Source organism: Rhinatrema bivittatum, chromosome 4 (genome assembly GCF_901001135.1).
Source record: "Rhinatrema bivittatum chromosome 4, aRhiBiv1.1, whole genome shotgun sequence".
Classification (NCBI taxonomy): Eukaryota; Metazoa; Chordata; class Amphibia; order Gymnophiona; family Rhinatrematidae; genus Rhinatrema; species Rhinatrema bivittatum.
The window spans coordinates 41,865,079-42,009,257 of NC_042618.1; the positions used below are offsets into that span (position 1 = coordinate 41,865,079).

General features: G+C 44.3%; 1 protein-coding gene across 6 annotated transcripts; it reads left to right on the top strand.

The window, feature by feature from the left end:
• Positions 1-16,192: 16,192 nt before the first annotated feature.
• Positions 16,193-59,269, top strand: TRMT61A (tRNA methyltransferase 61A). 6 transcript variants are annotated; one of them, XM_029598020.1, is made up of 5 exons: positions 16,193-16,340; positions 16,956-17,316; positions 36,391-36,477; positions 45,082-45,348; positions 58,341-59,269. In XM_029598020.1, the coding sequence occupies exons 2-5, from the start codon at positions 16,986-16,988 to the stop codon at positions 58,667-58,669; spliced, it is 1,014 nt and encodes a 337-aa protein (XP_029453880.1). In that variant the 5' UTR covers positions 16,193-16,340; positions 16,956-16,985; the 3' UTR covers positions 58,670-59,269. The 6 variants fall into 6 exon arrangements, with proteins under 6 accessions (XP_029453880.1, XP_029453879.1, XP_029453883.1 ...); XM_029598019.1 differs by lacking the exon at positions 16,193-16,340 and adding an exon at positions 16,353-16,475; XM_029598023.1 differs by lacking the exon at positions 16,193-16,340 and adding an exon at positions 16,353-16,475 and having other exon boundaries at positions 36,391-36,456.
• Positions 59,270-144,179: the final 84,910 nt, after the last annotated feature.

The following is a 144,179-nucleotide window of genomic DNA, read 5'->3' on the forward strand; positions in this document are numbered from 1 at the left end:
GATGAGACGAGATTCAAGGGTAATCCACGATGAGACGAAGACTTGTAAGGATGAGACGAGATTCAAGGTATCCAATGAAGGGACGAAGTCTTGTAGGCTAAAACGAGCCTTGGTATACGGAGGACTCAGACAGAGTCACAAGGTTTGAAGTATCCAGTGGAATACTGAAGTGGTATTACCACGTCACGCGCCCTACACTACCAAGCAAGGCAGGTGGCAGACCACGATCTGAGGTCTCCCAAGCCAGGTTGCTTGAAGATCAGGAGGAAGTCATGAAAACTCCAGTGAGGCCTGAACCGAGACGCACCCACCCAGCCAATCAAGGCAAAGCGGGCACGCCTGGATGGACAGGGAAAGAAGAGTTCATATCAAGAGGAGGCAGGTGCAAGAGGCTCCGAAGGTCCAGACGGATTCAGGATTGGGAAAAGACTTTAGGGTCCAGCAGCTCGGAGAAGCTCAATGAAGTCGGAAGATGACCTGAAGCTTAAAGAGAAAAACCGGGGTTCAGGCTAAGGAAGCCCTCAGGATCCAGGGGCTCGGAGTGCAGCTCGGCGCGGAACTCATGTGGCCTCAGAGTATGATGCTGATGCTGGGAAGAATAAAATTCTGGATCATCTGGAGTATTGTGCTGCCCAGACGAAGAGCATCTGAAGATCTGAAGAACGAAACATCAGCAGATCTGGGGAGAATGAAGACATCAGGACAACTGGAACTGGCGAGACGAAGACGCAGGGTCAGACAAGAGACCATTATGAAGATGAAGACGTAGACATGGAATTCCAATGAAGAACATGGAACAGAGTGCCAACGAGAAGCTGGATAGAAGAGAAGTCCAAAGGAGGACTGGCTCCGGACATCAGGAGTGGATCACGGACATCAGGACTGGATCACGGAGCATGATTCGGACATCATTGAAGACTCCTGGACTGGAATCTGAAACGAAGGATGCAGGAGCAGTCCAACCAAGGAACTGACACTGTGCGAAGGCAAGGGAGAAGTGAAGACAGGCCCATTTTATAGGGCTGAAGAGGAAACTCCCTTGATGATGTCAGAACAGCACCACTCCCTCACTGTACCTTTAAGAAGGGAGAGGAAGCGCGGCTTCGCCCCTTAAGAAGAAGGGGCAGGACCTTGGACAGCGGCCCTGCTGAGAGAAAGACTGCAGGAGCAGGAGCTAGGCCCAGATGCAGACCCCGAGGTGAGCGGTGGCGTCCAAGCCACTGAAGATGGAGCAAGGACAGCTCCGGGCACCAAGCAAGACCAGGGATGATGGCCCTCTCCCTCGGAGGTAGGTTCGGCAGCCTCCGGGCTGCATGGGCATGTTATAAGTTGCCACCTGGCCGCATGGAAATGCTGACAGCGGCTCCTGCCGCAGGGAAGGCCCTGGCGAGAGCGGCGTCCAGCCCATGAGGAGAGGCACCGCCGCGGCGGAGGTTCTCTGCCACGGGTCGCAGCGGCAATGACGGTTGGCGGCCTCTGGGACGTGAAGGAACGCTGTCGGACAGCTCTCTGCCGTGGCGTGGCAGCAGAAGTGTTGGCAGCCTCCGGGCTGCGGGGAGATCGTTGGCGGCTTCCTAGCCACATTGACTGCAGCAGCACGGCTCCAACTGCGCTGAAAGACGTCAGCGGTCTCCGAGCCGTGGGAAAACGGAACAGAGAAGGAAAAAGAGGGTGAGATACTGCCCAAAACGGGGCAGAATCGCAACAGGTACTTGCCAGGTACTGGTAAGCCTGGATTGGCCACTGTTGGAAACAGGATACTGGGCTTGATGGACCCTTGGTCTAACCCAGTATGGCAATTTCTTCTGTTCCTCTGGAAGGGTGGGGACAGGAAGGACCTCATATAGGAAAAAGGATGATAGGAGATGCTCAGAGGGCTGGGTAGTGGGTGGAGGAAGAAAAGTCCTGTAATGGTGTGTAGAGCAGGGGGAAGGACTGGAGATTTTGGAAGATGGAGAGGACTAGTGTTTAGTGTAAGAGAGAGAGAGAGAAGACCCTAGATTTGGGGGAAGAATCCAGGCAGATAATGGAAAAGGAGGGGGGATAAGGAATAGAGGAAAGAGCATTTGAGAAAGGGGAGAACAAATGGGGAAAGGAAAGCCTGAAAGAATAGGAAAAAGAGAAAAAATAGAGAAGTAGTAGAGAGTAGAAAGCAAGAAGAAAGAAACTATTAAAATATCCTTCTCTGATGGAAAGATACATACAAAGAAGGAATAGAGAGATGAAAAAGGCAAGGGGAGGACACCAGAAAGATTGAGGCAGCAGAGATTAAAGTAAGAGAAGAAGGGGAGAAGCAGAGACAGAGGAAAGAAATCAAACTAAAGGCATACAGGCTGGAAAATTGTTTATTTTAATTTTGGCTAGGATTTCCTGCCTTTTTTTCCTATCCTAGATAACTAATAGTCTAAGACAGTGGTTCCCAACCTTTGTTGTCATGGCACACCTGGCATTGTGCTCATTTCATCATGGCACACCAGCAACTTCCCTATCTCCCAGCCCCCTGGCATCATCATTCTCTTTTCTTCCTCCCCAAACCCCCCCCCCCCCCCCAATCCTGGCATCATCACCTTACCTTCACTCTCCCCCCATCTCCCACCCACTCAAATCACCAGCTTTTCCCCTATCTTCCCTCTCCCTTCTTTCCACTGCAATCTTCATTTTCTCTCCACAACCCTTGACAACATCACCTTCTCTTCCCATTCCTCTCTCTCCCCACCTTCCCTCTGGTATCATCACATTCTCCTCCATCCCTCACACCCTATCCCCCAGCATCACCAGTTTCTCTTCCCTGTCTACCCCATGGCATCAACATGTTCTCTTCCCATCTATCCCTGCATCAACACTTTTTCTTCCTTTTTCTCTTCCCTCTACCCCCTGCATCATCACCTTCTCTTTCTTTTTCTCTCCCCTCACCCCTTGGCATGATCACCTTCTCCCTTCTCTCTCCCTCCACCCTCCCCTTCCACCCCTCCCCTGATATAATCTCCATCAGCCTTTCTCCTATCCTCTCCTTTGCATCAGTACTTTCTCTTTCCTTCCCTCTCCCCCAACTTCCTAGCAGATTGGCTGCCCCTTCCAGCAGCACTTACCTGGTGATGCTTCTTTCCCCTCTGCCATGGGAACTACAAGGAGCCATCAGGACTTGTGAGGCCACAGGGCCCGGTGCAGTTTCAAAAGTGAAGGAGAGGCAGCAGAGAGGAAAGCAGAAGCAGCAGCAGATAAGCGCTGCTCTCGGACTCCCCCTGCTGGCGGGAGGATATCCTGCAGGCCAGTTCTTGTAGGGGAAAGAGAAACTGAAGACTGTCGGAACACACCAGAACGGGGAACTCTTGTCTAAGACAAGGGGCTCCCAGAGGCAGGGGAAATGACTATCCATCCTTCTCATTCACTCCTGGTGTCACCAATGTAAATAACTGATCATCTGTTGTACAGCACCTTGGGTCTTGATGGCAAGGTATTTGATAACATTAAAAAAAAAAAAATAAAGTAGATTTCTGGAAGGACTGGGGAGACGGCTTTGTGCTGCACACTGAAAAATCTTCCTCTTGGAAGCTCTGCCTTCCAGTTGGGGATGGGGTGGGGGGTAGCATCAGGAAGATAAGCCAGGCCCATATAAGGAGGAAAATAATGGAACAGAGCATACCAGGAATTGATGTGGGGAGAGCTTGCCAGGTATAATTGCAGGAAAGGAGCTTTATGAGGATCAAGGGGAGACCAAACTTAGGATAGGAGACACAGAGGGTGGGAAAGAGAGTCCAGGATGGCGGGAAGGAGGGAGAGGTTACATAAGAAATTAAGATATGCCATACTGGGTCAGACCAAAGGTCCATCAAGCCAAATATCCTGTTTCCAACAGTGTCCAATCCAGGTCACAAGTACCTGGTGTTGTGTTCCGCGGCCGTGGAAGGCCACGACCGCATCCCCCTACCTTGCCCACAACGGCGACCTGCCGCAGGAGCTCCGGGGGAAGTCCCTGATCCTGTGCCCGTCGCTCTGGCACGGGTCCCAGAGATGTTTGCCGGGTGAGGAGGCGTCCCTGCTCCTCTCTCGTGGCGTCCGGCAGCATTTCCTCCGTGGAGGAAATCCAAGATGGCCGCCGCCATCTTTAGGCACAAGGCCGCGCCTCCTCATCAGATTTAAAGGGACCTGATCCCTTTAACTACCCACAGCTGTTCCCTATGAGCCACAGCAGAGGAAGTATAAAAGGAGGCTTCCTCTGCTCATTTCTTGACTTGGCAACGTCCCACATAGTCAGGTCTGCTTGCTTTGGTGAGTTCTTGTACTTCGGATCTTTGTTCCTGTCTTGTCTTGGTGTTCGACTTCGGACTGGCAAGCGGTGATTCCTGGTGTGTGACTTCGGACTGGCAAGCGGCGATCCCTTGGTGTAAGACCTCGGACTGGTGAGCAACGACCCTCTGGCACTAACCTCGGACTTCTTCTGGACCATCGTCTCCAAGGGCCCACCTAAGTCACAGCGGCCTGGGTCCCTACAGGCTCCTCCCGGGGGGACCACGGGCTTCCAGGGGTGAAACTCCAGTTTAGGGATGTGAATCGTTTTAGGACGATTAAAATTATCGTCCGATAATTTTAATATCGTCTTAAACCGTTATGGAACACAATACAATACAGATTCTAACGATTTATCGTTATAAATCGTTAGAATCGTGAGCCGGCACACTAAAACCCCCTAAAACCCACCCCCGACCCTTTAAATTAAATCCCCCACCCTCCCGAACCCCCCCCAAATAACTTAAATAACCTGCGGGTCCAGCGGCGGTCCGGAACGGCAGCGGTCCGGAACGGGCTCCTGCTCCTGCATCTTGTCGTCTTCGGCCGGCGCCATTTTCCAAAATGGCGCCGAAAAATGGCGGCGGCCATAGACGAAAAAGATTGGACGGCAGGAGGTCCTTCCGGACCCCCGCTGGACTTTTGGCAAGTCTCGTGGGGGTCAGGAGGCCCCCCACAAGCTGGCCAAAAGTTCCTGGAGGTCCAGCGGGGGTCAGGGAGCGATTTCCCGCCACGAATCGTTTTCGTACGGAAAATGGCGCCGGCAGGAGATCGACTGCAGGAGGTCGTTCAGCGAGGGTTCCGGCGCCTCGCTGAACGACCTCCTGCAGTCGATCTCCTGCCGGCGCCATTTTCCGTACGGAAAATGGCGCCGGCCATACGCGTATGGCCGGCGCCATTTTCCGTACGAAAACGATTCGCGGCGGGAAATCGCTCCCTGACCCCCGCTGGACCTCCAGGAACTTTTGGCCAGCTTGTGGGGGGCCTCCTGACCCCCACGAGACTTGCCAAAAGTCCAGCGGGGGTCCGGAAGGACCTCCTGCCGTCCAATCTTTTTCGTCTATGGCCGCCGCCATTTTTCGGCGCCATTTTGGAAAATGGCGCCGGCCGAAGACGACAAGATGCAGGAGCAGGAGCCCGTTCCGGACCGCTGCCGTTCCGGACCGCCGCTGGACCCGCAGGTTATTTAAGTTATTTGGGGGGGGTTCGGGAGGGTGGGGGATTTAATTTAAAGGGTTGGGGGTGGGTTTTAGGGGGTTTTAATGTGCCGGTTTTTCGATTTTTCGATTTTTTAACGATTTTTCACGATTTTTCACGATATTTTACCCCCCCAAACGGCAACAATACGATTCCCTCCCCCTCCCAGCCGAAATCGATCGTTAAGACGATCGAGGACACGATTCACATCCCTACTCCAGTTAGCCCTTGTGCCGAACTCTCGACTCCTTGACCTCTCAAAGGGCCACCTAAGTCCCAGCGGTCCGGGTCCCTACGGGCTCCTCCTGGGGGGACCGCGGACTTCCAGTGGCGAAGACTCCATTCCTCTCCTTGACTTCACGACTCTTCGTCCACTTCCACAGTCGCCTCAGTCTCCAGTGCCGAGGGTCAGCTGGTCATATCTTCTGTTCTGCCTCGCCACTCGATGGGAGAACTACGGATCTTCCTCCTAAGGTATACCATCCTCCTGTCAGCCCAAGGGTTCACAAGCCTGAGCATAACAGATTGCCAAGTCCATGGACCCGGCGTATGTATCCGCCCACTAGGCCATTCCGGGAATGGCCCAGCGCCTGATGGATCAGCAAAAGACCCTGGATACCCTTGTCTCTGCAGTGGAGGGCCTGAACCAACGCATTGAAGCGTTAGGGCCCATGAACCCCACTCTGACGTCCCCGCCTGTGGCTCCGGGGGCCCGCTCTACTCCTCAGGGTCCCGTGCAGGCCACCGTGGGCGGTCTTGGACAAGCAGTTCCCACGCAACTCCCGGCGCCTTCTCGATACGCCGGAGACGCGAAGTTGTGTCGGGGATTCCTTAGCCAGTGCCAGGTCCGTTTTTCCTTGTTGCCTGCTCAATTTCCTAGTGACCTGGTCAAAACCAGTTACATTATGTCCCTGCTCGATGGGAAGCCTTTGATCTGGGCCTCTCACCTATGGGAGAGAAGAGACCCGCTGTCTGGAAACTTGAACCAGTTCCTGTCCGCTTTCCGACAGATTTTTGATGAGCCTGTATGCAAACCTACCACTGTCTCAGAACTACTCCGGTTGTGACAAGGTACTCGAACAGTGGCCAAATACGCATCAGAGTTCCGTACCCTGGCCACAGAGCTAAACTGGAGAGAGGACTGCCTCCATGGGATCTTCTTGGAGGGGCTATCCTCACGCCTTCAGAATGAACTAGCAGCAAAGGAACTCTCGGACGACCTCAATGGCATGATAGATTTGGCCAATCGAGTGGATCGTCGCATGCGGTTTCACCTTCCAGAAGTAAAGGCAACGAGGAGGCCCTCGCCTTCTTCCAAGAGCGCATCGGGAGCCCTTCGAACGTCCGCCGAGGAGCCCATGGAGTTGGGCCATGGGAGAGTTTCTCCACAGGAGCGCCGGCGGCGAATGAAGGAAGGACTTTGTTTTTACTGCGGTGCAGCGGGCCATCAATTAGCCACATGCCCGACGCGGTCGGGGAAACTTCCAGGCCTAGGACCTGAAGGAGGTCTCTTCCTGGGCCATACTTCACCTGCACCTCCACTAACACTACCAGTGGTGTTAACATCTGCTGACGGTGAGTTCCACACCTTAGTCCTGGTGGACTCCGGCGCGGGCGGCAATTTCATTATGAAGAGCCTAGTGGAACACTTAAAGATCCCACAAGTTCGTCTTCCAGCTCCTTTGGTCATCTCCTCGCTCCAAGGTAAACCTCTTCCGGAACGTGTGACACACACCACGGTTCCCGTCCAGTTGAGGGTTGGGATCCTTCATCGAGAGCAGATGCCATTCTATGTTTTGGAGTATTCCATACATCCGCTCATCCTGGGCCTTCCCTGGCTTCAGGAGCATGCTCCTCAGTTCAACTGGAAGACCTTGCAGCTATCTCGCTGGGGGCCGAATTGTCACGGCAATTGCCTCCAATCAGTGACTCCAGTTTTCTGTTCCATTGCCTCCACCAGTCTTCAGGGCCTGCCGGCCTCCTATGCCTCATACGCAGACATTTTCTCAAAGCAAAAGGCCGAGATACTTCCACCTCATCGATCGTTCGGTTGCGCCATCAACCTCCTCCCTGGCACTGAGCCTCCTCGGGGGCGCACCTATGCCCTCTCGCCTGCGGAGACGCAGGCCATGACGGAGTACATCAAAGAGAACCTGGAGAGAGGCTTCATTCGGAAGTCAACGTCCCCAGCAGGGGCCGGGTTCTTCTTCGTCGGAAAGAAGGACGGAAGCCTTCACCCTTGCATTGACTACCGGGGCCTGAGTGCTATAACGGTCAAGGATCGTTACCCCTTGCCCCTCATCTCCGAGCTCTTCGATCGGCTGCAAGGTGCGAGGATCTTCTCCAAGTTGGATCTCTGAGGGGCTTACAACCTGATCCGTAACAAGGAGGGTGATGATTGGAAGACGGCCATTATGAGTATTTAGTGATGCCGTTCGGGCTCTGTAATGCTCCAGCGGTGTTCCAGAACACCATGAACGAGATACTCCGTGACCTCTTGTATCAGTGCATGGTCGTGTACCTGGACGACATTTTGATATTCTCGGACTCTCTGGCAACTCACCGTCAGCACGTCGTCCAAGTATTGCAATGCCTCCGAGAACACAGACTATGCGAAACTTGAAAAGTGCCTTTTTGAGCAGGAGTCCCTTCCCTTCCTGGGGTACATAGTCTCCAGCGAGAGATTCCATATGGACCCCCAGAAGCTGAAGGCCATTCGGGAATGGCCACAGCCGTCCGGACTAAAGGCACTTCAACGGTTCCTGGGTTTCACTAATTATTACTGATCATTCATACCTCATTATGCGTCCATCGTTGCCCCGATGACAGCCCTGACCCGGAAAGGCGCAGATCCCAAGAACTGGCCTCCGGGAGCGGAGGCCGCCTTTCGTCACCTCAAGGAGGCGTTCCTGCAACAACCATGCCTTCGGCATCCGGATCTGCAGCGGCCGTTTGTCATCGAAGTGGACGCGTCCTCAGAAGGCGTAGGGGCCGTTCTGAGCCAGATTTCTGAAAGTCATAAGTTATGCCTGTGTGCCTTCCTCTCCCGCCAGTTCTCTCTGGCAGAGCGGAACTACGCCATAGGCGACAAGGAACTCTTAGCTATAAAGGTAGCCTTAAAAGAGTGGCGCCCTTGGCTAGAGGGGGCACAACACCAGTTTACTGTCTACACAGACCATAAAAACCTAGAGTACCTGCATCGGGCACAACGACTCAACCTGCGACAGGCACATTGGGCCTAATTCTTCACCCGATTCAATTTTATTCTTCGTTACAGGCCTGCCGGGAAGAATGTCAAGGCCGACGCCTTATCACGGGTATTCGAGTCCACAGACAATTCTGATGAACCACAGTTCATCATCGAGCCGTCACGCATTCTACTGTCCGCCACCATGACCATCCCTCCCTGGAAAACTCTGGTTCCGCTGCACTTGCGGAAACAAGTCCTGGCGTGGGCTCACGATTCCCGCTGCTCCGGTCATCCAGGACAATCCCGGACCTTACAGACCCTGCGCCGATACTACTGGTGGCCGAAGGTCAACAAAGATGTCCAGGCTTACGCAGAGTCCTGCCAGTCATGTGCTCGCCACAAGAGGATCCCCGGTTCAACCCCAGGCTTGCTTCAGCCTTTACCAGTGCCCTCGGAACCATGGACCCATTTGGCGACCGACTTCGTGGTCGATCTGCCATTATCCAGTGGCAACACGGTCATATGGGTGGTTGTCAACCAGTTTAGTAAAATGGCACACTTCGTGCCACTCCCAGGATTGCCATCTGCACCTCAGCTGGCCCAGCTGTTCGTCCAGCACATCTTCAGACTACACAGCCTACCTAGAAGTATTCTTTTGGATCGAAGGCCCCTCAATTTACTGCCAGGTTTTGAAGGGCCCTCTGCCAGAAGTTCGACGTTACCTTATACTATATGTCTGCTTACCACCCACAGACCAATGGTCTTGCAGAGAGAATGAACCAAACCTTAAAGCAGTTCCTCCATATTTACGTCAATGAGAAACAGGGTGACTGGGCTAGCCTGCTATCCTGGGCAGAATTTGCACTCAATTCTCATCTCTCCACGGCTACCGGATCCTCGCCATTTCAGATAGTGTATGGGAAGCAGCCATGCCCGCCGCTGCCAGTTCCTATTTCAGTTACATCCCCGGTAGCCCAATTCTCTGCAAACGAGTTACACCGCCTGTGGATCTCCACATGGCGCGCGCTGATCAAAGCCAGTCAGGCGGCAAAAAGGTATGCCGATCAGCAAAGAAGACCATATCCGCCCCTCAGGCCAGGCCAAAAGGTATGGCTGAGCACACAGTTCATCCGCCTGAAGCTGCCATCAGCACGAATGGCCCCACGATTTATTGGATCGTTTCCCATCATTCTACAGGTTGGTACCGTTTCGTATCAGCTTCGTCTTCCACCTTCCCTCAAGATACACAACACGTTCCATGTTTCCCTCTTGAAGCCTCTGGTGTTATCATGGCCTTCCAGCACGCCTCCGACTCCCCAACCTATTGCCTCTGAAGATGACCTCACCTATCAAGTCTGAGAGGTCTTGGACGTTAGAAAGCATAGGAAGAAATGGGAGTACCTGTTAGCGTGGGAGGGATTCGGCCCCGAAGAAAACACCTGGGAGCCGTTGGCCAACATCTTAGACCGGGGCTTGCTTAAGCAATTCCACAGAGACCATCTGTTTAAGCCCAGGCCTCCGGGGAGGTGTCCTAAAGAGGGGGGTACTGTTGTGTTCCGCGGCCATGGAAGGCCACGACCGCATCCCCCTACCTTGCCCGCGACAGCGACCCACCGCGGGAGCTCCGGGGGAAGTCCCTGATCCTGTGCCTGTCGCTCTGGCACGGGTCCCAGAGATGGTCGCCGGGTGAGGAGCCGTCCCTGCTCCTCCCTTGCGGCGTCCGGCAGCATTTCCTCTGCGGAGGAAATCCAAAATGGCCGCCAACATCTTTAGGCACGAGGCCATGCCTCCTCATCAGATTTAAAGGGACCTGATCCCTTTAACTACCCACAGCTGTTCCCTATGAGTCAGAGCAGAGGGAGTATAAAAGGAGGCTTCCTCTGCTCATTCCTTGACTTGGCAACGTCCCACGTAGTCAGGTCTGCTTGCTTCGGTGAGTTCTTGTACTTCGGATCTTTGTTCCTGTCTCGTCTTGGTGTTCCTGGTGTGTGGCTTCGGACTGGCAAGCGGCGATCCCTTAGTGTAAGACCTCGGACTGGTGAGCGACGATCCTCTGGCACTGACCTCGGACTTCTTCTGGACCATCGTCTCCAAGGGCCCACCTAAGTCCCAGCGGCCCGGGTCCCTGCGGGCTCCTCCCAGGGGGACCACGGGCTTCCAGGGGTGAAGCTCCAGTTAGCCCTTACTCCGAACTCGACTCCTTGACCTCTCAAAGGTCCACCTAAGTCCCAGTGGTCCAGGTCCCTACGGGCTCCTCCTGGGGGGACCGCGGACTTCCAGTGGCAAAGACTCCATTCCTCTCCTTGACGTCACAACTCTTCGTCCACTTCCACAGTCGCCTCAGTCTCCAGTGCCGAGGGTCAGCTGGTCGCATCTTCTGTTCTGCCTCGCCACCCGATGGGAGAACCTACGGATCTTCCTCCTAAGGTATACCATCCTCCCGTCGGCCCAAGGGTTCACAAGCCTGATCATAACACCTGGCAAGAACCCATACAAATAGATTCCATGCTACTAATGCCCACAAAAAGCAGTGGCTATTCCCTATTGATCAATAGCAGTTTATGAACTTCTTCTCCAGGAACTTATCCAAACCTTTTTTAAACTCAGCTACACTAGCTGCCTTAACCACATTCTCTAGCAATGAATTCCAGAGCTTAATTGTGTGTTGAATGAAAAAGAATTTTCTCTGATTTGTTTTAAATGTGCTACTTGCTAACTTTATGGAGTGCCCCCTAGTCCCTTTATTATCCGAAAGAATAAATAACTGATTCACATTTACCCATTCAAGTCCTTTCATGATTCTGTAGACATCTATCATATCTCCCCTCAGCCGTCTATTCTCCAAACTGAACAGCCCTAACCTCTTTAGCCTTTCCTCATAGGGGAGCTGTTCCATGCCTTTTATGAGGGAGAGGGAAGGAGAACCCAAGAGGGAGCAGGAGAAGAGTGGACGAGAGAGAAGAAGAGAACAAAGAACTGAGGAAGAGAAGACATGGGACAGAAGGAAAGAAAGGAAGAAGGGAGATAGGACCCTGAATAAGGGGCAGGATGATGGAGAAAGAAAGAGGACCTCAGATGAAGAGAGACAGAGCTGGGTATTGGGAAGAAGAAGATGAAAAAGGGAAGAGTGAGAGGGGATCAGGAATTGTGGGTGTGTGGGGGGAGGGAAGACTAAAAATAGAGGGGAAGAGATCTGGGCATGGAGGCAGGTAGAAGGAGATAAAGGGATAATTCTAAATTAAGAGAGGATGTAGGAGAAAGAGAGAAAACCAGGAAAGAGTGAAAGGCCTATATTGGGTGAATAGAGAGGGAGAAAGGGCCTGTGATGGCAGAGAGGAGGAGGTCTGGGAATGGGGGTTGAGAAAAAGAGAAGAAATCCTGGGAGATAATAAAGGAGAGAAAGTAGGGAGGAAGAGAAGACAAGGAAAAAAATCAAGGGAAGAGAGTAGAAAGATTGATGAAAGAAAGTATTATCCACGGAAGACAGCAAAACTAAAAAAGGAAGGACACCAGAGAATGAGAGCAAGAGAAAAAAACAAAACAAAACAGAGAGAAGACCAGAGAATGAGAAAAAAAGAGAGATGCTGAGTCAGAAAAGCAAATGAAAAACACCAAAGGTGAAACTTTTTTTGCCTAATAGAAAATATTAATAACTTAATTATCCTAGGACCCTGTTCAAAGTGTCTGACCTGAATATGGGTGGGCCCAAGCTCGCCCAGAGCCCACCAGTAACCAGGCACCGTGCGTCGCAATCTGATGTGGCCCGGAGTCCATGCTGCATTGGTGCCTTCCTTCCCTTGGCTGTGCTACCCAGGGTTCTTCTTGGCTGGGCGCATGCAATGACGGGGCGAGGGGGCGGGGGGACTAGCAGTGGATGTGGAGTGATGACATCAGAGCGCCATTTAAAAGGGATGAGCCAAAGACCAGCTGCCATTTTTCAATTGAGCCGATGCTTGCCAACCTCCCACCCCGGCAAGCATTTTACAAGATCTGGATGGCATCTCAGTTGGTTCTATGGGGCATTATGGGGTTTTTCGTTGTGTTAGATAGTCCAGATTGTCAGCTAGTTGTCACTGATATATATTATATATGTGATACTCACCTTGTTACATGCATATAGTGCAGACAGAAGCAAATGTTATGCAGGTAGTGAATATATATACATGTATGTATGGAATCTGTTGTCACAGTTTGGGGGACAGGCAGGTACCCAAACCGGTTTTGGGGGGTTTCAGACGTGGTGCAGGGGTGCATCACGGAAAGGACAGCACCAAGCTGGTGCCTTATGGCTAATGGCGAGGCATCGTACACTTCAGGAGTGTGTCCCCCTTGCTTGGGGCTAAGGCAGGGAGCCTGATTGCCACCTTGCTTGGTTCACGGCGGGCTGCAGCCAGGGGTAGCCCAGTTGGCTATTTGTGGCTTGGCTCGGGAACGGGTGTTTTAAAGCATATTTTCTGTTCAATAAAACTGCGGCCCTTTCACCCACCTAATGCTTATGTTTTAATTATGTGTTTTGCAGATGATTATGCCAGTTAATCTTTGTGCTACCTTAAATGTATTGGGGGGGGGGGGGGGGTGGAGTGCAATCAGGGGCGGGGGGGGCGACATTGTCACAGCTACTAGAGTTAGTGTCTCCCACATAGAATTTACATTGGGAATGGCTGTATTTTGTTGTTAATTTGACTTGTATACATGCAGAATTAATTATTTTGTATGCTGGGAATAACTACCAGCTCTGAGGTGTTTCTATTAGGCCCAAAAATATTTTGTAGTAACACAAATTTAAAAAATGTGCTTTTAGATATATTCTGAGAGTAGATTTCTCTAATATTTTATGGGGAAAGTCTATCAGATTGCTTCCCTCTCAGCAAAAGGAACTGCTCACGCACTTCTAGCATCACAGGGAACAAGTGGCTGAGATTCGCTCATCAGAAATCTGGTCACATCTTCTCTCCCTCCTTCCCACTGGCAAGAAGAGAGCAGCACTTCTTTCCTGTATGCTCTTCCTCTGCCAGTTTCAATCTGACTTCTAAAAGGGTGGGGGCCCTGTAATTTCACAGGACCTGCTGGTCCTGCATGTCAAAGATCAGATTAAAGCTAGAAGAATGGTAAAAAGTGCTTCTATTCTACTAGTGGCAGAGAGGGAAGGAGCCTGCCAAAATTTGGTTCAGTGTGCCATGAGGGCTGAGATACTTGAAAGTGTACCAAAATATAAATAAATATGAAAGTATGCTCCCATTAAGGTAACAACTGGTGAGTGCACACTATTGCAGCCAGAAGGCAGAAAAACCAAACTGAACAAAAGGGAAGAAAATAACATTTTCATCAAAGTTTTTAATCATAATATTCAAGTCTTCTAACTAGGCACAAGTACAGAAAACTGTAAAATATTAGCCCTTTCTGTTTGGCAGTAGGTCTCCTGATACTAGGTCACAGACAGACAGACAGACAAGATCTCTGCATCAGGCATTCTTGCTTTACGTATATCACACTTATGTTGAGACACACTTCTTTAGTATATTGGCTTCTTTCTATTCAACATCTACATTCCCCCTACCTGTGACATCATCCGGTCCATCAATATCTAATGCCACCTATATGTGGATGACATCCAACTCTACATCAAAGTGGGATCTGACCATACTTCCTCCATTACCAGTCTCAATAATTGTCTTACAGATGTAGCCCAATGGCTTAATAAACACAGACTAAGCCCATCTAACTCAAAACTCCTCTGGCTCAGCTGCCAAGGTCACCCCCTAAAATAGTTTCCCTCACTAGCAGGTATCGCCTTATATCCTAAGGAGTCAGTACAAAGCCTAGGGGTTCAACTGAACCAAAATCTCACAACTGAACCCCAAATTTCGAAAGTAGTAAGATCCTCCTTCATGTATCTGTGTCAGATCTGCCAACTATGTAATTTCCTTGATAAATGTAATCATGCTACTGTAATCCATGCATTAATCACCAGCCAAATCAATTACTACAATTCCTTATACAGCAGCATCTCTCAATACAGTTTGAAGCACCTCCAGATCCTGCAAAGTACTGCCATGAGAATTTTGGGTAGTGCAAAAGTCTATTCTCCATCATCTTCACTGGTTCCCAGTAGAAAGCAGGATAAAATTTAAAACTCTCTGCTTTTTCTACAAATGCTTGAATACACTGTCCCACAAATACCTCTCCCCTTACACGTCCTCAAAGGAACCCCAGTCTGCCAAAATGTCTCTTCTTTTCTCTCCTCCCTTGACTGTTGCCAAATTGTACTGTAGTAGCCTAGTGGCTACAGCAGTGGCTTATGAACCAAGGAAGCCAGAGTTCAAATTTCACTGCTGCTCCTTGGGTCCTTGGCTGAGTCACTTCACCCTCATTTGCTATAAAAACTATTTATACCACTGTAAGAAGGGAAACTAGGTTTTGGTGGTGGCCTAGGTTTTGGGGGACATTTTTACATGCACTGTCGGAGGTACGAACAGCACAGTAGACATCAGTGAAGATTTTATATGATTTGGAGTGATGAAAGATGAGATTTGTACATTGTACTCTTGTCCTAGCTTTATGTACTCTTTACCTAGCTGCTATCAAGTTAGGTTGAGAGTACATTGTACAAATCTCATCTTTGTGAACCTTTCATCACCCCAAATCACATAAAATCTTCACTGATGTCTACAGTGCTGTTCATACCTCTGATTGTGCATGTAAAACTGCCCCCCAAAACCTAGGCCACCAAAACCCCATCCCGAGTTCAGAATGGCCATGATAACACCATAACACAATCTGATGAATGACTATGTTAGATTTTGGGCCCTCTGGGCATAGGAAAATACCTACAGTACCTGAATGTAACTTGTTATGAAGCACTGAAAAGCAGACTATAAACTGAATAAAAAATAAACAAGATTCTATGCTTTCAGCTGTTATGCACCAAAAATTTGGAACAAAGTACAACTAATTTTATGCCTGGAGACATGCTACCTTAAGTTCTGGAAAAAAAAAAAAAAAGCTTAGGCTTGACTTTTCAGCCAGGCCTTCTCCTAAGATCCACTTCTTTGGCCTAACTCCCTGAATCCTCTACAAACTGTGTTATACAAAACTGGGTCTTGAAACTATTCACAAATAGAATTTCCAGTGCTTCATTAATTGCAAATTCTGATTTGACTGTAAAATGTTCTAATGCCTCTGTTCATTTAAATTTATTGCAATCCACCTTGAGACCAACTTTAGGGAAAGGCAGAAAATCAAATGTTCATTCATTCATTCATAAATAAATAAATAAATAAATAAATGTCAGGCTTGGCTCTAGGGGGTCAACCATGAGTCATAACAATTAATTAAAATAGGAAACGACAGCAGGCACTATTCACCAAAATCTAAATAAACTGTTTTCCAAACTCTTTGATTCTCTGGTTTGATCTAATCTATTTCTACTTGATCTGGTTTGATCTAATCTATTTCTACTTGATCCTTCTGCTATCTGTGCCTCACCAAGCCTCTCTCAAACTTTCCTCATCTCTCTGTCTTTCTCTAACTCCACCTTTTCGTCCATCTCCATGGGCCTGTCTGGCTCTACATCTTTCTCCCCAAACTCAATCTGACTCTCCAACTTCATCCCTTTCCGCCGCCAGCCTCGGGTTCCCTCCCGGCATTGCGCGCGCAGCCCCGCAGAGTAAGTTTGGGCCTCGCGGGCGACCGTTCTCGCGATAGTGAGGACGTTAAGCGGAAACGGCGGGTTGCCGGTCCCAAGAGGGAACGGAGAACTGAGTGAGGGGGGAAGGAGGCGAGGGTAACGGCGTAGCGTAAGGTAGGAAATCGACAGAAAAAAGAGCGTGGAGGAATCAGGGAGAGGGTACCGGTAGAGCTACGAGCAGGGGGGGAGGGGGATGAGTGCTTGGCAGAGCTGTGGTAAGGCAAAGGATGGGGGTTGGGGGAGAAGGGAAGGAAAAAGTACCGGGAGAGGAGAGCGAGACTGCAACGCTGCACAGCATGCTAGAGCGGTGGCATTGGAGGAGGGATGGGGAGAGGGCAACCCTTACCCGAACAATTGTCAGAAAGTAACACAGTCGCCCACTGGACCTATTAAAGAAAGAGAAAGCCTGGGTGTCTATTAACGCTATTTTTAGGTGATAAATCTGAACAAAGTACCTGAAGCTGTAAAACTTTGTACTTCCTTTTCTTAAATGGCCTTCATCAGCCTGCTTGATTTGTTTAGTTGCCTTTGAGTTAAATGCTTGTATCATCATCATCATGAAATCTGTGAAATGAATATTTACTTTTCTTTCAGATTACCATAATCTAAGAGAAACTTATCAGGATGAGTTTTGTGGAGTATGGGGAAATAATGAAAGAAGGGGACACCGCTATTGTCTTCTTGGGCCATGACTCCATGTTTCCAGTGAAAGTCCAACATGGTGCACAAACTCAGACAAAATATGGTGTTATCAGACATTCCACAGATCTGATTGGCAAACGGTATGGATCAAAGGTGACCTGTAGCAAAGGTGGTTGGGTATATATCCTCCACCCAAGTCCAGAATTGTGGACCCTGAATTTGCCTCACAGAACCCAAATCCTGTACTCTACTGACATTTCCTTAATCACTATGATGCTGGAACTGAAGCCAGGATCCATAGTCTGTGAATCAGGTAATATGTCAAAATTTTTATTTGTATTTATTTATTTGATTGAAGTACCTGAAAAGCAGAATATAAAGTAGATTAGATTTAGGTGCTGTAGATTTATTCCCAGAGGGATCGCAATCTAAAGGGCTGATGCAAAAAGCTGACTGTTAAAACTGTGTGCTGAAATTCCATGTACAGTTTCCTAACGCACAAACTAAATTTTTTAAAATTCTCAGTGCAGTAAACTAATGGTATGATTATGCATTTTTAAACTCTCGATGCATTAAAACTAGAAAATGTGCACACAGAAAAGGCTTAATGCATAGAAAAAAAAGTTTATGGACAGAAAAATTGGTTTATGTGTACAAATTGTTTTCCACGCATTAAATAAGATGTATGTGCACAGAAAATGCTTTCTGTGCATAAAGCGTTTTTCGTATTCCTAATTCATATTTTATGTGTGGAAAAATTCTTTTTTTTTTTTTTTTTGTGCACAATCAGGCAGATGCAATATTGGCTCACATGAAATGGGTGCTCATGATTGAGTGCCTGCTGTCCTAACACACGCCCAGCTACTTCTCCTGGGCATGTGATGCATTATTTAAATAAGGGATTGGGCTAAAAAGGACGTGCTAGGGGTAAATTGTGCGTCCCTAGCACATCCATGGCATCAGGCTCCCAGGAGAAGTGGCTGTGCACCAGTTAGCAAAACAGACGCTCAATTAATGGGCATCTGTTTTCCTAACCTGACTGCCTCAAGAATTTTTTTTTTCATGCTGCTTTGTGGTTCCTCCTCAGGACGATACTAAGTAGGAGGAACCACAGAAAAGCAGTATTTGGGGATTTTTTGTGGCGCTGTGTGTGTGGGGCTTTCTGATGGCTTGGAGTGCGTAAAGACTTAACGCCAGCCCTGGGGCTGGCATTGTTTTCCATGTTAAAATGTGTGTATCAGACACACGGTGATTTTTGCATCAGGGTAATAGCTAATAGTCTCATTTACATGGGATGCGCGCTATTAGCTAGGTGCTGGTTTGGTCACGCTAATCCCCTTATTGCATCTGAGTGTTAGGCTAGCGCATCCAAAATGTGTGTGTCCAAGAGCTCATTAGCCTGTGCACGAGGCTCAGCACACGATATAGCATCAGTCTGAATGTATGTTTTTGATGCATAAAATCCTAACTAGAAATCCCGGCATTGGAACTCCAGCTTCTGCCATAGACCAACATCAGCCCTGGAAACTTTGCTCTACTTTGAATAGGAATTAAGTTTCTAGGGCTAAGAAAACAGAAGCTAATCCAGCTCACCACTCTGTGTTGGGAAGTACTACCTAATGCCATCATTTGCATGGAATTTCCTTGCGAGGGTGCTAAATTTAAACTCTGTGTTGTGTGAACATTTTTGGTGCACAAAACTCCTTACTGCATTGGCAGTAGAATTTGCGCGTAAAAAAAATGTGTGCATAACTGAGGATTAAACTGTGCACTGTGCTGAGCACACCTTTTTGCATTGGCACCCAAGTATGTACCTGAGGTATTGGAGAGTGAAGTGACTGTCCCAAGGACCATTACTTATTTATTTATTTGGACCAACATAGCAGTTATCCAAAGTTGATTATGAACATTTGTTGCCTAGTTCACTTTGTTATCTGTTATTTGTACGGGCACTGCCCAATGGTTTTTTGTTCACTGTGAACCGATACGATGTGCGAACGGATATCGGTATAAAAGAATTGCTAAATAAATAAATAAAAAACATGAATTCTGGAGACAGCATAATTCTATTCTTTAAGCTTATATTGAAGAAGAGGCTTAAGTGATCTTGAAGACACCCAGCACTATTACTGAATAATTCTTTACACTGGTGTAACAAACACTATTGCTAGCTACAACACATATTTATTTAACTAACTTTGTGTTTGTTTTACAATGATAATGTAATATCTTTGCATTTGTTAATGGAGAGTACAACATATGGTGAATGCATACAGTCTGATTTGTCAAAGCTTTTTTTTTTTCTTTTTTTTTATAGTGGCATATTATGGAAGGAAACCTTTGATAAACAGGGCTCCTTGAGTAAAAGATGTTGTGCCAGTGGCACGGATTCCTTCTCTGGCAGTTGATGGTACTTTCAGCAGGAAGTGATTCATTCCCAGGCTAAGGTTTTCCTTTCCTGACTTGGACCATTTAGAAATGTTCCTCATATAAGGGGGGCCTTGGAAATGGGTTTACACTATAGTAGGAATAATGCTAATCATTGGGAGGGTTGCACTGTAGCTGTTGTTTAGATGATGAATTTTAATGATGCTTCCTTTTGTTGATTACCTCTGGTCATGTGGTCAATAACATTTCATGCAACCATTCAGAAGTCCTGCATGCCTTTCTCCAGTGAAGCCCCTTGTTTCCCAAGCAAGGTGCTATGTAATATAGCAAAACCAGCAGAATAAGCTGAGCGGTGACAGGAATATATATTGTGTTTCCCTGGTTGGCACTGCAGTCATAAGGTTGATTGGACAGGAAGTAGAGTGAATTTCAGGTACTTAAACAGAATCAAACTCATGACAATTCCTGTTTTAATCACCACAGCTACAGAGGAGAAGAAAAAGGAGTGGGCTAGGAAGGAAACAAGAACATAGAAGTGAAGATAAGGAGTTGCAGATTCCAAAAGAGATGTCAAGTTAACAGTTATACATTAGAGAGAGAAAAGTGAATTTTGTAGCAAAGGAAATTATCCACATGCACCACACTGGGCAGGGAGAAACAGGCTCTCTTCAACAACCTTGAGAATGGCTCTAGCGGGCCACTATCTCTTCTTTTCCTTTTCCCCCCTCTCCCCCCCCCCCCCCCCCCCCCCCTCACAGAGAAGTTTATTTTTTCTCATACTTATCTGTTTCTCTTAGCTCTTGGTTCTATTTCCCTTCCACCCCCACCTTTAATGTAGAGAGCAGTGATGGAGCTGCATCCAAGTGAAATATCTAGCTTGATTCGTTAGGGGTAGTAGCCGCCGCAATAAGCAAGCTACACCCATGCTTATTTGTTTTACCCAGACTATGTTATACAGCCCTTATTGGTTGTTTTTCTTCTCCCATGCTGTTGAAGCAGAGAGCCATGCTGGATGTGCATCGAAAGTGAAGTATCAGGCACATTTGGTTTGGGGTAGTAACCGCCGTAACAAGCCAGCTACTCCCCTCTTTGTGAGTGCAAATCCTTTTTTCCACATTTCCTCTTGTTGTTGAAGCTTAGAGCGATGTTGGAGTCACAGTAAGCATGTGTATGTTTATTTAATAAGGGTATTGACTCCAGGCAGTAGCCATCATTCTGGCGAGTCACCCACTCTTCATTGGCAGCATCTTGACTTTATGGATCCACAGTGTTTATCCCACGCCCCTTTGAAGTCCTTCACAGTTCTGGTCTTCACCACTTCCTCCGGAAGGGCATTCCAGGCATCCACCACCCTCTCCGTGAAGAAATACTTCCTGACATTGGTTCTGAATCTTCCTCCCTGGATTATTAGTGTGGTTTTGGGTGGATCCTTGGACACTGTGGCAGCTGACCACCCCACGGGGGGAAGTCCCGTGAGGGGCCACAGTCAGGCTCAGCTCTGGACACACAAACACAGATAGTTCTTTATTTAGACAATTTGAGAAACCACCAGAGGTGGCGGTAGTGAGTAGAAGATGTAGCCCACCTGGGCTAGTATTCCCCAGGGCGCTGGAACAGCGTTTTCTCCAGTAGCAGTGTTGTAGTGGAGAGAACTGAGAAAGTGAGTACAATAGAACATTCACAGAGTCCCAAGTATGGAGAAGCCCCGAGATAGGGAGAGCTGGCCCTCGAAGAGCGAGTACCAGATCCCTGGAGGTAGAGAGACTTGTTGGCAAAGTACTCACACAGCGGTTCCACGTAGGAGATGGCACTGGCACTGGAACGGGGGCAGGCCCTCGAGCGAGTACCTGGTTCCAGGGAAACAGCTCTAAGGAGTAGATGATAGTAGTACTCACTGATGGTGTCTAGCGAATTCCTCCAAGTAGAAAAGGATATAGATGCAGGCAGCAGGTCAGGGAACATGGGCCCTCGAGGAGCGAGTACCGGTTACCTGATAGCGACCTGAAAGAAGCAAAGAGGCCCCCGAGGAGCGGGTACCCCGTTAGAAAGAGTCCAATGGAAATTGGAAGGCAGAGTAGCTGCAATAAACAGTAGCTTATATATCCGGGCAGCATGATGTCATCACAGGGGGACGCCCCTGAGGAATGCGTCAACGAGGAAATAAGAATGAGGGCCATGTGGCGCGCGCGCCCTAAGGTACCTGGAGAGCATGGCGGGAGGCAGCGTCCAAGCCGGTTCGGGGACGCCGGAGAGGACGGCAGACGGACGCTGCGGCGGTGGTGCGCGAGGGAGGGAGGGACACACCCCCCCCCCCGGAGATCTTCCGTCTGCCGGTTGTGGATGAGCTGAGAGGGGGAGTGACTGAGGGGATGGAGGAGAGAGTGGGGGGAGACTAGAGGGGGGGAGGTGAGAGGGAGGAGGGGGGAGAGTGGGAAGGAGAATGAGTGGGAAGGAAATGGACCGAAATTTTTTTTTTAAATGTAGCCCATTGTTACGGGCTTAATGGCTAGTATATGTATAAACCCATGGTGCAGCCTCGTCTTGAGTACTGTACTAAGATTGAGTTAGGACAGCTGTCATAGTGGGTAATTTGATCATTAGGAAAGTAGATAGGTGGGTGGCTGGTGGGTATGAGGATCACTTGGTAACTTTCCTTCTTGGTATGAAGATGTATTTATTTATCGAGTTATCTTGAGTTCTGAGTTCAGTTGGTAGGGAGTTCCAGAGTTTTGGGCTACCTAGAGATATTGCTCTCTTTTGGTTTGAGGTGAGTTGATTGGAACACTTAGGTGGTGTTTTTAGAAGTCCCTTATTTGCTGATCTGAGGTTTCTGTTTGGGGTATGTAGTTTTATAGAGGAGCTCAGCCAGTTTTCTTGTAGGATGGATAGTACTTTGTTTTTCAATCCTGAATCTTATTGGTAGCCAGTATAGTGAAATAAGTGTTGGGGTGATGTGGTCATGCTTTTTAGATCCAGTGAAGATTCTTGCAGCTGCGTTCTGTAGGATCTGGAGTGGGCGAATAGTGTTTAGAGGTAAGTTGAAAAGGAGTGAGTTACAGTAATCTATGTTGGAGAAAATTAGTAATTGAAGGACTGATCTAAAGTCATTGTTGGAAAGAAAAGGTTTTAAATGACGGAGTGTAAGTAGTTTATGATACCCGTCTTTGATTTTTGTTGTGATATGGTTTTTGAAAGAAAGTTCCCTGTCAATTATTACTCTGAGGAAGCGAACATGATTGATTGGAGATATAACCGTATTTTGGTTCATTAGGTTGAGTGGTGGTATTTGAGGAGAGTTGTTCCTTCTGTCTAATAAGATCATTTCAGTCTTGTCAAAGTTGAGGATGAGTTTTAAGTTGGTTAGTATTTCCTTTATATTGTTTAGGTGAGTTGCTGTTAATTTGTATGTTTCTTCTAGTGATTTTTTTTATTGGGATTAATATTTGAATATCATCAGCATAGATGAAGTGGGTCAGATTGAGGTTTGATAGGAAGTGGCATAATGGAAGCAGATAGATGTTAAAGAGCGTTGCTGACAGAGTGGATCCTTGGGGAACTCCAGTGTTTGATTTTCTTTAAGAGGGAATCATTGAGTAGTACTTGGTAGGATCTTTGTGATAGGTAAGAGGAGAACCATTTTAGGGTTGTTTCTTTAGCTCCAATTTCGGATAGATGGTCAATCATGATGGAGTGGTTTACTGTATCAAAGGCTGCAGATAGGTCGAGTAGGATTAGAAGGTAGCTGTGGCCCTTTTCAAAACCTTTGAGTACGAAGTTGTTCATTGCTAGTAGTAGCATCTCAGTGTTCAGTTGTTTTCTGAATCCAAATTGAGCGGGTAGCAGGATGTTGTTTTCTTCTAGGTGGTCAGTGAGCCATGTGTGGACAACTTTCTCAATGATTTTGGCAATGAATGGGAGGTTTGATATGGGTCGGTAGTTCAATGGGTTTTCTGGATCAAGATTATTCTTTTTCAGAATGGGTTTGATGATTGCCGATTTTAGGCATTCTGGGTAGTTTCCTTCCGTGAGGGAGAGGTTTACGATTTCAGTTATCGTCTTAGTTATTGGTGGTTCGAGATTTTTTTATCATCGTAAGGGGTATGGCGTCAATAGGGTGTTTGGCTGGGTTCATTTTTTAATGATCATTTGGACTTCCAAAGAAGATGCCGTCTCAAAGTTGGGCCAGCTTTTTGTTTGAATGTTTGGTATTTTCTGGTCTTGTGAGGCATGTTTTAGGTTGTTTTTTTATGAGGATTTTGATTTTTTCATTAAAGAAGTCTACAAAGTCGTTACTAGTGATCTTTGGTGTTGATTGTGGCTGGTTATCGTAAGATGATTTGGTTAGGCTTTTTATTATGTTGAAGAGCATCTTAGGGTTTTGTTGGTATTTGTTTATTTTGTTAGTGTAGAAGTCTTTCTTTGTTTTATGGATGAGTTTTTTTTTATATTCTGCTAGTTGTGCTCTGTATACGTTTAGTAGTGTAGTTGTTTTGTTGTTTCTCTTTGATTTCTCTTTTTTTCTGAGTTTCCATTTGGCTGCTCTGATGTTTTTTCATTGTACCAAAGGTTCTGATTTTTTGTTTTTTATAGTTTTCTTTATCATGGGATTTATCTTATCTGCTACAGTTCTAGTTATGGTAATCCAGGATGATGTTGCATTTTCAGTGTTTGACAGGTCTATGTTTGTTAGTTCAGTTTGTAGATTTGCTTGAAGAGTTTCAATGCAAAAAGGTGGACGGTATGAGAAGGATTTAGTTGTGCTTTTTCTTGTTGTGAGTTTACAATTTGAATATAAGTTTGCGTGGATGATACAGTGGTGTGACCATGGTATTTTTGTTATCTTAGTTTGGTGGTTTGACCAAATGTTAGTGTTGATGAAGACTAGGTCTAGTGTGTGACCTGCTTTGTGCGTTGGGCCATTGATAATTTGATTGAGTCCCAGTGATGATAATGCGTCAATGATTGAGGTGCAAGCAGGAGAGTAGGGGGCAGTGTCTATGTGTAGGTTGAAGTCACCAAGAATAATTATGGGTTTGTTGATTGATATTTTGGTCAGGAAAAATTCAATAAGTGATGAGCAGTTTTGATCTAGAGTATTAGGGGGGCAGTATACCAGACAAATTTGTAGATGTGGAGAATTAAATAGTGTAATTTCCAGTGGAGAGCAATTGCTTGTTGGGATTAATTTCATCTGTAGGTTTTTTTTGATGATTAGCATAAGGCCTCAGTCTTTCTTTTTAGGTCTGGGTATTGAAAAAGTTTTGTAGGTAGAGTTATTGATTTGGTTAATTAATACTGTATCAGTGTTTTTTGCCCATGTTTCTGTGATGGCTATGAAATCTGGTTTTTCATCATGGAGAAGGTCGTTGACGATTGGTATTTTTTAAATTATAGATTGAGCATTAAAGAGTAGGAAAGAAAGTGTTAACTAGCTGCTGAGAGATTTGTTGTTGTGCGTAGTGGTTGAGTGTTGATATTTGAGTTTTATTTTTGTTTTCGTTCCTCTGTCTTTCCAATTGTTGTTGTAAGTGTTTGGGTCGTTTCTGTTGATCTTACAGTTTTTGGGGGTTGATGGTTTGCCATTCTTTATTCATTCAGGAGTTATCAAGAGATTGAGTACTGCTAGCACTGCAGTTTGCACGAAGGGGTGCACAAAGGGGAGTGCCCATCTGTCGCGCGTTTTGCGCTCCAGCGCTGGTGACGAGTGGGTGGGCAGGGCTCCCGCTCTCTCTGTGGTTTTTTTTTTAAAAGGCTCCTGCCTTTTTCTTTCTTTTTCCTTTTTCCCTTTCTTACCGGGGCTGCAGGCAGTTGATGGTGGGTGGGTTTCTTTTCTTTAATCGTCGCCTGGTGGTGTTGCTCGTTTTGCGCTCCAGCACTGGTGACGGGTGGGTGGGCAGGGCTCCCGATCACGGGCCTCCTGCTCTCTCTGTGTTGTTTTTTTAAAAGGCTCCTGCCTTTTTCTTTCTTTTTCCTTTTTCCCTTTCTTACCGGGGCTGCAGGCAGTTGATGGTGGGTGGGTTTCTTTTCTTTAATCGTCGCCTGGTGGTGTTGCTCGTTTTGCGCTCCGGCACTGGTGACGTTGGGTGGGTGGATAGTGGACCGCATGAGCCACCTAGATAAGATTTTAGAGAGTGCTGGTCAGAGCCAGCTGTCGTGGTACATCTGGGTACCAGTGACATAGGAAGGTACAGGAGGGAGGTTCTGGAAGATAAATTTAGGCTCTTAGGTAGGAACTGAAATTCAGAACCTTCAGAGTTGCCTTCTCAGAAATGCTTCTAGATCCATGCACAGAATCCCAGAGGTAGGCTGAGCTCTAGAGTTTCAATACGTGCATGAGACAGTGTTGTAAGGAAGAGGGTTTTAGGTTTGTTAAGAACTGGAAACATTCTGGGGATGGGCTTCACCTTAATAAGAGTTGAACCAGACTGCTTGCTTTAATTTTTAAAAAGTAGATATAGCAGCTTTTAAAATAGAACATAGGGAAAGCAGACAATCGCTCAGCAGTGCATGGTTCAGAGAGAGGTATCTTCAAAGAATACTGGTATACCAAGTAAGTTAGAATACCCCAAGAGAAGTGGTTATAAAAGCTGAAAAATCCATGATGTATTTAAATACAGAGTGTGTAGATAGTAATGACTCCAAACTGCCTGTATCATCTGATAATAAGCAGGTTGTGGGTACATGTAAAAATAGAAATACAAATAAACCTATTTTTAAATGTTTGTATGCAAATGCCAGAAGTCTGAAAAATAAGACTGGAGAGTTAGAATATATGGTGCTAAAGGAAGATATAGATAGATATAGGAGTCTAAGACCTGGTGGAAAGAATATAGCCAGTGGGACATTGTGATACCAGGATGGCATTGAGTCAAGTAGGATAAAAGTTTTTTGCAGGAAACAAACTGCACTCTGGAATCCTTATGGATAGAAATTCAAGGGGAAAAAGGAAGCGTAAAGTAGTGAAAGCATATTGCCATCTGCCTGGCCAGGATGAGTTAACAGACTGCAAAATGCAATGAAACTTACATTGGCTAGTAAAATGGGCAACACAATACTAATGGGAGACTTTGATTATCTGAGTATTGATTGGGTAAATGTTACATCAGGACATGCAAGGGAGGTAAAGTTCCTAGATGCCATCTATGAATGCTTCATGCAGCAGTTGTTCATGGAACTGATGAGATAGATGGAGAACTATATTAGATCTAGTTCTCTGTGGAATGCAGGCCCTGGTATAAGAGAGAAAAATGGTAGATTCACTTGGCAACAGTGATCATAACACAACAAAATATGATATAATCACTGGAAGGCAAATACCAAGGAAAACTACTGCAGTAGCATTTAACTATAAAAAGAGACACCTTGATAAAATGAGGAAATTTGTTAGAAAAAATTGAAAAGAGCAATCCACAAGGTTGAAAACATGCAGGAGGCCTAGACACTGTTCAAAATTACCATCCTTAAGATCCAGACAAACATCTTACCATCTTATCTATTCGATCATCATCCTATATCAGTTACATTAGACTTCCTTAGTGATAAGGGATCACAAAATAGATGGCGCCTCAATTTGCCCTTTTTGAAAATTAATGACTTTGATACTCTGGATAAAAAAAACTTTGAGACTTTCAGGCACATCATCCCGCAACAGACTATGCCCAAGATTATGCTGGGAGATGCTAAAGGTGGTTCTTAGAGAGAAAATAATTTTGTGTGCTAGTTTTAAGAAGAGATTGGTTTTATCAGCACAAAATGATCTAATTAGTAAGATAGGGAATTTAGAATTTCAGCATAAGAAAGATGGCTCAGTCTAAATTTATAAGGCATTACAGCTGGCAAGAGATGAATTGGCTGACACAAACACAAATTGAGAAAACTTTCTGATTTACATAACACAAATCTTATGAACAGGGGAATAAACATGGGACTGTAATGGCTCGTTTAATGTTAAAAATTCCACTGTCGTTAGTATCTGTAAAGATTCTATGGGTATATATTTGCATATTACAAGTCAAATAGTAAAGAAATGTCAATTATATTTTGACCATCTGTAAAAAGATCCCACTAAAGCCATGGAGGAGGACATAGAATGCTTCCTCCACTCTATTTGTCTTCCCAAACTTTCAGAAGAAGAAATGGATAAATTAATAGTGCCCTTTATGGAATTTGAAATCACCCAAGCTATTAAAGCATTGGCATTATAAAAAAAAAAAAAAAAGACCAGGGCCAGATGGGTTCCCTCTGGATTACTATTCCCATTTCAGAGATGATTTGGTTTCTATGTTGAAATAATTATTTAATTACATGGGCACCCTTGCTTTTCAATCCAGCAATCAGTTAAATGCCTTAATCACTTTAATTCCTAAGCCAGGAAAAGACCCACTAGACTGCAGCTCCTTCAGACCAATCTCCTTAATTAACCCTGGTATGAAGAGTTTTGCAAAAGTATTGCAGCTTCGGTTGGAACATTTAGTATCACAGTTGGTTGGTACAGATCAAACTTTGTTTGTGAAAGGAAGGAGCTCAGTTAACAATCCTAGGAGACTATTGAATATTGTTCATTTGGCAAACTGGAACAAGATACCTGGTGTTATAATGTCGCTAGACACAGACAAAGCATTCAATAGGATTTCATGGAGATATCTACTTCAGGTATTAAAGTATTTTGGACTATCTTACCAGTTCTTAAGATGGTGCAAGCGCTGTACAGTAACCCCCAAGCACAAATAGAGGTTAATGGAGCCATCTTATAAACCTGTTCAATATTAAGAGGTACAAGAAAAGTATATCCTTTATCCCTTATTTTATTTAATCTTGTCTTAGTACTTCTAGCCCAAATGATAAGAGAATTGCCTGAAATAGTGGGATTTAAAATTCACTGCATTGCTCATAAAGTATCGTTATATGCAGATGATATTTTGTTGTATCAAACTCAGGCAGAAACTTCCATTCCAGCTTTAACAACTCTCTTAAAATGATACTGTAGCAAGATACGAGATTAGTTATTCAAATTCTCTGTTACTTCCTATTGGATCTGTTAGACTCCTCTTAAAAGACCCCACAGCGGGAACCTGGCTACAGCACCCTCCAATAACATCAGCCCAATCGGGCTATTTAAACTTGCCTTCTGCTCTCAGATGGCACCTCAGCAATAGTTCTTTCTGCCATGCCTTTGCCTGCAGTACTTGTTACTTGCTCCTGATTTGCTTCGTTATCAGTTCCTGCCTGACTTGTTCTTCTCCTCCTCCTTGCTGTCATGGTTCAGCAGGCTAGAGTCCAGGATCACCCCCACAGAAGCAGCACAAGGTTGTAGGGCAGGATTGGAGCTGATCTTCTGCCCCCTCCCCCGCAGGTTGAACCCTTGGGTTTTGGGGGCCGGTAGGATTTGCCTTCTCGTGAACATCATAGTTATTGCTGCATACAGACAGAACTGGAGGCAAGGCTGGTACTAATGGCAGACAATTAGATAAAGGCAGGGCTGGATACTGGACTGGTACTGAGGGCAGACAGGAGCCGGGTATAGGCTGGGGGCCAGAACACGGTACAGGTTGGGTCCAGAGGGAATTGCAAGGCCTGGGAAAGCAAACAAAGGACTGGACTGGACAGGACCAGACAAGGACTGGATAATGACAGAACTAGACAAGGACAGAACAGGCAACAATAAACAGGAAAGCCCAACAAAGCACAAGGCTGGCTAGGTGAATCTAGAAGACCCGAAGGCCACTGGTTAGGACAGGAAAGTCCATGAGGGCACTGAGCAAAACAGGTAGGCCTGGAAGGCTGCAGAGTAAAACCAGAACGCTTGGAAGGGCACAGAGCAAGGCAGGTGGATCTGGAAAGTCACAGTGCAAGGCAGGAGGCCAAGATAGGCTGCAAGGCAGAAGGCCTGGGTAGGTCACAAGACAAGGATGGCCAGGTCAAGGAGCCAAGGTGATTCAATGAAGAGGCACAGAGGGAATGGACAGATTGGGTTAAGTAGGCCTGGAACTGAGGCATTGTGATCAGCGAAGTAGTAACTTACACAGCTAAGCAGGACTTGCTGTGGTCTTCTGGTGGAGTGGAGACTGTACAGCAGGAGGAACTGTAACACTTGCCTTCCTTCTCAGATTGCCTCTTGGATCTGACCTGCTCCAGGACTTTGCAGCATGTTCTCTTCCTGCCCTGGCCTCTTCCTGGATATCTGCTCTGACCTTGGCCGGGTTACTGACTCCGCCTATCCGTCCTCCTCGGAACGCTGGCCACAGAACCCAAGGGTTCAGCCTGCGGAGAGAAGAGGCTGGAATAGGTGAAGTCTAGCCTGTTGCGTCTGTCGGTCTCAGATGGCTTCGACCTTTGTGCCTCACCTTTTTCTCTGCTCTCCCCACTAGCCTTGGGAAGATGGCTACCGCCGCTTCTACTTGCTGATCTCTCCGGCGTCCCTGGAACAGCTATGGCAAAGCCTCACCACATGTTTCTCCTAAGGGCCTCCTAGGGTGCGCGCACGTGCGCCATCCACGTCATGGCGGGAACCTCGGGGGCATCCCCCTCGAGTGATGTCACGCCATCCAGGTATTTAGCCTGCCCTTGTTTGCTAGCTCATTGAGTTAGCAAGGACTGTGATACGGATCGTGAATGGATGGAAAGCTTCCGGTCTGAGCTACTCTGCCACTTCCTTGCTGCCGCTGGAAGCGCTCTCTGCCCTTCAGGGTATTTCACTAACCTTGGGTACCCGCTTCTCGGGGGCCCTTTACTCTCTTTCAGGTGCATATCTGGGATCAGGTACTCGCTCCTCGAGGGCCTGGTCTCCCTGGTACAGTGCCTGTATTCAACTACTTCTGCCTGCTGGAATCTTCACCCATACAGCAACCAATTTAGTGAGTAATCTAACTTCTCAGTCTATCTCATCTCAGCTCTGCTGCGCTGGGAACCTACACCTGGAAGTTCTATACCATCTCGGTGAGATGGGTTTTCTCTGCCAAGGGTCCCTGGACTGCTACCTCTGGATCACCTCACTACTGCCACATCTGGTGGTATACATCGACTGTATAATAAAGACAGAACTCTGTGTTTGTGCGTCTCGAGTATGACTAGTACTGTGGCTCCTCACGTGGCTCCTCCCCATGGGTGTGGTCATCCCCACAGTACCCAGAATCCACTCAAACACCTCAAAACCATAACATAGCCTCTGTTCCGGTTTGAGCGAGTCTGCCTACTGTTGGTGGGAGGACCAGCTGGTTCGCTAGCCAGGCAGCACCAATTCCACCATAGCTGAAGGGCTCACTTTCCATGACAGATTGCTGAGGCCATGAGCTCGGCGGACTCATCCCTAGCTCAGGCCGTTACTGGTCTGGCTCTCTGAGTGCAACAGCAAAATCAACTGGACCAAGTAATAGAGCTCCACCAAGTTCTGGCCATCCAGATGGAGGCCATTCAGGCCCATCTTCCTGGTGCAACAAATCTGCTGCCTGCTCCAGCACCTGTCAATGTTCCAGGACCTATCCCTCTCCTGGAAACACCTCCTGGGTTCAATGGAGATGCCAAGGCTTGTAGGAGATTTATTAACCATTGCCTTATGTACTTTGAGCTGCAAGCCACCAGTTTCCTAACCGACTGGACCAAGGTAACTTTCATTATGTCTCTTCTAGCCGGTCCAGCCCTCACCTGGGCGTGTCTATATGGGAATATAAGGAACCTCACATTGGGAACCTGGAGAAATTCCTGAAATAGTTTCACCTTGTTTTTGACGAGCCTGGACACTTCTCCTCTGCAACTTCAGAGTTGCTTCGCCTCAAGCAAGTTATCCAGATGATGAATACACCATTCATTTCTGAACCTTGTCCTCCAAGTTCAACTGGAACCAGCAGAGCTTCACTTCCATCTTCTGGCAAGGTCTGTCAGATTGTATTAAAGATGAGCTTGTGGAGCGAGAGGTATCAGCTGGCCTAGACAACCTTATCTCCCTTTGTATCAGAATTGATGTTTGATTCTACAAGTAAGCTAAGGAGAGAGACATCAATCGTCGCCGGTTGAGATTGGCTCCCAGGTTCTAGTGACCCCTGGTGGCTCCTGCAAAGAAATCTGCTGCACTTTTGATGCCTGAGGAACCCATGCAGTTTGGGAGATCCAGATTAACCCAGGAGGAAAAATTGAGATGCTGATGTCTCTATTGTGCTAGCCAGGGCCACTATGTTTCCTAGGGCCCCGAGAAGTAGGGGGAACTCCTGAGCCTAGGGCTGGTAAGAGAGGCCGCTGTAGGTCATAATCCTCCTCACAGTATTTACTTCCTATCCACCTTGTATCAGTTATGGCAGAGATCACCACAGAGGCTTTCCTTGATTCGTGAGCTGCAGGGAAATTTATTGACGAAGCTCTAGTCCAGCAGTATTATCTTCCTGCAGTACACATAGATCCCCCACCTTCAGAATTTCCTAGGTGTATGGATAGCCTCTCCCAGGCCAATTAACGACGACCATTCCTCTTACCCTGCAAGTAGGGATGTTGCATAAAGAGAAAATGTCTTTCTTTGTTATTCTCAGAATGGTGAATTCAGTCATTCTAGGCCTGTACTGGCTCATTAAACCCAACACTACCATTGATTGGCAGGCCCTTGAAATCTCTCATTGGAGATCCTGATGCCAGTAGGAGTGCCTTCTTCCCTTCTACTTGCCAGTGTCTGCTGCTCGAACAACTCTGCCAGCTGTTCCTGGGATTCCTCCACAGTACGCCGCCTTCTCAGATGTCTTCAGTAAGAAGAATACTGAGACTCTGCCACCTCACAGATCATATGATTATGCCATTAACCTACCAGGGAAAACTCCTCCCTGAAGGTGTATTTAGCTATTATCTATTCCGGAAACCCAGGCTGTGGCGACCTACATAATAGAAAACCTTGAGCGTGGCTTCATTCGGCCTTCATTCTCCACAACAGGAGCCAATTTCTTCTTTGTGGGAAAGAAGAATGGGTCACGTGTAAAAACCAGTAAAGCTTTTCTTTGACTATTTGCAGGTAGTCAAAAATGTTTTACCAAGCTGAACCTCCAGGGGGGCTAATAACCTCATCTATATCCAGGATGGAATGAGTGGAAGACTGCCTTTAACACATAGGGTAGCCATTACAAGTACTTAGTAATGCCATTTGGCTTGTGTAATGCTCCCATAGTTTTTCAGCACATGGTCAATGAGATTTTTAGAGACCTTCTCCAGTCCTGTTTGCTCTTCAACCTAGATAATATTCTTGTCTTTTCCCAGTCTCTTTCTCAACACCATGAACATGTAAAAATGGTACTTCAATGGCTTTGAGAAAACCATTTATATGCTAAACTTGAGAAGTATACTTTTGAGCAGCAGGAGCTACCCCTTTTGGACTATATTATTTCTCATCATAGTCTCCGCATGGATCCTGAGAAGTTGAAAGCCATACAAGCTTGGCCTCTGCCTGTGAGCCTCAAAGCGTTACAAAGATTCTTTGAATTCACAAACTATTACTGACAATTCATTTCTAGTTACTCCTTTCTGGCGGCATCCCTCACCTCTCTCACAAAGAAGGGTTCTGATAATAAGAACTGGCCAGAAGATGGCATTTCTTGAAGAATCATACTTGAAGCGCCCAGATCCTCAGAAATGCTTCACTGTAGAGGTGAATGTATCTGCTACTAGAGTTGGGGCTGTTCTCTTGCAGCAGAATGACAACGGCACACTCATTTCCTGCTCCTCCTATTCTAAGAAGTTCATATGCACAGAGAGGAACTACACCTTGGGGCTAAGGAGCTACTAGCCATAAAACTTTCCCTGGAGGAGTGGCGCCATCTACCTGAAGGGGCCACTCACACAATCACCATATATACTGAACATAAGAACATCCAGTACCTCCAGCAGGTGCAATAATTAAATCTGCGATAGTCCAGGTAGCCCTTTTTTTATTTTTAAATCATTTTGACTTCAAGCTTAGGTACCGGCCAGTGGGAAAAGAACCAACATCCAGGTGTCCTTTCCTGATCCTTCAAAGCAGTTGACGTTCCGGAACCAGCTTGTCATGTTATTGATCCCGCAAGAATTTTGGCCATAGTGCTCCTGGGAAGACTGTCATTCTTAATCACCTCAGAGTGAAGGTACTTCATTGGGCATACGACTCTCATCTAGCTGGCCATCCCGGCACCAAGAAAACTCTGGAACTACTCTTTCATTCATATTGGTGGCCTCAGGTGATGCAAGACGTCTGCCATTATGTCGAATCCTGTCCTAATTGCATAGTAGTCAAGGCATCTCACACCCAACCCTGGGGACTTTTACAGCTGTTGCCAGTCCCCGAGAGACAATGGTCTCACCTATCCTTGAACTTTGTTACAGATCTGCCTCTTTCCAAAGGCTGTCCAACTGTCTGGATGGTAGTAGATCAATTCGCAAAATTGGCCCACTTTGTGCACCTCACTTGCCTGCCATCTGCCCAGAATTAGCCCACCTCTTCTTTCAACACATATTCCGCTTTCACAGCCTACCAGAACACGTGCTGTCAAGACTGTGGAGTCCAGTTCATCACAAACATCTAGAGGAATCTCTGCAAAAAATGTAGGGTTTCCTTGGAGTTCTTGTATAGTTACCATCTACAAACAAATGGTCAGATCTCATGGCCTTCTTAAGGACATGTATAAATAACTGGCAAGATGCCTGGGCCTCCTTGCTACCATGGGCAGAGTTCTGTCATCATAACCATGCTGGTGAATCCACAGGCAACTCACCCTTCTATATAGCCTTTGGCAGGCACTCTCGACTTCAGCTTCCCCTTTCCTTGACAGTTCCGTGTCCCACAGCTAACACACTAGCCCATGACCTTGAGGAAACAGTGGCAGAAGACCCGGGAGCTCCTTGTTGTGGCTGCTGAGAAATACTAAAGACAGGCCGATAAGAGGCGCTGTCTGGCACCACTCTTCAAACCAAGAGACAAAGTGTGGCTCAACACTTGAAATCTTCAACTGAAAACTTCTTCCATGAAGTTCTCTCCTCACTTCATCAGCCCCTTTCCCATCTTCTGCCAGGTGGGGCCTGTAAGCTATCAACTTATTTTTTTCTCCTATGCTGAAGGTCCATAGCGTCTTCCACTTTTCATTGTTGAAACCGCTGTTCTTGTCCTGGCCCTCTCAGTCAGAATTGGACATTGAGTATGAAGTATAATCCATCTTGGATACCAGATGTGTCAGAGGAAAATTACAATACTTCATCTCTTGGAAAGGATTTGGCCCAGAGGAAAGCACATGGGAACCGGACTGCAATGTACAAGCTCCTTGCCTCACCAAGGATTTCCATAACAGTACCCCCCATAAGCCCAAACCAAGGGGCTTAGGGGGGGGTACTGTTTTTCTCGCCTTATCCCAGGGGCCCATCCCACAGCTAGCCTCGCTCATCTTCAACCTCTCCATCTCTGCGGAAGAATACTGCCACAGCAGCCATCTGATGCCAACCTCACTACCGCGACCATAGGCTGCCTTAGGCTTGCACACATGCACAATGCTACCACTTAAAGACTATGTGGTGGGAACCTGGCAGTGGCATTCTCAGATGACATCAGCCCACTCAGTTGGCACCTCAGCATCATGTCTTCATGCCTTTGCCTGCAGTATGTGTTGTTTTTTCCTGTTCCGGCTCCTGACTGTTCCTGCGCCTGATTTGTTGCTCAGTATCAGTTCCTGCCTGCCTTGTTCTCCTAGTCTTCCTTCAAGGACTGCCTCTAGGATCTGACCTTTGCCTGGACTTTGACTTGCATGATCTCTGCCTGCTCTGACCTCTTGCCTGGATACTGACTCTGCCTGATCTCCACCTGCCCTGACCTCTTGCCTGAATACTGATTATGTCTCATCTCTGCCTGCCCTGACCCCTTGCCCGGATACCGACTTTGTGTGTATGTTGCCTGTTCACTGCCTACCTGACCTTGGCTGGGTTACTGACTCCGCCTATCCGCTCTCCTCGGGACTCTCACCTAAATCCTGCCAGCTTCAGAACCCAAGGATTCAATCTGCAGGGAAAGAGGCTGGTTCAAGTGAAGCCTAGCTTCTGTCCCAGTCTGAATGAGTCTGCCTACCATCTGTGGAAGCCCAACTAGCTACCCGGGCTGCGCCAAATCTACTACAGCTGAAGGGCTCACTTTGTGACACCTGCTTGTTATATCTTTTTCAACATTTGCCATCTCACATCCTGCAAAAGACCTTTAAAGATCTTAATGGAGCCATTTCTTCTTTTTTTGTGGAAAAAGAAAATGCAACATACTAAGTTGTCAACTTTACAATTCCTCAAGGGGTGTGGGGAGCTAGATTTATTCTATCTTGCAGCTAGACTTAATGGGATAAAAAGCTGGTTTGTATATAATCAAGAACTAAGCTGGATGTCCTTGGAGCGATTACGGTTGGGTGAGATCGAAATGACCTCACTACTCAGTGTCCACTCAATCCCCTATATATGCTAAATTGGGCAGATGTAGGCTGCTATCACACACTTTACGAATATGGAGAATTGTAAACCTTTAGAGAGAAACAGGGAAGGAATGTTACTTATCTTATCGTTAAAAGAGAACCCCTCATTGCAAACGCCACAATGTTGATAGATAGAGAATGGTACGAGAAAGGACTATGATCCTTAGACCAAATTTTGAAGGGGAATGGTTTTAAAACATTTTGTGATGTAAAAACAGAATTTGGGATATCAAGCCATACTTATTATATTTATCTACAATTAAGAAAGAATGTGATGAAATTTCGAGGGATTAGACTAGGTTTGAGGCCTCATACAGGTTTGGAAGCCTTTCTGACACAGTCTAAATAGACGAAGATGATCTCTCGAGAAACTTCGTGAAACGAATACTCAAATGTCCTTGATACAACATTGGAATACTGACCTCTCATTAAATTTGGATGAGGATGATTGACAAGAAATATGGCATAATAGCCTTAAATTATCAAAATGTAATAAAGTGAGAGAATTAATGTTTAAAATTTTACATCACACTTAATAGGTATCTGATATTTTTCTCTAGATTTAGGTCTTCCAGTTTGCTGTGTTGGAGAAGATATAGAATTCCAGCATCATGTTTGCATATGTCGTGAGTGTCCTATAGTCCAAGGTATTTTGGAAAAAGATTGAGAAAACAGCTCTATCATTGGGTATACAATACAGTTTACTGCAACTTTATGTTGGGAAGGTGGGATTTAGATATCACTTTAACACTTAAAAAGTTGGTTATACATGCTGCTCGTATAACAATTGCCGCCTATTGGAAGTCTAGACCAGTGTTCACCCACTGGAAATCAGTACTAGCAGACATTGCAGTAATGGAAAAGGTTTCCTTCTTGCTTATTAATCGTTTGGAAGCTTATGACAACATCTAGAAAATATACTGGAACTGGTGACATTCTGATGCATCATCTGATTGACTCACACATATGGACAAGGTAGTGTAATAAAGGCTTAAATTGCAGGGCTTAATTATCGAGGTGAACAACTGGGGGTGACTTATACCTTTGTGATTACAATGTATTTCAAGTTTATTGTATATGTTTTGTTATTGTTGTTCTTTAAGTAAAGAGAGAGAAAAAAGAAAAGATCCAGAAAAATGAATTCCGTGCATTAAAAAAAAAAGTCAAAGGAAATCCAAATGGCTGCTGACATGACTTAATAGTAAGATGAATAAGGCACTTAAAGCCAAAAGGACATCATTCCAAAAATGGAAAGCAGACCCAAATGAGGAAAATAGAAAAAAGCATAAACACTTGTAGGTTAGATGTAAAAAAGTAAGCAGGCTAAGAGAATTTAAAAAGGTTTCCATAGAGGTAAAAACAAGTGATAATATCTTTAAGTACATTCAAAGCAAAAAAAAACCAACCTGTGAGGCAATCTGTTAGGTCTCTAGATGGCTGGGCAATCAGTGAGGACAAAGAAATAGCAGAAAAATGAAATGAATGCTTTGTCTCTTTCTTTTTGAGGAGGATGTCTAGGTCATGTCCACACCAGAAACATTTTTTGATGGTGATAACTCTGAGCAACTAGATGGAATCACTGTGAACCTGGAGGACATAATAGCTCAGATTGACAGACTAAAGAACAACAAATCACCGGGACCAGATGGTATTCACCCCAGAGTTTTGAAGGAATTCAAAAGTGAAATAACAGAGCTGTTTCTGGTGATTTGCAACCTATCATTTAAAACGGCCCTGTTACCGGAAGACTGGAGGGTGGCCAATTTTTAAAAAGGGCTCCAGGGGTGATCCGAGAAACTATAGATTGGTGAGCCTGATGTTGGTGCTGGGCAAAATGATCAAAGCTATTCTTAAAAACAAAATTACAGACTATATAAATAGCCTTGGTTTAATGGGGGAGAGTCAACATGAGTTTTGCAAATTGCCTTAGCAATTTACTATATTTTTTGTGTGTATGTAAATAAACATGTGGGCAAAGGTGAGCTGGTTGATATAATATATTTGGATTTTCAGAAGGAATTTGACAAAGTGCCTCATGAGACTCCTCAGGAAATTGGGAAGTCATGGGATCAGAAGCAGTGCCTTATTGAAGGTGGCTAATTTGATAAAAGCCAGGAAACAGAGGGTAGGACTAAATGGTTGATTTTTTTTGAATGGAGAAAGGCCATTAGTGGAGTGCCCCAAGTATCTATAATGGGACCTGTCCTATTCAGCATATTCATAAATGATTTGAAGAAAGGAATGATGAGTGAAGTGACTAAATTTGCTGATGACACAAAGTTGTTCAAGTTATCAAAACATTAGCAGATTGTGAAGAACTGGAGAAGGACCTTGTGAAACTAGGAGATTGAGCTCTAAATGCAGATGCAATTTAATATGGACAAGTGCAAAGTAGTACAGGTAGGGAAAAATAGACCTAACTTCAGGTACATGATGCTGGGTTGCATCTTATGAGTCACCATCTAGGACATGGACCTCTTTGTGAATAACACCTTGAAATCTTCACCTCAGTGTGCAGCAAAAAGGAAAATAGAATGTTAGGAATTATTTGGAAAGGAATGGGAAAACAGAAATGAGAATATCATAGTGCCTTTGTATAGATCCATGGTGCAACCACACCTTGAATATTGTGTGCAGTTCTGGTCGTGCCATCTCAAAATAGACATAGTGGGCATAGAAAAGTTACAGAGAAGGGCAACAAAATTGATAAAGGAGATGGGAAAGCGCTCTCAGAAAGGGAGAGGCCAAACAGATTAGGGCTGTTTAGGATCTAATTGAAATTTTATAGCATCACTAGTAGTAAAAGCCCATTCAAGGCTTGGGAAATATTGTGAAGTGTAGAAAGTGCATAATTGAGATGTGTGGTGGAAGAAAATGCATGCAGAGCTTGGGTGTACAGTGTGGTAGTGGAGAGTAGATTGCAGCTCTTGCCCCCCCCCCCCCCTCGAATAGTCAGAGTACAGCCAGAGAGTGGGTGGATTGGACAATAGAGAGGGGGGTGGAGTTGGAGAGTATAGGGTAAGAGGGACAAAACTCTATGCCTGGGCAGAACTGGAGAGTACAGGGAGGGAGAGAGGCAGCGCTCAATTTGCATTCTGGTGATGTAGGTGCAGAGAAACTTTCCTTGTTGTTATAGTTAGATTAGTGGGCTGGAATGGGTAAAGGAGAATGGTTATTTGCTACGCATGTGCATTCGTTGGGCTATTTGTTTCGCGGGTACGCACATAACCCACAAATCGTACGCTCATACTCCATTAAGAAAATACACACGTACCCACGAAACGAATGGCACAACAAACACACATCCCTCTTGTTTACCCTTTCAAACAACACTAGGACTAGGGAGCACGCCATGACACTAAGAACTAGCAGATTTAAAACAGATTGTAGGAAGTATTTTTTTTTTCACTCTGTGCACAATCAAGCTATGGAATCTGTTGCTGGAGCATGTGGTGAAGGCAACTAGAATAATGTGGTTCAAAAAAAGATTGGGCAAGTCCCTGATGGAAAAGTCCATAAATGGTTATTAGCCAGTTCTGCTTGGGAAAGTCAGCACTTATCCCTGGGAGCGAGATGCACGAAATAGATCAACTATTTTTGACTAGTACTTGTGACTTAGACTCGCCACTGTTGGAGATAGAATGCTGGGTTTGTTGGACCTTGGTCTGAGCCAGCATGGCACTTCTTATGTTTTTATGTTCTTAGGTTAACTCTTGTGTAGCATTTGTTGTTGTTGTTGTTTGTTTTTAAAATAGATTTTTTCCACCAGAAATTATAGAAATATATTTTCTTCTTACTAATTCTTTTTCTCCCATTGCATCCTATGTATTTTTGAATGTGTTACAATGAGGCAGTGTGCTGGCTGAAATGTGGATAAGTATTTTGAACTAATAGCAATATGCCACAATTGACATCATGACTGAGAATGCTCAGTGTGTTGCCTCCCCCCAGTTCCACTTGCTGACATGATGAGAGTGCTTGCACATCAGGAAATGGTTCATTAGTGTCATGCATATTGCAATGAAGAATAATGCTTTACATAATTCAGAGCAAGTGCAAAAATCCATTTAAAGGGTAATAGTGTGACTATTTCCAGATACACAGGGCTTCCGAGTTGAAGGTTAAGTGGTTTTTGCTGTTTGATTGTTTTTATTTGCTGAAGTCACCAAATAACATTTTGACAGAAAATGTTGCATGTACCAAATTTGGGTGGCTTGAGCATGCCGAATGGTGGTCATGAGCAGAAAGGATGTGCTGTTCTGTGAATGGTTTTGCTGTGCAAAAAAGGGTGTTTGTGTCTACCTGTCTCACTGTGAACCACTCTGCACTATTATACTGTGATGTAAGATGCAGCCTGAATTATTGGTTTCTGACTCCACCTTAACTGGGATAAACATTTTTTTTTCGAATTGTTAAATATACAGTGACTTATTATCACTTGCAGCTTTGAGATCAGGTTGTTCTACTTTATCGCTCCTTTTGCACGTATCCTGTTATAAATCTGCATCATATGAGCCCCTTGACTCCTAAGGAGGACTATGTGTGAGGAGCATGTGCTTGTCTTGCCCTCTGTTATTAACATTGCACGATACTTCATTATCTGTTCCCACTTGCAGTTTAGCTCAGTATTTGGCAGCTGTATCTAAAGAGATTCTGTTTTTCCAAAAAGTTTATTACAGAATTATTTTTAGCTTTTCCAGTTTGTCTTCACAGATGAGCAATGAATCATTATACTTTTAACCCCTTGGTGACTGGAGTTGGTTTTTGTAAATTCTGTGTAGCATTGTGAAAGACACAAAGAAAAGCATCCCTGGAAGAAGGCTGCTTTGTCCAAGCAAAGTACTTTGGAGATCTGGCATGCAGGAAATTGAGGTGGGGGAAGGAGAGGACCTCATCAGCATCAATACTCCATTTTGAATACACTGTACAGGAAAGCTGGAAATGTTAAGCGCAGTCATTTCTTAAATGTGTACAGGTAGAGGCTACCTTATAAGCAGAAAATAATGCAGCAAATGTATTGTATAAGCGCTGTTCAGTTATAAAGGTTTGTTTTGCTTGGTTTCCCTATGCCAGGGCCCAAGTCCAAATTAGAATAATTTTTGCAGTGTCTGCTGACAGCTAGATGTGAGATTGCTGCAGCTTGGAAGAAGGCCGACACTCCCCATTTCCCTGCAGTGGAGTCTTGGTTTAGATCTGTATGGAGATATTGATGATGATTTTATGGAAAGAGAGGTATCTTATTCCATTTCCAGGTTTAAAACTTTGAAAAGTGGTGTGACACAGGAATGTCTGGATTTTTTTAAATATATTGCAGGCACCCACTGTATGCTCTGTCTCTTACAGATATAAGATCATGAGTTTTTAAGCAGAGTGCTCATAAGTTTACATGCCCCTGGCAGAATTTGTAAGATGTGTAGCATTTTATAAAAACGTAAGTGATCAGACAAAAGACGTCTGTTATTTTTTAACATGTTTACCATTAAAACCATTGTGCATCACAGAATAATACAATCATTTAACCAACCATAGCAATAAGGGGAATAATAAAATGGCTTAAGAGGTTTCGGGTATGTCTGTGTCTATTGGTCCCTTCCCCCTCCTCCTACAACTTTGTGTTATGGTTTGGGGGAGGTTTTATCCACACACACATGGCTGCTCACGAATGTCCCAGAAAGTAGGCTTTGTCAGTTCTGTATGAAACATTTTGTTTGTTTTGCTCTTTCTGCTGTTTTAGAATGGAGATGGGATTTTACTTTTGGGGGGGTTTTTATGGGGGGTTTATTTTTTTGGGAGGGGGGGTCATGTATTTTGGCAGCTTTATGCTTCTGTTCCACCGATCACTTCTTCCGGCCTTTCCAAGCCTCCTCTTAATGTCTCTTCAGTTTCTTGCTCACATCCTTTGCCCTCCAGTGAGCTGCTGTTGCATCCCCTGCTCTCGGCAGCCCAGCAGCTGAGAGACTGCTGGTCAGCACCAGGAATAGAAGTTAAGAAGCCTGGGCACCCAGGTTTTTTCCATCTCTGGTCATGTATGCCCAGAATCAGCTGATGCAAGCTGCTTTTATGATACCAGATTTGCTTATCATTGTACTCTTAGTTCAAATACATGTTCCCAGACAGGGTATTTAAATATGATAATTAAACTTTACTTTTAGAATTCATGTAGCAGATGCAGAATTAGATTTTCAGCGCTATTGTCCTCAATGTTTCTCCAAGGACTGGCTGGAGTGGAGCCCACAGATGGTGTTCGTAAGCATAACTGATTTGTGTAGCAAAGTAGAAGGCTCAGCACAGTTTGCAGTGAAAAGATTCTACTCTTGTGTTTGAATACACCATGGTTGAATGATTTAAATTGGCTATTTAAATAAAGTTTGTTCCCTATTAAGCATATTAAATATACTCTGAAGAGTCAATCTACATGTTCTTAAAGAGGATTTCCACCAGTGACCTCGCAGACAACTGAAATACCTTCTGAGGGTGATGAAACGTTAATCATCCAGTCTGCCCAGCAAGTTTCTAAGGGTAATAACTGCCACTCCATGCAGGTTACCCCCATGCCCTATGTTAAGGAATAGTAATACTTATAATCAAAACCAACAACTGTTAAACCCATAACAAAATTACTGCTGGCAACATAGATCCATGAGAGGATTTCAGACCAATACAATTGTATCTTGAGTCATGTCCATCGAATATAGAAGAATGTCCCCCTAGCTTCACATTCTCACCAACACTTGATTCATGAGATCGATCTTCTTTAACTTATCAGGTGTATAATACTACTGATAATCTTATAGCCATTATCTTGCTTGATGACACATATAGAAACATAGAAATGATGGCAGAAAAGGACCAATAGTCCATCCAGTCTGCTCAGCAAGCTTTCCATGGTGGTATTTGCTGCGCTGTGCAGGTTACCCCGTGTGTCTGTCGGTGCTGCTTGACTACTTTGTTTATAGTGAATGCTCTCCAAGCACATGGCTTTTTTCATTGGTAACATGTATAAGTGACCTTATAAGATTGTGCTGAACATTTTTTTTTCAGTAGCAACTGTAGCAGTTGGAAATTATTTGGAAAATTTTATTTACATGTCATCATGAGTCACTGCTGACATTCTCTGAACAGCAGGAAGATATGAATCCTTCAAGAGTGGCCTGCTCTCTGCTTCCATTAAACCAGACATTAATTGCTGTGATCAGATATAAATTTTGCTATTCAGATAAAGACTAAAGATGGGTAATAGCAGTAGTAAAGCAATTGTGCTAGCTCTACATGTTTGAGAATGGCAGCAAGGTAAAGAAAAGCATATATGTTAACTTAATAACCATTATATAGAAACCTTTATAAAATGGGCAAGGACTAAAGAGGTTTCTGATTGGTTGAAAACATTTTCTGGCTGTGCAGATATAAATCTTTCACTGCACGTTTCAGATCTTGTTGTAACAACCTTCCTCATGAATGAAAGAGCCCTATTGGTCAAACCAACTGTCAGTTAAAATGACCAAAGTTCCACTGCAACCATTTTGAAAACTGGCTAACATCATCATTATCTTACATATATAATACGCTTAAACCCCTGGTGGTGTCTGTCAGGTCCCATGCTGTTCTGCTGGAGGCTATGAGGAGGTCCTCGCTGCAGTCGAAGTGACTGGGAAGGTGGGGTCAGACAGGGAGTAGGGGATATTGACATAGAAATGCTCACTGCCCTGCATATCTTTTGCGGGTGTCTGCTAGTATATAATATGCAAGGGAGGACAGGGGCTCAGCCGGTGGGATATTTTTTTTGTTTGTGATTTTGTTAAATTGGTTTTGTATTGTTTATTATGAGTGTAAGTTTATATACTGCTTTTAATGTTACAGTTGATTATGTGGTATATAAATGTTGTAAATAAATGAGGAAGCTTGGTATCCATTGCTCTCTGTGGAGATTCAGTCCAGCAATGACCCCCAAGGTGGCAGCATCCTGTTGTCACAAGAGATGATACTGACAACTGGTGGCAACTGCTGGTGCTGCAGTCTCTCACATTTTCTGGACAGTCAGCATTATAACAGATTCATTCTGAATATGTTTGCTGGCAGTTCTGAGTTTAGAAATGTTTGTCTTTACCGGCAGGATGAAGAAATTAATTTCTCAACATAGCATCCACATGAAACATTTTGGAATGAAACTGAAATGTTGTAATACAAAGTGAAAGGTTATTTCGCTTAGCACTACATCATGAACAAAATACCATCTAACATCCCAAATACGTCAGCTAACTAAAATGAAAAGCAGCTCCTTTCCTAATTTTTCCACATTTTCTGCAAGCATGATCAGTAGAGCAGTGGGCTGAGAACCAGGGAAGCCAGGGTTCATATCTCGCATCTCCCACTGATGATCATGGACAAGTCATTCAGGTACAAACTTAGATTGTGAGCTCCCTGGGGCAGGAACCTACAAACTGTACCTGAATGTAACTCACCTTCAGCTCAGATTTGAAAAGGTAAAGGATAACCTAAAATCTCAATTCCCTTTGGTACGTTTGTGGCATCTGAAGGGTTACTGGAAGCTTCTGAGCCCCCTCCGAGAGAGAGAGAGAGAGATACATACACATACTTTTATTTTCACCGGACCATCTTTGTCTTGTTATGTCATAAAGAAATATTACTAGGAACAAAAATGGTATGCACTAAAGCCTTACAGACTATTGGTGGGTGTATTTTTCTGTGGCACTGCAGCTACTACAGATACATTAGGTGCCTTTCGACATGTTACTGGTCACAAGTAAACAGGAAATTCAGGAGTTGACCTATCAGACAGCCACCAGAATCCACCTGGTACTCGACTTCCTGGAACTGATTCCCATAGCATAGTGGGAAGACTAGAGGACTAGTCTATGCATTGATGGAGCTTTTAGTAATGAATGATTTTAGCATCTTGACTCTGGATTTGGGGCCAGGTTGTGTAGTGCTTTCACTGTGTAGAGGATAAGAACTCGGGCATTATGTTCATGTCTCTGGTGAGTAAGCTGGGGTATATTTTATTTTTTTACATTTTTTTGATTGTTTCCTTTAAATATTTCTAAACTTTGCAAATGATTTAAAAAAAAAAAAAAATTCAATTTGGAAGAAAGACCTTCTTTGTAGTTCTGTGAATGCAGAAGGTGGATCCTGTTTTTTTGTGGATTCTTTCTTGTAGTAACCACTTCTTGTTTATGGAAGGAGAACTGCTTCAAGAGATTAGCGAGTCAATAAATATGCCTTTTCTTGCTTAGGTACTGGCAGTGGCTCCCTCTCTCATGCCATCATAAGAACTATTGCACCAACTGGCCATCTTTACACGATCGAGTTTCATCAACAGAGGGCAGAAAAAGCAATGGAAGAGTTCCGGGAGCACAGAGTGGATCACCTCGTTACCGTGAAGAGCCAAGATGTGTGCAAAAACGGATTTGGTGTTGTCAGTGTTGCAGACGCTGTGTTTCTAGACATTCCATCGCCCTGGGAAGCTGTGGGACATGCCAAATCTGCTCTGAAAGTTCGAGGTAATTTGAGGTTTTCTAGAATATATTTCTTTATATTGTTAAATAGAGACAGTGACTTACGAGGATACAGCTTACTGCCTGGCTCATTGCTTTGGCTGGTGATGATTTAAAAAATGACTGCATTGATATCTGAAACTGCCTTCCAAATTCATAGAGAAAAAGAAACATTTTGCCCTCCCCCCCCCCCATTGTTCACCATCTGCTGAATATGGAAGAGGCTATCAAGCTTGTGAGATGGATTTTATCTGATCAAAGCATATGTGGGAGGAAAACAGCACCACCTGATGAAAGCAAGTCCCCTTTTGGACATCTTCGTGTTTTGGGGTTTTTTACGCTACTCTAGGCTTGATATAGAAGATTCACTGCAGGCACGAGTAGTATATATAAATTACCATGAGCCCTGGCAGTGCATAAGTCTATAATTTCTGGCATTTAACATTTTTAATAGTTGCAGTTCTTCTAGTCCCTGCTTCTACTCTCTTCTTTCCCCAGGAACAACCCATTTGCACACACTCTTTCGCCTGCATGCCTGTATTAGTGCTATGGCGTGAACAGTATCTGCTATCTAAAAGATAGGTTTATCAGTAGTACTGTATTAAGTTATTACTCGTCCCCAGTAACTGCAGATTTATTAGTGAATGACCTTTGTGTAAAGTCACTTCTGATTGGTTTGCTAGACCTCAAGGGGTAAGTAATGCATCATGACTTTAAAAGATGAAACAACATGCATTTTGTGCACCTGAGGGCTAACAGCAGCAATGTAGTTGCTTCCTGCTATTCAGTGGGAGAAAAGCCAGTTCCCCTGTGATACCGTTCCCTCTAGAATTATCTAATCTAGGGAGCCTGGCTTTTAGATGACTTTAATAGCTGGAGGTAGGGAGCTGCATTTCACAGCAAACTTTGCATTGCTTTTACTAGCTGATGTTCTGAGCACACGCCATCGGCATGCTGAGCCACCCTGGTCATGGATTTCTCAGTTCCTCTGAGCCTGTTGCACTATTTCAGCAGGAAGCCATCCACAATGTGGATGTGAAGGAAAAAAATGACCTTCCAGCAGAGAGTTTATATCCACAAAAGTCAAGCATTCAGAGAAATGTCAGATGCTGTTTGTAAGTTTTTCTTAGAAACTCTCAAGTATTCTGCTTTTAGGTTAGATTATAACACATTTTAAAGCTGAGGAAAATATTTGATATAAAAAATAAGGTTGTGCATAGGAGTCCTAAAAAGTGTCAGAAGGAATTTGTTGAATGATTACTAAAAGAGTGGACAGCAACAACTCCTAACTTCCCGCAGTACATACCATAGCACAGTTCATACTTCAGTCTTTTTTTAAAAAATTGTCCTAGTCTTGCATTGGAGTGTTCCTATACTACATTTCAAATTGTGCTGCATTACGCAATATTTTTCTGATATCTCTTCTATTTGGTTGATGTTAAGTTTCAATTTATTTATTTATTTTTTTATCAGATGGCTTTTTAAAAGGAAATCAGGAGAGCAAGAGCAAAACCTGAGTTCGAGTAGAATCTGTGGTAGTGTTAGAGAAATTGGACAGGCTGGATGGTTCTGTAGTCTTTGCTTGATATTACATTTTATGTTTCTATAGTCCACAGCCTTGATCATCCAATAAGTCCATTAGCAGTGAACCAAATCTCCAAAAGTCACATTCTAGTGTTTTTGTTCAATTTTATTCTGCTTTATTCCACACTGAGAGAGCATGAGAGCAGTGGTCTTCACTAATTTTTTTTAAGTGGGGGCCATTTTGGATCCAATGGGGTTGAAGCAGAGCCAGGTTGGGGAGGGGGTCCCCCCTCCAATGTTATGGCCAACCAGGGTGGGGGGGGGGTGAGGGTTCCCCTTCACAACTTCCAGTTGGCCATCACTATCTCCTCTATCCCTTCCTGCTGCTCTTTAGCCAGCAGGGAGGGGAAAAAGTGTGTGAGACTGTGTGTGTCTGTGTGTGTAGCTTCTGCTGCTGCCATCTGTTACTTGTTCCATTACCTTGCCACCTCTCAAATTCACTGGCCCTGGCTTCCCTTCCCAATAACTAAGAGACTGAAAAAGTGTGGTAAATCTGGAGCCCTGTGCTTCCACGCCTCCTGCTGCTGACTACGATGGGGTTGGCCTCTTCCCACTGCTGTGATCTCCTGCTGGCTGTGCTGTTTCCTGCTCCATTGACATTGGAAGAAGAGGGGCCTTCCTATTTCCATTGCCTTTGGCATCTGCTACTGCTGTTCCTCTAGCTCTCAGTGTGCTAAGGGGTTCCCTCAAGGCAGCACAACTGTCTGCCTCTCATGCTTCTTTCTGGCTCACTGCATGGCCAGGCTAAGTTGCGAGGTGGTGCTGTTTGCTGCCATAGTCTGCTTCTTCTTTTCCAGTACAGCTAACCACTGGGCCGGGCAGTTGAGGTCATCGCAGTCCCCCTGTAGTTATGCAGGGAGTGGAGAAGCCTTAGATCGTGGATGGAGCATGTGCAGACCGTCTCCCCCTCCCCCACCCAGTGTAGGGGGGTTCATAGGAGCTGACATTGGACCTTACCTTGAAAAACATTTATATGACTATCAAACCTCAGGTTGGCTGTGATTGACGCATATATTAGATGGGTTGATGGAGATTTGGCCTTTTTTAGGTTATATTACTTGAAGGAGAGAACTCAGGCTGATATTCTCTAGCTGGGTTGACTCTGCAGTCCCTGAGCTCCAAGAGAAGCCTGCTTATCAAACATCGCATGAAGGTCACAAAAGGAAATATTTATGCAGCATCTGACATTTGGTTTTAGCAAGTGATTTATTTGACTGACATACTGACATCAGTTTAAAACAAACATTTTAAAGTAAACTATGATTTAATGAGCAGTCTCCATTGCCAAATAAAGAAATATCTAGCAAGAATATAAAGAAGAGATTTTTGTGTTCTACACATCGCCTTTTCACAGTACTAGCTCTTCTTACTGAAAGAGAAGCCTCATTAATTTTTTTTTTAAAATGGAGATGTAGGTTAACGGTCTTCTTTGATGGTACTTTAGTTTCTGTACAGTATCTAAGAAGTGTTCATTTTATGAGCTGCTGTTTGAAGTGCTACTTCATCCTAAGAGGAAATTATTGCTGTACTCTGCAGATAGAAGCCTCTTATTTCTTGTTAATTGTGTGTTCTCTCTGTGGACATCCAGTCTGTTTTTATACATTTCAGCTGTATCCTTCAGCTGACTTCACTATTCAGCTTCACATTGTCCTTGGGCCTCAATAGTTATGCAGTTTTGACTCCCACACCTGTATTTCACCTTTTTATTGCATCTGCTGATTCAACTGTCCCTTAATAATGGCCCTTGGCAGTGAAGCATAACCTTGATTTTTAGCAGCGATATCATCTGTTGATTACCCCCTGAAGGCTAAATCTAAAATGGAATATGATGATATCACCAACTGCAGGACATACTAAAATGTGCAAAATTAGACTCTTCAAAAAATTGTTTGAAAGTTCAGGTCTTTATGAAAAGAAGCTACTATAGCAGCTTTGGCACAAACTGATAATTTCTCTGTACATCACATTTAAAAAAAAATCATTTTTACAACTAATAAATGATATAGGTTGCAATCCACAGCATAGGCCATAATTGTCATGCTTCTAAATGTTTCATTTGGAGCAATGTTAGCAGTAGACATCAAATTCTTTTAAACCAAATAAAGCCTGTATCAGCAGCACAAATGGTGTTAATTATTGTAGGTAATATTGGAAATACTTTCTGCCTTGTTTAAGAGCTTACTTCTGAAATTTGGAATATGACATTCATTTATGACTGTTGCACCACTATTTATTTTACTGTTAATTACTGTAGCACAAATGTATTACTGTGTGTTGCATTATGTCGCCTTTTTGTGTGTATGGTGTGGTGTGGGATCCATCTTACCAGTTGCCCTGGTAAGATGGATCCCAGTTTCTCTCTGTAGGTTAGTCTGCAGAGGAGCCTGACCAGTGCAGGTACAGCAGTAGTCCCAGTGATACGTTCTTCCTTGTTCTTAGATTCCAGTTTTAGGTCCTGCTCTGGAATGGTATACAGATGTTTCACTATAATACAGATTTTTTTTATTTCTCTTTTTTAAAGTTTTAGTGTATATTGTCTTTATTCTCAAACCATAACATTTATTGCAACATCATATGCCTGTTGCCTATCTTGACTGCACAGGAAAGTCATTTCCAAGATGTTCAGTTTGTTTCTGCTGTGAACTTTAGCTTAGGACTGAGTGAAAACCATAGTATGAAAGCGGCTCAAGCAAATGGATGCCTAGATAGGGCCCAGATTAATGGCTACCACCTGTACCACTCCTATGTCCAGGACTTATCTTCCAAGGTTTGGAATGACTTTTAGGTACCCAGATGAAATGCTGGTTCAGAGAATGCCCTGTTGTGCCAGAATGACCAGACCTAGCTTTAGATCTTATGCTGGTGTTATGTTTCTGACCGAATTTCTGTTTCTTGAATTTTTCCACTTCCCTCTATAACAGCAGATTTAGTAGAATGCAGGATGTGTTGGAATAAGTTTGGGGGTTCAGATGGATTGTGAAAAAGGAGCATGTGTGAAAATTGCTACATGACTACTGAGTTGTGTACATGTTTGTGTTTTGTTATGGAGTTTGTTTTGTGAGTAGAATGTAGAGTTAACAATGGATGTACAGACTTAATGTTTATTATTATGTTTCATCGCTAATGGTGTAAGAACAATGCCTTTGCTGCTTTAATAAAATGTTTAAATACAAAAAAAAAAAAGTTGTAGGAAAAGCACCAATGAATGAATTATATAGATGAGGTTATAGTGTCACTTTGCTGCAGATGTAATATTCTAAACAGCAAGGAATCTTGATCTTTTAGGATCCTGCCAGGTACTTGTAACCTGGATTGTTTATTGTTAGAAACAGGACACTGGGCTTGATGAACCTTTTGATCTGACCCAGCATGAAAAATCTTGTGTTTATGTTCTATTCTCCTGAATGGGTTGGAGAACTCAGGCCTAGGTTCTGAGATTGCGGATTTGTTGCACCAGTGTTCGGTGTTATGTAGAGCTGTCCTGGACACAGAGAGAGTGCCTAGGGGGATGGCTGCGGACATATGTCTGTGAAAGAAGAGATGAGTGGGGATGGGGAAGATGAAAAGGGGCATGCAGGATTTGGGGGGATTAAGAGAGGGGCATGACTGGAGCCAGGGGAGGGATACCTCCCTCCCTTGATCCTGGAATCTCCTCCATAACAATTCCAGATCTTCTCCCTCTCCTTTTCTCCTCATATCTGGTCCTCTCTCTCTCCTCTTCCTTCCTTCCCTCATCACTGTGGAGATGACTCATAAAATGTGCTCTTTTAAGTTGCCATGCAATTAGACTTGTTATTCAGATGATATTCCTATTCATTCGACAACTTGTTACTTGGGAAATGTTCAGCATGGATAGACTGGCTAGCAGTTTTGGTGCCAGATCTGTGTGACAGCTTCCAAAGGAGAGAATGCAGGCAGAACAATGTTGCTCTTGTTACCCAGTTACCCTTGAATAAACAGGGCTGCAGGGAGAAACTGACTTTTTTTTCTTTGGTAACTCAGAGTGAATTTTGGATTCATAAGTCTAAAGAGCTCTGCTAGTCCAAAGCTTTCTGCTGTAACCTCTGGCCACACCTCCTCCTTCTCCCTGCTGTATTTCCTGGGCACAGTCATTAGATGGGATTTTATCCAGATGGCCTTTAATAATAGGTGGTCACATGCACAGATAAACTTCATTCTAGATGCATAATCTCTGCAAGTGTGAAAGGCATTGCAGGCAGTGCTAATGTTAGTTACCTTGCTGTTAGTAGCATAGTAAAGAGTAGTATTTGGCTTTGGACACAGTGAATCCCTTCTCTATTTCAGACAGGGTAATCTTACCTGCTAAGGAATGTATAAAGGTGAAAATCAGTCCCTACTTTCATAATGTCTGCTGGAGACTATTGGACCTAAGCGAATTTTGAACCATCACATGCAAGCTGACAACTGCTTCCATGGACACAATCCTAAAATTCCAGTATCGCTTTTTCAGAATAAAAAAAAAAAAGTTGAGAGAACCTGACCATAGTGTTTCAGCCCCTCATTTCTAACTTCTAAGCTATCATTTGATGTCTGAGAGGTCAGCATTTGTTTGGGAAATCACAAACCGATTTGGTTTGACAAAGTCAGTTGACAAAGCACGAAAGAAAAGTTTCCAAGCCTTTTACAGAGTTTAAGCATTGCCTGGATGTGCTGCTGCAGCTGCCGGACAACTTTTGCTTCTTGTAATGCGCAGGTTTGTTGGTCTGCTGCAACTTTTCCGTTTTGAATGTGTGGGCTTTTCCCATTTTTGTGAGATTTAGCATGCTTCGTGGATGACCGTATTCACTTGTCAGGCTGCTGATCTCCACGTAATTTCCCTGAAGGCTGTATGAAGGCCTAGGATCACACTTGTGTCTTTATGCATTCTTTGCTGTGCCAAACAAAGAGTTCAGTGTAAAATGGCATTTGCATAGATCATAGACGCTTGTGCAGTTTCCTACGCGCTTTATGGCAATATAATGTTTTCTTTAAAATGTTATGCTTTGGCTTTCTAATAAGGATATCCTTCAGAAATTAAGTACATTGGTTGTCATTTCTAATAGTTACAGCAAATTTCGAAACAATACTAGACAGAGGAACTTTGGTTAAATGTAGAAGTGTTTTTATAGCACCATCAGTGTACACAGCATCATGGAAATAACTGATATGGAGGCATTGATCTCCTGTCCATGTCACTGAGGAAATTACTGGAGCAAACTCGTGTAACATAATAAAGTGCTTCTTTCTCTCAGATACCAAGACTGCTGTCCAGTCTTTCGTAGTTTGCCCAAGAAAATGCATTTTATGAATACCAAATCAATATGAACAGTGAGATCACAGAGAGATAATGGTTCTTTAAAATCTCTTTTTCTGCTATGATCATATTATCATAGTATCAATGGATGCAAAATGGCCACAGGAGCCAAGTTACAAAACAGCCTTTTATCAGATAAGAGCCATTACTTAATTCACATGGCCTGAGCACAGAACCAGCAAAGCGGTGAAAATATTAGTCCTTCTGGAATGAGTATCTAATCTCCAGAAGGAAAAATGTCATTCTCTGCACCCTTTTCATTTCATATCCATTTTCTTCCTGTGGCTTGTTCCCGGAGCGTCTCGGTTCTGTTAATAATTCATAGCTGGGCTGGGTACAGCACAGAAGCCGCTGCATTTCTTTCCATGACTACATGCTCTAAAGAAGCCAGTTCCTGTTTTGAACCACTTGTAACAGGAAGACAGAGGATTTTACATCCTTTAGTGGATATTGTGTTCCTTCTCTTGGCAAGTTATAGTCTGATCATCCGATGCAAGTGGCCATTTTTCCTCTCCTCTCTGAGGGGGAGCGGTTGGACGGCATCTTTTGGTGTAATTGGAGACATCCTCAGTTGATATCTTTTAACTTGAAATTTGTCCAAGATGCAACATTCATTGATCTGGGTTGCCCTTTCCCACTGTAGTGCCAAGTACTCTGATGTGTTTTTAATCTCATAATTACTTTTAACTGGTGCACTGATTTGTAGATTTGCTTATTGTTGCTGTTTGCTACAGTGCAATTTCTGTAACTGTGTAACCTTTTTGTACATCGCCTTTGTGGTTGTGTTTTTAATAGGTGCTATAAAATAAGTAATTAAATAAATGGTTCACACATTTTCAAAATGCTATTCTTTTGAACAGAAATTTTAGGTCAAAGCATTACACATGCATGTGCATGAATTTAAGTTTGCTTCCAAATTCTGAGCAATATTCCAAGCTATCTAAATATCCTTCAAGGCCAGCAATTTGATCTTCAACAAGCTTGGTCATGTTTGCTGTGGTGGAGCTTCATACATAGAGATGCAGCCTATCCATTTCAAACAGTCTGCTTCAATAGGTAGGCTGGGAATATGTTATTGTTAAGCAGAATTTGAAAGTAGCTATTCAATTAGACACCGCACTTGGCAGTTGTTTTGAAAGCCAGTATCTCAGGGGAATGCTTCTGCTTGCATTTTGATTTTTTTCCATTTTGGTAGGATAGTCCATAATTGCTGCCAGTCAATAAATATGTTCAAAGTAAAGGTCAAAGTGCCCCAATGAAAGCTAAAAGGGAAGCAGTTATTGGAAGATCTCTGGACTCTTCATCTGCTGCTAAAGATCCTAGATCTTTATCTGGTGGGCGTATCAGAGAAGGGAGCCTGACAAGTTCTCTGCCCCATGGCCCAGGCAAACCTCAATAATGTAAAGGAAATACTCTGTCCCAGAAGCCAAGTACCAGTGTTACAGAAACACCAGTTGTCTGTCAAAAAATAATAAATAACATTTGAAGTACTTTTAGTTGAAGCTGCAAACATTTGACCAAAATAGTGTAATATCAATAATGTGCGTCTTTTGAAAACATAAAGCATTGAAGGTGGCCTATGCTGATCTGTCTTCTACCCTTAACCCTTCCCTGCTCATCTGTTCTATGCTAGGCAATTAATGGTTTCTCAGTTTAAGGCTTCTGGACTGGCTCATTCAGGGTGGGGGTAGAGAGAGATGAAAGTACTTTGGAAGTTGGGGTTATGTGCAACACCCAATGATTACACAATAAGGAGAGAAGAGACCTGGGAGGAGAGAGGTGACAGATTCTGCTGAGGTGTTTACATAAGGGCCAATGTAATAAAGTGCTCTGAAGCTGCCGCAGGTTTGTGTGCACCTCTTCGCGCGTTTGTATGCGCATTTTCCTGCACAAAGCCCTATATGAGCTTGTAATAAGGGTTTTGTATGTGGGGAAAAAAGCACATATAATTCCTGTTTTTTCCCGCACGAATACATGCTAATGGCGTGCAAAGGAGGAGCACTCATGCTTCAGCTCCTCTGGGTCGTGAGCACAGAGCCCTGGATTCTCTAGGAAGGAGGGTCTTCCAAGACTCCATGTTGGCAGCCAGAATCACCTGCTATCAGTTCTATATGAGCCAGTACTCAATAAACAAGTCCAGGATATGGTGGATCACCTTCCACAGCAGTTTCAGGACGATTTCCAGAAGGTAATCCAACAGGGCCTTGAGTGTGACAAACACGAAGTCCGCTCTGCATACAATGTGTTTGAAACAGCAGCAAGAGTGGCGACACCTGGCATTGGAGCTCAGCGTATGGCCTGGCTTCGCCCTTCCAACCTTCAACCTGAAGTACAGGATCACCTGGCAGACCTACCCTGCACTGAGGATTATCTGTTCGGAGACCAAATCAAGGAAGTGTTAGCATAGCTGAAGGACTATCATGAAACCTTTCAGTAGTTAACAGCCAGCACCTCGGACCCTCAGTCCTTGGGCAAAAAACCACCTTGACAGTACACAAGACACCTGTTTACTGGCCATGGAAGTATTATCTGCCAGCGTCTAGAACGAGACCCCAACCGGCGCCAGCTAGGGCAAGAGCAAGGCAGCCACATGTCCCTCGACTGCCCCCTGCCCCTCTACAAAGCCCTGCCACAGGATTTTGACTGGAGGCAGGAGAGTTTGAGCCAGCGATCCCTACCTCAGGGCACCAGCCCTCCAGTGAGGGCCCGCCTGCAGCTTTTTGCCGACCAGTAGGTATCAGTCACCTTGGACCCATGGGTCCTGTCCATCGTTCAGCAGGGATACAGATTGCGTTTCCAACGGACTCCTCCACAATCTCCTCCATGTCTCCTGTGGATATCTACAGAGAATTAGCATATACTTCGGTTAAAGCTCTCTGCCCTCTTAATGGCTTGAGCAGTCGAACCGGTGCCTCCAAGTCAGCAGGGTGACGGATTCTAATCCAGGTTGATTCCCAAGAAAACCGGTGTCCTTCACCCTATACTAAATCTAAGGGCACTGAACCACTTTCTTGTCAGAGAAAAATTCAAAATGGTCTTGTTGTGAACTCTGATCCCTCTCCTCAAGACTTGGGGACTGGCTGCGCTCCCTCAATCTCAGACATGTATGCCCATATTCTCATTTCTCCTGGGGATCGGAAGTATCTCTGCTTCCTAGTAGTAGGGGAACACTACCAATATCAGGTGCTGCCTTTTGGCCTCGTATCAGCACCCTGCATTTTCACAAAATACCTGGCAGTGGTGGGGGCTTATCTCAGGAGACAATGAGTACATGTCTTCCCCTACATCGATGATTTGGCTTATCAAGGGCGACTCCAGACAGGGGGCATTGCAGTCCCTGCACTCCGCCATATGTGTGCTGGAGGACCTGGGATTTCTAATCAACTACCTGAAATCCCATCTTCTTCCATCACTGCAGTTGGACTTCATTGGGGCCAGGTTTGTTACGGGCCAGGCAAAGGCCTTCTTACCCCCAGACCGAGCATTGAACCTCGTTTCCCCAGCAGGAGTGATCTCTCGCTGCCATCATGTCTCGGTGCCCCAGATCGTGCATCTTCTGGGGCATATGGCAGCGACGGTCCATGTCACGCCATTCGCTCAGCAGTACATGCCCAGTGGACATTGCACTCTCAGTGGTGCCAGGCCATCCAGGACCTTCAGGCTCGCATTTTGGTCACCACGCTGCTTCAGCAATCCCTTGTGTGGTGACAGACCCTGTCCAACCTGGAGACGGGGATACCTTTCCAGGTCGCTCAGCCTCAAATTGTTCTTACCACAGATGCTTCTCACATGGGTTTGGGGGGCCCATGTTACAGACCTCAGCACCCAGGGCCACTGGTCCTTGCAGGAACAATGTCTCCAGATCAACTTCCTGGAGCTCCAAGGTGGTCCAGTATGCCCTTTAGGCATTCAAGGACCACTTGGCCAACAAGGTATTCCTGATTCAAACCAACAATCAAGTGGCATTGTGGTACTTGAACAAGTAGGGAGGGGACGGGTTCGTTCCAAAGTTGGTAGACACATATCCTAAACTACTCATGGCTGTTACTGCTGCAAAAGGGACTTCCTCCAAGTATTGAGTCAAGGGGCGTGAAGACTTATGCAATCAAGACCTTTTTTGTTATTAATTACTTTTAAAATATTTCTATAATTGTTCTTTCATGATGAAAGTAGAGTATGTTATGTATATCAGTGAAACAAGATCCTGCTTTAATGCATTTTGATTTGTGTGTTTTTAAACAGCAGAATATGGAAAATGTACAAGGGTGTGAAGACTTTTTGAAGGCCCCATATAGTCCTTGTAATTATTTAATCTGATTTAAGGCTTTTTTTAAAATGGAAAATCTGTATCTGTGTGTGCCATATTTTAGAGGTGATACAGCTCATGTGGAAATGATTGTAAATAATGTGATAGAGCATGGGAGCCACTTCGTGCAAAAGAAATAATTTTAAGTCTAAACATCTTCAATACTATCTGCATGACTTGTGCAGCAGAAATTTTATAATTGCACTTATCAAAACTGAGATCCTGTTGAATCTCAGCTGTTTTGCAGGGAAGATATTGATTAACAGCCCCTAGATTGGTCAAAATATTGATTCATTGCTTGCTTGCTGCAGTCTGAAAATCTGTTTCGCATAATGAAACCCAGGACAGGACAACACGGCCATGCAGAATGCTGTAGAGGAAGCGTTCACAGCCCCTGGGGATGAGGGAGTGGTAGTCATAGCTCAAGGGCAATAAACACATAGTGGCCAGTTCTAGGATCCATGATTATAAGTTTTAGGGAAGAGCCCTGGTGCATGGCCTCTAGCCAAGGACTATCACTGCAGTGACTGGGGGATGGGGAGCAGAGGGGAGAGGCATTATAGAGGGAAAGTACCCAGGCAATTGAGATTGAAGGCTCATGGTGCCAGATCCCACCTCCTTGTTCTGATTTGAGCTAAAGGAGCAGGAGGAAGCTCCTGGGTAAAAAAAAAAAAAAAAAAAATAGCCCTGTCCTCGGCTGTGTCTGAACCATTGACTTCTCAAAGCCATTTGTTCTAACTTTGGCTGAAATATACACCTAGTTTTTGCCTTTTTTTTTTTTTCCACCAGTCTTTCCTGTTTTCATACTGTGCTTGATATCTTCTCCTCTATTTCATTTGTATTTCCCTTGCTTTGGGTTTTAACTTTGTTGTAATTTTCAGTAGAAATATATTTATCCTAATAAGTAATAAAACCTCAGGACTCTTCCTCTTATGGACTGTATCTCCCATGATATATGAGCCCGTCACGTGAGAACTTGGGAGTATTCCTTTTATAGACCGAAGGTTACTGTATTCCGTATACACATACCCAACTCCCTTATAGGAACAGGATGAGCATGGTCAGATTATGGTTGTGGCTTTTTGTAATATTCAGCTTGGATCTGAGCTGGGGTTCGTCATTATTTGATACAGTGAAGTGTATCAGTTTGCTGTGCCATATAGTTTTCAGCTTTCCCCATATCAACAAGAAAATGACAAAAAGCACTAAAATGTATGCACAGATTCCAAAATCTTATTACAAGGCTTAATCATATAGAACCAGTAGTACTCCATATTTTTTTCACAGACACAGAATTGGAAAATCCCTTTAGTACATCTAGCCCTTATTCCATTCTGTCTGAACTCCAGAATTGTTTTGGCATGCAAAATGAATTGAAATGAATATTGCCAGCAGCTTTTGAGATTATGTCCTAAGGGAAACACTGGAAGTACTTACTCCACAAGCTTTACTGGTTGGTCTGTGCTTTCTAGTTTTATAATCTATATTTTTCATACATCGACTCAGATTTCATTTAGAGCAATTATTCTTCCAAGTGGTTTACCAGTTTGTGTGCTCTGTATTCCTAAAACATATTCATGCTCATAGGTAGTGGGTTTTTTTGTTGTGTTGGTTTTTTTTTTTTTTACCAGATTTATTTTGTTTATAGCTTTTATGTAACACTTTACAAGCAAAAATTGTATTTAAAACATATTACATAATGGTACAGAATGTTAAAAGATGGGTGAACTAGGAGGTTAAGCTTTGGGATAAGTGTAATCTGTTTTCCCTTCTCCCTCCCCAATTCCTTCCTAGGTGGACGGATCTGCTCCTTCTCCCCCTGCATTGAGCAGGTTCAGAGAACATGCCGAGCTTTGGAAGCGCACGGGTTTACCGAGGTGAACACTTTGGAAATTCTCCTGCGAGTTTATGATGTACGGACGATTAGTTTGCACACGCCTGACCTTGGAAGAGAGGCAGAAGATGAGCCTGGTGCAGGACCTGCCAACAACAGCCAGCTGGGGAAGAGAGCTGCGTGCAGTCATCCCCAGCAGAGAACCGTACAATTCAAAACTGCAGTCACCCCCAAGGAAATGGTGGGTCATACTGGGTACTTGACGTTTGCTACCAAAAGTTTATTTTAGGAAGTTGCACAGTTTTGTTTTTTTTTTTCTTTTCCTTTTGAAAACCTGAAAACTTGCTTTACTTGCCAAACAATTCCATATATAGGCAGGCTGAGTTGGAATATGCGTGTGTTTAAATAACACACGCTCTTAAACCAGAATAGCACAGGCAGAATGGCTGAGTGTTGGAACTGTGCTATACTCTGTCAGACGTGAGAAAAATGACTGTAAAATGGCACTTTAGTAGAACTCGCTAATAAGGCAGCGTGCTGATAGTTTTGTTTTACATTAACTTTTGTCATAGTCCTCATCTTCATTTTATTTTTCTGCAGAATGTGGTCTTTTTGTTTGCCCATTTGACCTTCATAGGTTCCTTTAGTACTTGAAAGCTGCACTTCCTTTTTTAGATATAACCGTTCTGAAGCACCTATGTGTGGTTACAAAGCTATGGCCTGCCTCCACCCATATACAGCTGCAGAGAGATTCTTTTGTCTGGACTCAGTGTTCCACAGCACTCCTCTTTTTCTCTTTCCCCATCCTTAGGATATTGAAATTTGATGGATTAGATTTCTGCAGCTTGGTAGGTGAATGCTTTTACCTTCTAATAAAGTTCTGACTAAGTGGTGTGTAATTGTGGCTTTCTGTTCATAGACCATAGAAACAAAGAATGTGATGACAGATAAAGATCATGAAAAACCCATCAGGTTTACCCATTGCAGTACCAGAGATCCTGCTTGATCTCCAGTCTTACATGAACATAAGGGTCATTTGGTACAGAGCAGTTCACCTGCACTACAACGTGAAGGCAAATGTGTGCCCTGTCCTCCAGACTGAGCAAGTCAGATCCTGACAGTCACACGAACTCAAAAGAACCTCCAGTGCTTCAAAACTGCTGCAAATCTACCACGAGTGAAATACATGGTTTTGTTTATTTTTGTTAGAGAATTTTTTAAAATCTTTTGATAGGTTTTATCTCTACACCTCTGCCAGGACTCGAACTGGGAAATATCCTTCCAAGCTTTACATTATTAATCCAACTTCCCAGAAGTTAGGGAGCAAGGTTACGTTCCTTGTAGAAAAGGAGAGGATAAAAAAAAGCTTTATACCTGCTGATTCAAGGCCTGATTTCCTCCTTTTCCCTTTGCAAGCTGCAATAATTGGAAAAGAAAGTCTAAGAAAGTTGTGCACGGAGCAGGAGAGAGACCTTGGGGTGATGGTGTCTAATGATCTGAAGTCGGCGAAACAATGTGACAAGGCGATAGCTAAAGCCAGAAGAACGCTGGGCTGCATAGAGAGAGGAATATCGAGTAAGAAAAGGGAAGTGATTATCCCCTTGTACAGGTCCTTGGTGAGACCTCACCTGGAGTATTGTGTTCAGTTCTGGAGACCGTATCTCCGAAGAGACAGAGACAAGATGGAGGCGGTCCAGAGAAGGGTGACCAAAAAGGTGGAAGGTCTTCATCAAATGACTTATGAGGAGAGATTGAAGAATCTAAATATGTACACCCTGGAGGAAAGGAGGAGCAGAGGTGATATGATACAGACTTTCAGATACTTGAAAGGTTTTAATGATCCAATGACAACGACAAACCTTTTCCATAGGAAAAAAATCAGCAGAACCAGGGGTCACGATTTGAAGCTCCAGGGAGGAAGATTCAGAACCAATGTCAGGAAGTATTTCTTCACGGAGAGGGTGGTGGATGCCTGGAATGCCCTTCCGAAGGAAGTGGTGAAGACCAGAACTGTGAAGGACTTCAAAGGGGCGTGGGATAAACACTGTGGATCCATAAAATCAAGAGGCCGTCAATAAAGAGTGGGTGGCTCACCAGAATGACGGCTACTGCCTGGAGATAATACCCTTATTCAATAAACATACACATGGTTACTGTGACTCCAACATCACTCTAAGCTACAACAGCAAGAGGAAATGTGGAAAAAAGGATTCGCACTCACAAAGTGGGGAGTAGCTGGCTTGTTACGGCGGTTACTACCCCAAACCAAATAAGCCTGATACTTCACTTTCAATACATATCCAGCATAGCTCTCTGCTTCAACGGCAGGGGAGAAGAAAAACTGATACTTCACGCATAGCTCTCTGCTTCAACGGCAGGGGAGAAGAAAAACTGATACTTCACGCATATCCAGCATAGCTCTCTGCTTCAACGGCAGGGGAGAAGAAAAAAGGATTCACACTCACAAAGCGGGGAGTAGCTGGCTTGTTACGGCGGTTACTACCCCAAACCAAATAAGCCTGATACTTCACTTTCAATGCATATCCTGCTTCAACCGCAGGGGAGAAGAAAAACTGATACTTCACGCATATCCAGCATAGCTCTCTACTTCAACGGCAGGGGAGAAGAAAAACTGATACTACACGCATATCCAGCATAGCTCCCTGCTTCAACGGCAGGGGAGAAGAAAAACAACCAATAAGGGCTGAATAACACAGTCTGGGTAAAACAAATAAACATGGGTGTAGCTTGCTTATTGCGGCAGTTACTACCCCTACTACCCCTAACTAATCAAGCTTGATATTTCACTTGGTTGCAGCTCCATCACTGCTCTCTACATTAATGGTGGGGGTGGAAGGGAAATAGAACCAAAGAGCTAAGAGAAACAGATAAGTATGAGAAAAAAATGTGAAGCTTGCTGGGCAGACTGGATGGGCCGTTTGGTCTTCTTCTGCCGTCATTTCTATGTTTCTATGTTTCTATGTTTCTATAAGAGAAACCGGCACTTCTTTTCGCTTTTTAGTCTTTCTTTTCCAATGATTGCAGCTTGCAAAGGGAAAAGGAGGAAATCAGGCCTTGAATCAGCAGGTATAAAGCTTTTTTTTATCCTCTCCTTTTCTACAAGGAACGTAACCTTGCTCCCTAATTTCTGGGAAGTTGGATTAATAATGTAAAGCTTGGAAGGATATTTCCCAGTTTGAGTCCTGGCAGAGGTGTAGAGATAAAACCAATCAAAAGATTTTAAAAAATTCCCTAACAAAAATAAACAAAACCATGCATTATCACCTCCCCATCCCCACCTCCTGTGAGCTCCTTTCCTCCTCTTGGGCTTGAAGAATACACAGTTTTGCCTGTAGTTGTGCGTATATTTTTTGTGCACATTCTGTATGCCTGACGCAGTAGGAAGTTGTGCACACAAAATTATTTTATCTTGTTGCTTTAATGCTTAGTCTCATTTGCTCAAAATTATATGCCTTTATTGTTGTAATCTGCCTCGAACAATACGTTTGATAATGAGAGCGGAATATTAAGATTTTGTAAATAAATAAAATGTGTGTAAAACTGTTCATAGAGGCGCCCTTGCATGGAAATCCAGGGCTAATGAAGGCATTATCTATTCTCCCGCTCACCCCAGTACAGAGAGGTGCATAGGCCTAACCTGTATTTTGTTAATGTTCAGAATTTAACTCCTGGTGAAAGGTGCTAGTCTTTGGGGTTGGAGTTGGTGGTGCATGGCTTCTGTACTCAGGATTTATGCACAGAAAGCATGGTTTGTGCACATAAAAGGTGTGACATGAGTTAGGGGCACAACATGAGTTAAGAGCAAAGTTATGCCCCTAACTCAAGTTACTCAAGATTTACTCACAGGAAACATTTTTTGTGCACTTGATATATTTTAAGCACCGAAAATATGGTTTATGTGCATAAGTCATGTATCCTAGCGTGTAGCAGATGGACTCAGGACCAATGGGTATAGTGTACTCCTGCTAGCAATTGGAGACGGATCAGATTTCAATCTGACATCAGCCCCTAGTACATATACCCCTGCAGGAAGTGCAGCTCTTCAGTATTTTCCTGTCTCCATAGCAGTTAGGGACTATCTGCACGCTCTCACAGCGTTAGAACCAAATTCAAAGAAGAAAATCCAAATTTTAAAGAAGAAACCTACCTGAAGACGAGCCCCGCTCTCCTGCGGTGATACCCTCAGGTCCTTCCCCCAGTTGAGATTTCCGTGGTCCCTCAGAGGTAAGCCTCGGTCCGGCGGCCGAATCACGGCGAGGACCTAGCCCCTGATCCTCTGGCGCGGCTGAGAGGCAGCGGATGCACCCTCGAGCACGGAGGTGAAGGTATTTGCCCTCTCCCCCTGCAGCCGGAGACCGCCCGGGATGAAACTGGGAAGCGCCGAAGACAAGGTAAGGTAGAAATCTTCTGCTTGAATCCGGTCTCCGAGGATCGAGGAGGAGCACAGATCACCGGCCGGGACAAGTGCCACCGGTTTGATCCGCCCTAGCAGTGCCAGGCCCCGGCTATTTCCAAGGGTCTACCCACGTGGAGACTCTCCGAGGGGGTCGCCATATTGCCCTCGTGCTCGCTGTCGCCATCTTGGCCCTATTTGCCGCGCTGTTCGGCCCAAGCGCACAATTCCGAGCTAGGCGCACAAAGCACAAAAACCTTGCACGCAGAAGTTGCACGCACAGAGCCGGGCGCATATCTACGGCTGGATGCACAGCTGCGCGCGCAACTTGCACACTCATCTTAAGCGCACCGGAGCGCATAAGAGTTTACGCGGTGACAGCTATGGCACCACCAGAAACAGGGATAAAGGCTCAAGGCCTCTGCCCAGCATGCCACATCAGAGCCACACAAAGTAAGGAGGCATATGCCATGTGCACGCAGTGTGAGGAGGCCCTGGGAGATCCAGTTCAGGGCCAGTCCCACCCAGGGCTGAGTTCTAGCTCCTCAGGGGGTACCCTGGACCTAGCAGATCCCAGGGGGACCTCCCCACAGACAAGGACCCCCAAGGAACCAGCGCCCCTCAGCTTGGACCCAGCGTTGATCTCATGGGTGGAGTTCTTCAAGGGGATTCACGCCTGTGTTCAAATGCAAACTGAACCTCTGGCTGACCAGCCCCATGCTCCACCGGAGGACCCTCATGCCCCAGGCCCTTCAAGACCTAGGCACAGGCTCCCACTACGCAGAAGCCCCACCTATGGGGACATGGACATCTCTGAGGAGGAAGCCAAACCCCTAGACGAGGGGGAGCTCCCCCCGGGGACAGAGCCACCGAACCATGAGACACTTCTTCACAAAGGACAAGCTCCCGGACCTGGTCAACCAATGTCTGACGGAGCTCGCTATCCCAGGCCCAGGTACTTCGGGGGAACCTAAACCGAACCCCTTGCTGGAGGGTCTTCGCCAGACTTCTCGCCACTTTCCTCTGTTACAAGCAGCACAACAGCTGATTGACCTGGAATGGAATGCTCCGGAGTCCACATTCAAAGGGGGATGAGCTTTGGCAGCCCTGTACCCCCTGGACCCGGAAACCAGAGATCTTGCATGCCCAAGAGTTGATGGCATGATCTGCGCGGTCTCTAAGCGCACCACTATCCCAGTGGAGGGAGGAGCAGCGCTCAAGGATGCACATGACCGGTGTCTGGAATCCATCCTCAAACAGTCATTTGACATAGCCGCTGTGTCTCTACAAATTGCGGCCTGCTGCACCGTGGAGACACGTGCCTGCTTATCACAAACCAGGAACAACACCCCGGGAGAAGATATGGAAACAGCAGTATCATTCCTCGGGGACGCTGCCTCCGACCTAGTGCACACAGCAGCCAGATTAGCGTCATTTGCGGTGGCGGCAAGGAGGCAACTCTGGCTCCAAAGCTGGTCGGCCGACGCATCTGCCAAAACGCGCCTCACAAGGATGCCCTTCAAAGGATCCCTCTTGTTCGGCAGCGAACTAGAGAAACTGGCCGACAAATGGGGCGAGTCCCCATTGCTGCGCCTGCCGAAGGATAAGACGAAGAGAAACCAGCGACCCTTCCCCAGGTCCTCCAGGGGCAGAAGTTCACAGCGCTTCAATCCTTACAGGAGCAACCATCAAGCGCCCCGCCCTACGGGCAGGAACCAGTCCTTTCGGAACAAGCACATCAAGAGGGGAACCAGCTCGGGTACGGGCCCCAGCCGCACCCCACAATGAGATTCAGCCGACCCGTGGGCGGAAGCAAACCTCCAGGAGATCTCTGCCATCCACATCGCCGGGAAAGACAACATCACGGCAGACTTCCTCAGCAGGGAAAGTCTAGACCCAGGAGAATGGAGGAAATGATAGTGAATTGGTGGGGGACACCGGACATGGACCTTCTGGCAAACAGATCTAACGCCCAAGTATCCAGATACTTCAGCCACAGGCGGGAACCGCAGTCCCAAGGGATCGATGCCCTGGTACAGACCTGGCCACCGGGGACCCTACCATACGCCTTCCCGTCGTGGTCCCTATTGGGCGCAATCATTCACAAGATACAACTACACAGGGCTAGTTCTTCTGGTGGCTCTGAATTGGCCAAGAAGACCCTGGTACGCAGACATGAGAAGACTGCTGGCAGGGAACCCCCTACCCCTGCCCCCACACAGGGACCTGCTACAACAAGGTCCGATCCTCCATGAGGACCCAGCTCAACTCTCTCTTACGGTCTGTCTATTGAGAGGGCCCGCCTGAGAAAGAGCAGATACTCGGGGGCGGTAATTGACACTCTCCTCCGAGCACGCAAGTTCTCCACATCGTTAACATACATAAGGATCTGGAGAGTATTTGAAGCCTGGTGCGAAGACCACAACATCAAGCCACGCTCATTTAAAGTTCCTGTGATCCTGGAATTCTTACAGAATGGACTACAGAAGGGTCTGTCCCTCAACTCCATCAAGGTACAGGTGGCCGCATTGTCATGCTACGGCTCCAAGAGCGAGGGCGACAGCATAGCTTCTCACCCGGACGTGTCACGCTTCCTGAAAGGAGTCAAACACATTCGCCCACCACTAAAGTGGCCGGTACCTCTGTGGAATCTCAATCTCGTTTTGGATTTCCTAGCGGGAACTGCCTTCAGACTCCTCCGAGGCCTGTCCCCGCCACCTGTTAACCTTAAAGACGGTGTTTTTGCTGGCAGTGTGTTCAGCCCGCTGCAACTCGGAACTACATGCACTGTCCTGCCGTGAGCCGTTCCTCAGACTCACCCCAGGGTCCATCCAACTTCACACGGTTCCCTCCTTCCTTCCCAAAGTGGTCTCACACTTCCACCTTAACCAGACCATCTCGCTACCAGCAACGGATGGCTTGAAGAATTCGGAAGAAGCCCGTATTCTACGCCACCTCAACATTGGCAGACTCCTATCCAGATACATGGAAATGTCGGAACCCGTACGAAAAACGGACCACCTTTTCGTCCTTCACAGCGGAAAGAGACAAGAGGAAGCGGCCTCGCGGGCAACCATCGCCCGCTGGATCAAGGAAGTCATCAAGGTGGCCTACGTAGAAGCAGGCAAGCCACCGCCTCTAAAGGTCAAGGCCCATTCTACCAGAGCCCAGGCAGTATCCTGGGCAGAAACTAGAATGCTGTCCCCTGCCGAGATCTGCAGGGCAGCTACATGGTCCTCCATCCATACCTTCTCCAGATTCTACTGCCTGGATGTTCAGGCTCGGGAGGACACGGCATTTGCAAGGGCAATACTAAGTGGGTCACGGGCAGCCTCCCACCCGGTTCGGGAGTAGCTTTTATACATCCCATTGGTCCTGAGTCCATCTGCTACACGCTAGGAAATGGAGAAATTACTTACCTGATAATTTTGGTTTCCTTAGTGTAGACAGATGGACTCAGCATCCCACCCTTGGCTGCCATTACGCATGGTCTTTCAAATGATTCAAGGGTAAGCCGCGTTTTCATTTACCTAGGGCATCCAGCCTGCCGGGTGTTGATGCTTTCCGGTTGAGTACACTGGCGGTCTCCAGCTATAGTCAATCAACCAGTTCAAGTTAATCAAGTTTTGAATGTTTAACCAAGTTATGAAGTTATTCATGTTAACCAAATTATTAAGTTAATCAGTCAGTTACACATATATCCACAATGCTTTTCGAGGAGAATACTGAAGAGCTGCCCTTCCTGCAGGGGTATATGTACTAGGGGCTGACGTCAGATTGAAATCTGATCCGAGTACACTATACCCATTGGTCCTGAGTCCATCTGTCTACACTAAGGAAAACGAAATTATCAGGTAAGTAATTTCTCCATTTTCATTCACACCAAGCAACTTTATGCATATTTTAGGTTTGCATGCTTTCTTTTTTTCTTTAACTTCCAATGTATTTTCATACCAGTATTGCATTAGTGTTGAATATTTTTTAGTGCGTGTGTTAAACTGTGTACTGAATTTCAGTGCAGTTTTAACGCATAGCTTATTGCATCGGTCTCTCTCTCTCTGATAGAGTTTTGGCTTATTTTGTTGCTTTTTTTCCCCCCTTCTGCTGAAGCTTTAAAAATAGATTAAAACTGAAAATGAAGGTCCCCGTTTTATTTGGTTTTTCCTGGGACCTTATCAGTGGGGAAAACGTAAGAAACTGATCATTTAAAAGTACAGACCATGTGGGGTCTATATGGCCAAATTACTCTGTGATTACTTTCCAGAAGAGTTTACAATATACATTTTAATTTTTCTTTGAGACTAAATTAGTTGGGTGAACTGAGATGTTGAGTGACTCATTGAAAATGGAGTTGGAATTTATATACCACATAATCGCCAAAAAGTGCTCCGCATGGTTTGCAACAGACACTTAAAATACAATTAAAAAATAAAATACATAATATATAATACATAACATATACAGACTTACAGATGCATAACATTTACTAAATATTAAGCACACAAACATTCATAATACAACCATCCTATGACACACGATTGTCCAGCTTAGACCATCTGCAGTCCTCCAGGACCAGTTTTTTCAGGATATCCTTAATGAATATAGGGACCATCATTTTCAGTTATTTATTCTTCCTTGGATTTTCAGTGTTATAATAAAATTTAAAAAAGGATTTTTCTCTTGTTTCTCATGTCATTTTTCTACTTATTTTTTGTTTTGGAATTCCTAGGAAATATAAAATAACGGAAAATGAAGTTCCCTCTGAATTTGCATAAGAGAGATTTACAGTTGAGGTTGTGTGTATTTAAATTTATCACATGCATAATTTACAGGCACAAAGATTGAAAAATTGTTTATTTGAAGTTTGGTGAAGATTCCTGTGCTAGCTGGGCAGGATCAAGGGTGAGGGGGGCAGGTGCTATCTGCCCTTTCCTTCCACTCTTGTAGTCATCAGGGGTAAATAAGATGTTTTTACAGAAAGAATTGGTGGAAAAAAAAGAGGAGATTGTGGGGCATGTGAATATTATAGGCTAAAAAAATCTCTCAAAAATTGGCAGCTGCAGTAGTTAAGAAGCACTGTGGTCAGGTCTTTTTTTTTTTAATATACCGGCATTCATGATACAATCACATCATGCTGGTTTACAGTTGATCAAGGGGTGCAAAATACATTAAAACTGGAACCTGTGCAAAGGAAATTGCAGTTACAAATAACAAGGAGGATTGAACTGGGAGAAGAGAGAAATACAGTAGTAATTTAACATCATGTAGGGTTATTTACAAAGAAAGAACTGCTGTGGCTGAATTATAGATGTTGATGAGGTGGAAATTAGGAGGGGTCTGGAAAAGCTTGAATTGAGTTGAACATTGTTCCCCTTCTTAAAAAAAAAATTCTCCTGTTATATCCCTTAAGAGACAGCAGTTATCGGTGGGGATTCTAGATTGAGGGCAGGAAGTACCACATGCAATGGTGGCCCTGGAGCAGGGGAAATATGAACTGCTGAGCTGCTAGAGCTGAGAGGATGCAGGAGTGGGATGTCTTAGGTGGCCTTTGCAGGCATAGGGCTGCCTCTGGCATGGAATCTGAATGTCAAAGAACTGCAGGAAGTGGGGAGACAGGAGCAGTTCCAGAAAATAAAAAATAATAAAATGCTTAGGCTCAGGGAGTAAAGGGCAGGGAGGTGATCCAAGCCTGTGGAGAAGGAGGAGGAATCACAAATTGAAAGATGAGTTGAGCCTGCTAATGAAGGGAAGCCTATCATGCTGATGAGGGTTGGGAATCAGTGAAGAGATGGGTGAAACAAGCCTGCAGAGTAGTGCAGCTGGCTAAGAGAGGTGAGAGGAAACTGCTGCGAAGTAGAGGGAGGGAAAGAGGGATTGAGGAAGACAAGTCAGTGGGAAATGGAGAGCACAGCAGGATAAGGGAATATAGGGAGTGGAACAGGAAGAGGGTTATTAAATCCTCTTCCCCCCAAATATAAAATTCAAAGTGTGCCCATGCAGGAGAGGGAGAATTAAGTGCAGGGGGAATATGGATGGGAGGGGTAAAAAAAAATGGGGAGAGGAGGAAGAGGAAATTAGGAGAATGAGAGAAAAGGGATTGAGAGAGAGAGTGGTGGTGATAGGTGAGGGTGGGGGAAGAGTCTGGTATGGATGGGCTTTTAGGAGTGGGTGTAGCAAGGTTGAGGAGACCAGTGGGGATGAGCTAGGAGTGGGGAGAAGAATGACAGGTGGGGAGTGAGTGTTCAGGCCCAGCGCATTTGCACGGGGGAGGGGGGAGGGGGGGAGACAGGCCGGCAGGAGAGGTCACGGGATCACTAGCAGAGCCTAACCTGCCAGAAGCTGAAGAAGGGGAGAGGCCACCAGCAGCTGAAAATGAGGCCCTGTGTTACCTTGTTTATGCACGTGCTTGCACTGAACTTTACCCGCAGGCGCCCACAGTTTCTGCTCCGCTCCTCCTGCAAGCAGGAAGACTGGTGGGCCATGGTGGAGCTCATCCCACTGTGGTCCGAAGACGACAGGAGGCCCTCAGGGCCATGGTGGAACTCATTCCACCACAGCCCGATGAAAACAGGAGGGCCATGGTGGAGCTCATCCCAACACGGCTTGATGACAACAGGAGTCCGTGTGTGTGAGCTTGTATATGTGTTTGCTTGTGAGAGCCTGCATGCCTGTGAATGTGTTTGTGTGAGAGTCTGTGTGTTTATGTATGTTTGTGTGCCTGTGAGAGCCTATATGTCACACACAGGCTCTCACAGGCATGCACAAAAACACAATGTATCTGTGAGAGAGAGGGCGTGTGAGAATGAATGTGCTATTGTGCCCGTGTGTGACAGAGAAGATAACATTGGTGTGGCCCTATCTCCCCCCATTCTATGATGATCTCAGGGTGACTGGAAATCAAAAAATTCCAGGTATGGAGAGCAGGAGATTTTTAATTCTTATTAGTTTTAATTATTGGATATAAATTGCCAATGCCAAAACAGACAGTCGCCAATTCACATCAGGGATCCGAAGAAGATTTGACCACCCCTCCTACCTCCCAGTCTGTTTTGGATTCGGCAACTTTCGAGGAGATGCTGGAGCATAGAATCCAGCTGGCAGTGGAGCAGGCATTGCAAGGCATCAAACTGGCGGCCATGACCCAGTTGGATGCTCTTGGGAGGAAAGTGTGTGATTTCATTTCATTATAGTCAGATATAAACAGTGTATATTAAGTTGCTTTTTGGGTATCTCTGCTGTTGTGTTCAAGATTTAAACAAAAAAAAAAATTACAGCTTTTGTATCTGTCAGAATCTACCTCTTAGATTTAGTGTCACTAATAATCTCTGTTTAGATAAGAATATTGGGGCATAAAGAGCTGGGTAAACAAATTAAAACAAAGGACAAACTAAACTTCCAAAAGGGTCCGGTTGTATCTAGCTTGACCAAGGGTTAACTGTTTAACTTCCTCCCACCCGACCCCTCTGCTCGCCCACCCCTAGGTTTCTTTTACTAATATAGTCTGCCTAAATTCATAATTGGCAACAAGATAAATTAGTAAATTAGTATTTCCCTAAGTGTTATCCATCAAAGAAATTATCAAAATGAGGACAATCCAATGTAAATATTGTGGAGCCTTTATTCTGAGGGAAATCATCTGGAAATGTAGGGCTTGCCCCATTTGTTCAGAACTCTCTTCCTTGGAAAAGGAGTGGGCTGAAGTTAAAGCTGAATTAGCTGCAATAAAGAAAGTCTCAACCACTTTACATTATTCAGGAATTAATTCCCCATTACCACAGAAAAATCAAAAGTCAAGAAAAAAGAGATATACAGTGGGCTCAGGTAGGATAAGACCTGTGATCCACAGATACCCGTTCTTGACAGCTGTGCAGCCCACAAGTCTTGGCATTGAATCTCAGCTGCTATATCTTCGACCACTCTTCCAGTTTCCTTAAATCCCATCTCATTCTCTCCATTCCTTCCGGCGTGTCCACTCTGTTGCAGATCTTAGTGTCATCCGCAAAAAGACAAATCTTACCTTCTATCCCGTCCGCAATGTCGTTCACAAAGATATTGAACAGGACCGGTCCCAACACCGATCCTTGCGGTACACCACTTAAAACCACTCTCTCTTCAGAGAAAGTTCCATTTACCATCACACATTGTCTTCTGTCCGTCAACCAGTTTGCAATCCAGGTCACCAACTCGGCACTCACTCCTAAGCTTCTCGTTTTATTCACCAGTCTCCTGTGCGGAACTGTATCAAAAGCTTTGCTGAAATCTAAGTAGATGACATCGAGCGCTCTTCCTTGATCCAATTCCTTGGTTACCCAGTCAAAAAAGTCAATCAGATTTGTCTGACAGGATCTTCCCCTGGTGAATCCATGCTGCCTCTGGTCCAGCAATTCTCCGGACTGTAGATAGTTCACTATTCTCTCTTTCAACAGTGACTCCATTACTTTTCCCACCACCGAAGTGAGGCTAACCGGTCTGTAGTTACCTGCCTCCTCTCTGTTCCCACTCTTGTGAAGCGGGACCACCACCGCTCTTCTCCAATCACTCGGCACCACTCCCGTTTCTAGGGATCTATTGAACAGGTCACACAGCGGACCCGCCAGCACATCTCTGAGCTTCTTCAGTATCCTTGGATGAATCCCATCAGGTCCCATGGCTTTGTCCACTTTCAGATTCTTTAGCTCTTCCCATACATTTTCTACTGTAAAAGGGTTTTCGTCTATTCCACTTCCTTCCAGTTTCTTGTTGTGTAGAGATGGTCCTTCTCCAGGGTCCTCTTTAGTGAACACAGAACTGAAGTATTCGTTTAATATTTCTGCCATTTCTTCATCTCTCTCCACGCATTGATCATTTCCACCTTTCAATTTCACTATACCACTTTGAACTTTTCTCTTTTCACTGATGTATCTGAAAAATGTTTTGTTACCATTCTTTATCTCCTTGGCAATCCTCTCTTCCGCTTGACTTTTTGCCGACTTGATTAGTTTCTTCGTCTCCCTCAGTTGACTCAAATATTGTTCTTTGTGCTCATCCCTTTGGGATCTTTTATATTTCTTGAATGCTGTTCTTTTAGCCTTAATTTTGTCAGCCACCTCCTTTGAGAACCAGATAGGTTTCATTTTTCTTTTGCTTTTCTTTACATTTTTAACATATAGAGTAGTTGCCTTGGTAATTGCTCCTTTTAGATTGGTCCACTGCTGATCCACATCTCTCTCGTTCTCCCAGCCTTTTAGTTCTTCCTCTAGGTACTTCCCCATTTCTTCAAAGTCCGTGTTTTTGAACTGTAAAACTCGGGTCTTTGTGCTTCTTTTCCATATTCTTTTAGTGGTATTAAACCATATCGTTTGATCACTGGTGCTGAGATGGGCGCCCACCTGGACATAGAAACATAGAAATGACGGCAGAAGAAGACCAAACGGCCCATCCAGTCTGCCCAGCAAGCTTCACACATTTTTTCTCTCATACTTATCTGTTTCTCTTAGCTCTTGGTTCTATTTACCTTCCTCCCCCACCATTGAAATATCTAGCTTGATTAGTTAGGGGTAGTAGGGGTAGTAACCGCCGCAATAAGTAAGCTACACCCATGCTTATTTGTTTTACCCAGACTATGTTATACAGTCCTTATTGGTTGTTTTTCTTCTCCCCTGCTGTTGAAGCAGGGAGCTATGCTGGAAATGCGTGATGTATCAGTCTTCTCCCATGCCGTTGAAGCAGAGAGCCATGCTGGATATGCATCGAAAGTGAAGTATCAGACACATTTGGTTGGGGTAGTAACCGCCGTAACAAGCCAGCTACTCCCCTCTTTGTGAGTGTAAATCCATTTTTCCACATTTCCTCTTGCTGTTGAAGCTTAGAGCGATGTTGGAGTCACAGTAAGCATGTGTATGTTTATTGAATAAGGGTATTGTCTCCAGGCAGTAGCCGTCATTCTGGCGAGTCACCCACTCTTCATTGGCGGCCTCTTGACTTTATGGATCCACAGTGTTTATCCCACGCCCCTTTGAAGTCCTTCACAGTTCTGGTCTTCACCACATCCTCCGGAAGGGCATTCCAGGCGTCCACCACCCTCTCCGTGAAGAAATACTTCCTGACATTGGTTCTGAATCTTCCTCCCTGGAGCTTCAAATCGTGACCCCTGGTTCTGCTGATTTTCTTCCTACGGAACAGGTTTGTCGTTGTCTTTGGATCATTAAAACCTTTCAAGTATCTGAAAGTCTGTATCATATCACCTCTGCTCCTCCTTTCCTCCAGGGTGTACATATTTAGATTCTTCAATCTCTCCTCGTACGTCATGCGATGAAGATCCTCCACCTTCCTGGTCGCCCTTCTCTGTAACGCTTCCATCTTGTCTTTGTCTTTTTGTAGATACGGTCTCCAGAACTGAACACAGTACTCCAGGTGAGGCCTCACCAAGGACCTGTACAAGGGAATAATCACTTCCCTTTTCTTACTCGATATTCCTCTCTCTATGCAGCCCAGCATTCTTCTGGCTTTTGCTATCGCCTTGTCGCATTGTTTCGCAGACTTCATTTCATTAGATACTATCACCCCAAGGTCCCTCTCCTGCTCCGTGCACATCAGCTTTTCCCCCCCCCCATCGAATACAGTTCATTCGGATTTCCACTCCCCATATGCATGACTTTGCACTTCTTGGCATTGAATCTGAGCTGCCATATCTTCGACCACTCTTCTAGTTTCCTTAGATCCCGTCTCATTCTCTCCACTCCTTCCGGCGTGTCCACTCTGTTGCTGATCTTCGTGTCATCCGCAAAAAGACAAACCTTACCTTCTATCCCGTCCGCAATGTCACTCACAAAGATATTGAACAGGACCGGTCCCAACACCGATCCTTGCGGTACACCACTTAAAACCGCTCTCTCTTCAGAGAAGGTTCCATTTACCATCACACATTGTCTTCTGTCTGTCAGCCAATTTGCAATCCAGGTCACCACCCTCGGCCCTCACTCCTAAGCTTCTGGTTTATTCACCAGTCTCCTGTGCGGAACCGTATCAAAAGCTTTGCTGAAATCCAAGTATATGATATCGAGCGCTCTTCCTCGATCCAATTCCTTGGTTACCCAGTCAAAAAGTTAATCAGATTTGTCTGACAGGATCTTCCCTGGTGAATCCATGTTGCCTCTGGTCCATCAATTCTCCGGACTGTAGATAGTTCACTATTCTCTCTTTCAGCAGTGACTCCATTACTTTTCCCACCACCGAAGTGAGGCTAACCGGTCTGTAGTTGCCAGCCTCCTCCCTGTTCCCACTCTTGTGAAGCGGGACCACCACCGCTCTTCTCCAATCACTTGGCACCACTCCCGTTTCTAGGGATCTATTGAACAGGTCACACAGCGGAGCTGCCAGAACATCTCTGAGCTCCCTCAAAATCCTTGGATGAATCCCATCAGGCCCCATGGCTTTGTCCACTTTCAGGTTCTTAGCTCTTCCCACACATTTTCTACTGTAAAAGGATTTATATCCATTCCACTTCCCTCCAGTTTCTTGTTGTGTAGAGATGGTCCTTCTCCAGGGTCTTCTTTAGTGAACACAGAGCTGAAGTATTCGTTTAATATTTCTGCCATTTCTTCGTCTCTCTCCACACATTGATCATTACCACCTTTCAATTTCACTATACCACTTTGGACCTTTCTCTTTTCGCTGATGTATCTGAAAAATGTTTTGTCACCATTTTTTATCTCCTTGGCAATCCTCTCTTCTGCTTGACTCTTTGCCAACTTGATTAATTTCTTTGTCTCCCTCAGTTGATACAAATATTCTTCTTTGTGCTCCTCCCTTTGGGATCTTTTATATTTCTTGAATGCTGTTCTTTTAGCTTTAATTTTGTCAGCCACCTCCTTTGAGAACCAGATAGGTTTCAATTTTCTTTTGCTTTTCTTTACATCAGAGACATTATCTCCATTAGTGAGCACTAAGTCAAGTATAGTTCCTTCTCTAGTGGGTTCAATTACCATTTGTTTGAACAAAGTTACTTGCATGGCATCCACTATCTCTCTACTATTTTTAGATTCTGCAGATGGGATTTTCCAGTCTACATCTGGCATATTAAAGTCACCAACGATCACCACTTCTCCCTTCTTTCCTATCTTAAGGATGTCTTCAACCAGGTCTCTGTCCAGCTCTTCCTTTTGCAACAAGCACAAAAGGCCTTCTCTGTATCAATACTGAAGAAGTTCTTGAGAAAAAGATTGAAGTGTTAACTGAAAAGGAAGAAGAAACCCAATGCATACAGAAATTCCAGATCAGTAACCAAAGGAAAAAGCTCATTGTGCTGGATGAATCTATCATCAGAGGCACTAATCCTTTCCTATGCACAAATGCAAAGGGAAAGGGAGAAGTGGATAACAAAACTCAAGTAAAGAGGTCACAAAAGGAGTCCAGGAACAGCAGTAACCTGAATAAGGAAAGCTATGAGCACAAATGCTCGTAGTTTGGGAAATAAAATCCCAGATCTGCAAGCCCTAATGGTAGAGGAGGACTTGGAAGTTGTTGCTGTCACGGAGATGTGGTTCATGCAATCTCATGATTGGGATATGGCAATACCGGGCTATAACTTGCTAAGAAAGGACAGAGAGGATAGGAAAGGGGGAGGAGTGACTCTTTATATCAGAAACAATATTCAAGCATCTGAGCTGCAAGGAAGATGGGGCAAAGAAGAAGCACTATGGGCCAACCTAAAAAAAAATGGGGCAAAGAAGAAGCACTATGGGCCAACCTAAAAAAAAATGGGGCATCCATTTTTTATTGGAGTGGTTTACAGGCCTCCAAACCAAAAGGAAGAGCTTGACAGAGATCTGGTTGAAGACATCCAAAATATGGGAAAGAAGGGAAAAGGGTGATCATTGGAGACTTTAATTTGCCGGATGTTGACTGGAGAATCCCATCTGCAGAATCTAACAATAGTAGAGAAATAGTGGATGCCCTGCAAGGAGCTTTGTTCAAACAAATGGTAATGGAACCCACGAGAGAGGGAACTATATTAGATTTAGTGCTCACTAATGGAGATAATGTCTCTGATGTCCAGGTGGGCGCCCACCTCAGCACCAGTGATCATCAAACGGTATGGTTTAATATCACAAAAAGGTTACGGAGAAGAAGCACACAGACCCAAGTTTTGCAGTTCGAAAACACAGACTTTGATGAAATGGGGAAATACCTGGAGGAAGAACTAGAGGGCTTGGAGAACGAGAGAGAAGTGGAGCAACAGTGGACCAAACTTAAAGGAACACTTACTATAGCAACTAATCTATATGTTAGGTTTCATTCTTCTTTTGCTTTACTTTTCTATCTGGTTCTCAAAGAAGGTGGCTGACAAAATAAAGGCTAAAAGAACAGCGTTCAAGAAATATATAAAGGATCCCAAAGGGAGGAACACAAAGAAGAATATCTGGTGGAACTGAAGAAGACAAAGAAAATAATCAAGATGGCAAAAAGTCAAGCAGAAGAAAGGATTGCCAAAGAGGTAAAGAGAGGTGACAAAACATTTTTCAGATACATCAGTGAAAGGAGAAAAGTTCAAAGTGGTATAGTGAAATTGAAAGGTGAAAAGGATCAATGTGTGGAGAGAGACGAAGAAATGGCAGAAATATTAAACGAATACTTCAGTTCTGTGTTCACTAAAGAGGACCCCGGCAAAGGACCGTCGCTAGTTAACAAGAAATTGTGGGGAAATGAAGTAGATGAAACTCCATTTACAGTAGAGAATATGGGAAGAGCTGGGGAAACTGAAAGTGGACAAAGCCATGGGGCCTGATGAGGTTCATCCGAGGATACTGAGGGAGCTCAGAGATGTGCTGGCAGGTCCGCTGTGTGACCTGTTCAATAAATCCCTAGAAACGGGAGTGGTGCCAAGTGATTGGAGAAGAGTGGTGGTGGTCCCGCTTCACAAGAGTGGGAACAGAAAAGAGGCTAGTAACTACAGACCGGTTAGCCTCAACTCGGTGGTGGGAAAAGTAATGGAGTCTTTATTGAAAGAAAGAATAGTGAACTATCTACAGTCATGAGAATTGCTGGACCAGAGACAGCATGGATTCACTAGGGGAAGATCCTGTCAGACAAATCTGATTGACTTTTTTGACTGGGTAACCAAGGAATTGGATCAAGGAAGAGCGCTCGATGTCATCTACTTGGACTTCAGCAAAGCTTTTGACACGGGTCCCACACAGGAGACTGGTGAATAAAATGAGAAACTTAGGAGTGAGTGCCAAGGTGGTGGCCTGGATTACAAACTGGTTGACAGACAGAAGACAATGTGTAGTGGTGAATGGAACTTACTCTGAAGAGAGAGCTGTGGTGAGCAGAGTGCCGCAGGGTTTGGTGTTGGGACTGGTCCTGTTCAATATCTTTGTGAGCGACATTGCAGATGGGATAGAAAGTAAGGCTTGTCTTTTTGCGGATATCACTAAGATCTGCAACAGAGTGGACATGCTGGAAGGAGTGGAGAGAATGAGACGGGATCTAAGGAAACTGGAAGAGTGGTCAAAGATATGGCAGCTGAAATTCAACACCAAGAAGTGCAGAGTCATGCATATGGGGTGTGGAAATCCGAAAGAACTGTGTTCAATGGGGGGAGAAGGGCTGATGTGCACGGAGCAGGAGAGAGACCTGGGGGTGATTGTTTCGCTGACTTCAGATCATTAGACACTATGTGACAAGGCGATAGCTAAAGCCAGAAGAATGCTGGGCTGCATAGAGAGAGGAATATCGAGTAAGAAAAGGCATGTGAATATCCCCTTGTACAGGTCCTTGGTGAGGCCTAACCTGGAGTACTGTGTTCAGTTCTGGAGACCGTATCTCCGAAGGGACAGAGACAGGATGGAGGCGGTACAGAGAAGGGTGACCAAAAAGGTGGAGGGTCTTCATCAAATTATTTACGAAGGGAGATTGAAGAATCTAAATATGTACACCCTGGAGGAAAGGAGGAGCAGAAGTGATATGATACAGACTTTCAGATACTTGAAAGGTTTTAATGATCCAAAGACAACAACAAACCTTTTACATTGCAAAAAAATCAGCAGAACCAGGGATCACGATTTTAAAACTCCAGGGAGGAAGACTCAGAGCCAATGTCAGGAAGTATTTCTTAACGGAGAGGGTGGTGGATGCCTGGAACGCCCTTCCGGAGGAAGTGGTGAAGACCAAAATTGTGAAGGATTTCAGAGGTGTGGGATAAACACTATGGATCCATAAAGTATAGAGGATGTGAATGAAGTGAAGATGCATGGGGGCGGCTTGCGGGAATGACGGCTACTACCTGGAGATTAATATCCTAATTAAATAAACATACACACGGTTAATGCGACTCCAACACTGCTCTGTGCTTCAACGGCAAGAGGAAATGGAAAAAAAAAGGATTTGCATCCACAAAAAAGCAGGGGAGTTAGCTTGCTTGATAAGGCTGTTACTACCCCAAACCAAATTAGCCTGATACTTCACTTTCAATGATATCCAGCATAGTTCTCTGCTTCAATGGTAGGGGGAATGATGAAAAGATGATTTATATTCAGACAACAACCAACAAGGACTGAGTTGCACAGGCTGGATAAACATGCGTGGGAGTAGCTTGCTATGATGGCAGTTACTACCCCTAAACAATTAGCTAGATACTTCACTTTGATGGAGCTCCAGCACTGCTAACTACATCGATGGCAGGGGTGGAAGGGAAATAGAACAAAAAGTCAAAAAGTGGAGGAGGTTTTCTGTATGGTGTGAGCTGAAGGCCCTAGATGCGTTCTCCTGCCCCACGCAAAAACTGCTTGAGAACCTCCTACACCTATCGGAGGCTGGCTTGAAGACCAACTCTGTCAAAGTTCATCTCAGTGCAATTGGCACATACCACTGAGGTGTAAATGGTGCGCCCATCTCTGAACAGCCAATTGTTGACCGCTTCATACAGGGCCTGCTTCAATTGAGGCCTCCCATAAGGCTGCCTGCTCCTTTTGAGCTCCTGCACTCCTGTGACATGAAGTACCTGACCTGGAAGGTCATATTTTTGGTGGCGGTCACTTCAGCAAGCAGGGTTAGTGAGCTCCAGGCCTTAATGACTTATCCACCTTATACCAAATTTTATCCTGATAGGGTGGTCTTGCATAAGCACCCTAAGTTCCTTCCTAAGGTAGTGACAGATTTCCACCTTAACCAGTCAATCATCCTGCCAACATTCTTTCCCAGGCCCCATTCACACCAAGGCAAACGAGCACTGCATAGTTTGGATTGCAAGAGGGCATTAGCCTTCTATCTGGAGCGGACAGTCCATCCAACTTTTTATTTCTTTTAACAGGAATAGGTTGGGAGTTGCCGTTGCCAAACAGACACAATCCAATTGGCTAGCAGACTGCATCTCCTTCTGTTATGCCCAGGCGATGCTGAATCTTGGGGTTCATGTCAAGGCTCATTCTGTTATAGCTATGGCAACGTCAGTGGCCCACTTGTGAGCAGTTCCCGTGGAGGAGATCTGCAAGGCTGCGACGTGGAGTTCTCTCCACACATTCGCATCTCACTGCTGTCTGAATAGAGATGGCTGACATGATAGAGGTTCGGACAGTCTGTCCTTCATAGGGCCCTTTGTTTGGATTCAGGCTGTCTCCCCCTCTGTTACCAACAGCACTGTGGTTGTTGTTTCCAGTGGCACCTGGTTAGTACTTGTCCCCTTCTGTGTTGGGGAGCAGCCTGTAGCCATATGTGAGGACTACCATCCTGATTGTCCTAGGAAAAAGCAGAGTTGCTTACTTGTAACAGGTGTTCTCCTAGGACAGCAAGATGTTAGTCCTCACGAAACCCACCTGTCACTCCACAGAGTTAGGTTTCTCCTATTTTTTGTTTTAATTTTTATTATAATTCTATGTTACAAGACTGAAGAGGGACCACATGTGGATTAGGACATGCTGGGCATGCACAAAGTTCCAGAAACTTTGACATAAGCTTTCCTTGCTGGGCTCCATACAATGTCACCCATGTGTGAGGACTAACATCCTGCTGTCCTAGGAGAGCGCCCGATACAGGTAAGCAACTCTGCTTTATCCACTATTATGCCTAGATATTTTTCCTGGGTGGTAACTCCGAATATGCAACCTAACATCGTGTAACTATAGCAAGAATTATTTTTCCCTATATGCATCACCTTGCACCTGTCCACATTAAATTTCAACTGTCATTTGGACACCCAATCTTCCAGCCTCACAAAGTCCTCCTGCAGTTTATCACAATCTGCTAGAGATTTAACTACTCTGCATAATTTTGTATCATCAGCAAATCTGATCACCTGACTCGTTGAACCCCTTTCCAGATCATTTATAAATATATTAAAAAGCACTAGTCCAAGTAGAGATCCCTGAGGAACTCCACTGTTTACCTTTATCCATTGTGAAAACAGACCATTTAATCCTACTCTTTCTTCTCTTTTAATCAGTTTGCAATCCACAAAAGGGCATCACCTCCTATCCCATGTCTTTTTAGTTTTCTTAGAAGCCTCTCATAAGGGACTTTGTCAAACACCTCCTGAAAATTCAAATACATCAAATCTACTGGTTCACTTTTGTCCACATGTTTATTCACATCTTCAAAAAAATATAGGAGATTTGTGAGGCAAAACTTACCTTGGGTAAATCCATGCTGGCTGTGTCCCATTAAACCATGTCTATCTAAATGTTCTGTGATTTTATTCTTTATAACAGTTTCCATGACTTTTCCCGGCACTGAAGTCTGGCTCATCAGCCTATAGTTTCCTGGATTACCCCTGGAGCCCTTTATAAATATCAGACTGGCCACCTTCCAGTCTTCAGGTACAACAGATGATTTTAATGATAAGTTACAAATTAATTGTAATAGATCTGAAATGTCATTTTTTAGTTCTTTCAGAACCCTGGAGTGTATACCATCTGGTCCAGGTGATTTATTAGTCTTCAGTTTGTCAATCTGGCCTACTACATCTTCCAGGTTCACCGTGATTTGTTTCAGTTCATCTGAATTGTCACCGTTGCAAGCTGTCTCCAGAATGGGTATCTCCCCAACATCCTCCTCAGTAAACACTGAAACAAAGAATTTGTTTAGTCTTTCTGCAATGGTCTTATCTTTTCTACGTGCTCCTTTAACTCCTCTATCATCTAACAGTCCAACCAACTCCCTCACAAGCTTTCTGCTTCGTATATATTTTAAAAAGTTTTTATTATGAGTTTTTGCCTCTCCGGCCAACTTCTTTTCAAATTCTCTCTTAGCCTATCTTATCAGCTTATGCTTGATCTTATTTTCTTCTGATGGATCCTTCTTCCAATTTTTGGCTAAAAGTTTCACCTCACTTTAATCATGCCGGCAATCGTTTGTCCTTCCTTCCACCTTTCTTAATGCATGGAAAACATCTGGACTGCATTTCTAACATGGTATTTTTTTCATGATGTCCATGCCGGTTGCACACTTTTTTTTTTTTTTTTTTTTGTAACTATATTTCTCATTTTTTCAGAGTTTCCCTTTTTAAAGTTTAGTGCTAGAGCCATGGATTTACTTACTGTCCCCCTTCCAGTCATTAATTCAAATTTGATCATATTATGATCACTGTTGCCAAGCGATCCCACCACTGTTACCTCTCTCACCAAATCCTGTGCTCCACTGAGAATTAGATCTAAAATTGATCCCTCTCTTGTAATGGTAATTTTATTTATTCATATCTTTCTGAGGGCTAAGCTCACACCCAACACACATTACAAAAAGTCTAATTCCATAGGAGTTCCAAGTTATTTTCTTTGCAGAATTTTCTGACTAGCACCACAGTAGTGAATGTAAATATAATAAAACCGATGCAATATCGGCACGGGGAAAACGGGCGCTCATGATTGAGCACCCACTTTCCTAACATGCACAATGCACTTCTCCAGAGCACCTGATGTAATATTTAAATGGACTGCTGCGGTAAAAAGTAGGCAGTAGGGGAAATTGTGTGCCCCTACTGCCTCGTCAGCAGCAGGTGTCCAGGAGAGATGGCTCTCAGTGCAGGTTAGGAAAACGGAAGCTCGTTAATTGAGTGTCCGTTTTCCTAACCTGACCATTGGCGACTTTAAAAAAAAAAAAAAATTTCCTTACTCCTTTTTTCTTTTCTTCCGACTTAATATCGGATTCACATTTTTTTGGTTTTGTTTTTTTTTTGCATCAGGGGTTAATAGCTAATAGCCTCATCAACATGAATTTACATGTGATGAGCACCATTAGCTACGTGCATCTTGGATTTGCTAATCCCCTTATTGCACAAGGGGTTTTGGTCACGTGTCCAAGCGAGTGTTAAGCAGTGCGCTTGGCCGAGCGCACTATATTACATCATCCTAAAATGCATGTTGTAAGTGATATTTTTGCCTCCGAGGACTGTACTTTTGAATGTTCTTAATCATATAAAATTTGTTATAAATGCATAATTGTGTATGTCTGTAAAGGGTGAGAGAGAGAGTGTGTGTGCAAGGCTGTAAGGTTTGCCTAGGCTACCTAATACCCTTCCATAACCATGAGTTCCAGGGGGGAGCATGTGAATTTTTAAAAATATAGATTGCAGGAGGGAGCTGGGCTTTATTTGACGGCCTGGGACAGAGACAATGAATCGGGGGGTGGGTAGCACAGTAATTGTTCGCACAGAGCATCATTTCCCTCACGGATCACATCATCATGGGCCTAGACAGAGGGCACTCTTACCTTCTACTTCTTGACAACTCGGCTGCGTTCGATACGGTGAACCACTCCACCCTGTTAAACCGCTTCTCAGACATCGGACTATCAGGATCAGTCCACAGATGGTTCAATTCCTTCCTAAGCAGCAGAAGTTTCAAAGTCAAAATCAACAATAAAGAATCACCCAGCATCAAATCATCATTAGGAGTTCCCCAAGGATCCTCCCTATCCCCCACCCTCTTCAATATCTACCTCCTCCCCCTCTGCCAGTTGCTAACAAACCTAAAATTAACACATTATCTCTCCTCAGCAGTCTGAACCTGGTCCATAGCGCTGCCAAGACCAAACTCCTCATCTCCTCCAACCACACCTCTCCCCCGCTTCATTTCCCCCACACTACCCAAATCACGCAAGTAAGAGACCTCGGAGTATTCCTAGACAACTGAACTTAAAGAAATCCATTCACAACACAACTAAGGACTGCTTTTACAAACTACAAGTTCTAAAAAGGCTCAAACCCCTCCTCCATTTCTATGATTTTAGGACAGTCCTCCAAACCATGCTCTTTGCCAAGATAGACTACTGTAACGCCCTCTTCCTGGGGCCTCCCATCTCCACCACAAAACCACTACAGATGCTCCAGAACGCGGCAGCCAGAGTCTTGACCAACACCAACCGTGGAGATCACATCACTCCTGTCCTCCGGAACCTGCACTGGCTACCAATAAACTATAGAATCTTACACAAGTCCCTCACCATAATCCACAAAACCATCCACAAACAGCTCCAGCTTGACCTTCAGATCCCACTCAGACTCCACCCCTCCACTAGACCCATCAGAGAAATGTACAAAGGATCTCTGCATGCCCCCTCAACCAAAGCCACACGCCACGCAGCCACTAAAGAACGGGCATTCTCGATAGCAGGACCTACCATTTGGAATACTAATCCCCCCCCAACCTCAGACTGGAACCCTGCCTACAAACATTTTGGAAAAAACTCAAGACTTGGCTATTCCTCCAAGCTTTCCCGTAAATGTTCCAAATTATGGACCTCTCCATTTAACCTCAACTCGCTATATATATAGCTAAGCTCCGTCTATCCATAATTGTTACTTTTCTCTCTTCCTCTTTCCTTGATGCCTTCTTCAGATTCCAAGTTTACGCCACCTTGTTAAATATAACTTTGCCTCTTGTTGATGACCTCTTGTTAAATGGTTGTTAATGTTAACCCCCAGGTTCCTTGTAAACTGATTTGATATGATACATGTCATGAAGGTCGGTATATAAAAGAATTAAATAAATAAATAAAAAACTAGCACCGGCCCTGTTAGGAGTGTTTCCCTAAATTTTGTTTTGGCCACATGAGTCTTACCCTTGCCCACATTATTTGCTCCTCACTGGACATTTACTCACAGGCGGGTCACTCAAACGCACACCCATGATGCTCTGTTTTATTCTTTTTTTGCTGGGGGTGCTGTAATTCTGTTGTGTTGGGCACCCCCCAATCATTTTTAAAAGTGGAACCGCAGGTAAAGATCACAGTAATTGTTAGATCTTGAGGGGGGAGATATATTTGGCAGTTATCTGCCCTAGTGGGGCATAGATTTATCTCTCCTGGCCAAAGAATGGTTTATTAATTGTCTTTATTGTTTCAGGACATGCTGATCCAGTCCTGATTTATCCCAGTGCATGCATGGAGGTGATGTGTGCCTTTTTTTTTTTTTTAATAGAATTCAAAACCTGAATTGTATGCGTGCAACAGGGTAAAAGCTTGATGGGAACACCTTGGTCCTAAAAAAAAAATAATAATAATAATCCAGGATCAAGTTGGTAACCCTACCAATGGACTTGATAGGATGTTTTTTTTATTTCTTTGTCTCCTTTTGTGAGTGGACTCTGGTAGGGAGCACTGGCAGGGACCTAGCTCAAATTATTTGTTTATGAAACATCACTGTGACATTGTCAAGGTCTTTTTTTAACACCATGTGCTGTTTTGTGATGGCACTTTGTAGAATAAATTGTCTTGGATGTGCTGTGATCTTGTTTACTGTCATCTGTATTAAAATGCCAATAAAATGCAATAAAATCCCTACGTGCCCATGAAGTGAAATCCCTCTTGTGTCGGGTGCAGATCCATATTTAGAATGGAAATAGAGCTGCCAAGAAGAGTAGCAGGTAATAAGAGAGTACAATGAATGCTCAGTTTGAGCAAGTTCAGCACCTCCGCTGGAAACACGTGCTGTAGTGTTACCTAATAGCATGCACTCACGGTAATAACTAATTCTTTACTTTTGGCTAGTGACATCACAATGACATGCAACATAAAAATGTTATAAGAAACAACATCCCTGCAGACCTTAGGCTGGAACCCTGCCTATTAACATTTAGAAAAAAACTCAAGACCTGGCTTTTCCGCCAAGCCTTCTCAGACCCTCCGGATACACACTAGACGACCGAACAGCATCATGAACTATGGATCACTGTACCTCCGCCATTACTTAATAAGACCTTTTATCATATTGTTTACACTCCTGGTTTACTGCGTTCTTAAGCTTTTTCCTTCCAGCGGTCTATGCCTCCAAGTTTACCTACCTTATTAAATGTAACTTTATTCTTCCTGCTCTTTTTACTACTTTTTCTGTTTTTTGTTACAATTCCCCTGTTCGATGTAAACCGATCTGATATGGTCTTCCAACCATGAACGTCGGTATAGAAAAGTGTTAAATAAATAAATAAATAAATACATTTCTGATTATAGGAGCCTCCTCATACCAAGCTCCTGATTTTCATTAAAAAGGAATCACATCAATAATTTATTTTTTTTTTTATCAAGATGTTTTCTGCGCCCACTTCCCTCCCGAAAGCCACAGTACAGGAGAATATCCTTGCGGAATTAAGTCCTATATTGGAAGACAGTAGTTTCAATATGAATCTCTTAGAAACGTATTAAAACCTACGTCGTTCATATTACATGATGTAAATAAAGTACCTACATGGGCATTTATATCACCTGGCTCTTGCTTTGTTTGTAATCAATATTTGATTTCTGCTTTTATGATTGTAAAATGAACATTTAAGTATAGGTTGGGTTTCTGCTTGGACTTAAGGATTCTTTGGCAGCCTTCAAGCACTGGAGAGTGTAGTTTGGATCCCACTTCATTGTTACTGCTGGTGATGTCCCCTCCAACCTGGCCTTTTTTTTGGGAGGTTCAGGGGAAGGTAACCCTCCGGTAGGGCAGAGCAACTGATCAGTGGGATAGAGGAGGATGCCAGGGCTGCAAAATAATGCTGTTTTCGGTGTCCTTCTCTCTGAAAAGCACATTCTCTGGAAAAACAGCAATTTATAACTTGCTGATAGCCAAACAGATGGGCTGGTTTCTGCTTGAGCCGCAAAAATAGTAGTTGCTGGGATTTAAAGAGATTAGAGGCCTGTGTTTGGGTATTGCTGTCTGCTAGGTAAAGATGTATTTATTCAGGTCACCATGGGTGACGTTCCACTGTTCTGCATCTTTATTTATTCAGGCACAGAATGAAGGAAACCGTAGAGGATCACATGTCGATTTACCTTTAGACACCAGGAGGTAAGACTAAATCCTCTCAAAGTTAATGAAATAAAATTTCCAATCAAACCTGCTTCATTAGCAGAATTTTCCCCTCTGTACTAACATTTACAGCCAGTGCTCTATTGTACCTGATGACAGGTGAATATTCTATGGGAGAAGACTTCAGATTTTGCCACAGGATTTTTACTTTTTTTTTTTTTTTTTTTTAAAGATTCTAAGAAAAGTTTTGCATTCTGGGCTTTATCTCTGGGGGCAGGCTCCTCATAACCACCTGCTTCCTGATCTATTCTTAGGAGCTTTTGCCTCTAAGAACAAGCTTGGTGGCTTCAGAAAATTAACTTGTTCTTTTGTCAAGCAAAAAAAAGCTATTGCTGTTGCTAACAGATGTAACTCTCTAAAGGGGGTGCTTCATGAATTTTCAAATCATGAACAGTTCATGCGCTTGCCTTCTCTGTGCTATCCTTATCGTTCAAGTATGTTGGTACTGGGTTGGGACCTCTGCAGCCCGACTAGGATTTTAGTCCTTCAAACGCATTTGCTGTCTCCCAGTTTTCAGAACAGCCTGAAGATTAGGGAGACTTGCACGCCGAAAACCTGCATTTACACTGAGATCTGTCAGCAAGCATGAAATGCAGCAGAATCTTTCCATACAGGCTCATGATTGCGTGCTGGGTTACCCTAAGCATTTCTTGACCTTTAACAGTTCGAGGGAATTTAGGTACCTGCCATTGCTGGTCAAAATGAACTCCCATGCCCAGAGAAAACGGGTGCTTCGTTCCTCATACTCCACTTGCTAGATCATTGTCTGCAGTTTCTGGAAAGTGTTCTTACAGCACTCTGCTTGCTTTTGAACTATTATTCAGTGCAGCTTAAATATGTCCAATCAGCAGTGGAAGGCCACTTAAAATGTCAATTACAATATTCATTTCAGATGTGAGTGAAGCCGGTAAATCAGTGGCCATGGAATGAGCAAAACATGCAGTGACGCTCTGGCGTTGAAAGTCACTTTGTAAAAATGAGAGCCTCCTATTCCCTGCATAGAAGTGCGGTTGATGCTGATCTGTGGCTGTACTAGGGAAAGAGGAAAAGGGCAAGCAGCCAAGAAGGACATGGACTAAGGCCTCTGCTCTTCCAGCATTAAGTTCTTATCATACTGGATCGTTTCTTCTCTAGCACAGAGCACTTTCTTGGCTTTCACTGGCTCCTCATGGATTTCACACACTTCAGTAAACATAAGGTAGGTCATTTGTACTGTACCGAGAGGCTTAGTTTGTACTTACAGAGGACGTGACTGCAGTGCAGTAACCAGCACAGGCTTTATCTCTTTTATTGCTGCAAGCACCTTGTGCATGTTGTGCTCTGAAAGCTGAGAAGCCTGGTTAGCTAGACACCTTCAGAAAAGAAGATAACTTCAGCTGGGAGTCTAAATATGTAAAATTATAATGGATATCAACAATCATAAAATCATGTTGCATGCAATAATTATTGAAAAAAAAAATCTAACTTGCTGTACCAAAAAAAATGACAGTGAGTTATTGCAATAACCTACAAATGGCATGCTTCTTGTTTACTGTGCAGATCGTGAAATCCCTGAGAGATTACTACCCTTGAAAGAACACATGGGGGTAACCTGCACAGAGTGGCAGTTACTACCCTTAACAGAATGCGTGGGGTAACCTGCACGGAGAGGCACTTGTTACCTTTAACAGAACTCATGGGGATAATGTGCATGGAGCAATAGTTACCACCCTTAACAGAACACATTGAGGTAACCTGCACGGAGCGGTAGTTACCATCCTTAACAGAATACATGGAGGTAACCTGCATGGAGTGACAGGTATTATCATAAGCAAATTGCTGGGCGGACTGGATGGACCATCTTATCTTTATCTTCCTTCATTACTATGTTACTATGTTTTATATGTAGATTGTTTTGGTTTGGTTTGGTTTTTTACCCCACAATTACCTTTTGCTTCTTTGGGCTTCTGGCTCACTTGACACCAGGATTGGGGTCTGGCACCATGACCTTTCATTTGCAATTTCCTGGTGGTATTTCCTCTATTTTATAAACCTTCCCAACTTACATAGTCCAGTCATCACAGTAACAGGCCTGGGCTTGAGGCCATTCATCAGAATTCCTACTGGAACCTTGCAGTCATGGGCCCTGAATACAACCATGGTGTCGATCCTTGAGATTTTAAAAGGAAAGCACTCTGATACTTGTTAATTCACATTGGATTATGCTTTAGTGGAATACATGGCACATTTCAGGATCATTATACCATCATTCTGGGGAGCCATGCCAAGCATCTAACAAACTGTGACAAAGATGCTGCTAATGATGTAATTATTCTTTTCTCAGCATCCAGTCAGATGAATCCAGAACAAGTGGATTATGCACCTCTACCAGCAGATGGAGATGGAACAAACTGACATCACAGTACATATACTCCTGCAGTGACATCAGCCTGCTAGTATTCTCAGTCTCCAGCAGATGGTAGACGTGCATCTCCCTACTGGGGATTGTTTGGATTTTTTTTTTTTTAATTCTTTATTTATGAAATTTTAGTTAACAATATAACTCCATTCATAATTAGTATTCAATTATTACATTGAATTTTAAGAAATCAGGAACATTTATAACTTCAATAATAAATGCTACATCACTAATATTCAAAGTTAGTCTAAGTCCTGGGGCTCCAACAACACCCACACCTCCAATGAGTGCTACAACTACCAATGTCCTAGGCTCCCCCACAACACGGACTGCGTTAGATGGGGTGAACCCGTTTGAGGAAGGCGCGGGTAAGGTGATAGTAGCACCAAAGGAACTGGTAGGAAAGTTCCTTCCATCCCAATTGGAGAGGCGAAAGAGTGAAACTACCGATGGTCATCCTTTGGTAACTGGAGCCTATTCCATAACCCCCCTATCTGGGGATGCTTCTGGACATGATCTCACTAATCAATTTGATACTCCGTCTACTTCAAATGCTAAAGCTGGGAGCCTTAAACCTGTATCTATGGAGATGTTATGGTCAGCAATTGTATCACTACAAAATAATATTGTTTGTTTAAATACTAATATAAAAGAAATGCAGACCACTCTCTTAAATATAAATCCTTTAGTAACAAGTAATGAAGTATCTCTAGTGAAAGTAAAAGAAGAATTAAGTACTATAAAAGAAGTACAATCATCAATAATAAAGGGAGAAAATATTTTATCAAAAAAAAAATTGGATTTTTTTTAAAAAAGGAGAAATAAAGAAAACAAATTTGCCCTGTTCTCCTGCGGCAATACCAAAAAGTCCCTCCCCCAGTTGCAAACTCCTGAGATGATTTCCGTGGTCCTTCAGATGATTTCCTAGCTCTGATAGCTGGTTTTTCAGTTGGCGGGGACTTAACTGTTAAGTAGCTGAAAGGCAGCAGGTGCAGGAAACCGAGCGCAGCGGTGATGGCAGACACTGTCCCCTCGCAGCCAGAGACTCTCTCTGTACTCAGCCAGGTAAGGTTGAGCGCAGGTAAGTTTAAAAAAAAAACCAAAAAACAGAAATACAGAGACAGAGAAGGAGGGTTTTTTTGCTTCTTTTCCACAGTCTCCTTGATCAGTGCTCCATTCTGACATTTGTCCCGCTCCATGGGAGATTGAGGGATGTGGGTAGCCTGGCGGGTTGAGTGGCCTCTGTAGGCTAGGCCCTGCTCTGAGGCTTTTTCCCTGCAGGCCGCATGGTAGGGCTCAACTATGTTTTGCCTAAGCCTGATTCTTCACAGCCAGATGTAGGTGTGGGTAAAGACTTTTCAGGTGGGGCACCTGATTTTGGAACTCAGGGCATACTCATCAGGCTCCTCCTGGTCTGGATACTTCTACATTTTCATGGGCAGAATTTTTCCAGGGATTGCAATTCTTTCTACAGGTGCAGTCCTCAGCCCCGTCCAATGCTCCAAGTTCAGAGCCGCAGGTGCAAACCTTGCACAGACCTACTGGTAAGCACTGGAGTACTCCTAGGGCAGCAGTGGAACTATCCGATAGAGATACGGATGGCAGGGATGATGACGCTGATCCAGACTCTCTTGAGGATGGTGAAATTCCTCCAGGATTAGAACCATATAGGACCATGCAACGGTTCTTCCGTAGAGATGAACTGCCAGCCCTGATTTCCCAGACCTTGAAAATGCTGGGAGACCCTGGGGCAGATTCCATGTCTGAGCCAAAGAAAAAAATCCATTTTAGTTTCTCTGCGTAAAGCCTCTTGTTTTTTTCCCTGTGATGGAGTCCATTCAAGAACTGATTGATCTTGAGTGGGGCACCCCAGAGGCTAATTTCAAAGGAGGTTGGGTTTTGAAAGGCCTGTACCCTCTTGATCAGGTGGTGAGCAAGCATTTATGTTTTCCATAGGTGGATGCAGTTGTGTGTGCAGTCTCCAAGTGGACGACTGTCCCCTGGAGAGAGGAGCAGCCTTGAAGGATGTACACGATAGGAGGATTGAAACTATCCTTAAGCAGGCATTTGAAGCAGTGGCAATGACTGTGCAAATAGTTTCTTGTCGTTCCCTGGTGGCTCGCTCTTGTCTAGTTATCTCTCAAGAGGTTGATGACTGGGGTGAATTCCAGGCAAGTTTGGAGCTAGTGGCTACCTTCTTGGCAGATGCAGGCTGCGATTTAGTCCACATCTCAGCCAGAGGGGTGGCTTTGGTAATGGCGGCTAGGCATCAGTGATGGCTGAGAAACTGGTTGGCCGATGCGACCTCCAAGGCTAACCTCACAAAATTGCCCTTTAAAGGCTTGCTTTTGTTTGGGAGTGAGTTGGAGAAACTGGCCAGTAAGTGGTGCGAATCACCAGTTCCTCGATTACCGGAGGATAAGAAGCAGATGTCATGCTCCTTTTGCATGAGAGGTTGTGCTAGAAATCCAAGCAGTTTCGACCTTATAGAGGAGCGACCTTTCAGAAGACTCGAACTTTTAATAGATCTCAGTCCTTTTGTCCCAGACAGCCCAGAAGAGGTGCGAGCTCAGGTAGTGGATCCTCCCAATGAAAGTTTGTTGACCCACCCCTAGGAGCAGGCGATAGGGAGATGCCTCTCTCTCTTCTATCAGAGTTGGGTCAATGGGTTGAGATCACATCGGATGAATGGGTCCTAGAGGTGATACGAGAAGGATATGCGTTGGAGTTTCACAGTATTCCTCGGGATGTGTTCATGGTCTTTCCCTGCCACTCTCCACAGGAGAAGCAGGTAGTGGATGATACATTGGCAAGGCTCCTCAGTCTGAGGGCTGTGATTCCGGTGCCCATGTCTCATGAAAATATGGGGCGATATTCAGTTTATTTCATTGTGCCCAAAAACAGGGATCCTTTCGTCCCATCCTGGATCTCAAGGGTATCAACCATTACTTGGGGCGATGCATTTTCACATGGAGACCTTGCACTCGGTGATAATGGCCCTACAGTCGGGGGAATTTCATACTCTTTGGACTTGTCCAAAGAGTATCTTTCATTCCCATTCAACTAGAGCATCAATGCTTCCTGTGGTTCGCAGTTCTGGGATGCCATTATCAGTTTTAGGCACTGCCTTTTGGTCTGGCCACCACTCCCAGGACCTTTTCCAAAGTAATGGTGGTAGTTGCGGCAGAGTTGAGAGAGGATAGGATCCTAGTACACCCGTATTTGGATGACTGGCTGATTCAAGCCAAGTCGCTGGAGAAGAACTGCCAGGTGACCTGCAAGGTAATCTCCCTGTTGCAGGAGCTTGGCTGGGTTGTGTACCTGGTCAAGAGCAGTCTTAAGCTTGCTCAGTCATTGGAATATCTTGGGGTTCAGTTAGACATGAAGCAGGGCAAGGTTTTCCTGCTGGAAGCTCGTATTCAGAAGTTGCTGGCACAGCTGCACCTATTGAGGAACACTCTGCACCCGACTGTATGGTTCTACCTGCAGATATTTGGTTTAATGGCGGCAACCCTGGAAGTGGTACCATGGGCAAGAGTGCATGTGTGTCCTCTTCAGTGCTCCCTGTTGTCTTGGTGGAACCCACAATCTGTGGACTATTCGATTCGGCTCCATCTGCCAATGGAAGTCTCCTCCCGACTGCAGTGGTGGCTACAGCTGGATCATCTAAACAAGGGAATTTCCTTATTACCACTGGTCTGGCTACTACTGATAACGGATGCTAGCATCCATGGTTGGGGAGCTCACTGTCAGGAGCTGACAGCTCAAGGGCACTGGGATGCAGAAGAGTCTGTCTGGAACATCAATCGTTTGGAAGCTAGGGCAGACCAGTTTGATTGTTTGCAGTTTGGTGACAGGCTGCAGGGTCGAGCGGTCTGGATAATGTCGGACAATGCATTGACTGTGGCTTACATAAATCGATCGGGTGGAACCAAGAGCCAACAAGTGTCGCAGGAAATAGAGCAACTTATGGAATGGGCCGAACTACATCTCCAGATGATCTCAGCATCGCATATTGCAGGAAAAGACAATGTAAGAGCAGAACTTCTCAACAGGGAAAGTCTGGACCCAGGAGAATGGGTGCTATCAAACGAGGCATTTCAGCTGATTCTGGATCGCTGGGGTCTCCCGTTTCTAGACCTGCTAGCTACTTCTCGCAATGCAAAAGTTCTGCGATTCTTCAGTCGCAGGAGAGATCCGAAGTTGCTGGGGATAGATGCCTTGGTGCAGGAGTGGCTGGAAAACAAGTTACTGTACGTCTTTCCTCCATGTGGTTACAGCAGTTAGTGTAACTAGATTTAAAAAAGATTTGGATAAGTTCCTAGAGGATAAATCCATAAACTGCTATTACGGTAATTAATTAGCAATAGTAGCTTGTGATCTATCTAATGTTTAGGTACCTGCCAGGTACTTGTGACTTGGATTGGCCACTGTTGGAAACAGGATACTGGGCTTGATGGACCCTTGATCTGACCCATTATGGCATTTCTTATGTTCTTATGGCCCATGTTGCGTAGATTAGTTCGAAGGGATGGTGCTCTTGGTTGCTCCAGATTAGCCCAGGAGACCGTGGTATGTAGATCTCTGGCAGCTCCTGGCGGAATTGCCTCTTCGGCTTCCGGCGCATAGGGATCTGTTGTGGCAAGGTCCTATTCTTCACAAAGATCTGACTCAATTTTGTCTTATGGTATGGCTCTTGAAAGGGCTTGCTTGCTGAAATGTGGATACTCTACGGCAGTGATTTCCACCTTGCTAAGAGCTAGAAAGTTCTCCACCTCCTTGGCCTATGTGTGAGTTTGGCGAGTATTTGAGGCCTGGTGTGAGGATCGAGGTACTCTTCCTTGTTCGGTCAGGATTCCACTCATTTTGGAATTTTTGCAGGATGGCTTGAATAAAGGCTTGGCACTTAATTCCTTAAAAGTACAAGTAGCGGTTCTTGCCTGTTTCAGAGGTCAGGTGAATGGTGGATTTCGTCGTGGGCTGTACATTTAGACCAATGCGTAACTTGAACTTGCGGTTACTGAACTTGAAAATGGTATTTCTTGTGGCAATTTATTCTGCGTGTAGGGTTTCCAAGCTGCAGGCCTTGTCTTGCTGGGAGCCATTCCTCCAGGTGACTCCAGGAGCAGTACAGCTGCGTAATATTCCTTCTTTTCTACCAAAGGTGGTCACTGACTTTCACTTGAATCAGTCTATCTCCCTGCCCCCTCTGGACAAGGAGAAAGATGTTGAGGAGTATTGTCTGTTGCAACCTTAGATGTCAAGAGACATATAGTCCGGTATCTGGAGCCTTTACTGAAGATGGATTGCCTGTTTGTCCTTCACGGCAGTACTAGGCAGGGAGAGCTGGCCTCGCGGGCTACCATAGCTCGCTGGATTAAGGAGGTAATTACAGGTGCATATGTTGATGCTGGGAAGCCTTTACCTACTCAGGTCAGGGCTCATTCCACTAGAGCTCAAGCAATGTCATGGGCGGAAGTGAAATTGTTGTCTCCCATCGACATTTGCTGAACTGCAATGTGGTCCTTGTTACACACCTTTTCCAGGTATTATCGTCTGAATGTGCAGGCCCAGGAGGACACAGCCTTTGCAAGTGCGGTTTTGACTGGACCACGGGCAGCCTCCTGCCCCTTTCAAGAGTAGCTTGGGTACATCCCACTTGTTCTGGATTCATGTGACTGGACACTAAGAAATGAGAAATTACTACTTACCTGATAATTTCCTTCTCTTTAGGACAGTCAGATGAATCCAGCTTCCCTCCCTTGGCTGCCGAATGGTTATATTATGGTCCTCCAAGGCTATGTGTTATAGGCATTACTGGTAAGTGTCCTTCCAGTTCCTAGACTAGTGTTATTACATTTTTGTCTGAGCTCAGTGTTGCCTGTTGGCTGAGTATTGAAATGGTTATCTGTTTAATCAAGTTGTGCTGGTCTGTCCACAATTACTTTTGAAGAGAATACTGGCAGGCTGATGTCAATGTAGGGGTATATATACTGTGACGTCAGTTTGATCCATCTCCATCTGCTGGGAGAGGTACATAACCCACTTGTTCTGGATTCATCTGACTGTCCTAACAGGTAAGTCGTAATTTCTCATTTGTTTAGTGTAGCTGAAAGTCAAAATAGACAAAATCTATTAAATTGGAGTCTCATGTAATAGTGCTGTGTGCATAGGATATAATACAACTATAAAAACCCTCTGGAAAAGTGCACTGAGTTGTTCCTACAAGGCTATTCAAGGTATCAGTTCAAGCATTTCATGTGGCTGGTGTAGGTTAAAAGCCGTTTCCCTGACAATCAGAATTATTGATTCGGTTTTTCAATTGACGAAAGTCCTGATATATGGCCCCCCAAATTGACTGAGTAAATTGCATGACTTAAGCCCTAAGAGCAAACCAGTCAGGTTTTCAGGATATCCCCATTGGTTTGTGGCCCTGGAGGACCAGAATTGCCCGCCCCTGCCTTAGAGGTTGACCTTCCTTCCCAATCTATCCCAGTCCTTGCAGCGACAGACATTGGCCAGGGGGCCACACTCCAGCCTCTGGTATTCCTGCACTTGGGTTTGGTACTAAGTATATCAGCATTGTGAAACGTCTGGGACTTCCTCTCCCTAGAGGACCGTGAAGCACTACTCATGCAGCATCCCCAGCTCAAGCTAACCTCAGAGGCTGGGCTGGGGGCTCAAACACGGGGCTCCCACGTGACAGTCAGCACAGCTGCCATAGAGCTGGCCCACCAGAGGATGAGTTTGTCAAGGAGCAAAACAGTTTTTGGTGTAATGCATTTTAGCTTTAGAATTGCCACTTGCTTACAGCTACAAAGTAACCTGAAAATATAAGTGAGCATGCTTGAAGACCACGGCCTGTTCCAGAGCAATACCGGATTGTTACAACTCCGATAAGATCTGTTTATTGCCCTTCATGGCAAAAGTGAACTTTGCCTCTGTGGAAACAAGCTGCTGATTGATAAAGCTTTTTATTTGCATATGCTGTTGTACTTCAGACCTGGGATTTATAATGTAACCACTAACCTTCACAGTTTTTATTTCTGTGTCCTACAAACGAGAAATCTCTCGCTTAAGTCACCTTGCAATTCAGGTCGTGCATGTTTCAATGTCAGATGGTTTTAATGGGAAGGAGGGAGGTGGTGTGTACCATTCTTCTTAACCTCAATGAAACCTGAAAGACCTTTGGTAAGAGCATTAGGGGAATCTGGGACATTTGCCACTCCCCATCTGTTTTATTGCAGGTTTAACCCTTGGGCATGTGGCTTAGCTTTGTAAAATATTTCTGCAGGCGTCTGAGTCTCTCTGAGTCCATAAAGGCCGATTTCCCCAAATACACATTATGTGCCATTTAGTCACCTCTGGCAACTCTCAGATTTATGTACTGTGCTTGACATTAGGCGTAAGTCCTAATGAGTGCTGCCACAGCCTAAAAGATCCTATTATTTCTGGGGGGGAGCAATTTTGTTAGTTTGTAAATATTTTTCTATTTGTGGAAAAATAGGAAATGCATCTGTCCTGGTGTTACTTAGTGATATCAGGTATCATTGTAAGAATATCTTCTGCTATCCCTACAGGTCTATGGATATTTAGTGCTCTAGGTCAGTGCATGCAAATTTTCTCTCCTGCATATTCATTGTGGATATCCTGAAAACCCGACTGGCTGGTGGGCCCCCAGGACAGGCGTGGGGACCACTGCTCTAGGTGACCACCTAGTTTGCCTAATGGAAGCACTGGACCTGCAAGCATATAATTCATTATCAAAGTGCTAGGTTTATTTGGATTTAATCCAATCAGCTTTCTACCTTCCTTTGTGATAAAGTTACACCTACCAGCTCCTAAGCTCCTGGATTGATGTAGCGTGCCATTTATATTTGCCTGCTTAATTTACTGTACGTGCAGCTTTTTTTTTTTTTTTCCTTCTTTGTGTTGCTCTTGGAAATAAGTTGTGCATTCGATTTTCCCTATTACTTTGTGAACTTAATGCAGTGATTAACCATTTCATTTTTTTCTTTATGCATGATTCATTGTTAAACACTTTTTCTTTGCTAATTGCTGATTTTGACTCAAGAAGTAAATCTTGTAATTTATATTAAAATTTAATAAATATTAAAATTAAAAAGACAAGGATAATTTTGATTTCTTTTGGGATCCTGAGCATTTGATGCTCTTCATTAACAAAAACTCTGTATTATCCGAGGCTATTTGTAAATTTAAGAGTTTGGTTTAGTTGTTCACATCTATTTTGGGTTTTTTCTGTTATTTGTGGTTTAAAGTATTCCAGAAAATTTTGCTTTCCTTCTGTGATACTGTGAGCCTAATAAACACTTTGATACAAAATAAATTATCTTTTTCTTTTTTCCTTTGGCATATAGCAGCTTATTTTTTAATTTTTTTTTCTCTTCTCAAATTGTAAAATAGCATTTATAAAAATAAGTTATTGGCTGCTTCGTTGCAGGTTCTTCCAGGAGATGGGGGTAGGGGTGTCTGTATCTGTGTTATAGTTGTCCAGTTTGTATAAATAACGCATAAGAAGTGAACATTTTTCAGAAGAAAGAATACTCTAGAAAAAGAGGTAATGGTATGAGGCTCCAAAGTGGTAAAACCAGGAGCAACCTCAGAAAATATTTTTTTCATGGAAAGGGTGGTGAATGCATGGAATGGCCTTCCAGTGGAGATGGAAGAGACAAAAAATAGTAAAAGAATTCATTAAAGCTTGGAATAAGCATGAGGGAGCCTTACATAGTAACATAGTGAACGACAGCAAATAAAGACCAAATGGTTCATCTAGTCTGCCCAGCAAGTGTTTTTAGGGTAGTAGCAACTGCCGCGGAATGCAGGCTACCCCCAAGTCTTCTGTTAAGGGTAGTAGCAACTGTCGCTCCATTCAAACTATTCCCAAGCCTTCTGTTAAGGGTCATAGAAACTGCCATTCCATGCAGGCTACCCCTAAGCAGATATGTAAACTTTAGGTATAATAGAAATAGAAATAGATATAATATATAATAGATATAATATATATATATAATAATATATATATAATATATATTATTATATATATAATATAATATATATTATTATATATATAATATATATATAATAATATATATATATAATAATATATATAATATATAATAGAAATAGAAATAGAATTGTTTTTCCCAATAGATTGTACTTTATTATATATTATCCGTTCATTATTTCGATATGTTCCATGTAAACCGCCTCCCCGGCGATAGTTATCTCTGTTAAATGTGAACCGGAGTGATATGTATTGTATACAGGAACTTCCGGTATATAAAAACCAAAAATAAATAAATAAATAAATAAAAGTTACCCCATTTCTTTATTTCCATGCTCTAACCAGCAGGGATCCTCTGTGATTGACTCATGCCCTACTGATTTGCATTACCATTCTTGTCTTTGTTGTGTTCCGCAGCCGCGGCCATCCGCAGCTGCGACCCCCTACCTGACCCACGGCGGCATCAAGGAAGCCAGGGAACTCAGGCCCATCTTGCCCGCGCACCGACGCAGGCCTCTGCGGTAGCTGCCGGCAGGGGAAGCGTCCTTGCTTCTCCCTTGCTGCATCGGGCCGCCTTCCTCCGCGTCCGGGATCCAAGATGGCCACCATAGGCGCGAGGCCGCACCTCCTTACAGAATTTAAAGGGGCCTCGTCCTTCAAATTGACTTCACCTGTGCCTGATGGGCCAGGCACAGGGAAGTATATAAGGAGACTGTCCACAGCCATTCCTCGACTTGGCAACTTCGTTGTACGAGTCTGCTTGCTTCGGTGAGTCTTCCGGATCCTCGAGTTCCTGGTTCCTGCTTCTTCTCGGTGATTCCTCGGTGTGTGACTTCAGACTGGCAAGCGGTGATCCTTCGGTGTGTGACTTCGGACTGGCAAGCGGTGATCCTCTGGTACTCGACCTCAGACTTCTCTTGGACCATCCTCCTTCAAGGGCCCACCTAAGTCCCAGTGGCCCGGGTCCCTGCGGGCTCCTCTCGGGGGGACCGCGGGCTTCCAGTGGCGAAGATCCAGTTGGCCCTTGCCCCGTCCTCATGCCTCGTCGACCTCTCAAAGGTCCACCTAAGTCCCAGCGACCCGGATCCCTACGGGCTCCTCCTGGGGGGACGCGGGTCTCCAGTGGCGAAGATCCAACTGCCCCTTGATCCGACTCCACGCCTCGGCATCCTCTCAGCGTCCATCTGAGTCTCCTACAGCAAGGATCCAGCCAGCCCCAGCTTCTGTTCCGCCTCGCCACCCTATGGGGGAACCTGCAGAGCCATCTCCCAAGGTAGTACCAACCTCCCCGTCGGCCCAGCATCCTGTTTCCAACAGTGGCCAATCCAGGCCATAAGAACCTGGCAAGTACCCAAAAACTAAGTCAACTTAATTAATAGCAGGTAATGGACTTCTCCTCCAAATACTTATCCAATCCTTTTTTAAACACAGCTATACTAACTGCACTAACCAAATCTTCTGGCAACAAATTCCAGAGTTTAATTGTGCATTGAGTAAAAAAGAACTTTCTCTGATTAGTTTTAAATGTGCCACATGCTAACTTTATGGAGTGCCCCCAAGTCTTTCTATTATCCGAAAGAGTAAATAACGGATTCACATCTACCCGTTCTAGACCTCTCATGATTTTAAACACCTCTATCATATCCCCCCTCAGTTGTCTCTTCTCCAAGCTTTTTTAATTGTAGCTAATTCTACTTTAATTTGAGTCAACTCCTTTTTCATTGAAGAGAGCTGCAAACAAATTGGGTAAACTCTAAGCCTCCAGATGGCTTGTCTTAAGACAAAGGCACCACAGTTATTACACTGAATAATAGTCCTTTTGTTTATTTGTTTTGATATGGAACACCTTTAATATGAAAGATTTGCACAGTATTTTACCAATTATTGTAATTATGTACTGTAGCAAGACTATATTAGAAGGGCAAGCTCTGGGGTGGATGGGTAAAGAGGGAGGATTTTTTAACAGTTGAGATTGTCAGAAAAACACCACTTTTCCTGGACATGCACTTTTGGGAGCTTTTCTATTCCATTGTATGAAAGTGGCACTCCAATATGTGCTTAAAGATTTGCTAAGATTCTTAAGGCTATTCAATTGCTGGAATCAGCCACTCCCTAGAGACATTGTAAACCGGTATGATGTATGCATACTAATACCGGTATATAAAAGTTTTTAAATAAATAAATAAATAAATTTATAAGTAAAGTTCACTGTTAAACAATATAGTTGGGATAGTCCAGGTTAAGATAGTTAATAAGTTAAAGCAAGAAATCAATTATGCATGAAGAAGAGATTTAATAACAGTTGAGATTAGCAGCAGAAAACTTTTTTCAAAGTACACAGATTCCCTCCCACCTTCCCTTCCCTTCCCACCTTCCCTTCCTGTCTCTCCCTCTGTCCCCCCCCCCCCCCCCTAACTATAGAACTGTTCGGCCAACTCCACTAAAACCACTAAATGAACTAAATGAACCACTAAATGAATGTACAAGCTTTATTATCTAATCAATAGTTCTCTACTCATTGTTATTTTACTGTTTCTTACTGTTTTTTTACTGTTTAATCTATCCCTCTTTTTCTAATGACCAAGTTACACACTCCCTGTTTTATTGTAACTTTTATACGCCTTGCTGTTAATTGGTTTCTCCCCTGTTCATTGTAAACCGGTTCGATAAGACTTGTCTTGAGCATCGGTATATTAAAAGAACTTATATAAATAAATAAATTAATAAGATTCCAGAATGCAGAAGCTCACAAGATGGACACCTAACCTGCTTTCTCTCATGCCTTTCACTCTAAACTTTCAATCTTTAATCTCTTGTGTACTCCAATACCGGCAAATTTTGAAGATTTAGCATTTCAACATATCTGGCAAAGGATCAAAAGGTGATTCCAACCAAGGGTCCTCCTCAGGTGTCAAGCAACTTAAACAAGACCCTTCCCCCCGACACCTGAAAAGACCAGGGCAGAAGCGGAATCCATTAGGGGGGAAAAGATGCTACTTGAATTACAAGGAATTAAAAGTCCAATGGAGCAAACCTTTAAGGCAACTGGTGACAATAAGTTAGATTTAGAGAGTGTTTTACAAATCAATTTACTGCACTGCGAGAGGCAGTGGGTAAATGCGGGGCAGTTGGCCAACCTGGATGAAATTCCTGACACAGTGCGCTGCCACTCTGCAGTGCTAACCCCCTTGCGTGTGACGATAGAAGATCTCTCGAGCCGAGGATGCAGGAGCAATATTTGCCTCCTAGGTGTGCTGGAAGGGGCAGAGAATACAAACATTGTACACTTTATTGAATCTATAGTGCCTCAGGTATTGACTCTCATTTGAGGGAACGTTTGAGGTTTAGCGCACCTATCGCATCTCCTCGCGGTGGCCTTCAAAGGCTAAATTTCCTAGGCCAATTGTTTTGAAGTATTGCAGTACCCACAAGCACTTGAAATACTGGCTGCAGCCTGAGCTAAAATACTGGTACTATATGAGGGGCAGAAAATCCTTTTTTGTCCCAGAGTTAGCCAAACTAACTGCAATCTGCCACATATAATAACTACTGTATATACTTGTGTATAAGTTGAAAACTTTTACCCCCAAAACTGGGCCTTAAAATCATGGTCATCTTATTCACGGGTCAATCCACATTATGCCAGTACTGTCATTCAAGATGCATGAGTGAATCGTTTGCATCCCTTAACTCACGGACTGCTATGAGGACAATGACAGCGGTTGCAGTTGCACAGGCATATCCTACCCCCTCCCAAGCCAGGGTCTGGTTGGCGCACTTAGAACCACATGCTTCAAAGCGCGCCACTGGGACCCCGCGGGGCAGGAGGGAGGTCACGCCCGAGCAATCGCAAGTTCATCGTCATCCTCATAGCAGCAGTAAGTGTTAGAGTTCAGGGATCCGGAGAAGTTTTGGGGAGAGAAGCTGTCCTACCGCCACCGCGGGGGAGGAGGAAGGACGTTTCTGAGCAAATGCAAGTGTCATCATTGTCCAGACAGCAGCGGGTGAGTTAAGGAATCGGGAGGGGGGAAGGTTTCAAATGGGGAGGGGCAGCCATGGGGGAGGGAGGGAAGGATTCTGACAGCAGGGACAGACGTGGGGGAGGGAGGGAAGGATTCAAACGGGGGGGGGGGGGGGGAGGGAAGGATTCTGACAGCAGGGACAACCATTAGAATAATGACATCTTACCCTCAGGAAAATGAGCGCTGAGAAGAAAAAGAGCATCTTACATCGCATTGCTGAAACTGAAGGTTATAGAATGTGCAAAGGAGGCCAATAATTGTGTAGCTGCAAGAGAATTTGACATTAGTGAAAAATTTGTCAGAGATTGGAGATAAAGTGAAGAAAAGCTGCTAGAAATGCCAAAGTCAAACAAAGCCTTACGTTTCAAAATTGCGCCTTTTGAAGGAATGGAAAAAGATTTGATTGACTGGGTAATGCAATGCAGACAGAATGGCTACATTGCGACTCCCATCAAGCATTAGGATTCGTGCCCTTCAAATGGCAAAAGAAGAAAAATATTCAGCGACCGAAGGTCTGAAAGTATTCATAGCATCGTTGGGTTGGTGTTCGCGGTTCCTGAACAGATATGAATTGTGCTTTCATCAGCGCACAAAGATTTCACAGAAACTGCCTAAAGACCTTGATGAAAAGATCTGTTCGTTCTACAAATTCATTATTCGGCAGAGAATAAAGAATCATTTTGATATGGATGACGACATTTGATCTGCCTGGCAATTGCACTGAAGAAGAATGTACTTGTAAAAACAACTGGTCATGAAAAGATCCATTTCACAGTGGTCCTCTCTTGCCTGGCAGATGGCACAAAACTGTGGTCTGTGGTAATATTCAAGAGGAAAACGATGCCGAAGAACCTAAAAATTCCAGCAGGTGTAACTGCTCAAGTTCATCCTAAAGGCTGGTTGGATGAGGAAGGAATGAAATGGTGGCTGTGTGATGTGTGGGGTAGGAAACCAGGCGCGGGGCTAAGAAAATGACCACCACTATTGGTGTGGGATATGTTCTGTGCACATATAACAGAGGATAAGAACATAAGAAATTTCCCTGCTGGGTCAGACCAAGGGTCCATCAAGCCTAGTATCCTGTTTCCAACAGAGGCCAAACCAGGCCACAAGAACCTGGCAATTACCCAAACACCAAGAAGATCCCATGCTACTGATGCAATTAATAGCAGTGGCTATTCCCTAAGTAAACTTGATTAATAGCAGTTAATGGATTTCTCCTCCAAGAACTTACCCAAACCTTTTTTGAACCCAGCACACTAACTGCACTAACCACATCCTCTGGCAACAAATTCCAGAGCTTAATTGTGCATTGAGTGAAAAAGAATTTTCTCCGATTAGTCTTAAATGTGCTACTTGCTAACTTCATGGAATGCCCCCTGGTCCTATTATTTGAAAGTGTAAATAACCGATTCACATCTACTCGTTCAAGATCTCTCATGATCTTAAAGACCTCTATCATATCCCCCCCTCAGCTGTCTCTTCTCCAAGCTGAACAACCCTAACCTCTTCAGTCTTTCCTCATAGGTGTACTGTTCCATCCCCTTTATCATTTTGGTTGCCCTTCTCTGTACCTTCTCCATCGCAACTATATCTTTTTTGAGATGTGGCGACCAGAAATGTACACAGAATTCAAGGTGCGGTCTCACCATGGAGCAATACAGAGACATTATGACATTTTCCGTTTTATTAACCATTCCCTTCCTAATAATTCCTAACATTCTGTTTGCTTTTTTGACTGCTGTAGCACACTGAACCGATGATTTTAAAGTATTATCCACTATGATGCCTAGATCTTTTTCCTGGGTGGTAGCTCCTAATATGGAACCTAACATCGTGTAACTACAGCAAGGGTTATTTTTCCCTATATGCAACACCTTGCACTTGTCCACATTAAATTTCATCTGCCATTTGATGCCTAATCTTCCAATCTTGCAAGGTCCTCCTGTAATGTATCACAATCCGCATGTGATTTAACTACTCTGAATAATTTTGTATCGTACGCAAATTTGATAACCTCACGCATCGTATTCCTTTCCAGATCATTTTTATATATATATATTGAAAAGCACCGGTCCAAGTACAGATCCCTGAGGCACTCCACTGTTTACCCTTTTCCACTGAGAAAATTGACCATTTAGTCCTACTCTCTGTTTCCTGTCTTTTAACCAGTTTTTAATCCACGAAAGGACATCGCCTCCTATCCCATGACTTTTTAGTTTTCGTAGAAGCCTCTCATGAGGGACTTTGTCAAACGCCTTCTGAAAATCCAAATACACTACATCTACCGGTTCACCTCTTATCCACATGTTTATTAACCCCTTCAAAAAAAATTAAGCAGACTTGTCCAGGTTCTCTTGAATGTACTCAGACATTGCTTTTGTCTCCAGAAGAGACAAGGGGTATATCCTTCCAAGGGGTGGCCTGGCATTAAGTAGCAGCTCAAGGGCACAGTTGTACTCTCTGTGAGGGGGTAAGGAGTCAGCCTTCTTCTTTGAAAAAACATTGGCGAATACCATGTATAGCAAAGGGAGGCCTGACAAGACGGCAGACGCTGAGAGACACTAATGAGTCTCCACCCTCTCCAGACAGGAACTGTGGCACTCAGGGCCCCATCAGGAAGCTGGAGAGAAGCCCAGTCAAATTGAGGTGAATGCTGCTGGAGCCAGGGTAACCCCAGGACCATGGGATCGATGGCCTTGTCTATAACGTGAAAAACAAGGTGCTCGACTGGGAGAAAACCAGTACGAAGTTTCAATGGAACTGTGGTGTAGGTAATTTTACCTAACAATGGACCCCTGCACCCAGGTCTGGGCTGGAGGTAAGAGCGGCAGTCCATGGGAAGGGACTGCAGACCTCCAATTACAACAAATAGATATAGGTGTGTCTATATTTATATGGATGGAGGAAAGAATCATGGGGACTGGGCATAAGAGAATGGATATCTGGAAGTGGTCTACAAGGGCTTTCATAAGGAAATTCCCTTCTGCTCCAGAGTCCACTAGGTCCAAAGTAGTAAAGTTCTGTTTGCCCAAGGAGATTGTCACCGGGAGGTTTAATGGGGAGCCAGAGAGGTAAGGCCTAGGGTCAGCTCCCTGTTATTCCCTAGGCCCAAGAGTTTACCAGCCTCACTGCACAGTGAGCGATTAGGTGGTCTGACCCACCACAGTATAGACAGAACCCACTCTGGTAGCACCGTAGGTGCTCTTCAGGGGTCAGATGTCTTTGCCTCAGTTGCATCTACCTACAGCAGGGATCCCAAAGGAGGGAAGTGACTCCGATGGGGAAGGTAGGCACCGAGGGTGGCTGGCAGCAGCTGTACATCTTCTGGGAGGTTAGAGCTCCCACCTACACTTTTGGAGCCAGTAGTCAATCTGGACGGTCATGTCAATGATTGACTCTAGCGACTCAGATAGTTCACAGGCTGCCAACTCATCTTTTATGCAGAGCGATAATCCTTCTAGAAAGATGGAGCAAAGATAGTCCTCTCGCCAGCTGAGTTCTGTAGCCAGTGTTTGAAACTTGATGAGGTAATCAGAGACGGACCAAGCCTCTGGCAGAGGTGGAGGAGATCCAAGCCTGAGGCCGTCTGGCAATCAGGGTCACCAAAGATGGTCTTGAAGGCCGTGATGAAATGTTGGAGGTCCCGAAGGATTGGGTGAGAGTGCTCCCATGGGGGGGGGGCCTGGGCTAGGGCCTTGCCACCCAGAAGAGAGAGGATGTACATCATCTTCATGGAATCATCCGGAAACAGTGCTGATTGAAGGTCAAAGTGCATATAGCATTGGTTGATGAATCCCAGGCATAGTCCTGGGTCCCTTGTATAGCAGTGAGGAACTGGCAAGGAATTATGGACCATGAGGGTGCCATGGGAGCTGGTGTAGGAGGCATCAGGGTGCCCAGGGAAGCTGTGGAGTCTAGGTGGGCACTGAGACACTCCATGGAGGCTGCCAGGACCTCAAAGAAGTGTTGTTGCTCCTGGATGATCTGGGTCAAACCCAGAATGGCCTGAAAGGCAGGTCCATGGCCTCGGCAATCTGCTGCAGAAGTGGACCCTCAGGCCAAAGTGGAGTTGGTGCAACCTGCAGAGAGGAACCCTGGTGGAGCACTGGTGGAGCAGAGGTCCAACTGAAGCTTCACCAATACCAGCCCTCGTTCCCCTTAGGTTGAGCCTTCTGGTGCCGGGGCCAGTTGGACTTAGGTACGGGCATCTGTGGAAGTGAAGATCTGAAGCTCGGTAGATGAGGCAGACCAGCACAGCAAGGAAGCGTAGTAGGACAGGCGACAGGCAGCAGAGTCTGGATGAGGCTGGAGTCTGAGGCAGGCAGAGTTCAGTCGATGACGAGGTGCAGGCTTTGGTCAGTGTCAGGTGGAATTCAAGCAGTATCAGGGTCCAGTCCAGGGTCAAAGCCAGAAGATCAATCCAAGGAAGAAAAAGGAAGACAAGGGTTCACAAGAACATGAGGAGATGCTGAAGACAGATGAGAGGAAGACCACAGATGAGAAGCTCCAGAAAACCAGACTGCCAAGGATCGGAAGAAATGGACACTGGAACAACACAGCAGAGACTAAAACCAGGATGTAGGAACAGAAATGCAGGCAATGCACTTCTCCAGGAGGAGTCAACCTATTGCCCAAGCAAGGAAGGTGATGTGAGGGAGCCTTGAATAGGCCTGGGCTCTAGACCTCATCAGGAAGCTCCGTGAAGACTTTCCTGCCACAGGCCCTTTAAATTTAGGATAATTGGGCATGCTCATACCTAGGGACAGCCTCTGCTGCTGCAGTGTGCGACAGGGCCCAGTCAGCCACGGTGGTTGACCACACTGACGCAGGAAGGCCTGCTGTGAAGTCAGAGGAGCCCTGCACCCAGGTCTGGGCTGGAGGTAAGAGCAGCAGTCCATGGGACGGGACTGCGGACCTCCAATTACAACAAATAGATATTGGTGTGTCTATATTTATATATGTATTAAGAGTGAGAAGATATTTTTGTGTGTGTGTGTATATATATATATATATATATATATATATATTGTGACAGGGTCACTAGGCCAGCCCGGGGAGGAAGGTTAAAACCCCAGGAACTAGAAAACTCCCCAGAACTAAAAACCCCAGGGAAGGGAGAAGAAATACAAAGCGAAACAGTCAGTCACGCTGGTTCCTTCCCCTGTGGCATCAGAGAAACCAGAGACCCAGGTGTGGGAGGAAAAGGGTGGAGACCCGAGAACCAATCCCTGGCCACAAGGGGAGGAGAGGAAAAGGGTGGAGACCCAGGACCCAATCACTGGCTAGCAGGGGAGGAGTCTCCATCCTATAAAAAGGAGCCAAAGCCAGAGCAGTTGCAGTCTTCCTCCAGGAACTGACAAGGACGGAGCGGGATCATGCTACCGGTGGCTTTGGGAGGACTTTGTTTCTGGGAGCTGTCTCAGCCAGGGAGAGAAGGACAGCAGCCATGGTGCCAAGGAAAGTGAGCATGCGGATTAAAAACCTTCCCTTCGTTTTGGAATTTGTTTTGTTCCCTTTTTGCTGAGAACTCATTGGGCCTGGAAGTGGAAAGGTTGCTGGACATTGTAAAGGGGACTGGTGACCAGACGCTGAGAGAACCCGGAGCTCGAGGAGGGTCGGACCTGCTCAGCGGCGATGGCGGTTCCTTTACAATATAAAGATATATATATATATAAGAAGATGTTTGTGTGAATATAGATGGATGAGAGAGGATATGGGTGTGTGAGTGATGGGAGGAGAGATAATGAAGTGAAACAAAGAAATGGAGGGGAGGGTGAGAGAAGTATAGGTAAAAATGAGTGAAGAGGAAAATATAGTAAAGAAATAAGAGAAAAGAAAGAATGGAAGTGATATAAGGCGCTGAAAATTGTAATTGTCTATCACTTTCAATTAAGAGTAGGGGTATAGTCTAAATAATTTAGTTAAGTGAAGGGATTAGCTGAGTCCTTTGTATTTTCCCTGCCAACCTATTAACCATTTTGCAGTCCTTTGCTGTATAACTGTAAGCCATTCCCTCTCTTATGGGATTGTTTATCAGAAGAGCTTACCCAAAGGTTTCAGTTGCCTCAGTCTCAGGTACACAAGTAAGGCATTGTATAGAACAGAGTCTCAAAACAAAAGATACAGCACCCGAAAATCCAGAGCTTTATTCCCTATGTCTAAAATTCAACTTTGGCCATGTAGCATCCAGATTCTATAAGATTCTCCATAACTCCTCTGCTTCCCAGTGCTCAGCACTAGAAGCAGTTTAGGAGAAGGAACTGTCACTAAAGAAGGCAAATTTTAACTGGGAAAGATGTTGGGTGCAAATTAAGAGAATTTCACGCTTGGCCAGTCTGACACAGTCTCTATACTTTTTAATGCACAGGGCTTTTTGGACACTGATGAAATTATATAGAGCATCCATGCGAAAATCTAGTAATTGCTGGCACTGTGAACAAACAGGAGGCACCTTACAATACATGCTCTATGATTGCATTAAGATACGACCTTTTTGGACTCAAGTATAGAACACATAAATGAAATTGTGCCTCTATCTATACCTCTAACATATAAAATAATCATTTTTTGGTCTCCTGCTATTAATGGGACACTTAAGGTCAACCAGAGGAAGTTAATGGACATTCTCCTAGAACATGCCTTGCAGATGATACTGAGTAATTGGAAAAACAGTGAGTTCCTGAGAGGCAGTTATTGGTGGAATACTATCTGCCAAATTTTAAAAGCCCGGTGCTCGTAAAAACCGGGGGATACGCATGTGGCCGGGTCATGCACGCACCAAGTGCATTTTAAAAATGGCCCGGCCACGTGCATTTCCCCCGGTACGTGCAGAAGTGCCGGGCTTGGTGAAAGGGGCAGGCCAGGGAGGCGGGGGCCAACCAGGACAGTGACCCATTAGGCCCTGTCCCTGTGATGCACGCATTTTATAAAATCGTCGTGTCCATGTGCCCGCGCCAGGAACTGCTCGCACATTGATGCATGCGCGGCCTTTTGAAAATCTACTCCTATATGTATGGTGCATAAATATGAAAATGCGGTAGCTATGAAATTGAATCAAAAGAAACAAGGTCATATCATTTGGAAACCCTTGTCAGATTATCTAAATTCCTAAGAATAATTTTGAAACTTCCTTGTCCAAAAGTTATAATAGATGGTTATGATTATTTGTAATCTCCTGTATTTGTGTTTTGTTATTTTTTCTTGTTGTATTGATAAATTTTCAATAAAAATATTGACCTTCAAAGTACACACAAGGATAGAGAGGAAAAATAGATAAATATATTAAGAAAAAGCAATTAGCAGTTGGTGTGCTGGATTCTCTTGCATCAAGCTACACACCAAAATTAGCTCCCAGATCTGGTTTTGACTGGATTTTTTTTTCAAGTCCTTTTGTTCAAAGGCTCCTCCCTGTAGATTCTACAGGGAGGAGCCTTTTGATTACTGGCAGCCGACGGCCCTTTGTCCTTACTATGTCACAGGGGCTACTGCCGCCATTGGTCGACCCCAGTGACATAGTGAGGGCAAAGGGCCGTCGGCGCCATTTTGACTACTGGCAGCCGACAGCCCAAGTCCAGGAGATCGCTCCCGGACCGCTCCTGGACCCCCGCTGGACCACCAGGGACTTTTGGCAGGTCTTGGGGGGGGGTCAGGAGGGTGGGGGGTTGTAGTAAATTAATTTTGGAGGTCTTGGGGGGCATCAGGAGGGTGGGGGTTTTTATTAGATTTTTACTTTTTTATTAAAGATTTGTCTGCGAGCCAGATGCAGCCATCAAAAGAGCCACATCTGGCTCACGAGCCATTGGTTCCCGACCCCTGCTGTAGAAGCAGGTTTGGACAATAAGGCAGATAGGAAAAGTAAATCCAGTCTTTGTTTTCAAAGAGCAGATTTATCAAGCAAAGTTTCTCTAAAAACTGGAATAGCTCCCTAATACATTTTTTATTAAAAAAAAAAAAAAAAAAAAAAGCAAATTCAACAGTCAAGTGGTAAATAGCAGCTATTTAAAGGATTTTATTTATTTTGTTTTGCCAATAGGTAAAGAAATGTATATACAGTCAGATTCAAATAACCAATCTATAAACAATAGCTATGAAAAGGGAAAATAAAACAGGGCAAAGTCTTATTCTAAGCAAGGTAGCACAGAGATCTATAATTAAATGCAAATAAGATCATCTGCAGAGCTTTTGATCTATAAGCAAAGTTCACTGTTAACCTGGGCTATCCCAACTATATTGTTTAAGATTAATAAACAAGTTAAAGCAATAAATCAGTTATGCAAGAGGAAAGGATTTAATAAAAGTGGAGATTAGCAGAAGAAAATCTTTTTAAAAGTACACACAGGGCTAGAGAGGACGTTATGAAGTGAGGGGAAGGCCAGAGATCAACTGGGGTCTATGACAATTCATTAGCAATGATATGGGGCAGATTAAATGCCACCATATTCTTCATCTTTATCTGCCATCATATTCTCTGTTTCTATGGAATTAGCATCTCCTATGTTGTGGTTGTGGCTGAGGATGACCCTGTTGTGTGAGATAAATGGGCATCCCTTTTCCCAGCTCCCTACTCTTCCTATGCTAGTTTGATTTGTGCAGTCAGTTCTGCACTCTAGGAAGGGTGGAGTGGAGACTGAAACTTCAGAATAGGAAACATCAAACATGAGCTGACTGTGAAAGGATTGTTCCTCCAAAATATGCAGTGCCGCTGATAAGGACAAGAGAGCAGGGCAGGGACTGTAACTTTCAAACCGGCGCGCGGGTGCATATATGTGGTTATTTTATAACATATGTGTGCATATGCGCACATGTTATAAAAATAGCCTGGCTGCGCGCACATGCTCGCTAAATTTTAAGTGGGTGCGTGCATAGGTGCAGAAATCCTGCTTCTACCGCGTAAGTCGGGAAATTTTAAAAGGGGCATGCGTCCACGCCATTGCCAGTTTAACCAGGTCATCTATCAGTTTGCCCTGTTAACAGCTAGGTCCTCAAAACCCTCCTGGTTTGATAGTCTACATTCCCCCCAATTACCCCAGACACTTAAATCACTGCAGTTTTGGCTAGTTTTTATTTGTTTTTAACTTGCACCTCTTCCATAGCCCAGGCGCGTAAGTATTTTTGTGCACATCTCTTGGCCATGCCCTGAAATGCCCATGCTCCGCCCAGATCATGCCTATGCCCCACCCCTTTTTTGAAAAACTTTGAGATATGCGCATATCTGGCCGGCTTTTAAAATTCAGTCGATGCGCACGAGCCCAACTTCTGCGTGCATCTCCCAAATGATGCACTCGGTGAGGCTTTTAAAATTCACCTTAAAGTGTGCAAACATTTTATTTTGATATCTTGAATTTCTATAGACGTGAATCTTCTCAAACTCTTCTACAACATTCTCTTTGATTTTCTCCTCATGAATTTAATATACTTCCTGATTTATATTCCTCCTTTCGGGACTGATCAGCCACTTCAAAGTGGATTATATTCAGCTACTGTAGACAGGGCTTTTTTTCAGGAGGTACTCACAGGTACTGAGTACCGGCTCCTTTTCCTCCATCTGTTTGATTTGCCCTATAGTCCCTACTGCCCCCCCCCAAAATCCCATGCATCCTCCATGTGGCACCTTTTTTTTTCCAGAAAGAAAGCACTGACTGTAGATATTTCACTGTTCCCACAGGGCTTACAATCTAAGGACCTCATTTGCTAAGCATTTTCCCATAGACACAGAAAAGGAGAAAAGCCTTAGTAAACCAGACCCTAGGTTTATACCCAAGGCAATGATGGGTGAAGTGACTTGCCGAAGGTCATGAGGAGTATCAGCAGGATTTGAATGCTGGCTTCCCTGGTTTGTAGTCTACTGCTCAAACCACTGGACTACTCCTCCATGCCGCCTAATTATGACACTGTTTTTTCCATCAGGAACCGAGAGATTTTAATTGTTCTTTTTTCTCATAACGCTCTATGGATTTGGGCTACGTAAATGGTTTGCAGCATACTTAAACGAGGCAGTGTGTGTGGAGACTGAAATATGACCAATATTTTTGCCTTTTTACCCATAGCTCATACTAATACCATGACTGGATCATGCACCATGGGCTTCCTCTACCCAATTACAGATGTTGGCAACATTAGGGGAGCAACTCTCTGTAACCCAGATCACCTTTTGGGTTACTAATAGGTCTTGCTGCAGTCTAGTGCAGTTAGGGAAATAATTAGGGGAGTATCCATTCATGGACAGCCCTGCCACTGGAGGAGCTATAATGGATACCTTTGATCCTGAGGTTTTATAGCCGAACTCTGAAATAGGCTCTGGGGGGCAGTATTATTTGGAAGTAACCGAGAGAGAGATTCTATTTTCCTAAGTTGGATGTTGGGCCTACCTGGAGCCTCAGAAGCCCTCCGAGACCCCTCCAGGATTAGCCAAGGGGGTTCCACTGCTGTATTCTCCCCGCGAGGTGCAGAGTGGCTGTTCTGGGACTATTTTAGGAGATTTGAGCCTTATTTTGAGAGGAGCCCTGCTGGAGGCCTGGGCTCTTCTGAAGCCAGGGAATGTGCAACCTGAACTGAAGACAGCTGGGGTTTAGGGAAGACCTGCCCAATCCCTTGCAGAGGATTCCCTAATTATCTGAGTTGGGGAAAGAAGATTTTGTTTCCAACATCGGGAGGAAGTGTTTTCTGCCCCTCTTCTTGCCCATCAAGGGGACTGGAAAATCCTGCAGTCTGCCAAGGATTCCTACCACTGGGGTCCAGTCAGAAGATTAATCAACTAACTGTGAGTAAAGATCCACATTCAAGGAAGGAGACACATCTGGCATCTACCAAAAGCTCTGAGGGATAGAGACATTAAGACTCTGTGCCAAGATAGAGTTTTCTGCTATCGGGAGGGGTTTCCCATCCATCTAAGGGGGTCTAGCCCAAAGGGACCACTGCCCAATCTAATCCAGAAATAGGGATGGATTCCTGGCTTAATAAAGACTAGTGCACAGTTAGAGGAGAAAAGAATCTGTAATTAAGAGAGAAACTGCAAAGACTGTGGTGTGTGATTTACTATAATTGTGCCATTCAACAAAACTGTATCCGTAAAGCCTTATTTTGGACACTACCTACATGGTCCGAGTGTGGTTTGTTTGGCACCAACACACAGCACACAGGATAATGAGGGAGCTCCAACACAGCTCACTAGTCACCCCGTCCGGAGAGGACTCCTTTCCACACCTGGTCCGAAGGATCTACCCCATGAGAACTTATAAATACCTTTATGTTCCCCTCCGAAACCTGACTTGTACCTTTAAGGAGGGGGTTATATCTATACAGATCTATACAGATGGGGAGAGTCCTGTATAGGGCTGGCTTTTGGAGTGTGCCAGCTGTGCGTTGCAAAGGGCACCAAGCACTAGGGAGCACCAGCACCCCCTCCCAATGCAGCTGCTGGGCCGAAGAAGAGCTGCGGGGAGAAGAGGTGCTGCTCCTTCTACAGGGCCCAGGTGCTGCTACTGTCACCTCCGTCAACAAGAGGGCAGTGCTGGGGACCTGGTGCTACTAAACACTGCCTCCCGCTGCCAGAGCTGCTCTCTCCAGTGCGATGCACTGCTTTAAGCAGTGTGGGAGACGCAGAGAGAGAAGATGGCAGCGGGAAGCAGTGTTTGGAGGCACTTGGGCCCCTGATGCTGCTCTCCCGTTGGCGGGGCTGGGAAAAGGCAGGAATTGAAGGGAAGGATGGGAGATGAGATGGGTAGGGGCAAGGATGAAAGGTAAGAGCGAGGAGAGAATGTAAGAAGAGGTGGGGCAGGGATAGAAGGTCTGGGGGGGGGGGACAAAGATGGAAGGAGGAGGGCACGGATGAAAGGTGTGGACATAAAAGTGAGGAAGGTCTGAGTAAGGCTAAAGGCAATGGCATGAATGAAGCCGGTATTTTTCGCCAAGCATTTGAAATTGCCCGTGGTGCACGCAGGTCCTGGCCACACGTGTATCTCCTGGGGTTTTGTTTTTTTTTCACTTACCGGCCTTTGAAAACCGGGCCATACGTCAAGGAAGTTATTTGCTTTTCCTGAGATACACAGGGTATCTGAGAAATTTTTTTTTAACATGGGATGTGATTATAATCCATGTGCCTGTAAGTAAAGGATCCCCTGAGCTGGAGGACTAGCCGAGTGCTTTGAGCAGCAGGCTGTAAACCAGGGAAGCCAGGGTTCAAATCCCAGTGCCACTCCTCGTGACCTTGGGCAAGTCACTTTCCCCTCCATTGCCTCAGGTACAAACTTAAGACCTGATTCACTAAGGGCTTTTCCCATAGATACAAACTGGGAGAAAAGCCTTAGGGGTAGATTTTAAAAGGAACGTGCGCGGCGTACATGTGCACACACTACCCGGCGCGCACACATGTACGCCCGATTTTATAACTTGCGCACATAACCCTCTGAAAATCTGGCCCTTGATGAATGTGGCTCTTAGATTGTAAGCCCTCTGGGGATAAGGGAAATACCTGCAGTACCTGATTGCAATCTGCTTTGAAAGTGCCTAAAAAGTGGACTATAAATAAAAGGTTCCAAATTATCCCTGTCAACTGAAAAGCAGGCTGTTAATACAAACAAAAAAAACACACTTTGAAATGTCTGCATGCCAGAGAGTTAGAGAGTATGAATGATGACATCGACATTATTGGTATCTCAGAGACATGGTGGAAGGACGATAACCAATGGGATAGTGCTATACCAGGGTACAAATTATATCACAATGATAGGGAGGAGCAAGTTAGTGGGGGTGGGAGCTTTATTTCTGGGATGGCATAGAATCCAGTAGGATAAAGACCTTGCAAGAGAATAAATGCATAATAGAATCTTTATGGGTAGAAATCCCTTGTGTGTCAGGGAAGAGTATAGCCATAGGCTTATACTACCATCCACCTGGCCAAAATGATGAGACAGACGATGAAATGCTAAGAGAAATTAGGGAAGCTAACCAAATTGGTAGTGCAGTAATAATAGGAGATTTCAATTACCCCAATATTGACTTGGTAAATGTATCATCAGGACATGCTAGAGAGATAAAGTTCCTGGATGAAATAAATGACAGCTTTATGAGTAATTTGTTCAGGAACTGATGAGAAAGGGAGCTATTTTAGATCTAATTCTTAGCAGAACACAGGATGTGGTGAGAGAGGTAATAGTGGTGGGGCTGCTTGGCAGTAGTGATCATAATATGATCAGATTTGAATTGGTGACTGGAAGGGGGACAATAAGTAAATCCACAGCTTTAGCACTAAACTTTCAAAAGGGAAACTTTGATAAAATGAGAAAAAAATGAAAAATGCAGCTACAAAGGTTAAGAGTGTACAACAGGCATGGACATTGTTAAAAAAATATCATATTAGAAGCGCAGTCCAAATGTATTCCACACATTAAGAAAGGTGGAAGGAAGGCCAAATAATTCCCAGTATGGTAAAATGTGAGGTGAAAGAGGCTATTTTAGCCAAAAGATTTTCATTCAAAAATTGGAAGAAGGATCCAACAGGAGAAAGCATAAGCACTGGCAAGTTAAATATAAGACATTGATAAGACAGGCTAAGAGAAAATTTAAAAAGAAGTTGGCCATAGAGGCAAAAACTCATAATAAAATTTTTTGAAAATATATCAAAAGCAGGAAGCCTGCAAGGGAGTTGGTTGGACCCTTAGATGATGGAGGGGTTAAAGGGGCACTTAGGGAAGATGAGGCCATCACGGAACGAATAAATGAATTCTTTGCTTTGGTGTTTACTGATGAAAATGTTGGGGAGATTACCTGTTCCGGAGACAGTTTTCAAAGGTGAAGATTCAGATGAACTGACCCAAATCACAGTGAACCTGGAAGATATAGTAGGCCAGATTGACAAATGAAGAGTAGCAAATCACCTGGACCGGATAGTATACATCCCAGGGTTCAAAAATGAAATTTCAGACCTATTACAAGTAATTTGTAACCTATCTTTAAAATCATCCTTTGTACCTGAAGATTGGAAGGTGGCCCATTTAACCCCAATATTTAAAAAGGGCTTCAGAGGTAATCCAGGAAACTATAGACAAGTGAACCTGACTTCAGTGCTGAGAAAAACTGTGGAAACTATCATAAAGAATAAAATCACAAACCATGTCTATATAGACATAATTTAATAGGACACATCCAGCATGGATTTACCCAAGGGACGTCTTGCCTCACAAATCTGCTACACTTTTTTTGAAGGAGTGAATAAACGTGGAGAAAAGTGAACTGATAGATGTGATGTCTTTGGATTTTTAGAAGACATTTGACAAAAATCCCTCATGAGAGGCTTCTATGAAAACTAAAATGTCATCGGATAGGAGAGAATTGCAAAGTGGTGAAAAGACAGGAAACAGAGAGTAGGATTAAAAGGTCAGTTTTCACAGTGGAAAAAGGTAAACAATGGGGAGTGCCTTAGGGATCTGTACTTTGGCTGGTGCTTTTTAATATATTTATAAATGATCTGGAAAGGGGTGTGACGAGTGAGGTAATCAAATTTGCAGATTACATAAAATTAGTAGTTAAATCACAAGCAGACTGTGATAGATTTCAGGAGGACCTTGTGAGACTGGAAGATGAAATTTAATGTGGACAAGTGCAGGGTGATGCATTAGGGAAAATAACCCATACTGTAGTTACACAATGTTAGGTTCCATATTAGGAGTTGCTACCCAGGAAAAAGATATGGATGTCATAGTTGATATTACATTGAAATTGTTGGCTCAGTGTGCTGTGGCATTCAAAAAAGCAAACAGAATGCTAGGAATTATTAGGAAGGGAATGGTGAATAAAACGGAGAATGTCATAATGCCTCTGTATCGCTCCATGGTGAGACTGCACTTTGAATACTGTGTTCAATTTTGGCTGCCGCATCTAAAAAAAGATACAATTACACTGGGGAAAATACAGAGAAGAGTGATCATAATGGTAAAGGGCATGACTCCCCTATGAGGAAAGACTAAAGAGGTTAGGACTGTTCAGCTTGGAAATGAGATGGCTGAGAAGGGGATATGATAGAGGTCTACAAAATCATGAAAGGACTTGAACAGGTAAATGTGAATCGGTTATTTACTCTTTCAGATAATACAAGCACTAAGGGGCATTTTATGAAGTTAGCGAATATCACATTTAAAACAAATCTGAGAAATGTATTTCTCACTCAACACAAAATTAAGTTCTGGAATTCATTACCAGAGGATGTGGTTAAGACAGTTAGTGTAGCTGGATTTAAAAAAGGTTTGTATAAGGTCCTGGAGAAGGTCATAAATTTCTGTTAATCAATAGGGAATAACCACTGCTTGTTGCTGGCAATAGTAGCATGGGATCTATTAAATGTCTGGTAATTTGTCATGTACTTGTGACTTGGATTGGCCACTGTTGGAAACAGAATACTAGGCTTGATGGATCCTTGGTCTGACCCAGTATGGCATATTAACACAGTGTTAATAAATCAGCTCCCCATTCAAACTTAAGACCTCCTCTCAATTCCCAGACTCAAAAAAAGAGGAGGAGGACTGCTCCTAGCAGCAAAAAAGGGCTAGGCCTAACCCTACATCTCTCAAATGCTACAACCAATCTGGAATTTGCCTTTTTTAAATCAAAGTTCCTTCAAATCGGCCTTATCTACACTCCGCAAGGAATTCTTGAATCCGACCCTTCTCCTGTTATCGAACTCATCGCGAAACATCTCAACGTGGACAAACCAGCCATCCTGATGGGAGACTTTAATCTGCACGTGGACGCCCAGCCACTCTCTGCGAACTGCGAAACTCTACTCACCACTTTCAGCCATATGGGATTCAGACAAATTGTCAACAGTCCAACCCATAAAGCGGGCCACACTTTAGACCTCATTTTCATAAATGAGGGCATCTCGCTTCCTGCCAACCCAATATGCTCTCCAGTCCCATGGTCGGATCACCAGATCATCTCCACGGTCCTAGAGATTAAGGAACACCCTTCCCAGGCAGCCCCTATAACCTCGGTAACATTCAGGAAACCTTGTTCCAGAGAACTCCTTAGCATGCAGCTCTCCAATGAATTAGTTCAACTCGACCTTTCTGACACCAACACTGTGATCTCGTCTTGGATCAACATCACCAACAAAGTAGCTGAACGAACTTGCTCAACGACCACTAAAACACTTTTTCCGGAGAGGGACAACAGGAAACCTTGGTTTACACCTGAACTCAAGTCCCTCAAACAGGACCTTAGAAGCAAGGAACATAGGTGGCGTAAAAACCCCTCTGCGACAACCCTAGCTGCCTTCAAATCATTCCTAAATGCCTACAGGAATGTCATCAACAGAACAAAGAGAGAATTCTTCTCAAAAAAGATCTATCACTTCATCTTCGATTCCAGAGCACTGTTCTCTTACATATCAGCCCTCACTAAACCGTCCACACCTCTCATTCCAGACGACCAAGCCACCAGTAAAGCCAATGAATTGGCCGACTACTTTGAGAGAAAAATCTCCATTCTTATCGCGCCCCTCATGGCGCCCATACCTCCTCCGTCCTCCTCCTCCACCTGTCATCAATGAAACACATCTCTAGTCTCCTTCGAATTGACGTCTTCTCTAGAAATAGAAAACATCCTTAAGAAACTTAAACCATCTTCACACCCATCAGACCACATACTGTCCAACTTGCTCTTTACCATTCCAAATATCATTGCCAAGCCATTAGCAGACGTCATAAACTGCTCCCTAGCTCAAGGTCATGTTCCAGACCAACTCAAGCTTGCAATGCTTAAACCTCTTTTTAAAAAAACCCAACCTTTCACCATCAGACCCAGCCAACTTCTGCCCCATAGCGAACTTGCCGATGATCGCCAAACTCATGGAAAAAGTCGTAAACAAACAACTATCTGAATACCTGGAAGAAAATGATATTCTTGCCCCAACACAATTTGGCTTCCGCAAGGCACTAAACACAGAATCATTACTATCTTCTCTCTCGGACACCATCCTCCTAAACTTGGAAAAAGGACAACCATACCTACTCGCTCTTCTGGATCTATCCGCAGCTTTTGACACCGTGAACCATACGATCTTATTACAGTGACTAACAGACATTGGCATCAAAGGATCTGCATTCAACTGGTTCAAATCCTTCCTTGAAAACAGGTTTTACAAGGTGAGGCTCAACAATAAAGAATCACACCCAGTCAGATTCAACATGGGAGTCCCCCAAGGATCATCTTTCACCCACTCTATTCAACATCTACCTCCTCCCGCTCTGCCATTTACTTACTAACCTAAAGTTAACTCACTTCCTATATGCGGACGACATCCAGATCCTCATCCCTATCACTGAATCTCTTCACAAAACCTGGTCCCATTGGAATAGCTGCCTTCTAGCAATCAACTGACTTCTCACTAGCCTCAACCTCATCCTCAATACCAACAAGACAGAGATCCTACTAATAGCTCATGACAACAACAACATTCTTCTCAACTCCTCAAGTTCTTCCCAACTAGCCAAAACATCAATTAATCATTCATCACATGTGAGAGACCTGGGGGTCTGCTCGACAACCAACTTAACCTGAAAAAATTCGTAAATAACACTACCAAAGAATGCTTTTTCAAATTGCAGGTACTAAGAAAACTAAAATCACTCCTACACCTCCAAGTCTTCCGCTTGGTACTACAATCTATCATCCTATCTAAAGTGGATTACTGCAACTTCCTCCTCCTGGGTCTACCCACCAACACAATTAAACCACTACAGATGGTCCAGAATGCTATGGCCAGGATTCTCACAAACGCCAACAAAAGGGAACACATCACCCCCATCCTTCAGAACCTTCACTGGTTACCAATCAAATTCAGGATTATCTTTAAAGCCCTCATGATGATCCACAAGGCCTTGCATAATATCTCCCCCCTCAATCTAACCTTCCAACTACGGCCACACATCTCCAACAGACCCATCAGAAGAGCATACAAGGATACACTTTATACCCCACCTGCTAAAACCTCTTTAAGGAAACGCACCCTCTCCACAGCTGGTCCTTCCCTTTGGAACTCGCTCCCGCCGGACCTCCGCCAAGAACCCTGCCCTCTGGTTTTCAAAAAGAAACTGAAAACATGGCTCTTCTGCCAGGCCTTTTCTGAGAGATAAGTCCTCGCACTAAGGCTCCCCTGGTCTATGTCCAACTACAGACCAGATTTGCGACTCTAAGCCCTCTTATCTATCCCCCAGATGTTTGACTTCTCCGGGAGACAAAGATTACATCAATTTCTAACCTAGCCACGGACTTTCACACAGCTACAAGTCACGTAGTCCCTCTATGAGAAGGACCAACGCTAGTTAACAAGAAACTGGAGGGGAGTGGAATGGATGAAACACCGTTTACGGAAGAGAATGTATGGGAAGAGCTAGGAAAACTGAAGGTGGACAAAGCCATGGGGCCTGATGAGGTTCATCCCAGGATACAGAGGGAGCTCAGAGATGTGCTGGCGGCTCCGCTGTGTGACCTGTTCAATAAAGCAACAGGCTTTATTACATGTAAAGCCTGTTGCTAATTTATTGTTTCACTGTAAACCGAGGTGATGTATGTCTATACGTACCGCGGTATAAAAGAATCTATAAATAAATAAATAGTTCCCTGGAAACGGGAGTGGTACTGAGTGATTGGAGAAGAGCGATGGTAGTCCTGCTTCACAAGAGTTGAAGCAGAGAGGAGGCTGGAAACTACAAGCCGGTTAACCTTACCTTGGTGGTGGGAAAAGTATTGGAGTCACTGCTGAAGGAAAGAATAATGAACTATCTACAAGCAGCAGAATTGATGGACCAGAGGCAGCATGGTTTCACCAAGGGAAGGTCCTGTCAGACAAATCTGATTGACTTTTTTGATTGGGTGACTAAGGAATTGGATCGAGGAAGAGCGCTCAATGTCATCTACTTGGATTTTAGCAAAGCTTTTGATATGGTCCCGCAAAGGAGGCTTGTGAATAAAACAAGGAGCTTGGGTGTGAGTGCCAAGGTAGTGGCCTGGATAGCAAACTGGTTGAAGGACAGAAGACTATGTGTGATGGTAAATGGAACTTACTCTAAAGAGAGAGCAGTGATGAGCGGAGTGCCGCAGGGAACGGTGTTGGGACTGGTCCTGTTCAATATCTTTGTGAGCGACATCGCAGAAGGGATAGAAGGTAAGGTTAGTCTATTTGCGGATGATACTAAGATCTGCAACAGAGTGGACACGCCGGAAGGAGTGGAGAGAATGAGACGGGATTTGAGGAAGCTCGAAGACTGATCAAAGTTATGGCAGCTGAGATTCAATGCCAAGAAGTGCAGAGTCATGCATATGGGCTGTGGAAATCCGAAAGAATTGTATTCGATGGGGGGTGAAGGACTGATGTGCACAGAGCAGGAGAGAGACCTTGGGGTGATAGTATCTAACGATCTGAAGTCAGCGAACTAGTGTGACAAGACGATAGCTAAAGCCAGAAGAATGCTGGGCTGCTTAGAGAGAGGAATTTCAAGTAAGAAAAGGGAGTACTGTGCTCAGTTCTGGAAACCGTATCTCTGAAGGGACAAAGACAGGATGGAGACAGTCCAGAGAAGGGCGACCAAAAAGGTGGATGGTCTTCATTGAATGACTTATGAGGAGAGATTGAAGAATCTAAATATGTATACCCTGGAGGAAAGGAGGAGCAGGGGTGATATGATACAGACGTTAAGATACTTGAAAGGTTTTAATGATCCAAAGTCAATGACAAACTTTTCCGTTGGAAAAACATCAGCAGAACCAGGGGTCACGATTTAAAACTCCAGGGAGGAAGACTCAGAACCAATGTCAGGAAGTATTTCTTCACGGAGAGAGTGGTGGATGCCTGGAACGCCTTTCCGGAGGAAGTAGTGAAGACCAAAACTGTGAAGGTTTTCAAAGGGGCATGGTATAAACACTGTGGATCCATAAAGCCTGGAGGATGGGAATGAAGAGAAGAGGTATGGGGGTGGCTTGCGGGAATGACAGCTACTACCGGGTGATTAATACCCTTAATCAATAAACGTTCACATGGTTAATGTGACTCCAACATTGCTCTATGCTTCAACAGCAAGAGGAAATGTGGAAAAGAGGAATTGCATTCAGGCAACAACCAACAAAGTAGCACAGTCTGGGTAAACAAATAAGCGTGAGAGTAGCTTGCTTATTGCGGCGGTTACTACCCCAAACCAATTAAGCCTGATACTTCACTTTCAATGCATATCCAGTGTAAATCTCTGCTTCAATAGCAGGGGGGAATGAAGATAAGAGGATTTACATTCAGACAACAACCAACAAGGACTGAATTGCTCAATCTGGGTAAACAAATAAGGGTGGGAGTAGCTTGCTTGTTGCAGCAGTTACTAACCCGAACCAATTAAGCCTGTTACTTCACTTGGAAAGCATATCCAGCACAGCTCACTGCTTCAATGGCAGGGGGAATGAAAAAAAGAGGATTTATATTCAGACAACAACCAGCAAGGACAGAATTGCACAGTTTGGGTAAACAAATAAGCACGGGAGTAACTTGCTTATTGCGACAGTTACTAGCCCTAAAAATTTAAGCCTGATACATCACTTTCAATGCATATCCAGTGCAGCTCACTGCTTCAACGGCAGGGGGGATGAAGAAATAGGATTTACATCCAGACAACATCTAACAAGGCACTGATCTGAGCAGTATGAGTATACAAACATCGGGGTAAGTTGCTCGATACAACGGTTACTACCCTCAAACATTAAGCCTTCTACTTCACTTTGATGCAGCTCCAGCACTGCTCTCTGCATCAATGGCGGGGGTGGAAGGAAATTAGAATCAAAATGTTACCAATAAGGGCCCTGAACTCAGTGGTCGGAATAACAGATAAGTATGAGAAAATAAGTGTGAAAGCTTGCTGGGCAGACCGGATGGGCCTATTGGTCTTCTTCTGCCGTCATTTCTGTTTCTATGTTACTTGTGTAATTTTTAAAATCCGTGCAGTGCGCACCAGGCCAAGTCACGTATCTCCCGTTTTTGACATGCATAGGGCTTTTAAAACCGATCAGAAAGTTTCTGGGAATGAGGAAACTGTTTCCCAGCTAGTAGGGGGCTGTTGAGCTGCTGTGGAGCCCTGTTACAGAGAGGTCTACGATACTTGAAGTTCTAATAGGCATTTGACCAGTTTGTAGGTTACCTGTTTTCTGAATGTGAACTGAAGATACCTGGAATTGCTATTGGGCTTGTGTGCATTATAACCTCTGCTCCAGGAGAGCCTGCATATAAGTTGAATCTTCCTGGTGAAGAGAACCTCTATGCTTGTAGTGCTATTCCAGTATTTAAACAAAATCAACTTGAAATCCCAAAGGAAATGTTTCAGTGTCTTCAGACTCAAAACCTGACAATTAACATATATATATATATCTAACCCTAAATGTGTATTATGTTTCTTGTCTGCCAGGGCTCTTAGCAGAGCCTGAATTGCAGCATTTTTATTTCATGCAAAGGATAAAAAGCAGATTCTGGAAGCTAGATGTTTTAGTTAATTACCCTGAAGAGAAATATTTAGCCAGTAGTACTGAGACAGATAGCTGTTTGTTATTTTGTAGCAAGGCAAGTAAGATGCTTTTTAAATATTTCCTAATTTTGTTTTATTTCAAGGTAAACAGTGTTAATTTAGTGCCTGTTTTTCATGAGTGTTCAACAAACTTAGCTTTGAAGGGAATTTTTGGAAGATTTTCTGCAATTTTCTACAGAATAGAGAGGGAATGTTTATTTGATTTTGATGATGTTTTGCTGAGATCTCCATGAGGCCAGTTGACTGTCATATACACATGAAATCACCATGGATTCCCCAGATGCCCTGCAACTGGACTGCAGAGAAATTAATTTAAATATTAAACAATCACGTTAGTTGTAACAGAAATCATGTGCTAATTTTCTGGCCAGAGAAAAAGTGGGAAAAAAAATGGATAAAGTGCGTAGCTTGCTGGGCAGACTAGATGGGCCGTTTGGTCTTCTTCTGCCGACATTTCTATGTTTCTATGAATTTAGACGGAAGTTGGAAACTCATTCTTAATTTGCTTGGACTCAAAGCAGAGAGGGAGGGTAGGGTTTGTGATTTTTCTGTTCATAATCTACAGAAAATTAATTTCTCTAATTTCTCTGCTAGGCTAATAAATTCTGCTTTACTATAATGCCAATGGTTTCTGTCTCCTATAGAGTATGAGCCTAAATGTGATATGAAAATCTGCATGCACTGATTTTGCTCATATTACTTGCAATAGTAATTTGTATTTTTTTTTCTGCTCCAGTCTCGCCTCCCTATCCCTGGGAGAACCTTTAGTTGTGTGGGCGTGTTACACATGGGCCCATTCTAAATCACACAGCTAAGAGGAGAAATCATTTATCTGGTCCCTCCCATAGGTGGGGGTTTACACTATGCCAGTTTATTACAATATTATATTTGTTACAAATGGGATCTTAGTAATAGAAATATGCTCTTGCTGAATGGTAACCAAAAGAAATGGGACAACATCATCCTTATAATTCAGGCTAAACGGTTTCCAGATTCTCTAATTCACTGACTAGAATGCAAATATTTAATGTGACAAAAACATAGCTACAAGCTAGCAAAAGGCAGTTTTGAAATGGTTATTTATTTATTTATTTGTTTCTTACAATATTTGTTACCTGCACCCTGCAAAGTTCATGGTGGGGTTCAAGAGAACATTCATAAAATGAATACAAATAGTACCCTGACTAAAGGTTAAAAGTCTGACAAACATTTATAAACGTGCTACAGATAAATCAACAAAACTACTGGATATTAAATAAGATGGCCTCAGATGGCTCAAGAGCTTCCTTGAACATAAGGGTTCTACGTGCTTTTTAAAACGCCATGGTCTCTTTTATATTACAGAGCAGGCCCAGTCATTACAGTTCATTCCCAGATCTCTGCCAAATGCACTGCCCATGCTGATATCAAGAAGACTCCAGTTGGAGAAACAAAGAGTGCACGAAGGACTGTAAATTCTTAAAACTGAATTTATCCATGGCGAGGTGGAATTACTCGGCAAGCTGTGGATCATGACTGCTAGCTTATACAGAATACATCAGGGTAGAGGAAGACAGCCTAGTGATTGAAGCACTGGTCTAGTGTGGTCAAGGATATTTTTCTGTAATCCTCACTGCAAGGGAATGTGTCTTGTCAAATAGATTCTCAGATGGCAATAAACGCCACATAAATTGTAACGATATTAACTGGAGGACATAATTTATGTCAGACCAAATAATAGTTATCATCGCAGCCAGCTCAGAACAGTACACAGAGAAATGTGCTCACCCTTTAATTACACCAGTTACTTGCTGGCAATTAAACCTGGGATAGAGAGCCCAGTGAGAAGAGGGGAGACAGCACCAATAGAGACACAGTCATCATTGGTAAGAAAAGCCTATAGAGGCAATGCAACCCATATATCCGCAAAGCTGAAGTTAGCGGTGCATTCCTACATTCAGGGCACTCAAAGGTGTTGAGGAAGAAGTTTGAAAATCTGCAATCCACTCCAAAAATAATCTACTGCCATGCAAATTCTTAGCCCATTATTTGATAGTGGGCTTACAAAGGAATACTTTGCAGTTATGTCTTCTAATCATAGTGCGGTTTACATATTCTAAGGCTGTCCCTGCAGTGAGAAAGGCAAGTGACAACGTCAAGCGTGGGGGAGAGGGAATGACAGCTGAGATTTTCTGGTGAGTTATCATGCATTTTGTCACTGTTTTAGTCACAGCAGCTGGCTTTCTATACTCTAAGAAGGAGATGGAGTAGAAGTACTATGGGCTGGTGAGGCAGATGGTCCTGTGGGGTCTGATTCAGTAAACAGGCTTGTGGAAGCTGATCGGTGCACTCTGAATTGCCACTTGGTTGGCTAGAGTATTTCAAAGCTTTGCTAAGGATTAAAGATGAAGTGACTTCCACCAGTTAGTGTAATTTTATGCCAACCAAGCCCTCCACTGCAGTACACACATATCTGTGACATTATAAGACTGATTTATAAAGCTTTGGTAAGCTGTGTTAAGCTTTTAACTTGGCAAACATGCTTAATAATGAATAGCCCCTCCAAAGAATAGCATGGGCTGCATGATAAATAAGGCAGATTTTTCTGCATTAAAACCTTAATGCAGCTTACTGCTGCTTCATGAAGCTGCCTTTTTGACTCTAAATGTTTTTTGCTAACTTCCAAGTTTTTGGTGATGGCACTAAATGTGTGAGCAGTCCTGCCATATGATGATAAATACGCACCAAAGAAGAAATGATTTATCTGTCACCAACTTCCCTGCTTTATCAGCAGAATCAGCTGAGTGGTTTTTGTCCATTTGTTTACATGGGGATTGCTTCTGGATTCCACCAGAATGTCTCGGAACAAGCCTTTAGAGATGCCAGCTTCCTATAAAGGGTCCTATTTGAAAGATTATTCCTTATCAAATTTACGTTTCGGAGAGGTTTTCCCTGAGTCTGGCATCAATATTCCAAAATTTAAAAAGGTAGGATATTCAGAGAAGCATGCTAGTCACAAGATTCTCAACAATAAATTCAACTATCTTGTACAATTAATAGAGATTATACATGGGATATGATTCCATTTGTCTACGATCAGGAGTCTAAGGTCCTTCTACCTCAAGGCAAGACAACAAGAACATTTCCTAAGGTATATAGAAGAGGCAACTTTTAACTCTGTTTCTTAGGAGCCTTTTGGGCATATTAAAAGTTTTGTGTTCAGCCTCTACGGATGTTATTTCAAAGCGTTAGGGACCACCTTCCACTCATAATTTCATTGAGCACAAAGAATTCTTTGGAACAAGAATCAGAGTGCCCCTTTCTTGTCCTGTGCACGTATACTCCACCCATTCATTTCCTCTGAAGGAGGCAGTTCACGCCCGCTTAAAACATTTGAAGGATGTTCTCTAAACACAGTTATCCAATCAAAGCCCTTCTGTTTTTGGAGGTTCTTCATGAAGCAAAACAAAAAACAAAAATCTTACCTGGTCTGGGAAGACAAAGTGAGAACAACAAAGTGGGCTCCAGAAAAAGAGTTTTGCAATCTCCTTTACTTACTTAAATTTTGCTTTTTGCACTTTAACGTGGATAAATCACTTCACTCCAATAAAGCTTGTAAGGCTTACCAACACAAAGTACATCAAAGTAAACAGCAAAAAACATTCACTTTTTTTTGTAAATTCTTTCAGGTTTTTTTCTTATTATCCTTTATATCTTGTTTGATTTATTTATTTAAGTCGGTGTTTTATATACCATCATTCCAAAATAAGATCACAAAGGTTTAAAAAGTTATCCTTCGGTTTCTGGATCAACATTCCCATTTTGGGTCTTCTTATAAAATTTGCGCACTTCTGTGGCCACAGAAGTGAAAGCAGATGTCAGACACTGTTAATTTTTGCTGTAAAAAGAAGCAGCACATGTGTTAGCAAAACATGGCCATGTCGGTGCTTCTTTTTTTGGAAAAGATAAGAACAGTTTCAAGGACTTTCATGCCAAAGTATTTTCAATGTTATGAGGTTAATTAATACATATGATCGTTGCAACGTGATAAATTAAAAGGGATTTTTCCCGTGATGGCTGAGCACCACAAGAAACTAAAATGTAATTTTTATTCTGTGTGCGCGCTGTCTGAGGTTTTTTTCCCTTTCACATTGCTAAATGTTTAGTCCTGGATTCGAAGAACTTAGGGCACAAATATTATAAGAAGACACATATAAAATGAAAACCAAAATATAAAGGACAATAAGAAAAAAGATTGAAAAAATGTGCAAAAAAAGGTGAATGGTTTATGGGGTTTATGGGGATTACTTCCCTAATCTAAGTTTGTACATGAGGCAATGGAGGATCACAGAGAGTGGCAGGGTGGGATTTGAACCCTCCAGAGAAGTCCCAGGGAACCAGTGCCCCATACATCACTATTATCTCGGGGTCAAGTGTTTAAGATTTCTGCTTTACATCACTAGAAAGTGGGCAGAGTGGTTTATTAATGGTATAACAACAGATATTTTTTTTTATAGGGAAGAGTTAGACAAGGTCATGAATGCAAAAGGAAAAAAAAAAGATAAAGAAGAGTTCTAACAGCGCAAGGCCAGTGCTATAGATTTAAAAAGTTATTCACCCATAATTAATTTTCCAAAGTTGAGCTTTGTTTTATAATCTTCAGTTTTACTCTCTAAACCCCCCCCCCCCCCCACACACACACACATTCCTAGAAAGTAGTCATAATATTTAAAATTGTACGCCCAACCAAACTTCAGGAAATACACTGACCAATGATCCATCGGTAGAAGGCTAATATGAAAAAATGTATAATCTGACTGAAATAGCAAAGGGGTAATTATCGTGGGATAATTTGTGCCAAGTTAATTATCCCATGATGAAATAGCTACTTAGCATGTGACAATTATCCCATGCTACTTTACCAAATTATTTATCAGATTGTTGCCTTGCTGGGAAGTTTAAAAAGTATATTCCTGCGCATAGTCTGCAATCACAAAATCAAAATTTGATTGAAATGTTGTCATGTACTGCTTTCACGTTACAAGCTACTATGTGGTGTGTTTTTACAGCCTGTCGCTCCAAAGTTATGGAATACACTCCCATGAGAGGTAAGAAAGTAAATTGACTGTTTGAGATTCAGGAAGCTAGTTGAGGCATCTCCAGGCAAAAAGGCATATGCAGGTCTCCTAAAATGATGTTAAGAAGCAGCAATTGTATTTCTGCACTGATATTGTTATTAAGTATAGTTATATGTGTTTTAGTGTGTTTTAAGATTTCAGACTGTTTTATTGTATTTTATGTGATCCGCATTGAACCTTGAAGAAATAGCGGATATGATGGAGTAAATAAATAATAAATACATCACATAATTAACCTGTGCTATTTTATCACATAATAATTATCCTTTGCTAATTTATCACGTGCTAATCAGCCCCTGCCAATTTATCACAGGATAATTTATCACAATATAATTAGCACATGCTAATTTTGAAGAAATAATTGGGCTGTGAAAATTTTGAGAGTAATAATAAGTCCATGGAAATAAATGGAAAAATAAAAGATAAGTTTTGCTATGCTGAGTCAGACCAAAGCCTAGCATCCTGTTTCCAGAGGGTAATTTCTGCTGTATAGAATAAATAGTGCCACAGCAGGGGCAGAGCTGAGCAGGTTATGTTGAGTGGGGAAGGGAGAGGATGGTGAAGCTCCAGGCTTTGGGCTTTCTTGAATTTCTGCAGCAGGGTAGAGGAGAGACAGGGCTGGTGGAACTCATTGTGCAAGCTGTACACCTGCACAGGGTGGCTGCCTGGCGGTGGGTGGCTGCTTGGCCAGGGCCAAGGGGTTTAAATGCAGGCCACAAGCCACCCAGCTGACTCCAGGCAGCCCAGAAAAAGAGGTGGCCATGGACTGCGAAGAAGACAAAGCAGCGAGGCTGCCCGGTGAACTCTAATCCACTGGATGGCCAAGGTAAGGAGGCAGCAACTGGCTGCATGGTCGACAAGATGACAAGGTCACAGAGCTGTCTTTTGGACCCCAACCCACTGGTCAACTGAGATAAAGAGGAGGCCATGGGCCATGCAGCCAAGAAAAAGACGAGGCTGTGGTGTTAAGTTTGGCGGCCTGTGCGGCAAAGCCACAGACTGCCGTGCTTACCTGCGATCCCAATGCTGGGCCTGGCCCCTCTATCCTCCTTGCGGCTACCCATCCTGCCTCCACACCCTGACATGCCCTAATGTCGGGCTCAGTCTGCCTGCCTCACCACTGCCTTCTCTGTCTCTGCCTCGCAGCCATCTGCTGCGCCACTGCAGCCCGACACGGCTAGATGCCTAGCCTAGCTTGCCAGCTGTGCTACTGCCCCCCCCCAAGTGCCCAGTCCTTTTCTACTTAAAGGACCAGTAACAGGAACAGCCTGAGGGCAACCCTGATGATGTCACTGCCAGAACCCTATATAAAACTCCTCCAGGCGCCCCTCCTATGCCTCGGCAGTAGGTTGACTCTATTAGAGAAGTCCTTTGCCTCTGTGTTCCTGGTTCCTGATCCTTGTTTCCTGGTTCTACTGTATGTCTTCCTAAGTTCCTATGTCCTGTTTCTGAATCCTTGGCAGTCTAGTTTGTCTTCTGAGTTCTTGTCTTCGTGGTCAGTCTTCCCTTGTCTGTCTTCAGTGTCTCATCTGACTCCTGTGGTCCCTCATCCTCCTTCCTCTTCTTCATCCCTCATCTCATTGGATTGGCCTTCTGGCTTTGGTCTTGGATTGGAGCTTGATGATGCTTGACCTCCGCCTGCCCCTGACTACTGCCTGCTTATCATTACTGATTAAACTCGCCTACCTAGACCTATGCCTGAACCACGACACTGAGTGAACTCCGCCTATCTCTGACCACAGCCTAAATATGACACCGCTTGCCTACTGCCTGTCTTTACTGCTAGTTGCCCTGACTCCACTTAGGCCCATGCCTAAGTCCAGCTGGCCTCAGCACCAAGGGCTCAACCTAAGGGGAACGAGAGCTGGTATTGGTGAAGCTCCAGTTGACCCTCTGCTTCAGTCAGCTCTGCCTGCTGATGGTGGGGACCTGCAGAGCTCCTCCATGCAGGTAGCGCCAACTCCCCCTCGGCCTAAGGATCCACGATCGCAAGATGTGGGACCAGCTGGTGGGCCCCAACCCTCTGGGTGACTGAAATTAAGAGGAGTCTACGGGCTACACCGTCGAGTTGAAGACAAGGCCACTGGGCAATCCTGGATCTCATCATGCTGCACAGTGAAGAAGATGAGACCGCAGGCCACATGGCAGATCCCAATCTGTTGGGTTGCTTAGAGAGAAGACCCTGGGGCTTCCGGTAGATCCTAACCTGCTAGTGGCTGAAGTGAGGAGCAGAGCCTGTGGCTACCAACTGATCCCCAGCTAAAGAAGAGCTGGAGAGGTCCAGGTATGTGTAAGCGTGTGTGTGTGTGTGAGCTTGTGTGTGAGAGAGAGGGAGCTTGTGTGCATGTGTCTATGTGTGTGTATATGAGAGAGAGGAGAACGTTTATGTACCCCACTCCCACTAATCCATGACAATCTCAGAATAACTGGAAATCAAAAGTTTTATTTTTTGGATGTTACTTGATGTGTCTGCTGTTTTTGAAACATTTTATGGGTGTTGGAGTTTTTAATGATTGGATCTTCCATTCATCAGCTGTTTTTTATATATTATTTATATTAGTATGTTTTTAGTATTATGATTATGTATTTATTATATTTCTTGATGTTATTGTTTGATGTTTGATGAATGGTGATGGTTCTATTTTTAGAGTGTTGCACTGCACACAGAGTCTGGCTTGTTGTAGTTTCCAGTTCAGTTTTTGCCTATATGTTGTTCTATTCTGTATTTGGTGAGGGTCTGCTTGTGTTCTGCATGTGTGACTGAGGTGAGGTATTCTCCTAATAGGAAGTGTCTTGGTGTGTAGCTCCTGGTATAATATTTGCAGTGTTGCTTTTTGATAGGTAGGGTTGATCTGTTTGAGTGCTGGCAAATAGTACTGTTTTGGTATGGAAAGTTTATTATATTGTAATTGTAATTCAATTTCAGGGCGTGAACCTAAAATGTGTGCACAAGTACTTGCACGGTGCAGCGTGCACTGAGGCCCCCGTCGCGTAACTTTATTTCTGCTATGGATGCATGCATGTTATAAAATGTCCGTGTCCCTGGGCGCAGGCTGACAAATGTGTGCACATGTGCGCCAGCGTGCTAGTTTGAAAGTTATTGTCCCTGTATGAACTCCCAAATTTTCATCCTAGAGTACCACAACAGAAATCCATACTGGTTAGTTTCATATCTTTCCCTCTCGTATTTACTTTGAAAATTCAATGCAAACGAATAAGGTTTCATTTTTGCCCAATTATTATTGCACTCGTGTTTTCCTACTTTCTTCTTGGAAGTGTTGGTGAATTGCTCCAATTATGATAAATAGAGGTGGAGTGTGTGCAGTGATCCATTGCCAGTGGGTCATTGCAGCAATGCCATTAAAGGCTGTAAAAGCAGCAGGATTTTAAGACCTTGGTGGAGCTGAGACTCTTTAGGCCTGCAGAAAAGAGAGAAGTGCTTATGGGCCTGAGAAAAGTCTTTTGTGTTTAGGGACTTCAGAAGAAGCATAAATCTTTCGGGGCTTTGAGAAGCCAGAAGCTTTTGGAGATTTGAAACCTCCAGGAGAAACCTGAATGATCCAAAGATGTTTTGGGTGTGGGCTATTGGGGCTACACAGGCTCACTTGGAATTCCTTTACTGTACATCGGAAAAGGAAGGGGATCCCTACTAGTTATACGGTTACTAACCCTCACCCATCTGTGACGCACACTTGCGTGTTTCTGTTTCAGGTGTTATTTTTCTAAATTGCTACCAGCCAATATATCTATCTCATCCAGCTGAACAAAAGAATGAAAATTATCCATGCAAACCAGAGAAAAAAAAAATCAATGTAAGCCTTTTAAATGTTTATCTGATGCAAACTAAATATCATCAGGCCAGGAAAAAAAAAAAAGGTTTTCTTTGATCTCAGAGTGTGCTTGTGGTTTTACGGTATGAATGCCTTCCCACAAGGAGTAGGCCTATAGTGGTAAATAACAAAGATTTCCTTGGCAACAGAGCAGAAGCCTTTGGAAGGTTCTCCATTCCCACAGCTAAAGCCGCCACGCAGGAGTCCTTTTCCACAACGGTCAGGATCTAAGGACTGCACAGCTGGAGAGCACACATTTTGACGGCTATCTCAGGAAGGTGTGCGAGGAGCCAGCGGTACCCCGAACACCAGGAAGTCCTGATTTTTTTCAAAACCAAGAGAGAGGGGCAATCAGGGAAGAAGACTCCTGAAGCAGTCGTACCAACAAGCGCTTTTAATTGATAATAAAAAAAAACAAACCCAAATATAATCATTAAGACACCCCCCCCCCCACACACACACACACACACACACACACACACACATACAGGTGCACAAAAGTCCTTTATATTCCGATTTTTATTTCGATCTTGTGGAAATATTAGTATTTCTAGATTTTGAAAGCTCCTCCTACTTCGAGACTCCCACCATTATGAGATCACCGTGAGGCAGGGCGATTGTGCTCCCCCCATATTACCTGGACCTGTGCAAAAGATGAGAGAGGGGGCTTGATGAAAGAGACTTCTGATTTAAAAAAAACAACATACCCACAGAAGACATTGGGGCTGTGCAGATTGAAGCGGACCCCTCTCTCCCTCTGATGAAAGCCGTTCAGCTTTCTATTGGACTGGTTACCTGCTGGACGGGGATGGCGACTTTTTGTTTTTAAACCGAACCAATGCGGCGAAAACTTTACCTCCCAGGAAATGGCACCGAATCTAAATTAAAAGTGAAGGCTTAACAATAAAAAGCAGATGTTAAGTCATGTGAACATAGGTACATGTGGCCCACATGAACTTTGGGGTTTTGTAGGGTTTTTTTGAACCTGTAACAAAAACAAAGCAAACGGGAGAAGAAAGCACTGGGAATGCTGCTTCCATTGCTACCAGTTTAGCTGCTTCCATTGCTACCAGTTTAGCTGGGCCAGGTAGCAATGGAAGCAGCATTCCCAGTGCTTTCTTCTCCCGTTTGCTTTGTTTTTTGTTTTTTTGTTTTTTAAATTGTTTATTTATGCTCTTCAGAACAAACAACATAATAAACGTGCATATTGAAAACAATCATGAACAGGTACATTCCGTATAGTGCCCTATGTACAGTAATAAAATAACAGGTCTCAGACCCTAACCGTGAGAACCCAGTTACATCCCAAGGCACAAATAAACTATATTGGTAATACGTATTGTCCTGTCATCAGTGAAACATAGCAAACAGCCTAAGAATGAGCCTTTTTCTCCCTTAATTCACCCGTCCCCTCCCAACCCCCCCTCCCCCACTTCCCTAAGCATACGAGCTCAACTGAGTGCAGTAAAGGTTTGTCACTGTGTATTCTTCCACACTCGGTAAGGTTCCCATATAGCAGAAAATTTATTGACCCGGTCATGTTGCACAGCAGTAAGATATTCCAACTGAAAAACTCTGTCTAAGCGAGCCAAGACATGGGCAAAGTTTGGCGCCTTGTCAGCCTTCCACCTAAATGCAATTTCACACCGGGTAGCCACAAAGATTTGCAAGGCCAACCTCCTCTGTTTCTCACTCCCAACACCCCCGACCAAGCCTAATAGGCATCCCTTAGGATCAAGCGGTATGTCCACCCCCAGGATCTGAGATGAGTACTGGGTCACTGCAGCCCATAGACCTTGAACCTCCTTGCATAACCACCACATATGATAGAATGTGCCCTTCTCCCCACACTGACGCCAGCATCCATCACTCGTTTGTAAGCGTATGCGGTGTAGCCTTTCAGGAGCCATGTACCATCTATACATTAATTTGTAGCCATTCTCCTTAATGGTTGCAGAAATAGAGCCCCGACCCATAGCCATAGAGCATTGGTCCCATTCCGAGTCTGATAGGGTTTGCCCAAGGTCACCCTCCCATCTTAACTGATAGCTCATCTTAAATCTAGGACCACTATTAAGAAGCATATACAGACGAGATATAGGCTTAGTAATTGGCCCAGTCTGTGCACAAAAAGATTCAAACATAGACTTGCCCATAAGCAATGCCGCAGGAGCTCCTTCGGAGCGGAAAAAATGGATAATTTGCCGGTAGGCATACATATCCTTGGAAGTCAGTACATGGGCATCTTGCAAGTCTACAGCCGGGATCAACTGAGAGCCCTGGAAAAATTGCCCTGCGGTAGTGATCCCCAGTTGCCTCCACCGCCGGATAAATGCTGCGTCCTGGCCTGGAGGGAAACGGGGGTGCATCAAAAAGGTAGTCATATGATAAATACTCTTGTCCCCCACCAGACGCTCCCTCCATTTTACCCAATGCCGTAGAACTGCTTGAGTGAATGGAGTAAGTGAGTGAGACACACCCTTCCCCATATCACGACACCAAACCCTGGAGGCCAGCGAAATAGGCTCTGAGCCCGCCTGCTCAATGACCACCCATGACTTAGCGCTGTCCTTGAAGTGCCAGCTAATGACCACTCCCAGCATGATGGCTGAGTAATACCAGTAGAGGTTAGGAATATTAAGGCCACCTCGTGACTTGTCTTTATATAGTATATGACGTGATACCCTTGGAGGTTTCCTCTTCCATATAAACTGAAAGAGTTTCCTTTGCCAGATTCTCATGGCCCCTTCCGGGATCGCTACAGGTAGGGTTTGAAACATATAGCAAAATCGTGGTAAGACATTCATCTTCACTGCCGCCACCCTGCCAAACCACGTAAGGTCTGACCTATCCCACCGGGCTAAATCTTGCTGAATGTTGGAAATCAAATGATCATAATTTAAACTGTATAGATCAGCCAAATGAGTTCCAATTTTGACTCCTAGATATTTAATTGAGTGCTTCGCAAGGCGGAAAGGCAATGTACTACCCACCAGGGCATACTGATCTGCAGGGAGCGAGACATTTAACAGTTCAGATTTGTCTGCATTAATTTTGAATCCAGACAACCTGCCAAATTGTCGCATTTCCTCCAGCAACAAAGGCAAGGACGCCGCCGGCTGAGAAACAGTAAATAATAAATCGTCAGCAAAAAGCGTAATCTTATAGGATACGTCATTAATCTTTATACCATGAATAGCTGGATGACATCGAATTCTCTCTGCAAGGGGCTCCAGAGAGAGGGCAAACAATATGGGCGATAAAGGGCAGCCTTGGCGCGTGCCCCTCTTAACCCCAAAGGGTTCCGAGTATGCACCATTAATTTTGATTCTGGCTTGGGGATTGTCGTACAGTTTGTGAATCCAGGTGATAAAAGATTCCCCCAGTCCCATAACTTCTAGAACCTGAAACAAGTAAGGCCAGTGTACCCGATCGAACGCCTTTTCCGCGTCGATAGTTAACAGTACAGCTGGTACACCTTTAGTTTGGGCCCACCACATCAATTCAATGACTCTACGCACATTGTCCGACGCCAAGCGCCCTGGAATAAACCCTGACTGGTCACTATGTACCAACCCAGGCGCCACCCTCCCAAGCCGGATAGCCAGTGCTCTCGCTAGAATTTTCAGATCAATGTTAATCAGCGAGATGGGGCGATAGGAGCCACAAAGCGTATGATCCCTGCCCGGCTTAGCCAGGATCGTAATCCCCGCCGTATTGGATACAGTGGATAGACACCCATCAGTACGCAGTGCATTGTACATGGACACCAGTGGGGGCAATAATTCTGAACTGAAGGTCTTGTAAAATTTCCCGGTGAAACCGTCCAACCCGGGAGCTTTCCCTAATTTGAGATCTTTGATGATCAATGACACCTCCCCCTCCCTAATCTCCTCATTGAGTGGGCACCGTTGGCCTTCCGATAGGACAGGGAGTGGTATACTCTGAAGGAAGTGAGCAATCTCCTCAGGAGTGCTCAACCGCTCCGCATCATACAATGTGCGATAAAACTGATTAAAACAGTTCCCAATTTCCTTTGGGGAATAAACATATTGGCCCTGGGGACCCTTAATCTTAATGATCTGTGATTGGGATGCTTGCTCCTTTAATTTCCTAGCCAATTGCCTCCCCGCTTTATTTCCCCACTCAAAATAGCGTTGCCGCAGCCTCTGCAAGTGAAACGCTATCATGTCTGCGTCCTTAGCTTGAAGCGCACTCCGGGCCTCCGTAAGTTTCCCTAGAATGCCTGGATCAAGAGTGCGTTTATGCCGCAACTCTAACCTGGATATCGTGTCCATTAACAGAAGGCGTTCCTTTGCCCTCTCCTTTTTTACGTATGATGCCCTGGCAATGAAAAGACCCCTCACATAAGCTTTCAAACTGTCCCATAGCACCACCGGGGTAACGTCCCCATTGTCGTTATCCTCTAGAAATTGAACTATCTTGACCTTCACGGTTTCCACAAAGGGCTTATCATCCAACAGTCTATCATTCATCCTCCAAAATTTTACTCCCGGTTGGGGGCTGCCCAAGGAGAGCCATAGCCAAATAGGTGCATGGTCCGACCACGAGATAGTTCCGATGTCCGCGTCCCTGATGAGCCCCACAAGATCCTTATCAACAAGGAAATAGTCTATCCGGGAGTAGGACTTATGTGGGGCGGAAAAGAATGTGTAATTACGAGTCGTGGGGTTGTGTAGCCTCCACACATCCACGAGACCCCTATCAGCCATGAGGTTTTTTAAAGCTTGCCTAGTAGTCTTACTTCCCGCACCCCCTCCCCCAGTGTTGTCTAAATAGGGGTATCGTGTGGAATTAAAATCTCCGCCCACAATTAAGTGCCCTTCAGCCCACTCACTGAGAACTGTGGACAGTTTGTGAAAAAATGAGGATTGATCTGTATTTGGGGCATAAACATTCAGGAGAGTACACAGCGTTTCATTTATTTTAGCTTTCAAAAGAATATATCGTCCCTCCGTGTCTCTGACCACCGAGATAATATCGGCGACCAGGGAGTTAGCAAAGGATATTCCCACCCCGGTGTACTTACGGTGGACTGTGGCAGCCGCATGGAAAACCTGCGGAAACCCCTTAGTGGGAAGTAACCTCTCGTGTCGTTTCCGAATATGTGTTTCCTGGCTAAAGATAATATCCGCCTTTGCGGAGGTCATATCCTGTATGAAAATCTGTCGCTTATGATAAGTGTTGAGGCCCTTTACATTCAATGAGACAATTTTTAAAATCCCCGAAGCCATGGGAACAGTGACTGCAATATCCCGCTGACAATAAACCCCCCTCTAACTAAGGACAACCGAAGCAAAAGCAATAAACCCAGAGTGCAGAAATAATAATTGATAGACAAACCCAACCGCACCTCCTCAGTTCCCCCTCCCCTTCCCACCCACCCCTCCTCCCTTCCCATCATACAACCACTCTCCACTTCGTGGTTCACTCCCATGAGAGAGCTGACGTTTCCCGCCTTCCCTAGATCTTCTACTTTCCCCCTCCTATTATAAAATATTTAGTCTAAAATCTCCCCCACTTGATCTATGGATTCAAACAGATCCTATAACCAGCTTAACCTAAAACAACCAATACAACAGTGATAATTGTGCCTCCTGGGCGTCAGCAGGTGCCAGTACAGCCACAGAACAGACTGCCCAGACACTATCTCCTTTTCCAGGATACGATAGAAAATCCCGGCCCAGGTAAGAGCAAGTCAAATGCGAGCCTCCATAGTCTCATCCATTTTCCTCAATCGAATTGTTGCCCCCCGATCTTCGGCTCAGTCGTCCTCGTCCCGTGTCGACTCGCTGCCATCTAGGTCTCTGGCCCCCGCGCTTACTGTCATCCCTGGACATCACCCCAGACTCCTCAGGTGTCAGATCCGGTAACCCCGCAGCACGAAGTATGTCCTCAGCTTCCATAACCTGATGCACTCGGGAGACCACCCCGCTGATGGTAAATTGTAATCCAAACGGGAATAGCCAGCGATACTTTATATTGTGAGACCGGAGGATGGAGATGACGTCCCGGAAGGCCCTGCGCTTCTTGATTGTAGAGAGAGCTAAGTCCTGGAATATCTCTATCTTGTGGCCCTTCCACATAATAGTGCCTAGTGATCTGGCTGCCTGGGCCACTTGCTCCTTGACCAGAAAACTGTGGAAACAGGCCACAATGTCCTTTGGGAGATTGTTACGTGGATTGCCAAAGGCCCTGTGAGCCCGCTCGAGTACTACCTCCCTAGGCCGCTCTGCTGTGCCCTCCGGTTCCAGAAGTTGGGAACAAATACTTTGCACCACTTGTGTGCAGTCTCTGAATTCCTCTCCCTCCGGTATACCTCGGAAACAGAGGTTTACCCTCCTTGCTCTATTCTCCAAATCTTCTATATGTCTCTGCAGTTCCTCCTGCGCGTCTCTGAGTTTCCCTTGTTCGTCCTGGACCCGCTCCATTTCGGTCTGCGTCTGCTGCAAGCCGGATTCTGTTTCATCCACCCGCCTTCCCAGCTCCTGGACCTCCCGCTGTACGCCAGTGAACATAGCCCCCAGTTCCTCCCGATATCGGGCCATGTCACCTCTAAGCTCCTGAAACCAGGTCCTAAATTCTAACCTGGTGGGGACCTCCAGATCGCCGGTCTCTCCTGGTGACTCCGGGGCTTCAGTGGATTCGGGGGCCGGCGCCATTTTGTTCTCGTCAGCTAAAGCGAGGGCCGCAGCTGTGGATGCTGACGCGAAGGAAAATCTATTGAGGTCCGGTTTTTTTCGTGCAGCGGACATCTCCTGGCTCTTGCGATCCAGAATCGCTAGTTTTTTCAATTATTAAGCCGGTGAGCACCGCGATGGGAGGAGATTGCCGTCGGTGGAGGGGAGAGCACAGATCTCAGGCGGCCATCGCAGCGGGTGACGTCACCGCTCTCCTGCTTTGTTTTTGTTACAGGTTCAAAAAAACCCTACAAAACCCCAAAGTTCATGTGGGCCACATGTACCTATGTTCATATGACTTAACATCTGCTTTTTATTGTTAAGCCTTCACTTTTAATTTAGATTCGGTGCCATTTCCTGGGAGGTAAAGTTTTCACCGCATTGGTTAACTGCTTTGTACTAAATTAATAATAAATATATAACTTGCTCAAGGGTCAGGGAGGACGCAGTTTCTCCTACATAAATGTGCTCGCAGCTGGCACAAAGTAAACACCACCTGAATAATTTCTGCACTCAAGCCCGTGTCCTGCCCCTTGATCGCCCTTCTGCAACCTTCGACCAGAAGCACGGTGATAATGCAGAAGCAACGGCAGTGCCCAGAATCAAACCCAAATGTATTTGCACAAACAAGAAAAAAGAGTCGGAAGCAGCACCAGAAGGCAAAGCAATAGTAAAGCCAAGAGGCTGACAAGGCTGTGCTTACCTCAGAAATCCAGAGAATAAGTTACCACACTGAGAGAAGGAGAAAGGGACTGAAGGGTAATTATATTCACTTAGGGGAAAAAAAACAGAGGGGAAATAAAGGCTTACAAATACAAAGAAAACCAAATATGTAAGGTGATACCTTTTTATTGGACTAACGTAATACAATTCTTGACACAAACACGGGCATTAAATTCCTTTTCTGGTCAATGACTCCATTTTCTGCTTCCTGAGAAATCACTCTTCAGTGCAGAAGATTGGCTGCGATCCTGCTGGAGCATCCGGGTCAGCAGCCCGCCCGAGCTGATCCAACCTCCTGAGAGTCCTGCCTGCTCTCGCAAGGCTCTCCATGCTCTGGGCCCCTTCCCTGAAAAGGGACGGATGACACGAGTACGAATTGGGGACTTCTAAGTTCAGAGCGATGAAGAGGAAGCTTCTTTCTTGGTGTTCTTTCAAGAGTTCATCTATGGATCTATTTGAGCACTCGCCTACACGTTCACGCTGGACAGGAATCTGCAGGTTGAGAATCAAATTTCTTCCCACATCAGCTTCTCAGAATTCGCTCCTGGTCTCCTCCACGTCATGGACGTAGCAGCAATATTGTAAATCACAGCGTTGAGATGTCCTGAAGCGAGGAGAATTGCAAGAAAATAAATAGTGTTCCCTCTGGAGAGTGAAGCATTATACTACAAGTACAGTCAATCATGCTGTTCCTCATCTAAGCTACATCAATTTTACCTCTGCTTTTTTTTTTTTTTTGCATCTAAAATACATCCGCCTCACAAAGCTCCTTATTTTGCGTGGGGGGAGAGGGTGCCAGAGTCCAGCAGATTCCTCCTGCTTTTTTCAGCTTCCAGCTTAATCAAAACCAGCCCCACCTGGGGCCACAATGCCAGGAAATGTCACTCCAGTCACTCCGAGGACTCTGGACACACGGCAACAGACACAAAAAGAGGTTAAATCAGCACAAGGTTTGAAACTTGTCAACAGTCAATTGCAGTTCTTTCATATATACATTAACATTCAAATGTAGCTTCAACATTATGGACAAATGGACTTAAATGAAAGTTTACTAATTGGTATTAATCAAATTAAACACCCAGAACCTGGTCCTTTCTGATTTGTTCCAGCATCTCACCCCATGGGATGTACCTACTATAAACGAGAGCTTCCCCCCATAAAAGGAATCCACCAGGGGATAGAGAGTCAAGCGTGGGATGGAACTTGCTAACCAGAGCGGCCCCTAAGAAAATAAGGGGTACATTTTAAAAAGGTGCGCACGGGCGTACATGTGCACGCGCTACCTGGCGTGCGCACATGTACACCCACCCAATTTTATAACTTGCGCGCAAGGGGGTGCACAATTATACACCTTGCGTGCGCCGAGCCGTGCTGCCTTCCCCCGTTCCCACCCCTTTCCCTAACCTTTCCCCCCACTTAGCCCTACTCTAACCCTCCCCCTGATCTTTATTTTACCTTTTGCGCCTGCCGGCCAGTTGCCAGCACACAACCTCTGACACAGAGGCAAATGGCCACTGTGCCAGGAGCCGCTGGCCCTGCCCCTGGACCGCTCACGCCCCGCCCCTTTTTTCAACCCCTAGGACTTACACATGGCCCAGGGCTTTACGTGCGGGTAGATGTGAATCGGTTATTTACTCTTTCGGATAGTAGAAAGACTAGGGGACACTCCATGAAGTTAGCATGGGGCACATTTAAAACTAATCGGAGAAAGTTCTTTTTCACTCAACGCACAATTAAACTCTGGAATTTGTTACCAGGGGATGTGGTTAGTGCAGTTAGTATAGCTGTGTTTAAAAACGGATTGGATAAGTTCTTGGAGGAGAAGTCCATTACCTGCTATTAAGTTCACTTAGAGAATAGCCACTGCCATTAGCAATGGTAACATGGAATAGACTTAGTTTTTGGGTACTTGCCAGGTTCTTATGGCCTGGATTGGCCACTGATGGAAACAGGATGCTGGGCTTGATGGACCCTTGGTCTGACCCAGTATGGCAGTTTCTTATGTTCTTAGGCTCCCTGGTAGGGACCAGGAAGCACCTGCCCACAGGGGGCGGAGCACTGGAGGAGACAGAGGCTAGGATGAGCTTCACCACTGGAAGCCCACGGTCCCCCTGGGTGGAGCGCGGTTGGTCTCGAGGTTGTAGATCTGATGGAGCAAGGAGGATCTGAAGATAGACTGGAATAAATAATAAAAAGACTAACTCAGCAAAAATGGAGCACAAGTGAAAAACAGGGATTTCTGTGAGAAACATGAGCAGCCCAAGGCCAGAAGCCAGTGAACAGAAAAAGTATATCTCAGATAAGACACTTGGCAACCTTTATTTATTTATTTATTTATTTTAAATCTTTTCTATACCGTCGTTTGGAGGATACCGTCACAACGGTTTACATCAAGGCACATAAAATTAATGATACTGTGATTTGAACATTTACAAGGATGCCATAAGGTTCGGTAACATAGTTAGTGATCAATAATGTTAAATGTAATTAATCATGTCCATGTCTCTATCTCGGTTTTTATTACAGGAATAACTTTAAGATTGTGATTGGTCCTTTAAAGACTACACACTTAGTGAATACAGCAGTGTGTGTGGATGTTATATTGATTGTGCTTTGCTTGTCCCTGGTTTCTATTCTCCCTTCTCTTTCTTAAAAGCTTGTTTAAAGAGCCAGGTTTTTAAACCTTTTCTAAAGGTTTTGCTGTCTCTTTGTAGTCTTAAATCTAGGGGCATAGAGTTCCATAGTATGGGTCCTGCCAGTGATAGTGCTCTCTCTCTCGTACCTGTGTTAGTCTTGCAGTTTTGACTGATGGAATGGTTAGGAGTGCTTTGTTTGCTGACCTTAGGTTTCTGTTAGGGATGTGTACACGTAGGGCTGTATTTAACCAGTCTGTATGTTCGTTATGTATTAGCTTATGTATGGTGCACAGTGTTTTGTATTGTATTCTTTGTTCGATGGGAAGCCAGTGTAGTTCAGCCAGTGTTTCAGTGATGTGGTCTCTTTTACTTTTGCCGGTTAAGACTCTTGCGGCTGAGTTTTGCAGAACCTGCAATGGTCTTAGTGAGGTGTATGGAAGTCCTAGTAGAAGTGCATTACAATAATCAGTGCTCGCAAATATTAGTGCTTGTAGTACCGATCGAAAGTTGGCCATTGTCAGAAGTGGTTTAAGCCTCCTAAGGACCATGAGTTTAGCGTGGCCTTCTCTTACTTTTAGAGATATGTGTTGTTTTAAGCTTAGTTCGGGGTCAATTATTACTCCTAGATTTCGTACTTTTTCTGCAAGTTTTATTTGTTGATTGTTTTTTAGTGTGATTGGACTATGTTTGATTTCGGTATTTTTTCTCTCTAAATGTAAGAATTCTGTCTTCTCTATATTAATTACTAATTCCATTTGGTTTAGTAGCTGTTTGATGATATCTAGATACATGTTGGCTAAGTTTAATGTTTTCTCAATTGTATCGTCAATGGGTAAAATTTATTGGATATCATCAGCGTATATATAGTGTGTGATTCCCAGACCAGCTAGCAGGTGGCATAGTGGTAGTAAGTATATGTTGAAGAGTGTTGCAGAGAGGGCAGATCCTTGGGGTACTCCCGTTTGAAGGTTTATTTTTTTTGATATAGCGTCTTTAATTTGTACCTGAAAATATCTGTCATTGAGATATGATCTGAACCACTTGATAGTTTTGTTGTTTAGGCCTATTTCTTCTAGTCTATTTAAGAGTATGTCATGATTTACAGTGTCAAATGCTGCTGACAGGTCAAGCATCACTAGAATGTAATGTTTACCGTTATCAAATCCCCTCATGATGTTATCTGTAAGTGCAAGCAGAAGTGTCTCTGTGCTATAGTGTTTTCGAAAGCCATGTTGTGATGGATAAAGGATGTTATTGTTGTCTAGGTGTTCTGCTAGTTGCCTTTGTATAGTTTTTTCTATTAACTTTGCAATTAAGGGTAGGTTTGATACTGGTCTGTAGTTACTCAGGTTCAGTGGGTCACTGTTTTTCTTTTTTTAAATCGGTTTTACGATGGCTCCTTTTAGTGCGTCAGGCATTGATCCTGCCTCTAGGGATAGATTAACGATCTTTGCCAGTGTTGGTGATACAGTGTTCGCTACTTTTTTTATGTCTGCAGTTGTAATTGTGTCAAGTGCATGGGGTGCAGGATTAAGTTTTTTTAGCATAGTTTCAATTTCCATTTCTGATACTTCATTGAAGGTTGACCATTGCATAACATCTCTTTCCTTCATTTTAATTTTAACAACAGCCATAGTTTTAGAGAAGATTCAGTATTTTTCCATCTCTTATATGGAAGTCCCAGAAAAGAAAAAATTAGTAAAGCACTTTGCTATCAATGATTGTATATAAGAAAGCTGTATGCCATGTATTTTTTTTTTTTGAATTTGACAATTTTTATTCAATTTATAACAAAATACACAGCCACATAAGAAGCAAACAGTAGAACAACTCAAAAGGGTAGGAGTACATTGACCCCTACGAAATCCCCTGAGCGTTATCCCCCTCCCCCCACCCCTTCCCCCCTGACAGAGTAGCAAAGTTCAACATAGAGACCGTCAGAGCACCTTACACAGGTCGGTGAGTATACCAAAAGGTAGACTGCAAACATAAAACGATTTATGGAATTACTATCATAAGTGGTACAGAGCATCAGTCACTGAAAAATGGAGTAGGGCAGAACACGCATATACTACAGGAAGCTAATCAGCCCGAGATTGGGATGAACACCTTCCAGTAA

Bases quoted from the DNA above. Each gene is read 5' to 3' on its own strand.
- TRMT61A (XM_029598020.1), top strand. From the start codon at position 16,986: ATGAGTTTTGTGGAGTATGGGGAAATAATGAAAGAAGGGGACACCGCT. The intron at 36,478-45,081 runs GTATTTTGGAAA...TTTCTTGCTTAG, and splicing joins TGAGTGTCCTATAGTCCAAG to GTACTGGCAGTGGCTCCCTC. The intron at 45,349-58,340 runs GTAATTTGAGGT...ATTCCTTCCTAG, and splicing joins ATCTGCTCTGAAAGTTCGAG to GTGGACGGATCTGCTCCTTC.